Raw genomic sequence first — 135,003 nt, 5'->3', positions numbered from 1 at the left:
CAAAGAGGCTAGGTCTAGCTGACATTATAAAGGTCCTCTCTGCTTTAACTATTACAAAAAATAATAACTTGAGTCAAGGGATCCTATAGATATTATAAGTAATAATAATATATATATATATATTTGGTCTTTATCTCTATCTTTAAATCCCTTTGTTTGGTTGGGAGCTGATGGCTCACACCTGTAATCCTAGCTACTCAGAAGGCTGAGGTCTGAGGGTCATGGTTCAAAGCCAGCCTGGGCAGGAAAGTCTGTGAAACTCTTATCTCCAATAAACTACTAGAAAACCTGGAATGGTGCTGTGGCTCAAATGGTAGAGCGCTCACCTTGAGCTGAAGAGCTGAGGGACAGCGCCCAGGCTCCAGAGTTCAAGCCCTAGGACCAAAAAATAAAAATAAAAAAATAATCCCATTGTTCTTTAGGACACAGTGACAAACACCTGAAATCCCTGCACTCAAAAGGCTGAGGAAGGAGGTCAGCCAGGGCTACGCAGTGAGACCCTATCACAAAGCAAATAAACATTGTTCTGCTATTTTGCAGAATGCTATTAAACTGAATCACAAAAGTCAGTCTGGTAGCACAGCGCCAATGGCTCACTCTGGCAATTCCAGCTACTCAGGAGGCTTAGACCTAAAAGAATAAGGTTGGAAGCCAACATGGACGGAAAAGTCTTTGAGATGCCATCTGCAAAATAATCAACAAAGAACTGGACTGGAGGCATAGATGAAGTGGTAGATGACCTGTCTTGGTAAGCTTTCACACACTGCAGAAAACATACTGCTTTACTCAGCATCTTCCATGTGGCAAACCAGGCCTAGTGATGCAGGGTGTCACACATGAATGTACCTTCTGAAAGACTTCACTGTAGCAGCTTGTAGAAACAAGCTGCCAAGCTAGTGTGATGATGTATCTGTGAGGCTTGTGGTTTCTAAGTATAGAATATAAGCTGCTGTTTACAACATTGTAAAATGCTGCTGACAAGTGAACCTATTGGAGGCCGTTTTTATTTAGTGTACAGAGTGTGTGTGTGTGTGTGTGTGTGTGTGTGTGTGTGTGTGTGTGCATGCATGCTTGTGCGCTAGGGATAAAAACAAGGCCTTGGGGCTGGGAAGGTGGTTCAGTGGTAGCGCTTGCTTTGCATGCACAAGGCACTGGGTTCAATTCCTCACCACCACATAAGCAGAAAAGCCAGAAGTGGTGCTGTGGCTCAAGTGGTAGAGAGCTAGCCTTAAGCTGAGGGGCTGAGAGAGAGTGCCCAGGCCCAGAGTTCAGGCCCCATGGCCAACAACAACAACAAAAAAAAAAAAACTGAGGCCTTCTGCAGGATAAAAATGGACTGCACTAAGCTACTTCCTTAACCCAGAACATTTAAAATAAGGTAATAAAAGTTATGTTTAGATATTCTCAGGCAAAGAGGCCATTCCATGAAAGGTATTACATATCTGCATAGCATTTATAGTTTATAAAGCATTTCCACACATCTGTATTAACCAGCTTTCAAAGGCTGTAACAATCTCTGCTTTCTGGTCTTAATGCACTGTGTAGACATTCACACAAGTGAACAGGTCATTTTGTGTAATGGCAGAAACTGCTGGAGCAATGTTGTAAACTTGTATCCCCAGCACTCAAGAATCTGAGGCAGAAGGAGCAGGAATTCAAGGCTAGCCTTAAAGAAAAAGAAGGCTGGGATATAGCTCAGTGGCAAAGTGCTTGCCTATCAAGTGCATCATACTGGGATCAATCCCCAATACCAAAAAAGAAAAGCCAAAAAATACACTTAAAGAGAAAATTATAAATGATTCTACCTGCGTGCTCTGGGCCTGAGTGCTGTCCCTCAGCTTCAGCTCAAGGCTAGTGCTCTACCACTTGAGCCACAGCGCCACTTCTGGCTTTTTCTGCTTATGTGGTGCTGAGGAATCGAACCCAGGGCCTCATGCATGCAAGGCAAGTGCTCTACCACTGAGCCACCTTCCCATCCCCTACCATAGTTTTGTCTTTTTCTTTTTGTCAGTCATGGGGCTTGAACTCTGGGCCTGGGCACTGTCCCTCAGCTCTTCAGCTCAAGGCGAGTGCTATACCACTTGAGCCACGGAGCCACTTCCAGTTTTCTGGTGGTTTATTGGAGATAGGAGTCTCACGGTCTTTCCTGCCCGGGCTGGCTTTGAACCTCGATCCTCAGATCTCAGCTTCCTTAGTAGCTAGGATGACAGGCGTGAGCCACCAGCGCCCGGCAGTTTTGTCTTTTTTAAATGTCTTTTTCAGAAGTTGCCCTCTGTAATTCAAGCTGGCTTCAAAGTCTTGATCCTCCTGCCTTAGCCTCCTGAGTGCAGGAATACAAGTGTACACTACCATGCTCAGCCATGATATGTGATTTCTGAGGAATAGATCATAAAAGACATTACACACTTGACTTGTGTGTTTTTCTCACATACATGCATATTAGCTGTGGGGAAAATTCCATGTCTTTAATTTACTTTGGAGTCCCTGTAGAGAGGCCTGCAGGAGAGGAGCTAGGCCTCCTCCTGACAGTCAGCCTGTGAGTGAGGCGCCCTAAAGATGATCATGCAAGTCCCAACCAAGCTCTCCAATGACCAGCACCAGCTGACCCCAATTATAGGCATGAGACACCAGTGCCAAGCTACATGTATTTTTTTTTTTTGGTCGGTCGTGGGGCTTGAACTCTGGGCCTGGGCGCTTTCCCTCAGCTCTTCAGTTCAAGGCGAGCGCTCTACCACTTGAGCTACAGCACCACTTCCGGGTTTTTTTTCTGGTGGTTTATTGGAGATAGGAGTCTCAAGGTCTGTCCTGCCCGGGCTGGCTTTGAACCGCGATCCTCAGATCTCAGCCTCCTGAGTAGCTAGGATTACAGGCGTGAGCCACCAGTGCCCGGCCTACATGTATTTTAATAAGTGAAACAAAGCCCAAAATAAAAATACAGGGGCTGGGAAGGTGGCTCAGTGGTAGAGTGCTTGCCTTGCATGCATGAGGCCCTGGGTTCAATTCCTCAGCACCACATAAGCAGAAAAAGCCAGAAGTGGCACTGTGGCTCAAGTGGTAGAGCACTAGCTGAAGAGCTAAGGAACAGCGCCCAGGCCGAGTTCAGGCCTCACAACTGCCCCTACTCCACCCCACCCCACCCCACCCCACCCCACCCAAAAAGAAAGAAAAAAGAAAAGACAGGCAATTTGCCAGGCAACTCTGGCTCATGCCTGTAATTTAGCTACTCAGGAGGCTGAGATCTGAGGATTGCAGTTCAAAGCCAGCCCAGGCAGGAAGGTCCAAGAGACTCTTATCTTCCATTAACCACCAAAAAGCCAGGGAAATAAGGCCGTAGCTGTGGCTCAAGTATAGCCTGTGGTAGAGCATGCTACTTTGAGATTATACACACATCTAGTTACACGACTGTTTTTTCTTTTTCTTTTCCTTTCTTCCTTCTCTTTTTTTCTTCTCTTCTTCTTCCCTTTCCCTTTCCTTCTTTTTCTTTATTTCTGTAGTACTAGAGTTGAATTCAGGGCCTTGTGCTTTGCTAGTTAAGCACTCTACAACTTGAGATACACCATTAGCCTCACACTTCCTTTTACTATAATGAAAAGACTAAGGGGGAGGGGGGACCAAGATGGCGACGGGGCAGTAGGGAAATGCCACAGCTCTCTCCAACCAAAAAGAGAGTTCGAGTTCCAACCTTTAATCTCCCCAAGAGACCGACAACAACAAAAAGACGAACACTCAGAGAAAAACCAGAGGTGGAAAATAACAAAAAAAAGAAAGAGAGGAAAAGAAGAATTTCAGAACAGAGAAGAGCGAAGACCCCTCCCCCAACCTTTACTGGCCGCGCGGCAGTGCGCCAAGCCGCCGGCCAGCCGGCCCGGCGGGGGCTGCCGGAGCCACAGAGACACAGGGGGCTGCTTGCAGATCACCAGGTACCGGATTGCAGAACAGCGGATCGCCAGGAACAGAGAAACCTACCAGCCGGGAGTCTCCAGGAGGATCCCACCCCACCCCTCACTCTCCACCGGAGCGGAGAGGCTCCATCCCGCCAAAGCCGCCCGGCACCAGCAGCGCCACAAAGGGACCTGTCCGCAGACCACCCGCCCAATCGCGATCGCAATGACCCGGCGGGGCCGCCCAACCCAGCCCGCAACCACCCCAACTGAACTCGGACTGCAACAACAACTGACGGACTGCAACAACAACTGACGACCTACAGGGTGAGTACCCATCAGGGGACAGGGAATCCATCAAAGGAGACCAGAGCTGGAGGGAATCCCCAGACCCTGACCTAGACTCCCTACCCCAACACCCGGACCACAGGACCCACTAAAACTGGGAACTGTTCGAGAGCTCCACCAGCCGGTGGAGCACACTCTGCTGGCCAGGCCAGAGCAAGAGCGCCCCTGGAAGGGAGCTTAAATGCTCAAGCCAGGAACAGTGCCCCTGGGTCAAGACTACCAACAGTAGAAGAAATTTGAACTGTGTCCTCCAGGCTGCATAACCAAGGTGGTATACACATTAGCACAGGCCTAACGAGCGCGCTCCAGGCTGGGGCCGGAACCAGGCCAGGGGACCGGCGCCTGAACAAAGCAAAAAGGGTCAGAAGTGGGGCTGTGGCTCAAATGGTAGGGTGCCAGCCCTGAGCTGAAGAGCTGAGGGACAGCACCCAAACCTAGAGTTCAAGCCCACAACCAGCCCAAAACAAACAAACAAAAACACATCAGGAGCCCATAGCAGACTCCAGTATTTGGGAGAGTGCATCCAGAGCATCTGATCTTCCCAAGAGCACCCGCAGGAGCAAACACAAGCAGTCTAGGCTGCTCAACCCTTCCAAAGGCGGGAATTGCTACAGCAGAGAGCTGAGAATCCTAAGTGAATAGCAGCTGGAAATAGGCTCCCAACAGAATCCAGATCAGGCACAGACTCTCTCTACCAATACAGAATCAGCAACCAAGCAAAGACAGACACACCAAAACAAGATTGAAGAGCAGTCTCCTGAACCCCCATGCGAAAATCACAGAGAAAAATCACAAGGTTTACCACTACTCAGGACAGCAAGCTCACCTCAAAAGCCAGCAGCCACGCAGGGGAGAGCCCCAGTGGGAGCAAAGCAGGAATGGAAGACAAAAACTACATCCAAGGGTTGCTGGAGGCAATGACTCAAGAAATAAAGCGAGAAATGGATCAGAAATTGAAAGAGCACAAGGAGGAACTATCAAAAGATATACAGGATATCAAACAAAAGTTGGATGCAAAAATAGAAGCTGCACAAACCTCAGTAAGAAGTGAGATAAACGCCAAATTAGAGGTAATGCATACTGATCTCACCTCATTGAGAGGTGAGATCAGTACTCTGAGAACCAACATTGAATCCATAAAGGGATCCATTTCCACCATGCAAACCACAATAGAAGCCACGGTCAACAGAGTGAATGAAATGGAAGGTAGAGTGTCAGATACAGAAGACAGAATACACCAACTGGACCAAAAAGTGACAGATATGGAAAAATCACTCAAATTAAACCAAAGGGAAATTCAAGAGCAAGCAGATAATGCTAAAAAATTTAACCTTCGCATAATCGGAGTGGACGAAGGTGAGGAATTCCAGAGCAAGGGAATGCAACACCTATTTAACAAGATAGTCAATGAAAATTTTCTCCACCTCAAAAACGACCATCTTAACTACACCACAAAAGCTTATCAAACACCCAACAAGCAAGATCCCAGGAGAAACACTTCTAGGCACATAATAGTAACAATGATGGATCTGAATAATAAGGAAACAATCCTGCATGCAGCAAAAATGAAGAAGGAGCTATACTACAACGGGAAAAAAATTAGAATCACTGCAGATCTCTCCACACAAACAATGAATGCAAGAAAAGCCTGGGAAAGCACCATACGAGCCCTGAGAGCCAATAACTGCCAACTCAGACTGATATACCCGGCAAAGCTAGCATTCACATTCGATGGAGAACTGAAAACTTTTAATAGCAAAGAAAAACTAAATGAATACATAAACATTAAGCCAGCATTACAAAGAATTCTAAGAGGGGGGACACAACCTGAAGAAAGCAACCAGGAACTGGGACCTGCCCCAAACAGGCATTACTCAAAGTCTAACTGAGCAAGCACAGGAGGAAAGGAAAGAAGAAAAACTTAGGAAAACGGAATGGCAGGGACAACAATGCATCTCTCTATACTTTCTCTTAATATAAATGGGCTGAATTCGCCAATTAAAAGAAAACGAACTGAGGACTGGATCAGAAAACAAGACCCATCCATCTGTTGCCTTCAGGAGACCCACCTCTCAGCCAAACATACAAACAAACTCAGAGTGAAGGGGTGGAAAAGGATCTACCAATCAAATTCCCCCAATAAGAAAGCAGGTGTAGCTATCCTGATATCTGACAAAATAAACTTTTCATTAAAATCAGTACAGAAAGACAAGGACGGACACTACATATTAATAAAAGGAACAATCCAAGAGGAGGATATAACCATCATCAACTTATATGCCCCAAATATCGGTGCACCCAGATATGTTAAACAAATGCTCTCAAACTTACAGAATAAAATAGATCCCAATACAATAATACTAGGAGACTTTAACACGCCACTCTCACCAAAGGACAGGTCTACCAACCAGAGGATTGGCAAAGAAGCTACCGAATTAAGTGAGGCCATACTTCAAGCGGAATTAACTGACATCTACGGAGTATTTCACCCTAAAACAACACAGTACACATTCTTCTCAGCAGCTCATGGAACTTTCTCCAAAATAGACCATATCATAGTTCATTCAAGGAACTTAAGCAAATACAAAGGGATCGACATAATCCCCTGTATCCTATCTGACCACAGTGGAATCAAGCTAGCTCTCAATAACAAAGCATACCGCAGAAATTTCTCTAATACATGGAAATTGAACAGCACACTCCTTAACAAGGCCTGGGTAACAGAAGAGATCAGAGAAGAAATAAAGCATTTCCTAGAACTCAATGAAAATGAAAACACCTCACAAAGAAACTTGTGGGACACAGCAAAAGCAGTCCTGAGGGGCAAATTTATTGCCCTCAGTGCCCACATCAAGAGAATGGAGACAGACCAAGTAAATAATCTCATGTTGCAACTAAAACAGCTAGAAAAACAAGAAAAAATGGGACCTAAAGCTACTAGACGAAGCCAGATAACCAAATTGAGAGCAGAGATTAACCAATTAGAAAATCAGAAAACCATAACCAAAATAAACCAAACAAAAAGCTGGTTCTTTGAAAAAATAAACAAAATTGATGGCCCGTTGGCAAGATTAATTAAAAAAAGAAGAGAGGAAACCCATATTAATAGGATTAGGGATGCCACGGGAAACATCACAACACGTACCCAAGATATCCAAACAATTCTAACAGACTACTTTCAAAAGCTATACTCTCTAAAGGAAGAAAATCTGGCGGAAATGGATGCATTTTTAGAGAAATACAAGTTACCCAAACTGAGCAAAGAAGTTAACCAATTAAATAAGCCAATATCCTATAATGAGATACAGGAAGCTATCAAAAGTCTTCCAACAAAAAAAAAGCCCAGGACCAGATGGATTCACAGCAGAATTCTATAAGACCTTTAAAGAAGAACTAATACCCATACTCCTCAAGCTCTTCAGAGAAACAGAGAAGGAGGGAGCTATCCCAAACTCATTCTACGAAGCCAATATCACACTCATCCCCAAACCAGGCAAAGACCCAACCAAAAAGGAGAATTACAGGCCAATCTCCTTGATGAACACAGATGCAAAGATCCTTAACAAGATTCTAGCTAACAGAATCCAGAAACACATAAAAAAAATAATACACTATGATCAGGTAGGCTTCATCCCAGAGACACAGGGATGGTTTAACATACGTAAGTCAATAAATGTAATCCAGCATATCAACAGAGCCAAGGTCAAGAATCACATGATTATCGCCACAGATGCAGAAAAGGCCTTTGATAAAATTCAATATTCATTCATGCTAAAAGCTCTGGAGAAAATAGGAATAGAAGGAACATTTCTAAAAACAATAAAAGCCATTTATGACAGACCAATAGCCAATATTATACTTAATGGGGAAAAGCTACAACCAATCCTCCTAAAAACAGGAACAAGGCAAGGATGTCCACTGTCTCCACTCCTCTTCAACATAGTCCTAGAACCCTTAGCCAGGGCAATAAGGCAAGAAAAAGACATTAAAGGGATCCGCATAGGGAAAGAAGAAGTGAAACTATCCCTTTTTGCAGACGACATGATACTATACCTCCACGATCCCAAAAACTCCATCCCCAAACTTTTAGAAATCATAAGTCACTTCGGCAAAATAGCAGGATACAAAATAAACCCACAAAAATCAGTTGCCTTCCTATACACTGATAACGCACAGGAAGAGAGGGAAATAAAGGGAGCAACCCCATTCACAATAACCTCCCAAAAAATAAAATATTTAGGAATTAACCTAACCAAAGATGTAAAAGAACTATTTAATGAGAACTATAAAAAGTTAAAGAAAGAAATTGCAGAAGACACTAGGAAATGGAAAGACCTCCCATGCTCCTGGATAGGCCGACTTAATATAGTAAAGATGGTGATACTTCCAAAACTAATATACAAATTCAATGCAATTCCTATTAAAATCCCAATGACGTACATCACTGAAATACAGAAAACAGTCCAAAAATTTATATGGAACAACAAAAGACCTAGAATAGCCAAAACAATTCTAGGGGATAAAGACAATATGGGAGGGCTATCCATGCCGAACTTCAAACTCTACTACAGAGCTATAATCACAAAGACAGCATGGTACTGGCACAAAAACAGACCCGAAGACCAATGGAACAGAATAGAAGATCCAGATATAAATCCACAGGCCTACAGCCAGCTGATATTCGACAAAGGAGCCAAAGACATACAATGGAAGAAACACAGCCTCTTCAACCGCTGGTGCTGGGAAAACTGGGCAGCCACATGCAGAAAACTAAAAGTGGACCCCAGCCTATCACCATGCACCAACATCAACTCAAAATGGATTAAAGACCTTAACATTAAACCTGAATCTCTGAAACTACTGCAGGACAGAGTAGGAGAGACACTTGAACTAATAGGCACAGGAAGGAACTTCCTGAACAGAGTCCCAGGGTCACAACAAGTTGGAGAGAGACTCGACAAATGGGACTACCTTAAAATAAAAAGCTTCTGCACAGCTAAATCTATCGCAACTAAGCTAGAAAGACAACCAACTAATTGGGAAAAAATATTTACCAGCAATATATCAGACAAGGGGTTAACATCCTGTATATACAGGGAACTCAAGAAACTAATCCCTCCCAAACCTAACAAACCAATTACTAAATGGGCAAGGGAACTAAAGAGGGACTTCTCAAATGAAGAAATAAAAATGGCAAAGAAACACATGAGGAAATGTTCATCATCCCTGGTGGTGAAGGAAATGCAAATAAAGACAACCCTGAGATACCACCTTACCCCAGTCAGAATGTCCCACATCCACAAATCAGCCAACGACAAATGCTGGAGGGGATGTGGAGAAAGAGGAACCCTATTACACTGCTGGTGGGAATGTACACTTATACAACCACTTTGGAAAGCAGTCTGGAGGATCCTTAGAAAGCTAAAGATTGACCTCCCTTACGACCCAGTCATACCACTTCTAGGCATCTACCCTGAACAACAGGAACCAATATACAAGGACACGTGCACCTCCATGTTTATTGCAGCACTGTTCGCAATAGCTAGGATATGGAAACAACCTAGGTGCCCCACCACAGATGAATGGATCCAAAAATTGTGGTATCTATACACAATGGAATATTATGCAGCCATTAGAAATGACAAAATAATGGCATTTGCAGGGAAATGGATGGAGCTAGAAGGAATCATGTTGAGCGAGGTAAGCCAAGAACGAAGAGACAAACGGTACATGGTCTCCCTCATAAGTGGATGCTAAATCCAAAAGGTTAGGTGATACAACAAAACTAACAGGACTTAAGAAACAAAGAACTCCCGCTCATCTGGTTGAACCACTACTAAATATCCTCATGCTGCTGATCACAAATATGGTATATAACATGTGAACACTGTTATATATTACAGACTGTGGTAGACAATTTGCTCCAGGGAAGTTAGAATGAACTTGTGACTTTGAAATTATGTAATCATTTAATCACAATCAAAAAAAAAAAAAGAACCTCGGGGAAGGGAGGGAGGGAGGGGATGGTAGGGGGAAAACAATGGAGGGGGTAGCAATGTTCAAGAGGAAGTGTACTCATAACCTCACTCATGTAACTGTAACCCTCTGTATAGTAGCTTTACAATAAAAAAAAAAAAAAAAAAAAAAAAAAAGACTAAGGGGAGGGGGGGGTCTTTTTTTTTTTTTTTTTTTTTTTTTTTGCCAATTATGGGACTTAAACTCAGGGCTTGGGCACTGTCCCTGAGCTTCTTTTGCTCAAGGTTAGTACTCTGCCACTTGAGAGCCACAGTGCCACTTCTGGCTTTTTCTGTTTATGTGGTACTGAGGAATCAAACCAGGGTTTCATGCATGCTAGGCAAACACTCTACAACTAAGCCACATTCCCAGCCCACAAAAATCATTTTTTAAATAAAAAAGATTCCTGGAAAGTATCTTTTTTTTTGTGCCTCACACCTAGCTACTCAGAGGTCTCAGCCTGGGCAAAAAAAAAAATCCCTTCAAATGCCATCTCCAAATTAAGCAGCAAAATGCCAAACTGGAGATGTAACTCAAGTGGTAGAATTCCAGTGGTGAGCAAGAAGGCTCAGAGTGCCAGGCCAAGTCCAAACCTGAGTTCAGGCCCTGAGAGCACCAGCTGAGATACACCATTTATTTTTTATTAGTTTCCAGAATAGCTTATTGCTAATATCAAACCCCTACTGCCTGTTTCTGTGGGGAAACATACTAGTATACAGCATAGAATTGACACAAAAACTATGTAAAGGTTAATGCAAAGTTAATTGGGCAAAAATGAAAACTCAACAATCCTGATATTAATAGCTATGCTTAATATACTTCTTTACAGCATGTTCTAGAAATTACAGGTATGAAAGAATTTATTTAGTTTTGTCAGGATTTACTGTCCCAATATGCATACAACCTTGGCATGAGAAGATGCTGTTATATTTTAATGGGGTACCTTAGAAGACTTTTAGAAATTAAGGTAGATAGCTGGGCATGGTGGCTCATGCCTATAATCCTAGCTACTCAGGAGGCTAAGATCTAAGGATCACCATTCAAAGCCAGCCCAGGCAGGAAAGGCTGCAAGACTCTTATCTCCAATAAACCATTCAGCAAACCAGAAGTGGCACTGTGGCCCAAGTGGTAGAGCACTAGCCTTGAGCTGAAGAGCTGAGGGACAGCGCCCAGGCCGAGGGTTCAAGCCCTAGGACTAAAAAAAAAAAAAAAAAAGTAAAAAAAAAAAAATTAAGGTGGAAAGTTAATGGTTGCCAGGATTTTCAAATATAATAGCTATCAAAACATTAAACCAAACCAAAAAACAAGATTTTCATTCTTTTTTTTTGGTCAGTTGTGGTGCTTGAACTCTGGGCCTGGGCGTTGTCCCTCAGCTCTTCAACTCAAGGCGAGCACTCTACCGCTTGAGCCACAGCACTACTTCTGGTTTTCTAGTGGTTTATTGGAAATAAGAGTCTCACAGACTTTCCTGCCCGGGCTGGCTTTGAACCTTGATCCTCAAATCTCAGCCTCCTGAGTAGCTAGGATTACAGGCGTGAGCCACCGGCGCCGGGCTCTTTTTTTGTTGTTATTGGTCCTGGGGCCCTCAGCTCCTCAGCTCAAAGTTAGTACTCTACCACTTGAGACACAGCACCACTTCTGGCTTTTTCTGCTTATGTGCTAAGAAATTGAACCCAGGGCCTCATATATGCAAGGCGAGCACTCTACCACTGATCCACCATCCCAGCCCCTCAAGATTTTCTTTTTTTTGGGTCCGATCATGGGGACTGAACTCTGGGCCTGGGCACTGTCCCTCAGAGCTCTTCAGCTCAAGGCTAGCGCTCTACCACTTGAGCCACAGCGCCACTTCTGGTTTTTTTCTTTTTGCTTATGTGGTGCTGAGGAATCGAGCCCAGGGCCTTGAGCATGCAAGGCAAGCGCTCTACCACTGAGCCACCTTCCCAGCCCTCAAGATTTTTTTTTTTTTTCCTGGTCATGGGGCCTGAACTCTGGGCCTGGGCACTGTCCCTCAACTCTTCAGCTCAAGGCTACGCTCTACCACTTGAGCCACAACACCACTTCCGGCTTTTTCTGTTTATGTGGTGCTGAGGAATCAAACCCAGGGCCTCATGCTTGCAAGGCATGCACTCTACCGCTGAGCCACCTTCCCAGCCCCTCAAGATTTTCTTTTTTTTTTTTTTGTCAGTCGTGGGGCTTAAACTCTGGGCCTGGGCGCTGTCCCTCAGCTCTTCAGCTCAAAGCCAGCGCTCTACCACTTGTCCACTTGAGCCACAGCGCCACTTCCGGCTTTTTTTCTTTTTGCTTATGTGGTGCTGAGGAATTGAACCCAGGGCCTCATGCATGCAAGGCAAGCGCTCTACCACTGAGCCACCTTCCCAGCCCTCAAGATTTTCTTTTTTTTTTTTTTTTTTTGTCAGTCGTGGGGCTTGAACTCTGGGCCTGGGCACTGTCCCTCAGCTCTTCAGCTCAAAGCCAGCGCTCTACCACTTGAGCTACAGCGCCACTTCCGATTTTCTGGTGGTTTATTGGAGATAGGAGTTTCACGGTCTCTTCTGCCCGGGCTGGCTTTGAACCGCGATCCTCAAATCTCAGCCTCCTGAGTAGCTAGGATTACAGGCGTGAGCCACCAGCGCCCGGCTAAAATGTAGGGTTTTTTTTTTTTTTTTTTGGTCGCTCGTGGGGCTTGAACTCTGGGCTTGGGCACTGTCCCTGCGCTCTTCAGCTCAAGGCTAGTGCTCTACCACTTGAGCCACAGCGCCACTCCTCAAGATTTTCTTAATATCACCTCTTGACTACATTTTTTTGGTCAGTCCTGGGGCTTGAACTCAAGGCCTGAGCACTGTCCCTGAGCTTCTTTTGCTCAAGGCTAGCACTCTATCACTTGAGCCACAGTGCCACTTCTGGATTTTTCTGTTTATGTGGTACTGAAGAAACAAACCCAAGGCTTCATGAGTTCTAGGCAAGCACTCCTACCACTAAGCCACAGTCCCAGCCCTCTTGACTACGTTTTTATAATTTAAAATTGAATGTGCTTTATCAAACCAGCTGTGTTCCAATAACTGTGTGAATGAAAAATCATCACAACAAAAAATGGTGATATTTTACTAGCCCTAATTTCAGAGAAATTACTTCCATAAAGCAGTTCTTCCCATGTTTAAAACAAAGAAAAGTGAAATTATAGATGCCTGTAATAGTTTACGAGATATATGTGCTTTTAATAGTTCATCACTAGTAATACTTGATAATCAAGAGCAAATTAATAAGCTAACATTTAAAAATGTATACTTTAATAAGTATAAAATACATAAACAACCTGGTAAGCTTGTGGAGAAGCTGACCAAGATACATAAATTAGGAGATACAAGTATTCATCTATATTTTCTATATTTCCTTTTCTCAGGATATTTATTAAGGTTGTTTAATATACAATTTTGTACTTGTCATTTTGGAAGTCCTTTATTATTAAGATAATTCTTTGATGATAAACAGCAGCCTCAGTGATTATTCTGGACCTCCACGCTGAAAAGAAAAACAAAGCAGTGAGGTTAGATAATAAAATGACTCAGGATAAATGACTCAGGCCATGAGAACAGTACAGAATTACATAAGTGAGGAAGTAGAATTATGGCTCAAGTGGTAGAGCGCCAGCCTTGAGTGAAAAAGCTAAAGGGATCGCACCCAGGCCCTGAGTTCAAGCCTAAGTACGAGCACCAAAAAAAAAGGAAAAAAAATCAATTTAAAACCAAAGCTGTACAAGCAAAAACTTGTCTCTTTTTACAGTTTTGGTAGATGGTCTCTGGTTTGTTGGAAACAATTTCAGGTTTTTCAGTTTTGGTGCAGTCATATTTATGGCCATAAACATCACTGACCTGTATCAGCAGTCAAGTTTGTTTGTCTTGGAAGCCCTCAGTTCTAAAAAACTGAGAATACCCGGGAGCTGTTTATCATGTGGCTTCATTTGTTCACACACAGTGGTAGTTTGCTGAGGGCTCTGATGAGGGATTGTTTTTCACAATGCTGGGCTTCTTTATCTCTCTCTCAACTCTGACTATACTTGACCAGACAGTGGGAAGAGCAAGTATAGCAACAAAAATGTACACCAAATCCAAAATGTTAATGGTACATCACACAATCCTGTAATAAAGAACAATTACATACTTGGATAAATTCCATTTCTTCTTGAGATATAAGTTTCCTTCTATACTTCTGAGGTAATGTTTTTAATATTGCTGCAGTGTCTGGTGGACCCTGATGCATCACGTCTGGTGATTTACTTCCTTTAGCATGCTGGGAGACCAAAGAAGAGTGAGGTGGGAGCCCTGCAGACCTCAAAGCTTCTGATGCTGGAATTGAAAAATAAAAAGCTAAATTAGGGGAATCACTCAGGTGTCTTAAAAATGTTATTTTGAGCTGGGCGCTGGTGGCTCATGCCTGTAATCCTAGCTACTCAGGAGGCTGAGACCTGAGGATCACAGTTTGAAGGCAGCGGAAGCAGGAAAGTCTTTGAGATTCTTATCTCCAGTAAACCATTCAAAAAAGCCAGAATGGTGCTATGGCTCAAGTGGTAAAGCTCTAGCCTTGAGCAAAAAAAAGCTCAGGGATAGCATCCAGGTCCTGAGTTCAAGTCCTTGGACCCTCCCCTCCCCCAAAAGAAAGTTATTTCAGTTTATCTAATACTGACTCAATTCATTCTTGGAATCAGATCAACTCATTCATAAAATAATCCCTTTGTGTATATGTGTCAGTACTGGGGTTTGAACTGGGTCTGGGCACTGTTCTTGAGCTTTTTTGCTCAAGGATGGTCCTGTACCACTTGAACCAGTTTTACTTCTGGCTTTTGGTAATTGGAGGTAAGTCTAATGGACTTTCCTGCCCGGGCTTGAACTACATTCCTCTGATCTATTTTTGTTTTGTTTTATTATATGGAAGTCCTGGGCTTGACTGTCCCAGAGCTTTTGGGTTCAAGACTAGCATTCTACCACTTGAGGCACAGCTTCACTTTCAGCTTTTTGGTGGTTACTGGAGATGAGTATCACAGACTTTCCTCCCCCTGCTGGCTTCAAATCACAGACTTCAGATCTCAGCCTCCTGAGAGCTAGGATTATAGCTATGGGCCACTGGTACCCAGCCTGCATGTTTAACAAAATTACTTTTAGGGCTGGGAAGGTGGCTCAGTGGTAGTGCTTGCCTTGCATGCATGAGACTCTGGGTTCGATTCCTCAGTACCACATAAGCTGAAAAAGACGGAAGTGGTGATGTGGTTCTAATGGTAAGAGCGTTAGCCTTGAAGAGATGAGGGATAGCACCCAGGCCCAGAGTTCAGGCCCCACGACCAACCAAAAAGAGAAAAAAATATTTTTTTAAATAAATGACAACTTACCACTGAGTTTAGGATTGTCTCTTCTGTTAGGGAATCTTATTAATGGAGTATGTGGCTTGACTACCTAAAGGAAAATAAAATGTGTGAAAAAAAAAAAAACCCCAAAAACCTTAATATGCAACTGCAAAAGCAATGGTCTACTAATACTCAAAATATACCTTTAGCTATAAAGGTATGTAATACCTAAAGGTGACAACAAGTTTAAATTGTAATCTCCCCAACAAGGGAAGCTGATCTATGCTATGTTTTTTTTTTCTTTCTTTTTTTTTTTTTGCCTGTCATGGGGCTTAAACTCAGTGCCTGGGCATTGTCTCTTAGCATCTTTTGCTCATGGCTAGTGCTCTACCACTTGAACCACAGTGCCACTTCAGGCTTTTTTTCTGATAATGTGGTATTGAGGAATTGTAACTGGGGCTTCTTGCATACTAGGCAAGCACTCTACCTACCACTAAGTCACATTCCCAGCCCTGCATTGTAAACTTACCTGTTACTTATTCATAACTTTGGACTGTATACATCGTTTTACTGAGTCACCAACATATGTCAAAACAACCCAATAAAAAGGATGACTTGGATTCTGTGTTGCATGAATAACACATTAATAAGAAAAGAACAGGAAAGCTGGGCACTGGTGGTTCACGCCTGTAATCATAGCTACTCAGGAGGCTGAGATCTCAGGAGCATGGTTCAAAGCCAGCCCAGGCAAGAAAGGCCGTGAGGTTCTTATCTCCAATAAAGCACTCAGAAAACTGGAAGTGGTGCTGTGGCTCAAATGGTAGAGTGTTATCCTTGAGCTGGGTTGAGAAGGTGGCTCAGAGATACTGTGCTTGCCTTGCATGCATGAGGCCCTGGGTTCAATTCCTCAGCACCACATAAGCAGAAAAAGCTGGAAGTAGCACTGTGGCTCAAGTAGTAGAGTGCTAGCCTTGAGCTGAAGAGCTGAGGGACAGCACCCAGGCCCAGAGTTCAGGCCCCATGATGGACCAAAAGAAAAAAAGAAAAAAAAAACATGCACTCATTTTTCTTGAGTAATTAACCTACAAGTAGAATTACTGATTGTACATAAGTTATATCTTTGACTATTAGAAAATGACTTTTCTAAAGTTGGCTGTACCATTTTGGACACCCAACAGTGATGTATGAGGATTTCCAGTGTTAGTTTCTATCCACATCACTAAATTTTAGTTACAAGGACTAAGCACATGATGCTGGGAGCTGGTGGTTGGTTCACTTGTATGAAATCCTAGCTACTTGCAAGGCTGAGATCTGAGAAACATGGATTGAAGACAGCCCTGGCAGACAAACCAGACTCATCTCCAATTAACCACAAAAGGACTGTGCATAGCTAGGATAGAATGTACAGAAAGTCCTGGTTCAGTCAGCAGCAACAAAAAAAATAAATTTTAGTCATTTTGGTGGATATGTAGTACCTTCTGGTTTTAACTATTTTTCTAGGAAGTAAGGACTGTTGAACTTGCGTATCTTTCTATGCTGCATCACTGACACATTTTAAGATTATATATGAGTTGGTGATCCATCGTATAAATTGATATTGGTACATATGGTTATATATATTACAGACACCAGGCCTTTATCAGTTGTTCTCTGTCCCTACAGAATTTTCAATAAGGACAAGGTCTTTTAAGAAATGTAGCCCAGGGCTGGGAAGGTGGCTCAGTGGTAGAGCACTTGCCTTGCATGCATGAGGCCCTGGGTTCGATTCCTCAGCACCACATAAGAAAAAAGCCAGAAGTGGCGCTGTGGCTCAAGTGGTAGAGTGCTACCCTTGAGCTGAAGAGCTGAGGGACAGCGCCCAGGCCCAGAGTTCAGGCCCCACGACCGGACCCCAAAAAAAAAAAGTGCTAGTGAAGAGGAAAATGCACTTCTGGTATGGCAGGGAAAAACGAACCGGAACTAAAATGCTTGCAAAATTGCAAAAGACTACATAAACCAGTTGCAAAAGGTTGTGTCCAGGTACCTATCAACTTTACTACTCCTTTTTCATCTGGCTACCACAACTGGAGAAGCAAAAAAAGGCTAAAAAGCGAAAAACTGTCAGGAGTAACCAGGGGACGTGTGAATTAACAGTATTACCCTACTTGCCCATCAAGTAGGGGGATGAGGCTTGCGAGACCAGCACTGAAAAATATGCAATCAAATAATCAAGTCTCATGGTATCCTTTTCTTCCCACCATCCGGCCCGCAGCCCGAGTGCCGAGGCTGAGTCGACGACCCGGCCTCTGGCGAGCACGCAGCCCGGGAACCAGTTATCCCGCCATTCCTGAGACCTTGAAGGGACACCGGGTCAGACCCAAGGTTTGCTTCCTTTCACGTCTTCCTCCGGATTGGCCGACGGGGGACGTGGCCGGCGAAAGTAGACGCTGATTGGCCGCGCCAGGAGGGGGCTGCAGAGCCCGCGGACTGCAGAAGCTGGGGTCCCGGCGCAGGGGACCGGGGGCCTCGAACCTACCTACCTGCCCAGTGGGATGCCGCATCGCCCCTGCAGGGCTCGGACCCTCCGCTCCGGACTGCCTCACTCCCGGCGCAACAAACGCAAGGTCCCAATGTCAGACACACAACCCGACGGCCCCGCTCAGGGCCGCGCTCACCGCGCATCCTCGGCCCCGCGTCTCCTCTCCAGCGCCGCGGCCACACCTGCACCAGCCCCACCGCCCCAGGTGCGGAAGAGCATCTGAATGCCTTTACCTGAACGACCCTGCTGGCAGACGCCATCTTGCTGCCCATCATGACCCCGGGAAGGGGCAGCTTCCGGGGCGCGAGCGAGCCGAGCCGCACTGCTGCTCCCCCAAGTGGTCCGTGGAGGCGGGGCCTGGTTGTGATGTCACAGGGCGGGGCGGGGCGGGGCGCCGCCTCGGCGGGGTGGCCCCGCCCCTTCCCTCCTGGGCACTCACCCTAGAGCTGTCTATTGTTTGGTTTATGCCCAGAAGTTTGGATTGTTTGCTTCATCAGCCTTTTATTTATGCTGGGTCACTGCTTTCCCAGATAGCCTGTTACTCATTTCAGTGGACTTTGAACTTTGATCTGGAGCCACATAAAATAATACAGGCTCGAATGCCAGGGTTATTCGTGGTGGTGTGTTTTGTTTTCATTTTCCGCTTCTTAGGGGAAAAAATGAGGAGCGCAAAAAGGGAAGGAGAGAGGAAGGGTGAACAAAGTATTCAGTGTATACTGTGTGGAAAATGAACTACGTAACTTGTGGGCAGGGACGGAAGGAGGAAACTGGGAGAAACAAAGGGTGACATGGTCCAAAAGAGAAATGTTCACATTACTTGAATGTGAAATGGTAACCCCTCTGTACAACACCTTAATAATATTAACTACAATAAAAGCTCTGCGGCTTCCTACAATGGAAAAACTTTATTTAAACCATCAATTCTGGTTTAATGAGTGCTGGTTGGCTTTGATTTCTACTTGTTTAATCTTCAACTTTGAGAGAACTAAAAAATTCAGATGTTTTAGAGTTTTGGACTCAGAACTTTATGCTTAGCTAGCACTCTACCACTTAACACCAGTCCCACCCTACCCTCTCTCCCATCCATTCTACTAGTTTATTTTTCAAATAGGGTCTTTTTGTTGGAACTGATCTTGTGATCCATGTAGCCACATAGCTAAGGTTTAATTTTTTAAATATAATTTTATTGTTCTTAAGGTGTTGTACAGAGGGGTTACCATTTCCTAAGTCAGATAATTGTATTTCTTTTTTGGGGGATGTCAACTCTTCCTTTGCTTCCCTCCAGTTTCCCCTGCCCATCCCTGCCCAAAAGTTATGTAAGTCATTTTCCACATGGTTTATACTGAATAGCATAATTGCATCTGTTCACCCTCCCTCCTCCCTCCCTTTCTTTATCCTTCCTTTACCTTTCCTAAAAGCGAACCAGAGCAAAAACAAGCCACTACCACTACTACCACCACCAACAACAACAACAAAAAGCTGGACGCTGGTGGCTCCTGCTTGTAATCCTAGCTACTCAGGAGGCTGAGATCTGAGGATGGCAGTTTTAAACCAGCTGGGGCAGGAAAGGCTGGGCAAGACTATTTCCAATTAACCACTAGAAAACTGGAAGTGGAGCTGTGGCTCAAAGCAGAAAGTGGTAGAGCCATAGCTGCTAGCAAAAGAGCTCAGAGAGAATGCCCAGACCCTGAGTTCGAGCCCCACAACTGACAAAAAAAAATGTTTCCATTTCCTGAAGTTTGTTTGGATAAGTAATATTTTATATGTTCAGAGAAGTTACACCTTGTATTCCTCTCCTAAGGGCATCCTTCATTCGTCTGTGTGTGAATGCCTAAAGGTTTAATTTTTTAAATAATTTTTATTGTAATTGATTACATAAAGTTCACAAATTTCACAGCACTGTGGAAGTTAAAAGTCACAAACATTCTAAACTTGATGAGACAAATTGTCATTATTGTGGTCTATAAAGTTTGTGAATTCTATGAGCTTTGACAATACAACTATTTCTTCCACATTGGGTGATACGTACATTTCTTTCCTTTTGCTTAGTGTCAGCTGTTCCCTCTTTCCCTCTCATTCCCTCCCTCCTATCGCTGCTCTTGAGTTGCTTAGTTCGTTTTCATCAACGTTCAGCGCAGGTGATGGGCTCCTCTGTTTTATGTTTTCCCGCTTCTATGTCCTCCTAGTTTCCCTCAGATGTGTGCAGATATATATATATAATTTTGAAACATAAACCAGTCATATCATTCCTCCAGATTTATATTAAGTTCTGTGTTAAATATTAATGCTTAAAATAGGACAAAACCTGTTGAAATTGTTTTAAGAAGGTGGAATTGGAGTAAGGGAGAGTGAGAGACTGGTGAGGGTATATGTGTGTATATATGAAACCCCTTCAAGTACAGCTAGTGTAATGTTAATATTTTCATAAAATATCAATGTGAGAGAATGACAGAGGGAGGGTGAGATGATTGGAACATAAATGTGTGGAAATGTAACTATGAAATCCTCTCACTGTACAAAGTAATGGAATTTTTTTTAATGCTTAAGACCATGTTAGAAGGATTATAAGCTCAAGATTACATGGGCAATTTAGCAGAACAGTATGTTGTGGGGATTGTAACTCAATGGTAATTCCTTGTACAACAAGTACATGGCCCCTGGTTCAATTCCCAGTTAGCGCACAAATAAAATCATTATAACTTTTTTTTTTTTTTTTTTTTTGGGCTCCTGTCGTGGGGCCTGAACTCTGGGCCTGGGCGCTGTCCCTCAGCTCTTCAGCTCAAGGCTAGCGCTCTACCACTTGAGCCACAGCGCCACTTCCGGCTTTTTTCTTTTTGCTTATGTGGTGCTGAGGAATCGAACCCAGGGCCTTGAGCATGCAAGGCAAGCACTCTACCACTGAGCCACCTTCCCAGCCCATCATTATAACTTTTTAAAAAAAAGTTTTTTGGTCAGTCCTGGGGCTTGAACTCTGGGCTTAGGCGCTCTCCCTAAGGAGAGTGCTCAAGGAGAGTGCTCTACCGCTTGAGCCACAGCACCACTTCTGGTTTTCTAGTGGTTTTTATTAAAGATAAACATCTCACGGACTTTCCTGTCTGGGCTGGCTTTGAACCTCGATCCTCAGATCTCAGCCTCCTGAGTAGCTAGGATTACAGGCGTGAGCCACCGGCACCTAGCTTAAAAAAAGTTTTAGCAAAATTTTATTTTTACTATATCAGGATAAAAAATGAAAAAAAGAAAAGTGGAGAAACATTACCTACTTCCCACACAAGAAATGTAAGTGAAGAGTCTCACTAATGGAATTTTTAATATGCTTGCTATGGAATTTAACATAGTTTCGTAGATGATTATAGCCTTAAGCTATAGTAACTAGATTGACCAGTTTGGTTTGGTGATAAAACAATGATACTCAGCTTCAGCAGCCCATAAACTATAATTGAAGAATACAGGGAAGGGGAGAGATTGACAAGGATACTAACTATACAAGGACACACAGAAATTCATAAAGTGTCTTTGTCTTTATTTTTTTTGCCAGCGCTGGGGCTTGAACTCAGGGCCTGGGCATTGTCACTTACTTGCTTTTGCTCAAGGCTAGCACTCTACCACTTGAGCAACAACACCACTTCTAGCTTTTTCTGCTTATGTGATGCTGAGGAATTGAACCCAGGGCCTCATGCATACAAGGCAAGCACTCTACCACTGAGCCACCTTCCCAGCCCCAGGCTACCAAGTTTTTTCCTTTTTTCTTTTTTTTTGTCGGTCATGGGCCTTAAACTCGGGGCCTGAGCGCTGTCCCTCAGCTCTTCAGCTCAAGGCTAGTGCTCTACCACTTGAGCTACAGTGCCACTTCCGGTTTTCTGGTGGTTTATTGGAGATGAGAGTTTCACGGACTTTCCTGCCCAGGCTGGCTTTGAACCTCCTCAGTCCTTAGCTCAGCTTCCTGAGTAGCTAGGATTATAGGTGTGAGCCACTGGTGTCCGGCCCAGGGGCTACCAATTTTGAAGCAGATGAAAGATATCTAGAAGAGGGCTGACAGTAAGCAATGAAGACTGAGTTAGAAGATTAATTGGCTAAAATGACGTGTCTTGGGTTTGGGGGCTTTTAACTCAGGGCCTAGGCACTGTCTCCAAGCTTCTTTTGCTCAAAGCTAGCGCTCCGCTCTACCACTTGAACCACTGCACCACTTCCAGCTTTTTTTTTTGTTTATGTGGTATTGAAGAATCAAACCCAGGGCTTCATGCATGTTAGGCAAGTACTCTACCACAGAGCCACATTCCCAGCCCGTGTCTTGGGTTTTTTAAAGAAAAAAGGCTAGAATTCAACAGACCTCCTTTATACAGGAGACTTTGGAGAGGTGTTAACAATTAGGTTTAAAGGTATTTTGTAAGTTACATAAGAGGGCAAAAACTTTGTTTTTAAAGCAGAGCTAAGCCTGGGATTGATACACTGAAAGACACTTAACCTTGGGCCCAGACTTGGACTTTGGCCCAAGCCTGTTAGAAAAACTGTTTCCCCAAGTTATAAAGAAGATTTGATGCTGTGTGGCCATTTCTTCCATCTCTCATCTTTCCTCCTTCCTCAAAGCTTTCATTCACAACAGCTGGCACTGTACTACTTGAGCCAGGCCTCTACCTCTCAGGGGCAGAACAGCTGTAAGTTTATAATCTCTGTGGTTGGTGGGTGCAACTATGAGGAGGGCAAACAAACAGGCAGTTATGACCTTGGCACTTCGGATCTAGATTTGCTGGTTTTTGTTTTGTTTTGTTGCCAGTCCTGGGGCTTGAATTCAGGCCCTGGGCACCATCCCTAAGCTTTTATGCTCATGGCTAGTGCTCTACCACTTGAGCCACAGCCCTAATTTTGGCATTTGGTGATGAAGGAGATGAGTTTTGTGTACGGCTGGGACTGGCTTCAAATCGGGATCCTCAGATCTCAGCCTCCTGAGTAATTACAATTATAGGTATGAGCCACCAGCACCCAGCTGCATTTTTTTTATAGTAAGACACCAACTGTTTATGAAAGAAAATGTTTTAATTCATCCATTTAGTTGATGCCTGGAGATGAAGGGCTACCATTTTACTGGTACCAGAATGATTTGCAGAACTTGTTAAAGCTCCAAAACTCCTCACCTCCAAAGTCCTGAGAAGCTGAGGGTGCACAGTCATGTTGAGATAAAATGGGAATGGGAAGAACTGATAGATTTAGAGCTCAAAAGAAGTTGGTGGGTGTCAATGGGCATATATATGAAAGACATAAAATAATAAAGCTGGGTGGAGTGGTATATGACTACAATTCCAGTTACTTGGGAGGCTGAGGCAGGATCATGAGCTTAAGACCAGTCTAACCATGATGAAGTTCTGCAAAAAATAAATATATATGCATACACACATGTATATGTGTATACACATGTACACACATATGGAATAACAGGGAAATGGTGAATTTCTGAAAAAAAAAACATATACACACATGTGTATATACATACATACACACACACATATAATGACAGATGGAAGGAAGGAATACAAGATAGAGCCATAAGCATGACTGTTAGAATGGGCAGAATCTGAAAATAGTATGGGGCTGGGAATGTGGCTTAAAGGTAAAGTGCTTACCTAGCATGCATGAAGCCCTGGGTTCCATTCTTCAGTACCACATAAACAGAAAAAGCTGAAAGTGGAGCTGTGGCTCAAGTGGTAGAGCACTAGCTTTAAGTAAAAGCTCAGGGACAGCATCCAGGCCTGAGTTCAAGCCCCAGGACTGGCAAAGAACAAAAAGCAAAACAAAAACAAGCAAAAAAAAAAGTATGTTATCACAAAACTATTAACCTAGGCTCTATAGAGTCTCTGATTCTAGAATATCCAATTATTCTGACAAAATTATCAAAAAAAAATTCAAGAATTACAAGCTGGAAAAACAGGCCAAGACACAAGAAAGGGAGGTAGGCCAAAGATAGTGCTGTAATATTCTTTTTTTTTTTTTTTTTGCGTCTGGTCATGGGGCCTGAACTCTGGGCCTGGGCGCTGTCCCTCAGCTCTTCAGCTCAAGGCTAGCGCTCTACCACTTGAGCCACAGCGCCACTTCCGGCTTTTTTCTTTTTGCTTATATGGTGCTGAGGAATTGAACCCAGGGCCTCAGGCATGCAAGGCAAACGCTTTAACCACTGAGCCACCTTCTCAGCCCAGTGCTGTAATATTCTTGTGTAGCAGCTCTGAGGTTCTCAAGCTAACAGACTAGTCTGGTACCCTTTAAATTGGTGGTGAGCTATCTGGGCCAAAGTCTTCCTAAGTTAATGAATCCAACTTGGAGAGTGACTTCAAGCTGGTTAGTGTCAGTTCTGGCATTCTGTAAAGGGTACTCTCATTGGTAAATAGAGGCTCTTTTGCTTGTATACATTCCCACATGGAGAAACTTAACATTGTGCAACATTGGCTGAACTCAACATTAGCTAAAAAAAACCTAAAGAGCTCAAGATTGCTCTAGAAGTGATCCACGTGGTCTTCTTCACTGCCTCAATCACTCTTCCTAGGTGATTATCCAGACACAGGTTAACAGATGTGAAGTTGTCTGTAGCCTAGTGATTGACTGACAGATGGCTTAGAGCACCACTACTGCTTTCACCTGATTCCTCATAGTTTGAGTTGCCTGTGATAAAAGAAGAATTCTGATGTCTCAAGTTAAAGGCTAAAGCCGGGTGCTGATGGCTCACACCTATAATCCTAGCTACTCAGGAGGCTGAGATCTGAGGATCATGGTTCAAAGCCAGGCCGGGCAGGAAAATCTGTAAGACTCTGATTTCCAGTAAACCACCAGAAAACCCAAAGTGGCCCTGTGGCTCAAGTGGTAGAGCACTCTCCTTGGGCTGAAGAGCGCCAAGGACAGTGCCCAATCCCAGAGTTCAAGCCCCACGACTGACTAAAAAAATTAAAAAATTAAAGGCTAAAGATTATAGGGACTACATTAAGGAAAGGAATGTGGAATTTTTTTCCCTCCTTTCTTCTTTGTTGGTTTAGCTTGAAACTATGAGCTAAAATAGTCTTCTGTTCTAAGGGTTTTGTCATTTTAAAATCGAACTCATGGAAAATGTCTCTAACATACCAATAGTGACCCGAACAATGTTTTTGAGATCCTGGAAAATTGATTACCTACAGAGTAGACAAAATTAAACTTAAAAAAAAAAAAAAGATGCCAAGGTAAGCTCAGGGACTACCTTCATGTAAATCTCTTACTTGCTTAAAATTGGCTAATAGGGGGCTGGGAAGGTGGCTCAGTGGTAGAGCACTTCCCTTGCATACATGAGGCCCTGGGTTCAATTCCCCAGCACCACATAAACAAAAAGGGAAAAAAGCCAGAAGTGGCGCTGTGGCTCAAGTGGTAGAGCGCTAGCCTTGAGCTGAAGAGCTGAGGGACAGCACCCCCGGCCCAGAGTTCAGGCCCATGACCAGACCCCCCCCCAAAAAAATTGGTTAATAGGGATTTTAGTACAGTAATCCTCAGCCTGTCACTTCCTCTTTCTCCCAATCAGTAATTTCATACAGGGAACCTCAATTTGGCAATGAGGAAAAATTTCCAGTTCAGGAAGAATTTAGGATATAAACATGGAGCCCCTACTAGGAAGCTACCCCTCCAAGAAGTTTTGAATCAGTAACTCCCATTTCCTGCATGGGGAACAGGAAATGTTTCTCCTTTTTCCTTTTCTTCCTACTTAACTCCTGGAACTAGAAATCCTAAAATATTGTATGTATACACATTGTAGCATTCTAATATTCTACACTGTAGCAAACTAGCAGACCTATTTCCCTAAGCCTTTTAATTTCTTCTTCTACTACCTGCTACAATGGATTTAGCTCAGTTTGGGATACTTTTTTCTAGACTTGTGGAAGCCACAAGTGAGTCTGCATCATTTCTTAAGAGGCTTTGGCAAAAGGTCAAATCTTGAATTACAAGGTAGAAACTCATACCAATCTCCACTTTTGACCAATCTTATAATGGCACCTTAAAAAATAATCCTTAAAATCTAGTCCTACAAGCATCTTCTGGCTCTTGCCTATTGCTGCATCTCCTTTTCTCCCTCGTCTGGTCTGTGAAGTAGCTAAAAGCCTTTTTATCAGACTGGCTACAGGGAGGGGAGGAAGCAGGGCAGATCTTGAAGGCCCAGCCCTATTACCTTACTGGGGAAGCCTAACAAGTGGCCTCTAGTAGGCTGTCTTCTAGTTAAATATTCTAAGAGAAGGGACAAGGAGAATACATTGGCTTTTTTTTTCTTTTTCTTCTGTACATTGGCTTTTAAAGAGGAAGGCTACTTCTGCAGGCAATCAGGGTTCAGCAGTGAAAATCTTCAGAGGTATCCACTCACATGTCCTAGCTCATGTCCATGTATCAAGACTCAGGTTTTCCCAACCAGAGACCTGACTTTGGCACGACAGATCTCACCAGAGCATTCTGCAACTTTCTGTGTTTTTTTTTTCTTTTTTTTTTTTTTGTCGGTCTTGGAGCCTGAACTCTGGGCCTGGGTGGTGTCTGTCCCTCAGCTCTTCAGCTCAAGGCTAGCACTCTACTACTTGATCCACAGCGCCACTTCCGGCTTTTTTCTTTTTGCTTATGTGGTGCTGAGGAATCGAACCCACGGCCTCATGCATGCAAGGCAAGCACTCTACCACTGAGCCACCTTCCCAGCCCCGATTCTGCAACTTTCTTGGGCCCTGCCAAGTGTACTCAATCCTGAGTGCAGTCCTCAGTGTTTTCTGCTCTGCCGCTGCAGGACATAAGACCTTTCAGTAAACTTTTTTTTTTTTTTGGGTCCGGTAGTGGGGCCTGAACTCTGGGCCTGGGCGCTGTCCCTCAGCTCTTCAGCTCAAGGCTAGCGCTCTACCACTTGAGCCATAGTGCCACTTCCGGCTTTTTTCTTTTTGCTTATGTGGTGCTGAGGAATCGAACACAGGGCCTCAGGCATGCAAGGCAAGCGCTCTACCACTGAGCCACCTTCCCAGCCCCCTTTCAGTAAACTCTTGATAGAGGCCCTCTGACCTTCCTTCTTAGTTTTCCATTATTCTTCCATAACCTCAGCTTTGGGGCTGGGAAGGTGGATCCGTGGTAGAGTGCTTGCCTTGCATGCATGAGGCCCTGGGTTTGATTCCTCAGCACCACATAAGCAGAAAAAGCCAGAAGTGGTGCTATGACTCAAGTGGTAGAGCGCTAGCCTTGAGCTGAAGAGCTCAGGGACAACACACAGGCCTAGAGTTCAGGCCCCATGACCAACAACAAAACAAAACAAAATATAACCTCAGCTTTTTAATTTTCCTTCCATTGGTATCAGTGCCACTTAGTCACAGATGAGCCAATTCCACTGCTGTGACACCCACGCTTTCTTTTTCAAATTCTCAGTCACATTGGCTGGATATCATTCTCCACTACAATGTTCTCTCAAGTTACTATTAGTGAAAGTTTAACAGCATACTAACTTGTGCCAATGATTATCTGTACTCAATAAATAGGGATGGGGTAGAATCTGAAACCAGATAGAGAAATGCCAGTCACTTTTATTGCTATACTAAAACAACAGATTACACTCTATTACACTAAGTATTATAATATGCTAAAAATACAACATACATTTCACTTGAAATTTGCTAAATGATATACAAAGACAAAAAAATACCAAAAATAGAATTCTTATTACATCATGGTAAGGTTCTTCTCAAACTGCAGAATGAGTTTCCTGAGGTTAGAATCCTTGGCCCAGTTGGCTTTACTCCCCACAATGAGGCTCTGTAATTAAGACAAAAATTTTGTCATATTTTAAAAAATATCAACAATTTAAAATAATTATTTCACTAATCTTTTCTAATATATATTGACCTAGTATTTACTAGTAGGTAGCTCTGTAACAGAACACATACACATTTCACACACCTACCTTCACCCCCCACAAGGCTGGGGGATTGAGCCCAGGACCTTATGCATGAAGTGCTCTAGCACTGAGCCACATCCTCAGTCCAAAGAAATACTTTCTAGTATTAGTTGATGCTCGTGGGAAAGGAACTATAATCCAAAAAAGGAACTATAATCCAAAATCTTGGGAAATACTACATAATGACTTTCAATCACTATTTCCCTTGTAAACTAGATGGCCAACAGTTAATAATTTTCTAGCTAAGTGCTAGGGCTCATGCCTGTAATCCTAGCTACTCAGGAAGCTGAGATGAGACCTGAGGATTGAGGTTTTTGAATCCAGCCAGGGAAGAAAAGTCTTATCTCCAATTAAGCAGAAAAAATCCAGAAGTAGAAGTGTAGCTCAAGTGGCAGATCAGCAGCCTTGGGCAAAAAGCCAAGTCAGAGCTTGAGGCACTACAGTTCAAGCTCCAGTAGCAGAATATGCATGTATGAATATACACACAACACATACACAGACACAGAGACACATACACAGACACACGCACACACACAAATGACACAAAACAAAAACTTCCAAAGTCTGCCAAGTGTGAGTAAATATGGCTGAAGTAGTTCATTTGCATGTATGGAAAAAATGTAATCCTGGGAAGGGGTGTGAAGGGTAAACAAAGGAGGAGGCTGCAATGCTTGATAAGAAATGTACTCATTATCTTGCCCATGTAATTGTAACCCCTCTGTACAGTATGTTCACAATAAAAAAAAAAAAAAAAAGAAAAAAAAGTAATCTCTGGAAAAAAAATTTTTTTTGGCCCCACTCTTGGGTCTTGAATTCAAGGCCTGGGCATTGTCCCAGAGCTTTTGTGTTCTACCACGTGAGCCACTGCTCTACTTCTTTTTGTTGGCTAATTAGAGATAAGAATCGCGTGGACTTTTCTGCTAAGGCTGGCTTCTTTCTGTTCCCACAGGGTAAGAGAGCAAAGGGGCACAGAAGTGGAGGGAGAAAGGATAAAAAAAATGCAGCAGGGCTGGGAAGGTGGCTCAGTGGTAGAGCACTTGCCTCGCATGCCTGAGGCCCTGGGTTCGATTCCTCGGCACCACATAAGCAAAAAAGGAAAAAAAAAGCCGGAAGTGGTGCTGTGGCTCAAGTGGTAGAGTGCTAGCCTTGAGCTGAAGAGCTGAGGGACAGCGCCCAGGCCCAGAGTTCAGGCCCCAGAATCGGACCCCCCCCCAAAAAAATGCAGCAGTGGTATTTACTAGATACTATGTTGAAAATGAACTATACAACTTGTGGGTGAGTATAGGAGGGAAAAACTGGGAGAGCAAGGGAAGGGGTGACACTGTCTAAAAAGAAATGTATTCTTTACCTGTCTTACATAACTGTAACCCCTCTGTATATCCTCTTTACAATAAAAAAATAAATAAAAGCCAAGCACAAACGCAAGGCCAGCTGGTACTAAATCACTATTATTTTTTAAAATTTTTATTGTTATTATAAAAGTGATGTACAGGGTAGTTACACTTCGGGGTTTGAAGTCAAGGTATTATGGTTGCCAGGCTCTACTACTTGAACCACACACCTCTAGCCCTTGTTTTTTAAATTCTTTACCTCCCTTCTAAAGTTATATATTACCTGAAATACATTTTGAATAACAGTGGTAATCTCTATCTCTTTGGTTAAAGTTTGTTGCATAGTCATTATCTTCTCCAACTTCTCCATACTGTCCAAATCCTTTTGCTGTTTGTCATGTTCAGTCTGTATTTCTAAAAGCTTCTTTTCTGAAGCTTGTTTCAGTTCTGTTAGGGTAAAAATAAAACATTATATAGGAAATCTCTATAAACAAGCACCATGAAAAATAAAACAAGAGTATTTCTTTGCTAGCTTAGCAAAAATTTTAAGCTGGGCACCAGTGGCTCACACCAATAACCTGAGCTACTTAGGAGGCTGAGATCTGAGAATCAGGATTCCAAACTAGTCTGAGCAGGAAAATCTGTGAGATTTTTTTCCCCCTCCCTTTTGCTGGTTCTAGGGCTTGAACTTAGGGCCTGGGCACTCTTCCAGAGCTTTTGTGCTCAAGGCTCAATCATATCACTTGAGTCACAGTTCTACTTTCAGATTTTTGGTGGTTAACTGAAAATAAGAGTCTCAAGCCAGGTGCCGGTGGTTCATGCCTATAATCCTAGCTACTCAGGAGGCTGAGATCTGAGGATCACGGTTCAAAGCCAGCCTGTGTAGGAAAGTCCGTGAGACTCTTACCTCCAATAAACCGCTAGAAAACCAGAAGTCTCATACTTTTTATGTCGGTCGTGGGGCTTGAACTCAGTGACTTGACACTGTCCCTGAGCTTTTTCTCTCAAGGCTAGTGCTCTATCATATTTTTATTTATTTATTGCCAGTCCTGGGGCTTGAACTCAGGGCTTGGTCACTGTCCCTAAGCTTCTTTTGCTCAAGGCTAGCACTCTACCATGTGAGCCATAGTGCCACTTCTGACCTTTTCTGCTTATGTTATACTGAGGGGTTTGAGGGCTTTATGCATACTAGGCAAGCACTCTACCACTAAGCCACTGCTCTACCATTTTGAGCTACAGTGCCACTTCCAGTTTTCTGGTGGTTATTTGGAGATAAGAGTCTCATGGACTTTCTTGCCCAGTCTGGCTTTGAACCATGATCTTCAGATCTCAGCCTCCTGAAAAGCTAAGATTATAAGCTTAAGCCACTGTCAACCTGGCATCAGTGAGATTTTTTTTCCTGGTCCTGGAGCTTGTCCTTAGGGCCTAGGTACTGTCCTTGAGCCTCTCTGTGCTCAAGGCTAGTGCTCTACCACTTGAGCCACTGTGCCATTTCGGGCTTTTTTTGTTTATGTGGTACTGAGGAGTCAAACCCAGGACTTTATGCATGCTAGGTAAGTACTCTACTGCTTAGCCACATTCCCAGCCCAATGAGATTCTTATTTCCAACTAACCATCAAAATCCGGGAAGTGGAACTGTGTATTAAATATCACTAATCATTTTTCGTATTTCCAAAAATGTTCTGGGAATTAAACCACAACTTTGAATGTACAGATGGGCATGTCACAAGGGCTTGTTTCTGATATTAACATATTAACAGGATGGAATTCAGTAAAAAATAATGTAACCTCAAAAGAGATAGATAGCCTCAGAATAGATAGCGAAGGCTTGGTGTATACCTGTAATCCTAGCACTTAAGAAGTGGAGCAGGAGTATCTTCAGCTGGAGACCAGCCTGGGCTACATATAGAGACTCTTTGTCTTAGCTGGGTACCAGTGGCTCATGCCTATAATCCAGCTATTCAGGAGGCTGAGGATTGGCAGTTCAAAGCCAGTCTAGGCAAGAAAGACTCTTATCTCCAATTAACTACTGAAAATCGCTGGAAATAGAGCTGTGGCTCATGTAGTAGAGCACTTGTCTTGAGTAAAAATGCTCAGGGACAGCCCCAAGGCCCCAACATCAGCACCAAAAAGAAAAAAAAAAAAAGATTGTCTCAAAAACTAACACTAGGGGCTGGGAAGATGGCTCAGTGGTAGATTGCTTGCCTTGCATGCATGAGGCCCTGGGTTTGATTCCTCAGCAACACATAAACATAAAAAGATGGAAGTGGCACTATGGCTCAAGTGGTAGAGTATTAGCCTTGAGCTGAATAGCTGAGAGACAGTGCACAGGCCCAGAGTTCAGGCCCCATGACTGACAAAAACAAAAAACAAAAAACCCAAACCAGTAATCTGTGTAACTAATATAAGCTAATAGCTCAATGAATAGATGGATGACAACAACAAAAAAAACCCAAAAAGCAATTGCAACAAAACTATTTATACGATGTTTAAAAATAACAAATTAAGGGCTAGAAAGTTGGTTCAGTGGTAGAGTGCTTGTCTTACATGCATGAGACCCTGGGTTCGATTCCCTGAGCACCACATAAGCAGAAAAAAGCTAGAAGTGACGCTGTGTCTCAAGTGGTAGGGTGCTAGTCTTGAGCTGAAGAGCTGAGGGACAGTGCCCAGGTTCAGAGTTCAGCCCCTACGACTGACCCCCCCCCCCAAAAAAAAAAAGCCGGGCGCCAGTGGCTCATGCCTATAATCCTAACTACTCAGGAGGCTGAGATCTGAAGAACGCGGTTCAAAGCCAGCCCAGGCAGGAAAGTCTGTGACACTCTTATCTCCAATAAAGCACTAGAAAACCAGAAGTGGAGCTGTGGCTCAAATGGTAGAGCGCTTGCCTTAAGCTGAAGAGTGCAGGGACAGTGCCCAGGCCTAGAGTTCAAGCCCCACGACTGACAAAAAAAAAAAAACACAAATTAAGGCAAAGTGTGGTGGTACATGCCTAAAGTCCCAGCTAGTATAAAGGGAGAGATAAATGAAGTTAGAGGTCAGGCTGGACAAAGTTATGGAAACTCTAGCTCAAAGACAAGGAAAACAAGTAACAGCAGCAGCAACAACAAAAACAACAAGCACTAAGGGTATAGATCAAATGTTATAGCACCTGCCTAGCAAGCACAAGGCAACCTTCAAACCCCAGCATTGCTAAAACAACAAACTCCAGTATCCCTCACCCAAAAGGGGAAACAAAGGGACAAAAATAAACCAAAAAAAAAAAAAAGACTGTTGGCATAGGAAAAAAAAATTACGCATGATTTAAATTTTTTTTTAAAGAAAATTATGCCAGGGGGCTGGGAAGGTGGCTTAGTGGTAGAGCGCTTGCCTTGCAAGCCTGAGGTCCTGGGTTCAATTCCTCAGCACCATATAAGCAAAAAGAAAAAAGCCAGAAGTGGCGCTGTGGCTCAAGTGGTACAGCGCTAGCCTTGAGCTGAAGAGCTGAGGGACAGCGGCCCAGGCACAGAGTTCAGGCCCCACAACCAGACCCAAAAAAAAAAAAATATGCTGGGGTTGGGATGTAGGTCAGTGGCAAAGTGCTTGTTTAGCAAGTGTAACATCCTGGGTTCAATCCCAATAAAAAAAAAAAAAAAAAAAGAGGGCTGGGAAGGTAGCTTAGTGGTAGAGTTCTTGCCTAGCATGCATGAAGCCCTGGGTTCCATTCTTCAGTACCTCATACACAGAAAAAGCCAGAAGTGGCGCTGTGGCTCAAATGGTAAAGTGCTAGCCTTGAGCAAATAAAGCTTAGGAACAGTGCCCAGGCCCTGGGTTCAAGCCCCAGGAATGGCAAAAATAAAAATAAAATAAAATAAAAATGTTTTCAAAAGAATTATACAGGGCTGGGAAGGTGGCTCAGTGGTAGAGCGCTTGCCTTGCATGCCTGAGGCCCTGGGTTCGATTCCTCAGCACCACATAAGCAAAAAGAAAAAAGCCGGAAGTGGCGCTGTGGCTCAAGTGGTAGAGCGCTAGCCTTGCACTGAAGAGCTGAGGGACAGCGCCCAGGCCCAGAGTTCAGGCCCCATGACTGGACCCCCCCCCCCCAAAAAAAAAAAAGAAAAAGAATTACACATTAGGCAACAGTGGCTTAAACCTGTAATCCTAGATACACAGGAAGGTGAGATCTGAGGATGGAGGTTTGAAGCCAATCTTTGCAGAAAAGTCCTTAGGGGTTCCTCTCTAATCAACAAAAATGCTGGAAGCAAGGCTCAAGTGGTACAGTACTAGTTGAGAGTGAAAAAGCTCAGCAAGAGTGCAAGGCCCTGAGTTCAAGTCCTACTATGGGCAAAAAAAAAATGAACTATGTAACCTGAGAGTACGGATAGAAGAGGGAAAATGAAGAAGTAAAACTAACCAAGAAGCATTATATTAGTAACCTGACTTAGAGAACTATAATAACTTTGTACAACTACTTAATAATAACAATAAAAAAAAGTAAAAAAGAACTACACGCTAATGATTGGTTTGGTTACCTTTTTTTTTTTTTGCTGATCCTGGGGCTTGAACTTTGGGCCTGGGTACTGTCCCTGAGCTTCTCCTGGTCAAGGTGAGCACGCTAAGACTTGAGCAACAGTGCCACTCCTGGCTTTTTTGAGTAGTTTATTGGAGACAAGAGTCTCATGGAGTTTCCTTCTGGGGCTGGCTTCGAATCATGATCCTCAGGGCTCAGCCTCCCAAGTAACTAGGATTATAGGTGTGAGCCACTGGCATCCAGCACATTTCTTGATAAAATTAAAAATTAGCCGGGCGCCAGTGGCTCACGCCTGTAATCCTAGCTACTCAGGAGGCTGAGATCTGAGGATCATGGTTCAAAGCCAGCCCTGGCAGGAAACTCCATGAGACTCATCTCCAATAAACCACTAGAAAACTGGAAGTGGCCCTGTGGCTCAAGTGGTAGAGCGCTGTCCTTGAGCTGAAGAGTGAAGGGACAGTGCCCAAGCCCCATGACCGACCAAAAAAAAATTAAAAAATTTTGTTACGTATAGTTTTCTGTTTCTAAAATTTCTACAGAGAATGTGTATTACTTTTGATGGCTTTTTTTTTTTTTTTTGGGTCCCGTGGTGGGGCCTGAACTCTGGGCCTGGGCGCTGTCCCTCAGCTCTTCAGCTCAAGGCTAGCACTCTACCACTTGAGCCACAGTGCCACTTCTGACTTTTTTTTTCTGCTTATGTGGTTCTGAGGAATCGAACCCAGGGCCTCATGCATGCAAGGCAAGCACTCTACCACTTAGTACCTGTATTACTTTTGAAAATAACATTCTGATAGGTTCAGTCAAAAAGTCATCCCAGGGCTGGGAAGGTGGTTCTGTGGTAGAGTGCTTGCCTCCCAATGAGGCCCTGGGTTCAATTCCTCAGCACCGCATAAACAGAAAAAGCTGTTGGTGCTGTGGCTCAAGTGGTAGAGCGCTTGCTTTGAGCTAAAGAGCTGAGGGACGGCCCCCCAAGCCCAGAGTTCAAACCCCAAAACTGACCAAAAAACAAATAAAAAGTTGTCTCATCTCATGTAATGATGAAGAAACTGAATAAGCAGCTACCAACTGGTAATTTAGAAATTACATATATAGAGCTGGGTGCCTATTGCTCAACTGTAATTGCAGCTACTATGGAAACACACACACACGTATACTATTATTTCTGTTAGTTAAACCATATTCTGAAAAAAAAAATTACCCTCTTTAATCCAGAGCCAGTTGTGAGCAGATTGTAAACCTGAGCTCAGCCAATAAGAGCACAGGGGTAGGGGCAGAGGCTACATTGGGATAAATAAGGAGTAGCCCACCTGCTCTCTGTGCTTGCTTGCCAGGATTTTGGCAAATGATGCACCTTCTGTGAAGAAGTAATTTCTGTGCAGAAGTAAATTTTGCCTTACTGAGACTATTCTTTGTTTTTGTGTCTTCAGTTGTGACTCTGGTGTTTCTTGGAGAACATTTTTATAATAGCTACTCAGGAGGCTGAGATCTGAGGATCTCGTTTGGAAACCAGCCCTGGCAGGAAAGTAAGACTCTGTGACTCTTATTTTCAATTAACCAGCAAAAGATAAAAGTGGAGCTCAAGTGGTAGAGCACAAGCAATGGGGAAAAAAAAAATAAGGGAGAGCACCCAGGCCTTGAGTTCAAGCCCCAGTACCTGCAGATAAACAAAAAGATTATATATATACAAATGTAATCATAAATATATATGTGTGTACACACACATATATATATATATATATATATATATATATATATATATATATATGAGGTGAAAAGAAGGAAACATGGTTTGTGCAATACAGCTTTCTGTACCATTAAATTACTTCCCCAAACTTGGAATTAATTTGTGACTTGAAAGTTCTAAACAACATCTGAGCATGGGTAGCTTATGCCTATAATCAATCCTAGCTACTCAGGAGGCTAAAATCCCAGGATCATGGTTCAAAGCCAACTCAGGAAGGAAAGTCTGTGAGACTCTTATCTCCAATTAATCACACAAACAAAAAAGCCAAAAGTGAAGTTTTGGCTCAAGTGGTAGAGTGCTAGCCTTGAGTACAAAAGCCTCATGACTGTCACACACATATACAAAAGTTCTGAACAACAAAAATGAAAGCAAAATGTATTTTATCCTTTTTAAATTCACAAGTTTGAAATTTTAAAAATTAAATTTTCTTAATGGCTGAGGGAACTGGTGCTATCAATCTGGATGTAAATGTGTTCTACCAAAAGAATAAGGACTTTTTTTTCCCTTGTCGGTAGAGGGGACTTGAACTCAGGTTCTGGGGATATCCCTGAGCTTCTTTTGCTCAAGCTTAACTTAAGCCTCAGCTCCACTTCAGCTTTTTCTGTTTATGTGGTACTGAGGAATTGAACCTAGGTCTTCATGCATGATAGGCAAGCACTCGACCACTAAGCCACATTCCCAGCCCAAGGACTTTCTTGTACTATCAGTATATGCTAATAAAGCAAAAGGAATTATAAGGAAGAAATGTGTATTTACATACGTAATCTCTTCTTTCTAATTCCAATCAGTTTTGCCTCTAATTCCCAAGATTCCTGTTTTTAAAAGAAAAAGGTTAAAGCATGTTACTTAATATATCTACATTACTTAAATCACTGAATTCCATGGATTAGTTTTCTAAACCTCCCAATTTCCTTTCCACTATTTTCACAAAACAAAATGGAGATGACAATAACTTAAATGACAGGCAGATAATCTGAAACATTAAAAATAAGAGTTATGGAGCCGGGCACCGGTGGCTCATACCTGTAATCCTACTCAGAAGGCTGAGATCTGAGGATGGTGGTTCAAAGCCAAAGCCAGCCTGGGAAGGAAACTCTGTGAGACTCATATCTCCAATAAACCACTCAGAAAACCAAGTGGCACTGTGGCTCAAGCGGTAGAGTGTTTGCCTGGAGCTGAAGAGCTGAGGGACATTGCCCAAGCCCAGAGTTCAAGTCCCACGACTGATTACCCCCCCCCCCGCCCCCCCCCCCAAAAAAAAGAACTTAAGAAGAGTGATTTCCAGTCACACCCATCTCTGGAGGCAATCTTATTTAATCAAATGCAATACAGTTAGGAGTTCTGGCAATCATAAGAATGCATAAGTAGCCAATATGCAAGCTTACCTGTTGTGATTTCATTATTAATTTGCTTAGCTTTAATATGTGCTTCATGTCATCTGTGAACACACTAAAAAGGAAACAAAACTTCAGTTAAAAAAAAAATAAATCCGGGCTGCGAAGGTGGCTCAGTGGTAGAGTGCTTGTCTTGCATGCATGAGGCCCTGGGTTCCATTCCTCAGCACCATATTAGCAAAAAGAAAAAAGCCAGAAGTGGCGCTGTGGCTCAAGTGGTAGAGTGCTAGTCTATAGCTGGAGAGCTGAGGGACAGCGCCCAAGCCCAGAGTTCAGGCCCCACGACTGACAAGACAAAATAAATAAATAAATGAATGAATGAATAAATAAATCTGTCAGGCACTAGTTGCTCATACCTATAATCTTAGCTACTCAGAAGGCTAGAATCTGAGGATTGAGGTTTGAAGCTAGCCTGGGCAGGAAAGTCTGTGATACTCTTACCTCCAATTAACCACCAATAATCTAGAACTGTGGCTCAAAGTGGTAGAGTGCTGGTGCCTTTAGCTCAAAAGCTTAGGGACAGTACCCAAGTCCTGAGTTCAAAAGCCCCAGGACTGGCACAAAATAAAAATAAAAAAATATATAGGCTGGGAGCTGGTGAATTATGCCTGTAACCCTCAGGAGGCTGAGATTTGAGAACTGCTTATCAAAGTCAGCCTGGGCTTAGAAAAGTCTTACAGACTCTCCAATGAATCAGCAAAAGGCCAGAACTGGAGATATGTCTCAGGCAGTAGAGCACCAACCACGAGTGAAAAAGATGAGAGCATAAAATCCTGAGCTTAAGTCCCATTTCTGGCCTACATGCATGTACATATACATGTTACGAACTTGTTTATATTGAGTAGATAAATTCATGAGTTAGGCTGTATCAGACTATACGGAAAATCCCTAAAGGTTGGGGGTTTCTGACTGGCTAAGAGATATTTTAGCTCATATGAGGCTTTGGTATGTTTATACATCTAAGGTGCTAGAGTTCCAGAGGCTGGAGACATCCAAGCTATTGATGTCCCAATTAGAAAAAAAAAAAAAAAAGTTTTGCCAGGCACTGGTGGCTCACACATGGAATCCTAGCTACTCAGGAGGCTAAGATCTAAGGATTGTGGTATAAAGCCAGCCAGAAAAGTATGTGAGACTCTTTTTCTCTAATTAACCACCAGAAAATCAGAAGTGGCTCTGTGACTCAAAGTGGTAGAGTGCTAGCCTTGAGCAAAATGGTTCAGGGAAGCGCCCAGGTCCTGAGTTCAAGCCCCATGACCAAAAAAAATGTTGTCACAGTTGTAAACTTTAAATATGGGCAAGACAATGCCTGTACTATTTGACCTTTCTGTTGTCGGGGTATCTACATGAAGAATGAGTCCTGCATCCCACTCCTTCAGTTCAAGAAGGTCTTATGTTCCTTCTGTGGGGAAACTAGTCCAGAGAGCCCAAACTGAGATTCATAAGCTGAACCTTAGGATTTGTGAGCTGACAGTTCTATCATTGGGAGGATACACATCAGACTGAGCTAAGACCCACCCCCCCCCCCCCCCCCCCCCAGATAGAAGAAGTGGTAGAACCAAGATCTTTGGTACCAATGAGTTTATTTTATCTCAAGATTTTTAGAGCTTTGGCATGTCTGACTGCAGGTAAGGCCTGAGGCTAGATTCTTAGGAGTGAGTTATAGAAGATATTGACTCCCAGAGTTTTTAATCTTTCTTTTATATTTTTCTTTTCTTTTCTTTTTTTTGTCAGTCATGGGGCTTGAACTCTGGTCCTGGGCGCTGTCCCTCAGCTCTTCAGCTCAAGGCAAGCGCTCTACCACTTGAGCTACAACACCACTTCCGATTTTCTGGTGGTTTATTGGAGGTAAGTTTCACGGACTTTCTTGCTCAGGCTGGCTTTGAACCATGATCCTCAGATCTCAGCCTCCTGAGTAGCTAGGATTACAGGCGTGAGCCACCAGTGCCCAGCTCTTTTATATTTCTTATTTAGAACAAGCTCATTCCTACCAAAGGAAAAAAAACTGTTGCTCCTGGCATAAGCCATTAGCTATTAAAATTCAGTAGTACATGGTGAATTGGAGCCAAAACTGACATTGCCTACGGATTGCTATCCAACAAATACTGACAATGTAGAAAGCAAACCTATACAAAACAAAAAACAAAACGAAATGAAACAAAAACCTTAAAGTCAGTCAGGGTGCTGAGATCATACCTATCCTTGGTGTCCTCTTTCTCCAGGTTTTTTTTAAGTGCATTTGAAAGTTGCATCCTATGGGAAGAAAAAGGCTTGCATTATACATCACATGTTCATAGCATGGTAACTTTTTTTTTTGCCAATCCTGGGGCTTGAACTCAGGGCCTGGGCATGTCCCTGAGCTTCTCTGAGCTCAAGGCTAGCACTCTACCACTTGAACTGTAGTACCACTTCTGGCCTTTTCTGTTTATGTGGTACTGAGGAATGAACACAGGGCTTTATGCATGCCAGGCAAGCACTCTACCCGCTAAGCTACATTCCCAGCCCCATTAAGCTTTTTTTTTTTTTTCTAAATATGATAAATTAAAGACCTATTTCCCTTTTTTGGGGGGGTCCGGTCATGGTGCCTGAACTCTGGGCCTGGGCGCTGTCCCTCAGCTCTTCAGCTCAAGGCTAGCGCTCTACCACTTGAGCCACAGCACCACTTCCAGCTTTTTTCTTTTTTGCTTATGTGGTGCTGAGGAATCGAACCCAGGGCCTCAAGCATGCAAGGTAAGCGCTCTACCACTGAGCCACCTGCCTAGCCCGACCTATTTCCCTTAACATATTACAAAACCTAAGTAGTTTTTGTTGTTTCATTTCTTTCCTGGCTTTCTTTGGGCCAGAGTACTAATAAATAGCCAAGGCTGCCCTCAACATGTAATCCTTCTAGCTCCACCTCCCAAGTACTGGGAATATAGGAGTAGGGTTTTCTTTTCTCTTTTCTTTTCTGCCTGTCATGGAGCTTGACTTCTGGGTCTGGGCACTGTCCCTGAACTGCCACACACCACTTCTGGCTTCTGAGTAGTTTGCTGGAAATAAGAGTCTCAGGGAGGGGCTGGGAAGATGGCTCAGTGGTAGAGCACTTGCCTTGCATGCATGAGGCCCTGGGTTCAATCCCTCAGCACCACATAAGCAGGAAAATAAAAAGCCAGAAGTGGTGCTGTGGCTCAAGTGGTAGAGTGCTAGCCTTGAGCTGAAGAGCTGAGGGACAGTGCCCAGGCCCAGAGTTCAGGCCCACGACTGGACCCAAAAAAAAAAATATGTCTAAAAAGAGTCTCAGGGATTTTCCTGTGGGGACTGGATACAAACTCCTTCCCTCAGATCTCAGATTCTTGAGTAGCTAAGATTACAGGTGTTGAGCCACCAGAAGTAGGATTTTGTTGCTGTTGTTGCTTTTTATGTATCAAGGTTTGAACTCAGGGCCTTGTGCTTGTTTGGCTTTTTTGCTTGGCTAGTATTCTAACAATTGAGCTTTGTAGTCTTGTTTTGAAGTACTAGGAGGATTGAACTCAGGACCTGCCTCCTAGTTAGCTTTTTTGCTCAAGGCTGGCACCATTGAGCAACACCTCTTCCAGCTTTTAGCTAGTGAACAATAATCTCTAGAGACAATAATCTCTTCAATTGTCTAGCCTCAATTAGAGATAAGAGTCACTCTGCGGCTGGGATTGTTGCTTAGAGGTAGAGTGCTTGCCTAGCATGCATGAAGCCCTGGGTTCAATTCCTCACCCATACACAGAAAAAGCCAGAAGTGGTGCTGTGGCTCAAGTGGTATAGTGCTAGCCTTGCACACAGAGAGGCTCAGGGATAGTACCCAGGCCCTGAGTTTAAGCCCCAGGACTGACAAAACAAAGAAACAAACAAAAAACCCCACTCCCCACAAAAAAAAACCCCACAAAATAAACAATTACCTGCCCAAGGTAAGACATTTTATTTCAAAAGCAACTTTTGCTTCTTGAATTTCATTTTCCAGTTCTTCGATTTTACTATTAAAGAAGAATGAACAAAAGACTTCCATCAATGTCAGAAAAGTTATAACTAAAATAATAAATGTATATAGTAAGCATTCAAAAAATGAAACAAGTCTAATTGAATTCTAGAAGTTCTATGGGAAGGGTGTGGGAATTGAGGAGACTGATAATTTATTGTAATCATGGAAATGTAACAATGAAATCTCCCCTTCCAATTAATATAAGCTTAAAAAAGAAAGAATTCTACAGGGTCATCATTTTTTTTTCTTTTTTTTTGGGGGTCCGGTCATGGGGCCTGAACTCTGGGCCTGGGTGCTGTCCCTCAGCTCTTCAGCTCAAGGCTAGCTAGCACTCTACCACTTGAGCCACAGCGCCACTTCCGGCTTTTTTCATTTTGCTTATGTGGTGCTGAGGAATCGAACCCAGGGCCTCAGGCATGCAAGGCAAGCGCTCTACCACTGAGCCACCTTCCCAGCCCCTACAGGGTCATCATACTGGTATCTTTTTACAGATTTGTCAACTTAGGCTTCCTGAGTAACTTAGCTGAGTATCATAAGAAATATGTCTCACCTATCTACTTGTAAGTCTCCATTGCAAATCGACAACTTCCCAATACATGACATAGTATTTTAAAAATAAAGGAATATATAAAGTTAAAACAGATGGTTCAGCCTGGCACTGGTGGCTCATGCCTGTAATCCTAGCTACTCAGGAGGCTGAGATCTGAGGATCACGGTTCAAAGCCAGCCCAGGCAAGAAAAGTCCAGGAGACTCTAACCTCCAATTAACCACCAGAAAGTAGCACTGTGGCTCAAGTTGTAGAGCACTAGCCTTGAACCAAAGAGCTTAGAGACAGCACTCAGGCCCAGAGTTCAAGCCCCATAACAGACAAAAACCAAAGAAGACAAAGGGGACATGTTTTCTTTCACACTTGGAAGCTAAATCTAAAATACAAACGTGCGTGATAACATATGCAGAGTTCAATGCATTTATACACAAACTAAGAGAGGAAGTGTCCAAAGATGTAATTCCTCTGAATAGCTGATTTACTTCTTATCAAAATAAATACCCAAATGGAGGGACAAAGGGTGAACAAATGTAGCAGTGGTATTTACTAGACACTATGTTGAAAATGAACTATACCACTTGTAGGTAGAAATAGGAGAGAAAAGAAGGGCTGGGAAGGTGACTTAGTGGTGGAGTGCTTGCCTTGCATGCATGAGGCCCTGAGTTCGATTCCTCAGCACCACATAAGCAGAAAAAAGCTGGAAGTGGCGCTGTGGCTCAAGTGGTAGAGCACTAGCCTTGAGCTGAAGAGCTGAGGGACAGCACCCACCCCACGACCACCACCAACAACAAAAAAAGAGCAGAAGAAGAGAGCAAAGGAAGGGGTGACATTGTAAAAACGAAATGTATTCACTACCTGACTTGTCAACCCCCACCCCCTGTACATCACTTTTAATAAAACAATAAATGAGTGTCAGGAAGTAGAAACATGTTTTGGTGGGGAAGGACAAAGAGAGAGGGCACAGAAAGGGAGGGAGGAAGTATGAACAAATGAAGTCATTATATTCAATGTACATTATACAAAAAATGAACTATGTAACTTGAGGGTAGGGATGAGAGGGGTAAAATGGGGGAGAATGAACTAAGATGTGACTGATTAAAATGCATTGTGAAGCTGTGCTCCACTGGCTCACATCTGTAATCCTAGCTACTCAAGAGGCTGAGATCTGAAGACTGAAGTTCAAAGCCAACCTGGGCAAGGAAGGCCATGAGACATTTATCCCCAATTAATTACCTAAAAGACTCAAGTGGAGCTGGGACTAAAGTGGTAGAGCACTAGCCTTGAGTTCAGGCCCCATAATCTGTACAATTACTTAATAATAAAAATGTTAAAAAAGGGGGCTGGGAAGATGGCTCAGTGGTAGAGCGCTTGCCTTGCATGCCTGAGGCCCTGTGTTCGATTCCTCAGCACCACATAAGCAAAAAGAAAAAAGCCGGAAGTGGCGTTGTGGCTCAAGTGGTAGAGCGCTAGCCTTGAGCTGAAGAGCTGAGGGACAGCACCCAAGCCCAGAGTTCAGGCCCCATGACCGGACCCCCCCCCCAAAAAAAAAGGTAAAAAAAGTAGATGGTTTATAACTATGAAAATAAGGAAACCTGTTGAAATTGTTTTGAGAAGGGTAAAGGCAGAGGTGTGAAATTGGCTGGAATATATTGAATATGCATGTAAATGTAACAATGAAACACCCCTATAATTAATGTAACCTAACTAAAATGCTAAAAATAAGTAACAGAGAGAGTATGCTAACACTGTATGATTAAACCTTAGTAGGAATAATATATAAATTTTATGACAAACCGTTCTATTTCCTTTTCTTGTATGACTTGTTCCGGAGTTTTTTCTTCATCTACAAGTAAACAATTTTTTGAAATAACATTTTAGATCAGTACTGTCTAATACAAATATGTCAGCCACAAATGCAAAGATATAATTTTAAATGTCGACTTCCACATTACAAAAATACAAAAGCAAGTGAAATTAATCTACTTACTTAGCACCTATCCTGGAGCTTGAGCTCAAGAGCCTTGCCTTGGTCCTGCCCCTAAGCTTCTTTTGCTCAAGGCCATCACTACCATTTGAGACACAGCTCCACTTCTAGCTTATTTTTTTGTAGTTTAGTAGAGATAAGAACCTCACAGACTTCTGCCAGGACTGGCTTTGAATCCTGATCCTCAAGTCTCTGCCTCCTGAACAGCTAGATTACAGGTGTGAGCCACTGGTGCTCAATTGTAATTTTAGATAATATATCAGTATCCCTCCCCCCCCCTTTTTTTCCCCCCGATACGAGGACTTAAACTCAGGTCCTTGCACTCCCAATTGGCTTATTTACTCATGCCTGAGCTCTACAACATGACACATCCCTGAACCATAATAATTGCTTTCTTTGGTCTGGGTTAAATATGCCCCTCTTTTAGATGTAGAAATTCTTTTTTTTTTTTTTTGGGTCCGGTCGTGGGGCCTGAACTTGGCCTGGGCGCTGTCCCTCAGCTCTTCAGCTCAAGGCAAGCGTTCTACCACTTGAGCCACAGCACCACTTCCGGCTTTTTTCTTTTTGCTTATGTGGTGCTGAGGAATCAAACCCAGGGCCTCATGCATGCAAGGCAAGCTCTCTACCACTGAGCCACCTTCCCAGCCCTAGATGTAGAAATTCTTAACCAATCCAATTTTTGTTGTTGTTTTGGTGCCATTTCTGGGGATTGAATTTACGGCCTGTGAGTTGTCCCTGAACTTTTATGCTCATGGCTAGCACTCTACCACTTTGAACTATAACTCCATTCCATTTTGAGCTTTTTAGTGGTTAATTGGAGATACCAATCTCAGAGTTTGGTACTAGTGGCTCACATCTGTAATCTTAGCTACTCAGGAGACTGAGATCTGAGGATGATGATTCAAAGCCAGTCCAGGCAGGAAAATCCTTAAGACTCTGCAATAAACTATTCAGAAAAAGCAAAAGTGGTCCTGTAACTCAAGTGGTAGAGCACTAGCCTTGAACATAAGGAGGCTCAGGGACAGTGTCCAGGCCCTGAGTTCAAGCCTCAGAACCAGAAAAGAAAAAAAAAAAAACTCACAGATTTTCCTGCCCCCACTGGCTTTAAACTGTGATTCTCAGATCTCACCCTCCTGAGTAGTTAGGATTACAGGCATAAGCCACTGGCCCCTGGCTCTAATCCAATTTTTCAGATATGGTAATACCTTAAAAAAAACAAGCTGGGCATGGGTAGCTCATGTCTGCAATCCTAGCTACTCAGGAGGCTGATATCTGAGGATCACAGTTCAAAGCCCAGGCAGGAAAGTCCATGAGACTCTGACCTCCAATTAACCACCAGAAAAATGGGAAGTGGTGCTGTGGTAAAGAACTCCCCTTGAACTGAAGGACTCAAGGACAGTACCCAGGCCCAGAGTTCAAGCCTCATGACCATCCCCCCACCCCTGCAAAAAAAAAAAACAAACCCAAAACAAAAAACAATCCAACAACTATTATGCTGGGAGCAGGGCTCAGGTACAGTGTTTGGTAGAAAGTGGAAGGCTCAAGTTTGGGATAATGGCAGAGTAACAACAGGGAAATACCCTAGCTGTCTGACCAAACTGAGACTTAGGGTCCCAGAATGCAGTTCACCTCGAGAGTCATATCAATCAAACTATAGTGCAAAACTCTAAGACCAAATGTCAGTAAAACTTATGTGTGTGTGTACACGTGTGTGCATTGATATCTGGTTATTTGCTTATTTTGCTATATTTAGTTGTACAAAAATTGTTTACAATTTTTTTGTTGTTGCTGGTCCTGTGGCCTTAACTCTGGGCCTGGGCACTGTCCCTCAGCTCTTCAGCTCAAGGCTAGTGCTCCACCACTTGTGCCACAGCGCCATTTCCAGCTTTTTCTGCTTATGTGGTGCTAAGGAATCGAACTCAGGGCCTCATGCATGCAAGGCCAGCACTCTACCACTGAGCCACCTTCCTAGCCCCTGTTTACAATTTTTTGTAAAATTGATATTTTCTCTAGAATACTGTTCATCATTAAATTTGCAAAATCTCATTTAAAAATTAAACTACTTACTTGCATCAAGCATGGACTTATACTCTAAAAGTTGTTGTTTTGTCTGTGCTCTCAGCCTGAAAACAGATAAAAGAGAACAGAAAGCTATAGGTTTATGGGCAGGTTTTACTATTTAATTGCTGTTTTCTTTTGTGATTTTTCTTCCCTAAAATAAAATGCTTTTGACCCTAGCCTTTCAACACTTACAAAGCAGTCAAAATGGTTTGGGAATAGAATCAGGATGTGGCCACAGCTATGGTGTAGTGGGAAGACTGTGTGGCAATGGTGGAAGCCCTTGAATAACTGTGCTTTCAATATGTTGTCCTATTACATCCCCAGAGCCACCTGACAGCTTTAGATATGTATAGCCTGAGGATGTGAGAGGTTTGGGGATTTACACCATATGGAATACCAAACATCAATCTGTGTTTGGTAAGTTCATATGATTAAAAACAAAAACATAGGGGCTGGGAAGGTGGCTAGAGTGGTAGAGCGCTTGCCTTGCATGCTCTAGGCCCTGGGTTCGATTCCTCAGCACCACATAAGCAAAAAGAAAAAAGCCGGAAGTGGCGCTGTGGCTCAAGTGGTAGAGCGCTAGCCTTGAGCTGAAGAGCTGAGGGTCAGCGCCCAGGCCCAGAGTTCAGGCCCCACGACGGGACAAAAAAAAAATAAAAAATAAATATGTTACTGAGGAATTGAACCCGGGACTTCATGCATGCTAGGCAAGCACTCTATCACTGAGCCACGTTCCCAGCTCAAGAAATGTATTCTTCACCTGACTTATATAACTGTAAATTCTCTGTACATCTCCTTTATAATAACAATACAAATTAAAAGCAAAAAAGAAGACTTAAAACAACCACCCACCATTTCCCTAACAGCTGCTGAGTGGTAGACCCTAACAAACGTAAGTCTTCCTGGTAAAACCCAAGAAGTGACGCTTCGGGATTGCACCCTCAACACAGGCAGGGTGCCGGGCGCCGGTGGCTCACGCCTGTCGTCTTAGCTACTCAGGAGGCTGAGATCTGAGGATCGCGGTTCAAAGCCAGCCAGAGCAGCACAGTCCAGGAGACTCCCATCCCCAATAAACCACCCAGAAAGCCGGAAGTGGCGCTGTGGCTCCAGCCGTAGAGCGCTCGCCTTGAGCTGAAGAGCGGAGGGTCAGCGCCCGGGCCCGGAGTTCAAGCCCGGTGGCCAGGCAGGGCCCCTGCTCCCGGCAGCACGGCCACCGCGGGCACGGGGCCCGCGGGCCGGCACCGCGCTCACTACCCACACCGGCGGCTCACCTAACCCCCGGGCGGCTCGGCCACAGGCCACGCGGTTACCCATGAAGCGACCGAGGCTGACCTTGAACCCGGGGCCGGAGGGAATAGGCAGGAGCCATTGTCCCGCGGGCCGCTGGGTCAGGGTCGCGGCGGCGGAGGGGCCGACCTGAGCAGCAGGGAAATGCGGTTCTCGCCGCCGGCTTCCTGGGGACCGGGGAGCTGGGTCGACACGCTGGTCCCGCTCGCCTCCCCGAGGTCCGCGGGCTTGGCGGCGGCCACGGCCGGCTCCTCGAGCGGCTGCTGCTCCATCGCCGGCCGGCGGGAACAGACGACCGCACGCGAAGACAGTCTCTGAAGACCGGAGGAGCCGTTACCCCGCCGGCGGCTATAACGGCCCAAAACACCCGTTGGCCACGCCCCTCCCCGCCCCTTCCTGCTGAGGCCACACCCCTTCCGCGCTCCTGCGTCCTCTCCAGCCCCTCCCCCTGCCTCCGGTTGCCATAGTAACGGCTCTGCCTCCTTTCCTGCTCAAGGTGGAAAGCCTCGTTTTGCACTTCCAGTGAAAAAAGTTCAGAGAGCTAAGGTGTTGCTCAGGGGCAGAGCATCTGCTTCACATGGCCAGCGTCCCTGGCTGGATCCCCAGACCCTGCGCACGCTTAAAGAACTTCAGTGTAACTCCAGCTGTATCCCGGGACACAGTTTGCAAGAAGACAAATGACTGGCCTGAACCGCCATTCGGCCTCGGTGCTTGGCCCTGGGAGCACGGGGCGGCGGTTACTGACCCACCTGGGTACTCCGTGGCCACGAAAGGTGGGTATGCCCGACGAAGTGCAAAGGACACACATTGCAGTGTTGTGTACAAGACTTGTATTCATGCAGTGTGGGGGAATCGAACCCAGGGACTCGGGCGTGCCACTGAACTGCACCCCCAATCACTTGGATATTTTTGTTTGGAACCCACGAGGGCAGTACTCCTCTTTTAGTGGAGAAACCAGTGTGTCAGATTTAGGGGCTCCTCGAGGTTTACAGTTGCCTTTGAGGCAACCTTGAATCCCACCTCCGCTTCCTTTGAATTCCTTGCTTTGGTACTTGGCACAGCTCTACTCTGAATCGGTGTTCCCTAGTGTCTGCTTTGTGACTCTGCAGGTTATAATTGAAACTTGAAGTAGGATTTGGGGGTAGAGCTGGACATAACAATGCCAGATTTTGGTTTTTCTCATTGCAGGCAGACATAGTAAGGGAAACAGCCCTTGCCCTCGCAGCTTGGAACTGAACAAGGTAGCTGAAAATTCCTTTCCTCCAGTTACATAGGCAGTTTGTATCAAAGCAATATAGATCCTATTAAAAAGTTAAAATTTGTCTGGAGCTGGTGGCTCACATCTGCTACTCAGGAGGCTGAAGTCTGAGAATTGCGGTTCAAAGCCAGCCCAGTAAGGAAAATCTGTGAGACTCTTAACTACCAAAGAGCCATAAATGGTACTGTGGATCAAAGGGGTAGAGGGTTAGCCTTGGGCACAAAAGCTAAAGGACAGCACCTAGGCCCTGAGATCAAGCCCAGGATTAGCATCCCCAGGACTAGCGTGCGTGTGCACACACGTCTCACACACACACACACACGTAAAAATCCAAAAAGAATGGATAAAATGTTAAGTTCACCACATGGAACTTTTTTTTTTCTCAATCCCCATTAGTTTCATTTTTATAAATAAGAAATCCTATTAGTAGAGCCACTAAAGCTCCAGACAGGTCTTCAAAAGGGAGGTCTCAGCCAAGGATCCTACTCCACGCAATCTGAGGGTTTCGGTTCAAAGACAGCCTGGGCAAGAAAGTCTGTGAGACTCTTATCTCCAATTAACCACCAGAAAACTAAAAGTGGTGCTATGGCTCAAGTGGTAGAGCACTAGTCTTGATCTGAAGAGCTGTGGGACAGCGCCCAGGCCCAGAGTTCAAGACCCACCACCAACAAAAACAAAACAAAAGCACGAGGCCCTAAGTTCAAGGCCCAGTTCCACCAAAAAAAATTTTTTTTGACATATAGACTATGTATCACTTCATGTGTACCTTAAATGTTTAGGTTATCTATAATGTCTAACATGTTTTCTAAGTAGCTGTTATAGTATCTTGTTTAGCGAATACTGACAAAAAGCATATGTACTCAGTTCCTAAGTACTGCTCTTTTATATTTTCAGTCAAAAGTTAAGTTGGTTGCATCCATGAATGTTGAATCTAGGGATGGGGAACTAGTGGATACAAAGGGCAAATTTAATTTGCATTTGGAAAATAAGCATTGTAGTTGGGAATGGTAGTGCATTCCTGAAATTCTAGCTATTCAAGAGACAGAGGCAAGCCAGAACTGGTGGCTCATGCCTGTAATCCTATGTACTTAGGAGGCTGAGATCTGAGGGTTGTGGTTCAAAGCCAGCATGGACAGGAAAAGTCATGCCAGACTCTTAACTCCAATTAACCACCAGAAAACTGAAAGTGGCACTGTGCATCAAAGTGGTAAAACTCGGGGACAGTGCCTAGGTCCTGAGTTCAAGCCCCATTATGGAAAGCAGAGACAGATCAGCCCAGGGAAAAGTCAGACTCTATTTCAAAAACAGAATTCAAATGTAAGGGCTGGGGTGTGATTCAAGTAGCAGAGAACTTGATTTACCTAGAAAAAAATGCAAACAATTGCTGGGCATTGGTGGCTCACACCTGTAATACTAGCTATACAGAAGCCTGAGATCTGAGGATTGTAGTTCAAAGCCAGCCTGGGCAGGAAAGTCCTTTTTTTTGGTCTTGGGGCTTGAACTCAGGACCTGGGCACTGTCCGCTGTCCCTCATCTCTTTAGCTAAAGGCTAGTGCTCTACCAACCAACCATTTGAGCCACAGCTCCACTTCTGTTTTTTTGGTGGTTTATTGGAGATAAGAGTTTCACGGCTGGGAATGTGGCTTAGTGGTAGGTGCTTGCCTAGTATGCATGAAGCCCTGGGTTCCATTCCTCAGTACTACACAGAAAAAGCCAGAAGTGGTGCTGTGGCTCAAGTGGTAGAGTGCTAGCCTTGAGCAAAAGAAGCTCAAGGACAGTGCCCAGGCCCTGAGTTTAAGCCCCAGGACTGGCAAAAGAAAAAAGGAAAAAAAAAGGAGTTTCACGGACTTTCCTGCCAGGATGCAATCCTCAGATCTCAGGCTCCTAAGTAGCTAGGATTACAGGTGTGAGCCATCAGCACTGGCTTCCAAGAGACTATTAACCTCAAACCACCAGAAAATCCACCCCCAGGCTGAGTTCTAGGCCCAGGAATGACCAAAAAAAAAAAAAAAAAAGCAACCACCATAAAGACAAAAGTGGGAAATAATTCTATTCACATTTGACAGAAAGCATAATTCTATTCACATTTGACAGAAAGCATAAATCTGCCCATCAGTGCAAGTTTGTGAGGCAGTATAATGAACCCTAATGTATTCATGCAATGAGTCTGGTCAGAAAAAATATTTCTAGGTGAAGTTATACTTTACCTCAAGCTACTACATAATATACAGGCCAAATCTAGAACTTAATAGTTAGGCACTTTCAAATTGGATTAAGAGGGTTTCAATTATTAGTCTTATAATACCACATACCACACCCCAATATAGTTGACTGAAGTGCAAAAAAATTAAGATAGAAATTTAAAAAATGTTTACAATTTTGGAATAGGTTCTTAAGGTCAAGAAGCAACAACAGAAAATAGCAGATTTAGTAATGGGTAAACTTAACTTTCTTCAAAGCAAAACACCAGCTTGAACTAGGCAGGCTCAGAAGTCTGTGGTGGGGGGGCAGGCAAGAAAGAATAGTCAATGGACCAAATGACAAACTGGGAAATCCTTTCACATTGAGAAGACCAACCATTTATTTAACTTGGGGTAACTAGCATGTACAGGTGAGAGTATAAATTAAAACAACAAATGAGATAGAATAGTTGTTGCTAGTTACATTCACAAAGATTTAAGACAGATTTAACGAAGATGCAGAGAAAAGCACTTGTGTACACTGCTGACAACACTGAGAAAGTCATGTGACTGAGTGAACAAATATTTTGGGAGATCTATCATATCAAGAAAACAATTGTATAAAGTGATTTTTAACCAACATTGTTTAGGCAATGAAAAATGTATTCTGAATGTCAACAGGGCAATAGTTATGTACATTACATACAGTATATCCATAGTATGTGATGTATAAATAAAAACAGAAAGGCCTACACATTGGAAGCAATATTGCTGTGTACTGAATGGACCCATTAAAAACTCTCCAGTGCAACTCATATATATGGATGTTTAAGTAGGGGAGCTAGATGCATCTAATCTGTCAATATCCTTTAAACAGATGAGATTCAGAAAGGTTGGGCAAATTAACTTTTTTGTTTTGAACATCTTGTTTTATTTTCCTAACCAATTAACAAAAACAAATACATAAAATGAAAACTGGATTTTTAAAATGAAAAAGAAAAAGATAAAGTTGATAGCTCAAGAAAGTGGTAAAAACAGAGGCAGAGCAGCAAGCACCTGAAGAAGCACAAGGGAACTAGGGATGAAGATGGTGTGAGCTTTGACTGAGAAACAGAACTAGGTAAGAAGTTCTCTAAAATGACTTAGCTCACATGCAGTTATGTCCTATGAAACTATCTGTCTTATGTATCTTTACCATATCAAAAGGAAAATCCAGGTACATTAAAACAGTTAAGTATATAAACATGTAAGTGACAATTATATACGTCAGTTGGAGTCCCTGGTAAACTGAAAGCAGCTTAAAAACAAAAAAAATTAAAAAAAAAAAACTCAAAAAACCCTTTTTAATATGACTTAGAGGTTACCGCAGAATAGGAAGTAATGACATTTAGATGAATTAAGCTATTAAAAGCAAAAATGGCCACAACCTTCATTAAAAACCAAGTAAATGTAGTATAGTATATACAAGTGGCACATGGTGCCAATTTTATTGCAGCTATTATTATAGTACTCCATCTCAAATGTACAAGTTACAGCTTTGTCACAGCCTTGGCTAAGTCTTGAACTAGTGCAGAATTCAGCTGTGGTAGAATGCTGATGTTAGCATGCCTAGATGTAGCATACTTGTTCTTGATAGTCTGAAAGAGAAAAGGCACAATAAATAAAAACACAAGATCAGTCACAAGATCCCATGGTGTACCAGAACATGGGAGCAGATGCCTGTGATCTCAGCAACTCAGGAGTCTGAAGCAGGAGGATTCAAAGTTTGAGGCCAGCCTGAGCTACAGGGTGAAGCCATGTCTCAAAAACATTTATAGGAAAAAAAAAAAGAAAGAAAAACATTTATAGGGGCTGGTGGCTCAGTGGTAAAGTGCTTGCCTTGCATGCATGAAGCCCTGGGTTCGATTCTTCAGCACCACAGAAGCAGAAAAAGCTGGAAGTGGTGCTGTGGCTCAAGTGGTAGAGCACTAGCTGGAGCTGAAGAGCTCAGGGACAGTGCCCAGGCCCAGACCGACAAAAAAAAAAAAAATTACAAAGCCGGGCGCCGCTGGCTCACACCTGTAATTCTAGCTACTAAGGAGGCTGCGATCTGAGGATCATGGTTCAAAGTCACCCTGGGCAAGGAAGTCCATGATACTCTTATCTCCATTAAACCACTCAGAAAGCCAGGAAATGGAGCTGTGGCTCAAGTGGTACAGTGCTCACCTTGAGCTGAAGAGCTGAAGGACAGTGCCAAGACCCAGAGTTCAAGCCCCACGACCGACAAAAAAAACAACCAAAAAAAATTCCCAAGGCGGGTGCTGATGGCTTGCACCTGTAAGTACCTCCTAGCTACTCAGGAAGCTGAGATCTGAGAATCGTGGTTCCAAGCAGGAAAATCCACGAGGCTCTTCTCTCCAATTAACCACCAGAAAATTGGTAGTGGTGTTGTAATGCTCAGGGACAATGCCCAGACCCTGAGTTCAAGCCCCACAACTGACGACATCCCCGTCCCTCCAATTTTTTTCCAAATCCCAAAAGATTCAATAGTATATTCATAACTCCTTGGGCTGAAGGTGTAGCTCAGTGATAAGGAAGTCCTGGGTCCAGTCACCAGCCCCAAATTACCTTTCCCTCTACCTGTTCTTCTCATCCTTTAAAAAAAAAAAATCAAAAAACCATCAAAACTAGCTCAGGTGGCATGTGCCTGTAGTCTCAGCTAACTCAGGAGGCCAGATCATTAGGATTGAGTTCTGGAATGCTGGGTTATCTGAGCTATGAAGCAAAACCCCACTGTTACAAATAAACTGCAGTTGCAGACATGAAGTCTGATACAACATTTTACAATGTCAATAGCTGGACTCACCATATGCTTTGTAAGCCCCCGATTCACCATGACTACATTCTTAGCCAGGTGCTGCATAACAGGAAGAAGAGATTCCTCAGTATAAGACAGGTAATGCTGTAGAGTTGGTGTCTAAGAAAAAGAAAAAAAAAAGACTTATTATAATTGAAATTTAAGACAAGCTTAAAAACTTCCATATCCTTTCATTGCTTCTGTAGGAACCTGTGCTCAAACCACTGTTACTACCACACGCTTGTCCATCTCAGACTTCCTAAGGGAACTTTTTCTCACTCTCATTCATAGTTGTCCTCTATGAATAGCTAGACCATGGCACATAGGACAGAAAAATTTGCTCTATCAATGACTATGAATGAACTTTTTAGGTTATTTGACATGGAGTTTTTGCAGCAGTGAAAATAATAGCTGCTCTGTCTTTCTCAAAGGAGTATAGATTAAGTAAAGAAATAGAACCAAGCTGGGTGCTGGTGGCTCACGCCTGTAATCCTAGCTACTCAAGTGGCTAAGATCTGAGAAACATGGTTCAGGAAAGTCTCTTATCTTCAATTAACCACCAGAAAACTGGAAATGGCACTGTGGCTCAAGTGGTAGAGCTCTTGCTTTGAGCTGAAGAGCTCAGGGACAGTGCCCAGGCCAAGAGTTCAAGGCCCCTGACAAAAAAAAAAAAAAGCTTAGGGACCATGCTCAAGCCCTGAGTTCAAGCCCTAGGACTGGCAAAAGAAAAGAAAAGCAAGCAAGCTAGCTTGGTAAATTAAATTCTACGAGATAAGCTTACCCATTCACCATTATCAAGAATTTTCAGTGCTAAGCAAAAAGCTCCTGCTGCAATTTGAGAAGGAGGAATGTGCACCATTTCATAGTCCAACATAGTCAGTTCCATCAGGTATTTGGCCAACGTATGCTGTTCAACAGCAGCCTGGAAAAAAACCTGGACGTCACTGAGTTTTTCAGAGAATTTACAGTGGCAATTACCTGCATGCATCTTTAACTACAAATGTATCTGCCTATGGAATGTTTTGATAGCCACATTACAATGCAGCCCAAATGGGAATAACATCTCCATCCTTCTTTATGTGGCTAGGATGTTAATGTAGTTAAGCAGCAACATTTCCTAAAATGCCATACCAAAGGTTTCTTTTCTTTTTTTTTTTTTTGCTGGTTGTGAGGCCAGAATTCTGAGCCTGGGGGTGCTATCCCTCAAGGCTAGTGCTATATCACTTAAGCCACAACACCATTTCTGGCTTTTTCTGCTTAGGAATCGAACCCAGGGGGTCATGAATGCAAGGCAAGCATTCTACCATTGAGCCACCTTCCCAGCCCCAAAGTTTCCTTTTTTTTTTAAATTTTTTTTTTTGGGTCCAGTTGTGGGGCCTGAACTCTGGGCTTGGGCGCTGTCCCTCAGCTCTTCAGCTCAAGGCTAGTGCTCTACCACTTGAGCCACAGCACCACTTCCAGCTTTTTTCTTTTTGCTTATGTGGTGCTGAGGAATCGAACCCAGGGCCTCATGCATGCAAGGCAAGCGCTCTACCACTGAGCCACCTTCCCAGCCCCCAATGTTTCTTAAGACAGCTGTACCTCTCCAATTTTTGATGCTCTACGAAGAAAGTGCAGGGGTAGAGGGCGGCCCAGACCAAAATTCAAAGCTCTTAGAATCTTCATTTCTGTCTGTCTGATTTGGTGCTTAGTGTAAGTATTGTTAGTTACAAAAGCAAAGTCACCAATTTCTGGAGGATACATTTCTTCATATTTGCTTGCAATAAACATGGCAGTGACACCAACCAGCTGCAGCATTTTCTTGGGCACACAATTATTCTGTAACAGGAGTTTCAGTTGGATGAATAATATGTACTTGAAAAGGAGACACAAGACTACAAAGGAGACATAGGTGAAATAGTTGCACAGCAGAATCTCAAATCAATGACATCTAATTTCCTAACACAATGTATCTTTTGTCAGTCACAGAGTCTGAACTCTGGGCTTGGGCGCTGTTCCTCAGCTCAAGGCGAGTGCTCTACCACTTGAGCCATAGCGCCACTTCTGCTTAAGTGGTGCTGAGCAATTGAACCTAGGGCCTTATGCATGCAAAGCAAGCACTCTACCACTGAGCCACCTTCCCAGCCCCTACGAGTGTATCTTGACTCATCTAGGATCCAGGAATGAATCACCAAATTATGTCTTACCTGCATGAACCTATCAATAACAGAAACAGTCATGTACATAGTCTCTTGTAGCAACCGGAATTTCGTTTGAACCTGCACTAGCCAGTCAATTAGGATGGCTCTCATGTTTGCAGTGACTTCCCGACCTACCAGGTATTTTGGTCTGACAGACTGTTCTTCCTGAAAGAGAAAATGCCAACTGTCTTTAGAAACATGACCCTGTGTCCAGAAAGGGCATTTTTACTTAAAATTTTTTTTTTGTTGGTTGTGGGGATTGAACTCAGAGCCTGGGCATTGTTTCTAAACTTCTTTTTGCTCAAGGCTAGCACTCTACCATTTGAGCCATAGTGCCACTTACAGTTTTTGAGTGATTAATTGGAGATAAAGAGTCTCATGGGGACTTTTCTGACCAGGCTGCCCTTGAACTGCAATCCTCAGCTTCCTAAGTAATGAGCATTACAGGCAGGAGCTACAGGTTCCTGGCTTAAAAAGGACATTTTTATAGAATAGTTCTGGGTATTAAGAGTTTGAAATAAGTTTTAGTTTAATTATTTGTGTAGTTACTATAAACTGCTCCATCCCTGAGATAGAGAGCAAATATTAGTACAGTGTGACAGGATTTTCACATTGCTAGATATCTGGTTCACTAGTACTACCAATGGTTCACCTGGTTCATCCTATACTCACTTTGTCCCCTCTCCACCCCCCCCAAAAAAAGACACTATACTATCATTTTGTATCTTTTCACTGAAGACTCTAAAATGGCACCTTGGAGAAAAAATGTTAGTAAGCTGTAAATCTGCTCGAACCTACTTGTTATATTGCTATTCCAGGGCATGATATAATGCCCAAATGCCAATGTACTTAGACAAGAATAAATCATGAGGGCTGGGAAGGTGGCTCAGTGGTAGAGTGCTTGCCTTACATGCTTGAGGCCCTGGGTTTGATTCCTCAGCACACATAAGCAAAAAGAAAAAAGCTGGAAGTGGCGCTGTGGCTCAAGTGGTAGAGCGCTAGCCTTGAGCTGAAGAGCTGAGGGACAGCGCCCAGGCCCAGAGTGTAGGCCCCATGACCGGAATAAAAAAAAAAAAAAAAAAAAAGAATAAATCATGAAGGACAAGCACATTCCTCTACTAAATCCAACCCTCTGAAAAGATCACAAACTTTCATAAACATTAAAAAAAAAGGTAGGAGAAACTCAGAGCAGATGATGGTCCTGATGAAGAATTCTTGAAAATCTTGTAAAAAAATAAGATGTCCAAAAGGACCCAGCAAGAGAATAGAGGTGTCAGTGACTACTGGAGAAGATAATACATTAAAACAATTGGGTAAATCTGGGAATTTTGTAATTTCTCCTAGAATGTCTATTAGGGATGTTTATAGAGAGCAAAGAGCAAATAGTGTTAAGGTCGTGGATATCCAAGGACTTCAATTTTAAAGTATGCTCCTTTTGGACACAAATAATTTCCCTGATTATAAGAGGCACTACAGGTACACTGACACAAAATATCTTGTACTGGGGACAACTATTAAAGTCTTTTTTCTTTGGTCGGTTGTAGGGCCTGAACTTTGGGCCTGGGTGCTGTCTCTCAGCTCTTCAGCTCAAGGCTAGCACTCTACCATTTGAGGCACAGCACCACTTCCAGCTTTTTCTGCTCATGTGGTGGAGGAATCGAACCCAGGGCCTCATGCATGCAAGGCAAGCACTCTATCACTAGCCACCTTCCCTGCCCCAGCTATACTCTTCATCATCATCTTCATTCCTATTTCCTGTCTCACTTTTTTATTTTTAATCTAGGGAGTTTGGGAAATTACCTATTCCCAGCTAAGCTATGTGTCCACATTCAAGCTGTGGACTTCCTTTTTATTTTTTTATTTATTTTTTTATTTTTTTGTCGGTCGTGGGGCTTGAACTCTGGCCCTGGGCGATGTCCCTCAGCTCTTCAGCTCAAGGCGAGCACTCTACCACTTGGGCTACAGCACCACTTCCGGTTTTCTGGTGGTTTATTGGAGACAGGAGTCTCACGGTCTTTCCTGCCCGGGCTGGCTTTGAACCGAGATCCTCAGATCTCAGCCACCTGAGTAGCTAGGATTACAGGCGTGAGCCACCAGCGCCCGGCTGGACTTCCTTTTTAAAAAGGACGTAGTGCTTATCTACTCAATCTTGTACTTCCTTCTTCAAAATGGCAAGCAGTCTTCATTGGTTTGTTTAATGACTTTGGGTAATCAATTGTTTAATTTTTTTTTTTACAGTTTTTTTTTAATCAATTGTTTTAAAATGCTACTGATGTCTTGCTTGAATTATTGTAAAATGTTGATAAAAAATACCTTTAATAAGCTAAGTATGGTAAAACATACCTTTACTATATCAACACCTTTACTATATCAGCACTTGGAATGCTGAAACTGGAGGATTACAAGTTCCAGGCAAGCATGCATTACATAAAAACAAAAACAAAATCCTGACTTGCAGGGCGTTGATGGCTCACGCCTGTAATCTTAGCTACTCAGGAGGCTGAGATCTGAGGATTATAGTTCAAAGTCAGCGTGGGCAGGAAAGTCCATGAGACTCTTATCTCCAATAAACCACTAGAAAACCAGAAGTGGTGCTGTGGCTCAAGTGGTAGAGTGCTTGCCTTGAGCTGAAGAGCTGAGGGACAGCACCTAAGTTCAAGCCCCATGACAAAAACACACACACACACACACAAAAAAACCTCTCAAACAAATCCAAAATAGCCCAGGGTCTTGGCATATTCTAGGCAAGTATTCTACTATCTGAGTCCCCAGACTTTTTTTTTTGCCAGTCCTGGGCTTGAACTCAGTGCCTAGGCACTGTCCCTGAGCTTCTTTTGCTCAAGGCTAGCACTCACCACTTAAGCCACAGTGCTACTTCTGGCTTTTTCTGTGTATGTGGTACTGAGGAATCAAACCCAGGGTTTCATGCTTGCTAAGGCAAGCACTCTACCACTGAGCCACAATCCCAGCCCATGTCCCCAGACTTTTAAAAACATCTTTTTTTCTTCTGGACCCAGAACTTGAACTCTATGTCTGGCACTTAGGTAAGCACTCTGAAACCTGAAACATGATTCTAGGCCCCAATTTTTTTTTTTTTTTTTTTTTTTGGGGGGGGGGGGGGTTGGGCTCTGGTCGTGGCCTGAACTCTGGGCCTAGGCGCTGTCTCTCAGCTCTTCAGCTCTAGGCTAGTGCTCTACCACTTGAGCCACAGCACCACTTCCGGCTTTTTTCTTTTTGCTTATGTGGTACTGAGGAATTGAACCCAGGGCCTCAGGCATGCAAGGCAAGCGCTCTACCACTGAGCCACCTTCCCAGCCCAATTTTTTTTTAAGAGATCAGGTCTAGCTCTATTTTTTCATGGCTGGTGTAAAATTTGAGATCTCCATGCTTCTGTTTCCTGAGTAATTGGGATTATATACATGGGGACCACTGTGCTGGGTCTAGCCTTCTATTTATTTTTAATTTTTTGTCATTTGTGGGGCTTGAACTCTTTTCAGCTCAAGACAAGCACTCTACCACTTGAGCCACAGCTCCACTTCTGGTTTTCTGGGAGAGGACTTTCTTGCCAGGGCTAGCTTTGAACTGTGATCCTCAAATCTCAGCCTCCTGAGTAGCTAGCATTATAGGTGTGAACCACCGGCGCACGGTCACTTTCAGTTTTTGAGTGGTAACTCATGAAGACTTTTTCTGCCTGGGCTGGCTTTGAACCACAACCTCAGATCTCAGCCTAAGTAGCTAGGATTACAGGCGTTAGCCACCGGTGCCAGGCCTAGCCTTTTATTTTCTGGTTCCAATATTGGGGCTTGAAATCAGGGACTGGGAGCCTTTAGCTTTTTTGCTCAAGGCTAGCACTTTATCATTTAAGCCACAGCTCTATTTCTGGCTTTTTGCTGGTTAGATGGAGATAGTCTCATGGACTTTCAAGCCCAGAGTTGGCTTCAAACAATAATCCTCAGTGCTCAGCCTTCTGACTAGCTCGAATTACAAGGGTGAGCTACTGGCAGCCTGTTTTTGTTTTGTTTTTTTTTATTTAGTCTGGTGATTGAACCCAGGACCAAATAAGCACTCTACCACTTGAGCTACACTCTCAGCTCGAGAGTATATTTCAATATAGCCTAGGCTATATTGAAAACACTCAAATAATATACCTTCAACAGAGCTAGTTACAATTTAGAATAGGCTTTAATGATAATACTGACCTCAAGTTGTCTCAGATAAGCATAAATATCTTTCACATATTCACTACAAAGATTTGGATCAGCTCCATCTTCTGCATCTACATCATTCACTGCAAGTATTACATCAGAGAAAGCCTGACACAAATATTCTTCGGCAGGGGCACATCCAGATGTTTCCATTGGGCTTGGAGAGGGAGTATCAACCTTAAAACAGCAAGAGGAGAACAATTTACAGTTTGGCAATGGAGGTCAGATATTGGTAACACAAACTCAAAATATTATGCTAAATGATGTAATTTACTTCTTTAAAGCAAATATTCTATTTCTTTTTCAAAAATAAAATGCCATTACAGTAAGCCAGTTTCAAGTTGGCAGAACCAAAACGCTTAACAGGGCAAAGACAGAGGCAAGTAAATTCATATTGTAGACTTGCCTTCCAGAAAAAACTGGTTACGTAATGAAGCTGTTTATCAGTATCAGGTGAAGCTGATCCAAATGAATGACAAGTCCAAGTTCAGCTTCATCTCAAAAAACAATTGGCTTCTCATTCACTATTAGAGAATACAAGTTCTAGTTTAATGACAAACTTACCTTATATAAGACTATTTCCTTCAAGTTCCCTTTACCCTATTGCTCAAACACTCTATTGAGTACTATCTTCAAGTCAAATTTTGTGCAGGTGCTGACTTTGAGGCATTTTCAAGACGCTTTGAATTGAGTAGACGAAACAAACTAAGATAGATTCTAGGAGCAGGGGTTTGGTGGGGAAGTCAGAGAAGGCTTCAGGAGTTGTTTGTAGAGCTGTTAAAAGGCTATAAAGGTGGTTTGCTAAATGAGAGGGTGGGGAAGGCATTCCCTAGTAAGTAAGAAAGCAAAGGCAAGAATTAGTATAGAGTTTTCAACCAAGTAGTGGGGAAGGGGAAAAGCTAGTCAGGTCAGTAGGAGCCTGCAATCTCAGCACTCAGGAGTTTACCAGCCTGGGTTACATTGAAAACAAAACAAGGGATGAAGATGTAGCCTAGTGATAGTTTGCCATGTAAGGCCTGAGTTCAATATCCAGCCCAGGTGGTTGTGGTAGGAAGGACCAAGGTTCAGAATGTAGTTCATAAATATATTTAAGATCTTACACATCTTAACATAATTTACCTGGGCTTGAGTCTCTTATCAGTTACTTTGCTGTGACCCTCACTTAAGAGTTCTCTTAGCCTCTAGAAGGTAGAGATAATAAGACCTACTCCAGAGTGTATTTGTACAGATTATGTGAGTTAATGCACCTAGGTATTTAGAAGGGCCTGTCTTATGCTAAGCACTCAATAAATAGTACTGTTATTACTACTTATTAAAACAGAGTAAAATGAGGGAAAGTAACAGACTTAAGAGTAAGTTTACCAAAATAGGTTCAGGCGAAAGTTTTTCTTCCTTTACAGGCTCAGGCTCAGGTTCAGGTTCAGGTTCAGGCTCAGGCTCTGGCTCAGTCTCAGACTCCTGCTCTATCTCTCGCACACTCACAGGGGCCTTTACCAGTGGTTTTGGTAGCTTTTTTGCAACTTTTCCAGTAGCTGAAGCTTTTACTTCCTGTAGATAAAAAGTAATGAACAGACTGTCCATCCAGGGTCCCAGGTGGAAGCTGGGGGGGGGGGAGGGCGGGGGCAGGCTCTTCCAAGGAAGTTGAGTCAGGAAGTTAGTTACCTTTTTCAGAGACACTCTGGCCTTTAGCTGTTCACTGTTTTTATTACCAATATCTCCAAGAGCAGTTCTTGGTCTCAGCCCGGGTTTACAAGCTGCCGCAGTGGGCACAGGCACACGCTTTGCGCCTGCCATGGTGACCTTGACCTTATTTTCAGCATTAATTTTCGTGTTCTGAAAGAAGCAAGACCCCTGTGAGAGCTGGTCCAGTGGGATCAAGGTGGGGGGGCACAGTGGAGAATTCAGGAGAGCGGGCTGTGAGCGGTCCCAAGGCGAGACCAGCTTCCCCCCAGCCAGCCTACAACAACGGGCAGGGATCTTCCAAGAGGCCTCGGATCGCAGGCGCCTCTCTGGAAGCTGGCGCTGCGGTGGGGCTCGCTCAGGGGCTCTAGTCAACCGAAGGCCATCACTTCCCGCCAAGGTCGCCCCCTAAGATGCGTCCAGCCCTCCCCACCTCCCGCGGGAGTCCCCTCGGGCGCTCTGGGCGACCCTGCCCTCCACCCCGCCCGGCTGCAGCGGTCCTCTCCCACCGCGTTCTGCGATCCTCGGCGTCTCACCCTGGTGACCCGGAGCGCCATGGTTCCTCTTCACCAGGGAGCTGCTCTGCGGGCAGAAGCAGAACCCGGAGCCTCACAGACCAACAGCCGTTCCCTACCAGCACGCCAGAGGAGTCGATTCGACTCTGGTTTAAACCCCGCACTGCTCCCTCCTCATTGGTCCGTTCGTGGCACTCGCTCCCTTCCCATTGGCGCTTGCCGGTTCCCGTAGAATGCGTTTCCAGGGCGACCCCGGTAGGAGGCTCCGCAGGGGCGGAGCCAGGTCAGGGGGCGGGGCCAGGCCAGGCCAGCCCCTCGGCTGGGCTCCAGCGGGGTTGGTCAGGCTGTCTGGTTCTGCGCCTGCGCACTCGCATGACTTACGTAGGCCCGCATCTGCTGGGTCCGGGAGAGTTGTCCAGGCTAGCCCGTCTGCCCGCGTTGGAAGCCTACGTAGCAGTTTGGTCTAGTCCAATTTGTGGTAACACGCTCTCCCCTAGCTGTAGCGGTAATATCTTCAGAGTTCCCCGAAGGCTGGCTCTTGCTGCATCCTTGCGTTTGATCATTCCATCAGCTCTTCTAAGGTGGACATTTGACACGATTTATAGTGAAGTAGATTAATAACACCACTCATATTCTCTCATGTAACAAAAATGTACACTGAACTTTTTGCTCATTCCTGCTTTACTCCTAAAGCTGCTCTAAAAAAGAAAATCGTTTAAAACTGCTGATTTAACAGAAAACAGGCTTGTTAACTTTTTTTTTTGGTCGGTCATGGGGCTTGAACTCTGGGCCTGGGTGCTGTCCCTCAGCTCTTCAGCTCAAGGCTAGAGCTCTACCACTTGAGCCACAGCGCCACTTCCGGTTTTCTGGTGATTAATAGGAGATTAGCGTCTCACGGAGTTTGCTGCTGAGGCTGGCTTTGAACTGTGATCCTCAGATCTCAGCCTTCTGAGTAGCTAGGATTACAAGCATGAACCACCCGCACATGGCTTCAAGAGTACTTTCAAACTTAAAGCAGAATTGAGGCCGGGAATGTGGCTTAGTGGTAGAATGCTTGCCTCCCATGCATGAAGCCCTGGGTTCCATTCCTCAGTACCATATAAACAGAAAAAGCTGGAAGTGGTGCTGTGGCTCAAGTGGTAGAGTGCTAGCCTTGAGCAAAAGAAGCTCAAGGACAGTGCACAGCCCTTGAGTTCAAGCCCCAGGACTGCCCCCACCCCCCCAACAAAAAAGCAGAATTGAGAAGAAAATAGACAGCATACAGGCACAGCTCCTTACTACCAACATAGTACACCAGAATGGACTTTTGTAATATGGATGCACCATCCCCTGAAGCCCATAGTTCACATATAGGCATCCCATATTTATTACTTCTGTTTTATGAAACACGATCTTGTTATACACAAAGCCCAGGCTGGCCTAGAACTCTCCTACTGCATCTGACACTGGAGTGCTGAGGTTACAGGCTTTAAGTTTACTCTTCATGTTTTATGTTCTATGGATTTTGACAAATATAAAATGACATATATCTACCATTTACAGGACTGGCACACAGAGGCACACAAAAAACCAAGCAAAGCCAGGTGCCTGTGGCTCATTCCTGTAATCGTAGCGACTCAGGAGGCTGAGATATGAGGACTGGGATTCAAAGTCAGCTTGGGCAGCAAGGCCCATGAGACTTTTTATCTCTAATAAACTCAGAAAGGGGCTGGAAAGGTGGCTCAGTGGTAGAGTTCTTGCCTTTCATGCATGAGGCCCTGGATTCAATTCCTCAGCACCACATAAGCAGAAAAAAAACAGAAATGGTGCTGTGGTTCGAGTGATAGAGCACTAGCCTTGAGCTGAAGAGCTGAGGGACAGTGCCCAGGCCCAGAGTTCAGGCCCCACGACTGACAAAACAAACAAACAAACAAACTCAGAAAAAGGCAGAAGCAGCACTGTAGATCAAATGGTAGAATACTAGCTTTGAACACAAAGAGCCTTAGAGACAGTGCCAAGGCCCTGAGTTTAAGCCTCAGGATGAGCACAAAAAGAAAAAAACAAACCCCAAACAATGAAATATCATACAACACCTATTCACTTCTCCTTCTAATTTTTTTCTTTTTTCTTTTCTTTTTGGGTCCGGTCGTGGGGCCTGAACTCTGGGCCTGGGCGCTGTCCCTCAACTCTTCAGCTCAAGGCTAGCGCTCTACCACTTGAGCCACAGCACCACTTCTGGCTTTTTTCTTTTTGCTTATGTGGTGCTGAGGAATCGAACCCAGGGCCTCATGCATGCAAAGCAAGTGCTCTACCACTGAGCCACCTTCCCAGCCCCTCCTTCTAAATTTTTTGCGACCACTGATTTTTTTTTTCCCAGAATGGCTTAGAGTTAGAACAAACAGTAGTGTGTTTATTTATTTTCAAATTCTTTATTGCGATTGATTACATTATTTCACACATTTCACAGTATTGTGGGATAGTGATGCTTAGTTAAAGTCACACATTCTAACTTTCATGGGGCAAATGGTCTATCGTGGTCTATCAAGTTTTATGAGTTCTATGAGCTTTGACAATACAGTTATTTCTTCCCCATCGGATGATTGTTCATTCCTTTCCTTTTGCATAGTGTCAGCTGTTCCCTCTTTCCCATTTGTTCCCTCCCTCTCACCGCCATTGAGTTGTTTAGTTCGTTTTGATCAATGTCCAGTGCAGCTGATGGGTCCCACTGTTGTGTTTTTCCCTGATTCCCTCTAGTTCTGTGTCGTCCTCCTGGTTTCCCTCTGGTGTGCACATACATACCATATATGTGACCAGCAGCATGAGGTTATTTAGTAGTGATTGGACCAGATGAGTGGAGGTCCTTTGTTTCTCAAGTCTTGTTAACTTTTTTGTATCACCTTACATTTTGGATTTAACATCCACTTATCAGGGAGACCATGTACCATTTGTCTCTCTGCTCTTGGCTTTCCTCACTCAGCATAATTTCTTCTAATTCCATCCATTTTCCTGCAAATACCATTGTTTTGTCCTTTCCAATGGCTGCATAATATTGCATTGTGAATAGACACCACAATTTTTTGATCCATTTATCTGTGGTGGGCATATGGGTTGTTTCCATATCCTGGCTATTGTGAACCGTGCTGCAATAATGGAGGTGCATGTATCCTTGTACACTGGTTCCTGTTGTTGAGGATGGATGCTAGGAGTGGTATGGCTGGGTCACAGGGGAGATCAATAGTTAGCTTTCTTTTTTTTTTTGTCAGTCTTGGGCCTGAACTCTGTGCCTGGGTGCTGTCCCTCAGCTCTTCAGCTCAAGGCTAGTGCTCTACCACTTGAGCCACAGCGCCACTTCCAGCTTTTTCTGCTTATGTGGTGCTGAGGAATTGAACCCAGGGCCTCATGCATGCAAGGCAAGTACTCTACCACTGAGCCACCTTCCCAGCCCCAATAGTTAGCTTTCTGAGGACCCACATTCCCACCAGCAGTGTAATAGGGTTCCTCTTTCTCTGCATCCCCTCTAGCGTTTGTCGTTGGCTGATTTTAGGATGTGGGCCATTCTGACTGGGGTAAGGTGGTATCTCAGGGTTGTCTCACAGTAGTGCTTTTAAACTAACTTCTTTCACTTAAATATTTAAGGTTCCTCCAGGTCTGTTCTTAGCCTGATAGTTCACTTATATGTTAGTGCTGAATAATATTTCATTGTCTGGATATACACATTTTATCGAGTTACCTATTGAAGGACATCTTCTTTGCTGCCCAGTTTTGGCAGTTATGAACAAAGCTGTCATTAACACTTGTGAACAATGATCCCCAGATCTCAGCCTCCTCAGCTAGGTTACAGCTATGAGCCTCTAGTACCCCATAGAAATTGTTTCTTTCTAAATTAAAAAAAAAAAATTTTTTTTGTCGGTCATGGAGCCTGAATTCTGGGCCTTGGCACTATCCTTGCATCTTAAGCTCAAAGCGAGTACTCTACCACTTGAGCCACAGCGCCACTTCCAGTTTTCTGGTAGTTAATTGGAGATAAGAGGCTCACAGGGACTTTTCAGACTGGGCTGGCTTTGAACTGTGATCCTCAGATCTCAGTCTCATGAGTAGCTAGGATTACAGGCATGAGTGCCAGGCTTTGCAGGCTTGTCATTAACATATCTATGTAGTTTTTTTTTTTTTTTGGTGGACACAGGTTTTAAATTCATTTGAGTACATACCAGAGAGGGTGTTGAATTATATGATAAACATGAACTTGGTTTGGTGAGAAACTGTCAACTGTCTTCTAAAGTAGCTTTGTCATTTTTAAAATTCCCATTAGCAATGAATTAAGTATCTGTTGTTCCACATCCTTGGCAGTATTTTGATATTGCTAGGTTTTAGTTTTAGTTTAGGTTTTAGCCATGGGATTGACAGTGATAAATCATTTTTATTGTTTTATGGTGCCAGAGATGGAATCCACAGCCTCTAACCTACATCTCTAGCCTGAGATATCCTCTAATGACATATATGGTTGAGTATCTTTTAGTATGCTTTTTTAAAAAAAAAAATCATCTCTGCATCTCTGATTTCTGTTCAGGCTGGGAAGGTGGTTCAGTGTTAGAGTGTTTACCTCACATTCATGAGGCCCTGGGTTCGATTCCTCAGCACCACATAAGCAGAAAAAGCTGGAAGTGGCGCTGTGGCTCAAGTGGTAGAGCGCTAGCCTTGAGCTGAAGAGCTGAGGGACAGCACCCAGACACAGACTTCAGGCCCCATGACTGACAAAATAAATAAATAAATATATAAATAAATAGATTTCTGTTCAGGAGTTTTGCCTCTCCCCTCCTTTTTTGGATGAAGTATTGTTGGCGAGGCTGACTTTGAGTGCTTGATCCTTTAGTTTCAGCTTCCCAAGTAGCTGGGAGTTTAGGTGTGTACCACTGTACCCAGCTCTTTTGTCCAGATATGTTTGTGCCTTATTATGAGTTTTGAGTTATTTCTATGATCAAATCACAAGTCTTATGTCAAATGTGTTTTTTAAAAATATTTTTTGATGGGCGCTGGTGGCTCACACCTGTAATCCTAGCTACTCAAGGAGGCTGAGATCTGAGGATTGCTGTTCAAAGCTAGCCTGGGCAGGAAAGTCCCTGAGACTCTAATCTCCAATAAAGCACCAGAAAGCTGGAAGTGGTGCTGTGGCTCAAGTGGTATAGTGCTAGCCTTGAGCTGAAGAGCTGAGGGACAGCACCAAGGCTGAGTTCAAACTCCACAACAACAAAAATATTCTTTTTCTAATCCATTGCTTGTTTTCTCATTCTCTTGATCAAGCTTCTTTGTTGTCCTATTCCTCCTTCCGCTCTCCCCCCCAACATCATGCTGGAACTGGGGCTTGAACTCAGGGCTTTGTGCTCTTGCTTATCATTTTTCTGCTCAAGGATGGTACTCTACTACTTCAGCCACACCACCACTCCTAGCTTTTTAGTGGTTAACTGAAGATAATACTTTCCCAGATCTGTCTGCCCAGGCTGGCTTTAAAGCAGAATCCTCAGATTTCAACCTCCTGAGCAGCTAGGATTACAGACATGAATCACAGGTATTGGGCTTGTTTACTTATATAATACAAACAAAAAACTAGGATCTATCTATCTAGATATTTCTATATATCTGACTATAGGTGTGAGCCACCGGTGCCTTGCTTGATTTATCTTTTTCACATTTCTTTCCCAAGGATCATTTCTGAAAAGTGGAATTAAGAAATGATTCAGGGGTTTGGGAAGGAGGCTCACTGGTAGAGTGCTTGCCTTGCATGCATGAGGCCCTGGATTTGATTCCTCAGCACCACATAAGCTGGAAGTGGCTCAAGTGGTAGAGTGCTAGCCTTGAGCTGAAGAGCTGAGGGACAGCACCCAGGCTGAGTTCAGGCCCCACAACTCACACACAAAAAAATTAATGAAAGCTACCTTTAAAGTCAAACTTGATTTCACATACATTATCCTTTTTGTTCCTAATGACTATCGATTTGAGACTTTTTTTTTTTTTGGGTCCAGTCATGGGGCCTGAACTCTGGGCCTGGGCACTGTCCCTCAGCTCTTCAGCTTAAGGCTAGCGCTCTACCACTTGAGCCACAGCGCCACTTCTGGCTTTTTTCTTTTTGCTTATGTGGTGCTGAGGAATCGAACCCAGGGCTCAGGCATGCAAGGCAAGCGCTCTACCACTGAGCCACCTTCCCAGCCCCAGTATCGATTTGAGACTTTTGTTGGTCATGGGAAACTCTGGGCCTGGGCACTGTCCCTCAGCTCTTCAGCTCAAGGCTAATACTCTACCACTAGAGCCACAGTGCCACTTCTGGTTTTCAGGTGGTTTATTGGAGCTAAGAGTCATGGACTTTCCTGTCCAGGCTGGCTTGGAATGGCAATCCTCAGATCTCAGCCTCTGAGTAGCTAGGATTACAAGCATGAGCCACTGGTGCCTGGCTCTATTTGAGATTTTATTGACTTTATGAATTAGGGATAAAGTACCACAAGAGCCTTATTTCCCTGTAGTAATAGTGGCCTGGCACTTTCCATTTGGGGCTTTCCTACTTTCTACCTGCACCTTTTGCCTTCTTCTGGTCTGCCTTTGTTCACCCTCTTTTATTTATTTTTTGCTGGTCCTGAGGCTTGACCTGAGGCACTGTCCCTGAGCTTCTTTTGCTCAAGGCTAGCCCTCTAGTATTTGAGCCACAGTGCTACTTCTGGCTTTTTCTGTTTATGTGGTACTGAGGAATTGAACTCAGGGCTTATGCATGCTAGGCAAGTACTCTACCTTTAAGCCACATTCTCAGCCCACTTGAGCTTCTTTTGTTCAAGGACAGTGTTCTACCACTTGAGCCACAGCCCCACTTCCAGCCTTTTCTTGGTCTTGGGGCTTGATCTCTGGCCCTGGGCACTGTCCCTGAGCCTCTTTGTGCTCCAGGCTAGCATTCTACCTCTTAAGCCATGGCACCACTTCCAGTTTTCTGGTGGTTAATTGGAGTTAAGAGTCTCATAGACTTTCCTGCCTGGCCAGGCTTTTAACTACAACCCACAGATCTCAGCCTTCTGAGTAACTAGGTTTACAGGTGTGAGCCACCAGTGTCCGGCACTTCGAGCTTTTTATGAGTAGTTTATTGGAGATAAGACTCTCACGGATTTTTATATCTGGGCGGCTTCAAACTGCAATCTTCAGATCACAGACTCCTGAGTAGCTAGGATTACAGGCATGAGCCACCAGTGTGTGGCCCTTATCACTCTCAATCACATTATTTCTTTGCCTTCTAGGGGAAATCATGATTTAAAAATTGGTATAATATTTACTTTAATTATATCTGCTTTTTGAAAAAAATTTGTTTCCAGAGCCTCCTGGTTGCTAGGCAAACATTCTACCACTTTAGCCATGGTCCCCAGCTAAAAGACCTGTTACTTTTATTGGGGAGTTCTCGGGAATAAACCCAGGGACTTACAGAGGCTAAATTAAAGGCTCAAATATTTGAGTTACATTTCTGGCTCCCTTTTTAAGGTATAAAAACATCAATATACAATTATTTTCCCACCACTCAAAAATTTTAATATGTCCAAAGACTATGGACCAGAAAATGTGCAAAGACAGGAGTATCAAAGTAACAACAAATTTCTAACCCCCCCTTACATAATTGGTAAGCAAAAATATGATTTACAATACATATATGGCATTATAGTAAAGAAAATAGTATCCATACTAAATTCATCCTATTTATTAAAATTCCTAGTAGAAGAATTAAAGTATTTAGATACTCTAAATACTTGAAAGCTCCTTTAGGACAACATTCTTTGGTATTTTTAAAACGGAATATAGTCTTTTCAGACTATACAAAATTAGAAGTATAAATTAGGAATCACTATAGGGGGTAATTATAGGGCATTTTTGTTCCATGGTATCTAAATACTTAATATTGATATGTTTTTTTTGGGGGGGGGATAAGAGTGGGCTTTGAATACAGGGACTTAAAAGTTTTGCTAAGCTTTTTCACTGGTACTCTATCACTTGAAACACAGCTCCATTTCCTGCTTTTTGATGGGTCTCAGCCCTCAATCCTCAGATCTCAGCCTCCTGAGTAGTTAGGATTATAGACATGAGTCACTGGCAGCTGATTTGATGTTTCTTATATATCTACATTTTCTAGAAACTAGTTTTACCTACAGGTACAGAATTCATCTCCAAGTTGGCTATTATTTGATTCTCTCAACTGGCTGTTCCACAACATAGGGAGGTAAAGGAACAGATGAAGAGCCTGCTTGCTGGGATACCAGCTTGGTGAGCATCTGGAAGACCAAATGCTTGGTAAGAAATAGAATATTGTACTTTGGAGAAAGATGGCAAGTGAGTAATGTGGACACAACTTAGTGTAAGCTCTCAACCATCATAAATTAATTATTCATTTGCAAATGTTAACAAAAGTAAAAAAATTTTATTTAACAGAGTGGTTGGTCTTGTAATACATCAAAAACTGTTACGATTCTCTATTGTTTCTTTCAAAGGGATGGTTTTAAGTTTCTCCAAATAACTTAGTTTACATTTAAAGTGGCAATACAGACTTTACTTAGTGGATTTAAGTTATAATTAGAAATCAGTTTTATATACAGAAAAATCCATAAATATAGAGATTTTATTCCTATTTTATCCTTGGGTTATGCAAAAAATGGCTTAAAAACTTTTCATTTAGTCTTTGTAATATACATGTAAATACATATTTATAGAGGAGATGCTTTCCAATACAAAGTAAATGCACAAAAAGAAGTTTTGGTCTTCACTAGAATCCATCATTATGTGTCCATCTTGGAAGATGATGGGTCAAACTTTTCTTTCATACACATAATTTAAATAGTGATTTTTCTTGTACAATAAATGCTTCATTCTGGATCTAAATTTTTAGAGACTCCTTGATCCAATAGTAGGGAGTTTTAAGTTTTTGTACTATTATATGCAATTTTCATTCTTTTGACAATATTACCAACACTATATCACTGAATTTTCATTGTTCACACCATAGGAGCAATTCCTGAGTTATCTCACATGATGTAAGTATCATCTTTGCAGTATTTCATGGACTCCATTTGTTTTGTCATAGCCAGAACGTCATGAAATCCAGTACTTAGGCCAGACATATGTTGGAAGTATGCCTCTTTTTCCACTTGAATTGTTAAATTGTTTATTCCAGCATCTTTAAGTATTCCTGTAACCTGTTTATAAAAATTCAGACATTTATTCAGAGTAATGCATTTAGGACATACCTTTAATTAATATCACAAATGTGTAGTTATTGATAGTCTAAGATAAGTCATCCCAATAGTTATGATTCAGAGCTGGGCGTCAGTGGCTCATGCCTGTAATCCTAGCAACTCAGGAGGCTAAGGTCGGATGATTGTGGTTCAAAGCTAGACTAGGCAGTAATATCTGTGAGACTTTTTTTTTTGCTGGTCCTAGGGCTTGAACTTAGGCCTGGGCACTATCCCTGAACCTCTTTGTGCTCAAGGCTAATGCTCTATCACTTGAACCACAGTACTACTTCCAGCTTTTTCTGGGTGGTTTATTAGAGATAAGAGTCTAATGTACTTTTCTCCTCAGGCTGGCTTTGGACCACAATCCTTAGGATCTCAGCCTCTTGAGTCACTAGGATTACAGGTGTGAGGCACTGACGCTGGCTTGTGAGACTCTTATCTCCAATAAACTACCAATAAACCAGAAGTAAAGCTCAGGTGGTAAAGTACTAGACTTGAGCAAAAGAAAGTTCAGGGACAGTTCTCAGGTCCTGAGTTCAAGCCTCAGGACTGGGAGAAACAGAAAAGAATATGACTCAGCTAAAATGTTAGATAGAATCTGTAGGATCATTAAATTATTGAAGATATTTAAAAACAAAAGGCTTTCAGCCAAGCGCAGGTGGCTCATGCCTGTAATCCTAGTTACTCAGGAGGCTGAGATCTGAGGATCATGGTTCAAAGTCAGCCAGGCAGGAAAGTCCATGAAACTCTTATCTCCAATAAACTACCAGGAAACCGAAGTGGCGCTGTGGCTCAAGTGGTAGAGCACTAGCCTGGAGCTGAAGAGCTGAGGGACAGCGCCCAGGCCCAGAGTTCAAGTCCCATGGCCAACAATAACAACAACAACAAAAAAGGCTTTCAATCTGTTATGTCTAGCACAGGACTACTGAAATGGTTTCGATCCCTGTCTCCAAATATAGCATATACCATGCCAACATAAATATCATTATCATTAATTTAGGGTTATATTATCTACTAGGACACCCAGAGAGATGATAAAGAATTTTAGATTAATTTAAGCCTATCCTTTCAATGTTAAAACTTCACTTTAATAATTTTTAATATAAAACAAATTTAGATGTAAAAATAAGTTGTTACATATAAGTGATATACAATATATATTGTTCTTCACTGATAAAAAAACTGAGATACACATATATTTTTTGGTGCTGTTCCTGTGGCTTGAATTCAGGGTATGGGCGCTGTCCTGAGCTTTTGTGCTCAAGGTGAATGCTCTACAACTTGAGCCAAAGCTCCACTTCTGTTTTTTGGTACTTAATTGGAGATAAGTCTCATGGACTTTCCTGCCTAGGCTGGTTTTTTGAAGCACAATCATCAGATCTCAGCCTCCTGAGTAACTAGGTTTATAGGAATGAACCACAGCACTTGGCCAAGATTGGTATTTAATAAATACTAAGTCATGTGATGGTGTGTGCAATTTTATGATTTACAATGAACTATTATTACCTGCTGTACTATTCTTTGTTCTAGCATATCAGATGTCACCTGTATATGAATTGTTCCTGCTACGATACTGGCTGAATGACGCCAAAAATGAGGGTCTCGGTATGATATTAATCCTTCAATTTTCTGTATCTGTCATACAAAAGGAGAGATAATATTAATGACTTTTTTTTTTTTTTTTTTGGGTCCGGTCGTGGGGCCTGATCTCTGGGCCTGGGCGCTGTCCCTCAGCTCTTCAGCTCAAGGCTAGCGCTCTACCACTTGAGCCACAGCGCCACTTCCGGCTTTTTTCTTTTTGCTTATGTGGTGCTGAGGAATCGAACCCAGGGCCTCAGGCTTGCAAGGCAAGCGCTCTACCACTGAGCCACCTTCCCAGCCCAATATTAATGACTTTAAAGACTAATTTACTCAACTCAATTGGAAATTTCTGCTAGGAAGTAAACACATATTTCTCTTTCCATAAGAAGCATTATTAAGCCAAATTAAAAAAAAAAAAAAAAAAGCTGGGAGCCAGTGGTTCACGCCTATAATCCTAGCTACCCATGAGACTGAGATCTGAGGATCGCTGTTCAAAGCCAGCCCAGGCAGGAAAGTTTGTATGTCCAATTAACCACCAGAAAACCGGAAGTGGTACTGTGGCTCAAGTGGCAGAGCGCTAGCCTTGAGCTGACAGCACCCAGGGCCAGAGTTCAGGCCCCACAACTGACCAAAATCCCACAAAAAACCAACAACCAAAAAAATGTCTTGTGAATGGGAATGTATGTATAATTTTATTTATATTAAGGACTTTAGACAGCTCTATTTGAAGATTTATAACTTGCTTCAGTGTGAATCTGATAATAGGTTTGGGGCTAGTTAAGGAAGTACTTTTCCATAATTTGGAACTCAGGGCTTCAAACTTGCTAGGTAGGCACTCTACCACTTGAGCCACACCCTCAGCCCGAGAACTGCTTAAAATATATGGTCATAGCCAGATGCTGGTGGCTCATGCCTGTAATCCTAGCTATTTGGGAGGATGAGATCTGAGGGTCACAGTTCAAAGCCAGCCCAGGCAGGAAAATCCAAGAGACTCTTATCTGCAATTAATCATCAGAAAACTGATGTGGCGCAGTGGCTCAAGTGGTAGAGGGCTTGTCTTGAGCTGAAAAGCTAGGGACAGTCCCCAAGCCCAGAGTTCAAGCCCCACCACTGACCAAAAAAAAAAGATTAGGAAATCAACAACTTCATAATGTAGTCTTCCTATTTAAGATAATGTACCAGGGCTGGGAAGGTGGCTCAGTGGTAGAGCGCTTGCCTTACATGCCTGAGGCCCTGGGTTCGATTCCTCAGCACCACATAAGCAAAAAGAAAAAAGCCGGAAGTGGCACTGTGGCTCAAGTGGTAGAGTGCTAGGCTTGAGCTGAAGAGCTGAGGGACAGCGCCCAGGCCCAGAGTTCAGGCCCCACGACCGGACCCCCCCCCCAAAAAAAGATAATGTTTCTTTATTTATTCAGTTCCTGTTTTTATGTTCATTAAGTAAAACTGTATTTTTTTTTCATTACTACTGTGCTTATTTTTTTATTTTTGGGGTGGTGGTGGTGCCTGAATTGGGGCTTGAGCATAGGTGCAGAGCTGTCCCTTAGAATTCCACTAACATCTCCACTGCTGGCTTTTGGAGGTAAGGGTCTCATGGACTTTCCTGCCACAGCTGGCTTTAACCCATGATCCTCAGATCTTGGCCTCCTGAGTGGCTAAGATTACAGGTGTGAGCCACAGCAAGCAACCTGGCCTGCACATTTCTTGTTAGAGCTACTTTTTCAATTTTAAATGCTATTTTTAAAGGGAAAAATAGTGAAGTAATTATTTATATTACCTTTTCTAAAGCTGTATGTAGTTCTTTTTCATGTTCTTGTGGTAGTCTCAGAAGTAAAACTTGGCAGGCATCTTTAATCAGTGGGATAACACTAAGGAATATTAATACAGCAATAAAAAGAGAACAGAGGGGATCAGCAATGAACCATCCAAACTGCTCTATAAGAACTGTGGATACTATCACACCAATACTTCCAAGTGTGTCTGCCAAAACATGTAGAAATACACCTATAAGTAAAATGAGAACATTAAAAATTAAGATGCATTTAATTTAGTATTTTCTAATCTATTTTACAACATTGCTGGGTACCTTCTAGGCACCACACACCAAATTAGTGTCTGGTACTACAAAATGACTAAAACAGGGTTGTTTTCTTAGGGAATGTATTCAAGTGCACTAAAAATGTTCTTAAAGGAGGTGGGCAACTAAGACACAATGTAGTAAGTCTTAGGACAGTGTGATCTGTTTAGGAAGGCTTCCTAAATATCATGTTCTAAACCAAGTTATTTTATTTTCTGGTGTAATTATAATTGACATTTAGAAACAAATGCATTTTTCTTTTTTCTTTTTGCCAGTCTTGGGGCTTAAACTCAGGGCGTGGGCACTGTCCCTGAGCTTTTTGCTCAGGGCTAGCAGTCTACCACTTGAGCCACAGCACCACTTCTGGCTTTTTCTGTTTATGTGGTACTGAGGAATCAAACCCAAGGCTAGTGCTCTACTACTTTGACTGATGTGTCATTTCAGTTTTCTGGTGGTTAATTGGAGATAAGTCTCACGGATCTCCCTGCTCCCTGCTCCGGCTGGCTGTGAACCGCGATCCTCAGATTTCATGAGTAGCTAGGATTATAGGCATGAGCCACCAGTGCCCAGTCACATTTTACTTACATAAATAAAAAAATTTTTTTTGGTTCGTGACAAATTTTTTAATAGCATATGACTTCAAATCTTTTTTCTTTTCTTTTTTTTTTTTTGGGTCCGGTTGTGGGGCCTGAACTCTGGGCCTGAGCGCTGTCCCTCAGCTCTTCAGCTCAAGGCTAGCACTCTACCACTTGAGCCACAGCGCCACTTCCGGCTTTTTTCTTTTTGCTTATGTGGTGCTGAGGAATCGAACCCAGGGCCTCATGCATGCAAGGCAAGCGATCTACCACTGAAGTAGCTCATAAGGACTCACCCCTCATGTTGGCATTCATGCCTCCACTCGAGAGTCCATGGCTGTGACCATGCCCATGGTCACTGTGTCCGTGTATATGATAAGAATGGCTGTGCTCAGAGTGACAGCTTCCTTGAGAAGTTCCGTGGCTGTGGCTGTGAGCATGACTAAAGGCACAGATACCAATAAGGTTTACTATCAGCCCTCCAACTGAGACTGGCTAGCAAAAAAGGAGAAAAGAAAACCTTTAAGTTTGTCATTTTAAAAATAGACTTGTTATTTAAGTTATTATACAATTATATATGTTTTTGTTTATAGTTTTGGGAACATTTATAGTAAAATCTAAGAAGCACAGGATTTGGAATTACTTTAAGCAATGAAGAACGAGGTGTCCTTGGCTAATGTCTTATGTACAAATACTTAATGTAAAATTTTTTTTTTGTCCTTAGCTTTTTTGCTCATGGCTAGTGTTTCACCACTTGAGACACAACTGTACTGCTGGCTTTTTCATTAACCAAAACAGGAGTAACAGACTTTCCTGCCTGCGCTGACTTTGAACTGTGATCCTTAGAACTCAAACTCAGCCTCCTGAGTAGCCTAGGATTACAGGAATGAGTCATCAATACCCAGCTAAAGACTTTGAAAGTACTGCTCACTGCAGCAAATGTATCTGTCTTCAAAGTCTTGTTTGTATTGCTAGGTAAATTTAAGTTATGATGATAATTTATTACTGATTCCAGAAAGAATCTTATTATGCCTTCAAAGTAAAAATTTCCAAAGTAAAAAGGTACAATGAAAAAGCAAATATATAATAGCAATTTCTCAAGTTTTTCCTTTCAACCAAGTAATGAAATTATCTTGATCTAGTGGTGTTAAAAAAATCTCCTAGCTGGGCGCTGGTCCAGGCTCATGCCTGTAATCCTAGCTACTCAGGAGGCTGAGATCTGAGGATCTCGGTTCAAAGCCAGCCCGGGCAGGAGAGACCATGAGACTCCTATCTCCAATAAACCACCAGAAAACCGGAAGTGGCGCTGTAGCTCAAGTGGTAGAGCGCTTGCCTTGAGCTGAAGAGCTGAGGGACAGCACTCAGGCCCAGAGTTCAAGCCTCACGGCTGACAAAAAAAAAAAAAAAAAAAAAAATCTCCTAAGGAGGCTGTATGTGGAGTTACATGCCTATAATCACAGCATTTGGGAAGAGGATTATGCATTTGTGGCTTGCTAGGGCTACACAGTAATTTCCAGGCTAGCCATACTACATATTGAGACCCTATCTCAGAAAACAGAAAAAAAAATCAGAAGGGGTGTGGTTTAAATGGTAGATTATCTGCCTACCAAGCTCAAGGCCCCGAGTTTAATACCTAATCCAAACAAATCTTCAAAGGATAAACAACCTTGATTATCCTCCTCTCTCACAAAATAATTTTGATTATCCTTCTCTCTCACAAAATAATTTGAAAAGCAACTCAGGTAGTTATTTACTTACGTGTCCAGTTTTTCCTATTGCAAAATCTATTTGTTATATTAAAAAATAAAACACTGAAATAGGGAGATGATAATTATAACTACTTTTCTCAGTAGTAAGAAGGGAGGTTTACTTTAGAAAATGTATGGAGCTTAGTTATGCCTTCCTGTGACTTCAAATCATTTGTTTGCAGCTTTTAAAATTTAGTTAGCTTCATAGAACTCATAAATGTTATACACCGTGATAGACAACTTGCTCTAGGAAAGTTAGAATGTGTTTGTGACTTTAACTAAGTATCACTATCCCACAATACTGTGAAATTTGGGAAATTATGTAACCACTTAATCACAATAAAAAATTTGAAAAAAAATTTAGTTAGCTTTAAATAAGTTTGGAGGTGATTAAAGAGCTTGAATGAAACCATATACTGCTTATAAAAATCCTCCTCCTCCTCCGTAGCTCATGCTTGTAATCCTAGCTACTCATCAGGCTGAGATCTGAGGATTGTGGTTCTAAGCAGGAAAATCCATGACACTCCTTACCTTCTTTTTTTTTGGGTCCGGTCATGGGGCCTGAACTCTGAGCCTGGGCACTGTCCCTTAGCTCTTCAGCTCAAGGCTAGTGCTCTACCACTTGAGCCACAGCGCCACTTCTGGCTTTTTTCTTTTCACTTATGTGGTGCTGAGGAATCGAACCCAGGGCCTCAGGCATGCAAGGCAAGCGCTCTACCACTGAGCCACCGAGCCACCAGCCCCATTCCATGAAACTCTTATCTCCAACTAACCGTGCTGCCCCCCCTCCCACCCCCTCCCCGGTAAACCAGAAGTGTAGCTGTGGCTTTTGGTGGAGTGCTAGCCTTGATCAAAAAAGCTCAGGGACAGTGTCCAGACCTAGACTTCAAAATGGTACAGGGAAAAAAAGAAAAGAAAACTTCCTAGATCAGTAAACCATAAACAACCCCAGCATAGAAAATCTTAGTAAAAATTCAAATAGGAATAGAAAATGACTTACTGTTAACATGTTTGTGTCTAATTCCGGAGGATCAATTAATCTAGCCACTGATTCCATAAAGACAAAAAAAGCTATTACTATTAGAAAAAGTCCATTAATAAATCCAGAGAGAATTTCTATTCGACCATACCTAAAAACATAAAAACAATTTATAAGTGATGAAACAAGTCTAGATTTCTGAAGTACAAAATAATGGAAAATTCCCAAGATTTAAAATATTATATGAATGCTGGAAAATATTATGTGAATTCTGGGAAACAAATACATGTATTTGTTGAAATTTTTTATATGTGGGCTGGGAAGGTGGCTCAGTGGTAGAGCACTTGCCTTGCATGCTCGAGGCCCTGGGTTCGATTCCTCAGCACCACATAAGAAAAAAGCCGGAAGTGGCGCTGTGGCTCAAGTGGTAGAGTGCTAGCCTTGGGCTGAAGAGCTGAGGGACAGCGCCCAGGCCCAGAGTTCAGACCCCATGACCGGACCCAAAAAAAAAAAAAGAAGTTTTTTATATGCTTATATATCCCAAAGACCTTCCTTAGTGTCAGTCTTATGAAAAAACCTTTCTTAATTTTTAGCAAAAAGTTATTTGTCCCTTAAACCATTGTTATCAATACTCTGTATCTTTGTTGGGATAGGTTTTGCTTTTTACCACAATTATTTCTATATTTCATTCATGTATCTTTCAAAATATAATAGTTGGGAATGAATTGAATTTGCTTATTTAGAATAGGTCTAAATTAGTAAGGCACAAGTAGGTTATGCCTTAATCCTAGTTACTCAGGAGGTTGCAATCTGAGTATCAGGTTTGAAGCCAGACTGGATGGAAAAAGTATGTAAAACTTAACCCTCAATTAATCTACAAAAAGCCAGAAATGGAGCTGTGGCTCAAGTGGTAGAGTGCTAGGCTAGCATTCATCACAAAAGCTTAGGGACAGTACACTGGTCCTAAATTCAAGCCCCAGGAATGGCACCAAAAAAAAAAAAAAAAAAAAAAAAGTAGTGTGCTTTTTTTTTTTTTTTTAAAAAGGAGTAAGGGATACTGGGAATTGATGCAGGGCCTCACATTTGCTTGGCTTGTTTGCTCGGCTGGTGCTCTCTACGTGAGCTATTACCTCTAGCCCTGTTTTTTGCTGGCTATTTTGGAGATGGTATCTCATGGATTTTTCTTCTTAGGCTAGCACCAAACTGAAATCCTCCAGATATCAGCCTCCTGAGTAGCAAGGATTATAGATAAGAGCCACTAGTGCCTAGCAAAAGTGGTGTATTATCTTAAAAATGGCATTTTATTGTAACACATAGAATCTGTACTCAAGATTTTTTTCATGGTTACTGTAATAGTATACCTACCCATAAGAGAAAATCCGAGTTGCTTTCCATCGACTCATTAAAGCAGCAAAAAGTCCCATAACCAAAGCAGAGCAGTCGAAGAGCATGTGAAATCCATCTGAGATCAGACCTAGACTATTGGTCAACACGCCATAGAATAATTCCACAAAGGTAAAAAGCTAAAAATGTTAAAAAAAAAAATATGGAAGGAATATGTTGGGAAATGTTTCAACAGAGATTTATCAGAACTTTATCATGAGGTTTAACTTTTAATTACCCAAGTTTTCTTTGCCTCTTTAGTGAATTAACACTTATACCAGAAACTTGATTTCATATAAACTGTAAAAGAATAAATCAAATATATATATTTTATAAATTATTTAAGGATATTACTTATATGTCTGGAAATTGATAATGAAGATTCTAAAACATTAGTGGTGACCTACATCCTTTAAGGAGAGAAAACTTCATAAAAATTATTATATTATCTTGTTGCTAGTGTCTCACGCCTGTAATCGTAGCTGATCAAGAGGCTGAGATCTGAGGATCTTAGTTTTTTTTTTTGTTGTTGTCCATTGTGGGGCCTGAACTCTGGGCCTGGGCACTGTCCCTCAGTGTTTCAGCTCAAGGCTAGTACTATACCACTAGAGCCACAGTGCCACTTCTGGCTTTTTCTGTTATGTGGTACTGAGGAATCAAACCTAGGGCCTCATGCATGCAAAGCAAGCACTGAGCCACCTTCTCAGCCCTGAGGATCTTAGTTTGAAGCCAGCAAGGACAGGAAAGTCCATGGGACTCTTAATGCCAATTAACCACAAAAAGCTGGAAGTAGAGCTGTAGTTCAAGTGGTAGAGTGCTAGCCTTAAGCACAAAAGCTTAGGGACAGTGCCACAGCCCAGAGATTCAAGCCCCAGGACTGGCAAAAAAGAAAAAAAAAGAAAAAAGCAAAGAAAAAATTTTATCAATTGATATAACACAATTTAATAACCTTCAAATGCCTCAAAATTATTTAGGCTATTATCCTGCTATCTTTCTACTATTTAAAGAAAATGTAAATTACAGCCTACGTCTATCAGAAAATGGGGAATATTAAGAATATACCAGCCGGGCGTTGAGGGCTCATGCCTGTAATCCTAGCTACTCAGGAGGCTGAGATCTGAGGACCGAGGTTCAAAGCCAGCCAGGGCAGGAAAGTCCATGAGACTCTTATCTCCAATAAACTACTAGAAAACTGGAAGTGCCAATGTGGCTCAAGTGGTAGAGTGCTCGCCTTGAGCTGAAGAGCTGAGGGATACTACCCAGAGTTCAAGCCCCATGACTGACCAAAAAAAAACAAAAAAAGAATATACCATTCTGCCAAAACTAAAATATTCAGCTTTAAGATATACCATTAATATTTAAAAATCTTACCAGATTCAAGCACAAGAAGTAAAAGATCTGTCTAGAGTCACTTTCCTCAAGAATTTGTTTTAGTGATTCCTTAATAAATCTTGGAATGGACTGAGAGCTATGCTGAAAAGCATCACCCATGAAGTTATAAAGAGGTGTTCCTTCAGGAGAATATCCAATAAGGGTACCTTTCTGTCCTCTCTTAGAGGGAGATGATAAGATGTTGGCAGCTACAAAGAGAGAAAAAAGGAACATTACACATTTTTAAAAGTGGAAGCTACCAAAAATCAACAGGGTAACTGAACAAGCACTGAAATCCAAGCACTGAAGAAATTTTAAAAATTGAGTAACTAATTTGGAAATCTGAGTCCATAAAGATAAACTGATGAAAATAAAAACAAGAGGAAACTACTTACACAAAATGAAGAACACAGCACTGACAACTACTCCTCCAGACAGAACGTGTTCAGTGCTCTCCTCGTGTGCTGGTTTGTTTATAGCCCGAAGCTGATCTGTTATTGGATGTGTCCAGAAATTCCCAAAAAGGAGAGCACTAATAAAAATGGTAAAGGATCCATAGCAGGCGTATTTGGAAACTTCTATTTTGACCAAACAAATGGAATCCACATAGAAGTCCAAGATCATGACAAAAAAGATAACCGTTATAAAAGGCATAATAAGAGAAAACCAAGACTGAACTTTACTCTGGAAATTAAAAGAAAAAAAAGAGAAGTGTCAATATTACATGAATATAGTGTTTGTATTTCATAAATATTTTTGTAATCCTTTCATATTTAAGTAATTATTCTCACGTTTTAATATGCTTCACAGGCTGGGAATGTGGCCTAGTGGTAGAGTGCCTGCCTAGCACACACAAAGTACTGGGTTCCAGTCCTCAGTACCACATAACACAGAAAAAGCCAGAAGTGGCGCTGTGGCTCAAGGCTTTTGCCTTGAGCAAAAGCAGTTCAGAGAGAGGGCTCAGGCCCTGAGTTCAAGCCCCAGGACTGGCAAAAAAAAAAAATAGTACTGGGGCTTAAATGTAGGGCCTCTAAATTGCTAGGCAGGTACTATACCGCTTGAGCCACCACCTCCAGCTCCTTCGTGCATTGGTGAGTTTCAAGATAGGTTCTCCTTTTAGGTCTTATTTGAACTTCTTCCCCTTGTTGCTGGCATCTAAGTTGTGTGTCATGTGTCTAGCCATTGTGCTTTCCTTGAGCTGCAGTGACCAGCCCGTGAGTGAGATGGAGTCTCTAAAAAAGACTGGGTACTGTTGGCTCTTATTCTGTATGTCTTGTTTACTTGACTGCTACATTTTATGGGGACTGATAAAATAATGCAGACCAGTAGGGCGCTGGTGGCTCATATCTGTAATTCTAGCTGCTTAGGAAACTAAGATCTAAAGATCTTAATTCAAAGTCAGCCCAAGAAGACAAATCAAGAGTTTTAGTTCCAATTAAGCAATAAAAAGCCTGAAGTGGAGGTATGATTCAAGTAGTAGTGGCAGTGGTGAGCAAAAAAAGCTGAGTGAGAATATGAATCCCAGAGTTTATACCTGGGTACTAATATGAGAAACAAAATAAAATCTTTTTTTTTTTTGGGGGGGGGGGGGGTGGTCCGTTCGTGGGGCCTGAACTCTGGGCGCTGTCCCTCAGCTTTTCAGCTCCAGGCTAGCGCTCTACCACTTGAGCCACAGCGCCACTTCCGGCTTTTTTCTTTTTGCTTATGTGGTGCTGAGGAATTGAACCCAGGGCCTCAGGCATGCAAGGCAAGCGCTCTACCACTGAGCCACCTTCCCAGCCCCAAAACAAAATCTTATACAAAGAAAAAATTGAGCCAGGTGCCGATGGCTCACGCCTGTAACCCTAACTACTCAGGAGGCTGAGATCTGAAGATCATGGTTCAAAGCCAGCGTGGGCAGGAAAGTCCGTGAAACTCTTATTTCCAATAAACCACCAGAAAACCGAAGTGGTGCTGTAGCTCAAGTGGTAGAGCGCTAGCCTTGAGCTGAAGAGCTGAGGGACAGCACTCAGGCCCAGAGTTCAAGCACCATGACAGACAAAAAACAAAAACAAAAAAAAGAAAGAAAAAGAAAAAATTAAGTATAATTTAGCCACTTTCTGCCTCAAATTAAAAGAAAGTACAATGTACTATTTTTCTTCTTTTTTTACCTTTGCACATTTTTTTTGGCTAGTCCTGAGGCTTGAACTCAGGGCCTAGGCAATGTCCCTGAGCCTCTCTGTGCTCAAGGCAAGCGCTCTACTACTTGAGCTATATATATATAGCACCACTTCCAGCTTTTTCTGTTTATGTGGTACTAAGGAATTGAACCCAAGGCTTCATGCATGTTAGGAAAGCACTCTATCACTAAACCACATTCCCAGTCCCCTTTGTATGTTTTTAACAGTGTATATTTATTGTACAAGTGAGATTTTACTGTGATATTTTCACACATGTAAATAATGTATTCTGATCTTCCTTCTCTATTTTTTTTTTTTTTTTTGCCGGTCCTGAGGCTGTTCAGGGACACTGTTCCCGAGCTTCTTTTGCTCAAAGCTAGCACTCTACCACTTTGAGCCACAGCTCCACTTCCAGCTTTTTTCTGGTACTGAGGAATCAAACCCAGGGCTTCATGAATGTTAGGCAAGCATTGTACCACTAAGCCATATTCTCAGCCCCTCCTCTATTTTCTTTGTTGTTGATGGTCGTGGGGCTTGAACTCAGGGTTTGGGTACGTCTCTGAGCTTTTTAGCTCAAGGCTAATGCTCTACCACTTTGAGCCACAATGCCACTTCCTGTTTTCTAGGGGTTAACTGGAGATAAGAGTACCACAGACTTTCCTGCGCAGGCTGTTTTTGAACCACAATTCTCAGGTCTCAGCCTCCTGAGAAGTTAGGATTATAGGCATGAGCCACTGGTGCCTGGCTCTCTACCTTCTTCTTGTCCCCTCTCCTTCTTTTCTATACATGCAAAGCAACTTCTTTGACCATATTCACTCATTAACTCTCTTCCTTAGTCCTCCCGATGGTGTGAACTAAAATTTCTGAGCAACATTAATTACCAATAAATTCTTCCTCTTACCTCAGTTGTCACAGAAAGAACAATGACCCACGGGCACAAGAGAAGCACAGAAACAAGCTGGGATAAGGCCTGAAGACGTTTGGCTCCACCCATATCTATGGAGAGTTTTCTAGAAGCTGTATGAAAACCAACTTTACAACATAAAGCCAGTACTAGCAACAGTACTCCACCCTAGAAGTAAAATCAGAAAAGGCTCATCAGAAGTCCATTCAAACCCTATTCAATCATCTTTCTCTCTCTCTCTCTATATATATACATATATTTATACATATATATATATACACATCTATGTAAGAAAAAACTAGTTTTGGGAGGGAAGGGATAGTAGGGGAAAAACAAACGAAGGGGTAACAGTGCTCGATAGGAAATGTACTCATTACCTTACTCATGTGACTGTAACCCCTTTGTATAGTATCTTTACAATAAAAAATATATATATATATATACATATATATATATAAAGAAAAAACTAGTTTTCCCCACTATATCTTCAATTACTTTACTATTCAAATAGTAGGCAATATTGTAAATTACTGATAAACTAAATCTTCAGTACTGAGATTTAGCCCAGGGCTTTGTGCATGCTAGATAAGCACTTCATGTATTTTTTGAGACAGGATCTCACTATGTATCCTAGAGTAGCCTCAAAGAAGTGCTGGAATTACAGGCATGTATCACGACTTCTAGTGTAAATGTTCTTTCATATTTGTGTATGTTATTAGAGTTTAAACTCAGGGCCTGAACTTATAAGCAGGCACTCTACTGCTTGAGCTAAGTCCGAGTACTAAATACACCGTGAGTTACAGTTTCAGTATCTTTTCAGTCTTTTCTCCTAAGACTTAAATTGGCCTCTGTGTGTGTGTGTGTGTGTGTGTTTGTGTAGGCATGTGTGCTGATAGTGAATGTTGGGCCTCAAGGTCTTACTAGGTTTTGCATTGTTGATTGTGGGGCCTGGGCACTGTCCCTCGGCTCTTTAGCTCAAGGTTAGCCACAGCACCACTTCCAGCCTTTTCTGCTAATGTGGGACTGAGGAATTGAACCCAGAGCCTCATGCATGCAAGGCAAAGCACTCTACCACGAGCCACCTTCTTAGCTCTCTTACTAGGTTTTTTTACTCACAGCTGGTACTTTACTACTTGAGCTATCCAGTTGTGGTTTATTTTTATTTTCTGGGTGCTATTCCTGGGGCTTGAACTTAGGACCTAGGCACTGTTCCTAAATTCTTTTACTCAAGGCTAGCACTCTACCACTTGAAACATAGCCCTGCATTGGTTTGTTTTTCAATGGTAAACTCCAGGTATCAGCCTTCTAAGTAGCCAGGACTACAGGAATGAGCCACAAGGGCCAGTGTTTTTGTTTGAAACACTCTACTTGTGCCTACAAATTAAAGGGAAGATAAAAACTAGGTACCTCAGCCTCTACTTCGCATTTGTGTCTTTGATCTGGGCTAGTCTCTCCTACAGTTACTTGCAGTCATTTTGGGTTCTAGAAACTTGTTGTTTTTTTGGGTCCCGTTGTGAGGCTTGAACTCTGGGCCTGGGTGCTGTCCCTCAGCTCTTCAGCTCAAGGCTAGCACTCTACCACTTGAGCCACAGCGCCACTTCTGGCTTTTTTCTTTTTGCTTATGTGGTGTTGAGGAATCGAACCCAGAGCCTCAGGCATGCAAGGCAAGCGCTCTACCACTGAGCCACCTTCCCAGCTCCATAGAAACTTGTTGATATCATGTTTACAAAGAAGGTTGGAGCAAACTGTCTCAAAGGAAGAGGAAAGCCAAAAAGCTCCTATAGACTACCTACTTGATTTTCATTCCCTGTTGCACTTCTAAGAAACAGAACTGAGGTTCTGACCAAGGAGGCCACAACTCTGACTGTTTAGATAACATACTTCTCTTGCCCTCTCTGTAGTTCAACCCACAAATCATGTGTGTAGCCATAAATGAGATGGTAAAAGATGTACTGATATGCTCTCTCCCCATGGCATGCATGTGCTACATAATAATCTGTCTCTGTCCTTTACCATGTATATTCAGTGCATAGGACTGAGTGGGAGTTTGGGCCTAGAGTCTAAAACTTCAATTGTGTTTTGATCACATTCATAACAAAGAAATGTTTTGATCTTATTCATAACAAAGAAACGAACATACCTTGTGATCTGCCACACCTAAGAAGGCAATAGCTGTGTACAGCATGTGAGTCAGAGCACTGTCATGATGTCCTTCAGCTAAGGGAGTTGGAATTAAGGAAAAAATTGCAAATATCAACTCTCTACATAATCTCAAGTCCTCATAAAAGTTTAGATACAAGCCAGGCACTGGTGGCTCATGCCTGTAATCCTAGCTACTAAGGAGACTGAGATCTGAGGATCGCCGTTCAAAGCCATCCCAGGCAGGAAAGTCTGTAAGACTGTTATCTCCAATCAGCCACCAGAAAACAAGAAGTGATGCTGTGGCTCCAGTGGTAGAGCACTAGCCTTGAGCTGAAGAGCTCAGGGACAGTGCTCAGGCCCAGAGTTCAAGCCCCATGACTGAACCCCCCCCTCTCCCCCCCGCCAAAAAAAATAGCTTAGATACCTTATTGTGGTTTAATTATAGACTAGACTGAGTGCCCCAAACTTGACTACTGTCAGTAATACATTTCTCATTTTTTTTTGTGCTGGTCCTGAGGTTTGAACTTAGCACTGTCCCTGAGCTTTTTAGCTCAAGGCTAGCATTCTACCACTTGAGCCACAGTGCCACTTCTAGTTTTCAGGGGTTAATTGGAGATAAGAGTTTTCTGTAGTTTTCTTCCCAGGAAACTACCCTGCTCCTCAGATCTCAGCCTCTTGAGTATCTAGGATTACAGGCGTGAGCCATCAGCACCCAACAATATATTTCTCTTACAACAACCTAAATTTCAATTTTGTTCTAGGAAGTCATTTATTTATACCTACATACATGGTTATGTTTATTTTTGGTTTTGCAACAGTGTATCTCTATGTAGCTATGTTAGCCTCAAACTTGATCATCTGGGGCTGGGAAGGTGGCTCAGTGGTAGAGCGCTTGCCTTGCATGCATGAGGCCCTGGGTTCGATTCCCCAGCATCACATAAGCAAAAAGAAAAAAATCCAGAAGTGGTGCTGTGGCTCAAGTGGTAGAGCATTAGCCTTGAGCTGAAGAGCTGAGGGACAGCGCCCAGGCCCAGAGTTCAGGCCCTATGACCAGACCCCCAAAAAAACAAAAACAAAAAAACCCCAAAAACTTGATCCTCTTACCTCAGCTTAATGCGTTCTTAATGTGTTCTAGTACATTCAACTCCCTACCCAGTTTTTGTGTCTCATTTGTGGTCTTCAAAAACATTTCTAGTAATGCTTAATATATAGTGGCTAAATTCTGTACTTGATCTCCAAAAGACATGTCTTATGTGTGACAGAGACAAGAGCAATCTTTTTGGTTGCACATTTTTTTGTTTTTTTTAAATTTTGCCAGTCCTGGGGCTTGAACTCAGGGCCTGGGCATTGTCCCTGAGCTTCTTTTTCTCAAGGCTAGCGCTCAACCACTTGAGCCACAGCACACCATTTCCAGCTTTTTGTTTATGTGATATTGAGGAATTGAATCCTGGGCTTCATGCATGCTAGGCAAGCACTCTACCACTAAGTCACATTCCCAGCTCATAGTTGCACTTTTAAACTGACATGTCAAATTAGTCTTGAATCTGTCCTCTAAATTACTGACAATGCAGGCTCCAGCAAAATAAATAGTAAGCAAAAGGGTATGTGGGCAATAGATGCTGTTGTAGCAAACAGAGTAAGTTAACTGACAGTTGTTAGGGTAATAAAGATCAATAGACAGAAGAACCAGAGTTGGTACTTTTGAGTATTGCTAAATGGCAAGTCTGTATAATAAAATGAGTAATCAATGACTGGTAAGTTTGGCATACATAAGAGAGGGTGCCGGGCGCTGGTGGCTCACGCCTGTAATCCTACTCAGGAGGCTGAGATCTGAGGATCATGGTTCAAAGCCAGCTGGAGCAAGAAAGTCTGTGAGACTCTTATCTCCTATAAACCACTAGAAAACCGGAAGTGGTGCAGTAGCTCAAGCGGTAGGGTGCTCGCCTTGAGCTGAAGAGCTGAGGGACAGCACTCAAGCCCAGAGTTCAAGCCCCACAAAAAAAAAAAAAAAAAAGAGAGAGAGAGGGTAATGAGCTGGCAAGAATAGCAAAGTGAAAGCAGGAAAAGGAAATTTTAGTGTTCTTTGCTAAGCACACTAGCATACTCTACTTGTGTGTGTGTGTGTGTGTGCGTGTTGTGAATCTTGAACTCTGGACCTGGGTGCTGTCCCTGAGCTCTTCAGTTCAAGGACAGTGTGCCATTCCCAGCCTTTTCTGTTTATGTGGTACTGAGGAAGGGAACCCAAGGCCTCATGCATGCAAGGTAAGCACTCTACTGCTGAGCCACCTTCCCAGCCTCCAACAATGTCCACAAATTTTGAAAATTTAGAGCACTAAATTTTTTTTTTGTTGTAGTCATAGGGCTTGAACTCAGGGCCTGGGCAGTGTCCCTGAGCACTTCTGCTCTACCACTTTGAGCTCCACTACCAGTTTTCTGGTGGTTAATTGAAGAAAGGAGAGTCTCATGGACTTTCTTACCCAGGTTGGCTTTGAACCTCTATCCTCAGATCTCAGCCTCCTGAGTAGCTAAAATTATAGGTATGAGCTACCAACGTTCAGCTTAGAGCACTAAATTTAGATATTATAGAATATTTAGGATGAATTTGTTCATTATTTGAATACTGATTTAGGCTATCTATATTAACCTGAGAATTCATTTACGATCAATGTTTACTTTTTCCCCATTCTATTTTTGTTAAGATTTTTAATAATTCTATTGTAAAAGGATACGATGTTCAGCCATTTTAGCCATGAGATCATCATTGTCAAAAAGTAATAAACAGATCACAGCAATAATGAAAAAAGCAGCCCCCCTTGTCTGAAAATGAAGGAAAAAAAAAAAGATGGCTTCTGTAAGGGTAATTTTTATTTTGGTTTAAGTACACAAATGCTAAAGTAAACCATAAAAAAATAAACAGTTAAAAAATAACATCTGACATTAAAGTTTTACATAAGCTTATAGTAGTAACAGTACACTATAAAAGTGATTCAATAAATTCTGCAAATATTTTAAGGGCATTTAAGACATACAGTATCGACAACTTTAATCACTTTCTTGCTAATTTAACATGTTATGTTAATGTTTCCATTAACATGTTGTTAATGTTTCCAGAACTAATACATTTTGGTAGAACTGGGTTTGAACTTACAAGGTTTAAGACTGAGGTGCACAATGAAAAGAAATCGTTTTGGCAATGTGTCTATTTTATTTTTTTGGTCAGTTGTAAGGCTTGATTTCAGGGCCTGTGCACTGTCTCTGAGCTTTTCATTCAAGGCTAGTAGTGCTCTACCATTTTGACCCACAGCCATTTCTGGTTTTCTGGTGATTAACTGGAGATAAGAGTCTCAAGGAAGCAGGTGCTGGTGGCTTATGCCTGTAATCTTAGCTACTCAGGAGGCTGAGATCTGAGGATCTCGGTTCAAAGCCAGCCCAGGCAGGAAAGTCTGTGAGACTCTTATCTCCAATTAACCATCAGATAAACAGAAATGGGCTGTGGTTCAAGTGGTAGAGTGCTAGCCTTGAAGAGCTTAGGGGCAGAGCCCAGACCCAGAGTTCAAGCCCCATGATTGACTAAAAGGAAAAAGAAAACAACCAAAAAACTCTCAAGGAACTTTTCCTGCCTGGGCTGGCTTTGACCCTCAGATCTCAGCCTCCTGAATAGCTAGGATTATAGGTGTGAGCCACTGGCGCCCAGCTTGTCTTCATCTTAGTTCTGATGGTAGTTACAAAAATCTACACATACATATATATGTAAAACTGATAAAAATCTTAGATGTAAGAATTATACCAATGTTTTATGTTTTGTTTTGCTAGCAGTGGGCTTGCTCAGCTTGCTTGCTCAACTTGCACTCCATTACTCGAGCCATACTTCCAGCCTGGCTTTTTGTTGGTAATTTGCTTTCAGTCCTGGGGATTGAATCTAGGGCCTTGGGAATACCAAGTATGTTCTAGAATTGAGCTATATTCCTAATCCTTTTTGCTGATTATTTTATTTTATTTTTTGGTTGTGGGGCCTGAACTCTGGGCCTGGGTGCTGCCCTCAGCTCTTCAGCTCAAGGCTAGCACTCTACCACTTGAGCCACAGTGTCACTTCCGGCCTTTTCTGCTTATGTTGTGCTGAGGATTTGAACCTAGGTCCTCATATATGCAAGGCAAGCAATCCTACCACTGAGCCACCTTCCTAGCCCTGATTATTAAAAAAAAAATTATCTTTAAGTAGTTGTACAAAGGAGTTTCAATTCCCTGTATTAGTTTATGAGTACAATGCATCTTGATCAATGTCACCTCTTCCATCATTCTCCCTCATATCCGACTTGCTGGCTATTTTGAAAATGGAGTCTCAAGGACTTCCTTCCTAGGTTGGCCTTGAACTTTGATTCTCTGGATTCTCAGCCTCCTGAGTAAGTAAAATTACAGGTGTGAAGTAATGATGCCCAGCTTAATCTCCTGGTAGCATGTTCTTACTGGGTAAGAAGTTGTCTTTGGAAGAAATGGAATGAAAGGTACATTTCTGTACTATTTTTGTAATTTCCTATGATTCTATAACCATTTGAAATTGAAAAGTAAAGGCCTACTGGTCCACTGGTGGAAGCAGATATTATAACTGCATTAAAAAAAATTTTTTTTTTTTGTCGGTCGTGGGGCTTGAACTCTGGGCCTGGGTGCTGTCCCTCAGCTCTTCAGCTCAAGGCGAGCACTCTACCACTTGAGCTACAGCGCCACTTCCAGTTTTCTGGTGGTTTATTCGAGATAGGAGTCTCACGGTCTCTCCTGCCTGGGCTGGCTTTGAACCTCGATCCTCAAATCTCAGCCTCCTGAGTAGCTAGGATTACAGGCGTGAGCCACCAGCGCCTGGCTTAAAAAAAATTTAAGACTAGCCAGATAATAGTGGCTCATGCCGTAATCCTAAAATGGTAATCCCAGGAGGATTACCATCATGGTTTAAAGCCAGTCCAGGCAAAGAAAAGTCTATGAAATTTTTATCTCCAAGTAACAAAAACTGAAGTGGAGCTGTGGTTCAAGGGATAGAGGGCTAGCCTTGAGCAACAAAGGCTCAGGGATGGCATCCAGGTCCTGAGTTCAAACTCCAGAAGTAGCACACATACACTTAAAAATCAGGGCCTGGGGTGCTGCACCTGACTTCTTTTTGTTCAAGGGTAGTGTTCTACCATTTGAGCCACATTCCACTTTTGGCTTCCATTGTAGTTTAGTGGAGATAAAGTCTTATTGACTTTCCTGCCTGGGATGGCTTCAACCCAGACTCTCAGATCTCAGGCTCTTGATTAGCTAGGATTACAAGAGTGAGACACCAGTGCCAAGACTACTCACTATATTCTTACAAATGGTAAAAGATACATTTTATGCATGGAACTGGTGACTCAAGCCTATAATACTGGCTCCTCAAAAGGCTGGTATTTGAGGATTACAGTTCAAACCTGGCCTGGGCAGAAATGTCCACAAGACTCTTATCTCCAAGTAATCAGCAAAAGCTAGTGGTGAAACTGTGGCTCAAGTGCTAGTATCAGCCTTGACCAAAAAGCTAAGCAAGAGCATGAGGCTCTGAGTTCTAGACCCTGTACTGTTGCATATATACAAGCATGTACGCATACATGCACACACACACACAAAATATTTATTTTTTTGATTTGGATAGCATCTTATATCTATACTTTCAATTTATAAAAAACTGAGAATGTGGGCTGGGAAGGTGGCTCAGTGGTAGAGCACTTGCCTTGCATGCTCAAGGCCCTGGGTTCGATTCCTCAGCACCACATAAGCAAAAAGAAAAAAGCCAGAAGTGGCGCTGTGGCTCAAGTGGTAGAGCACTAGCCTTGACCTGAAGAGCTGAAGGACAGTGCCCAATCCCAGAGTTCAGCCCCACGACCGGACCAAAAAAAAACAAAAACAAAAACTGAGAATGTGGCTTAGTGGTAAAGTGCTTGCCTAACATGCATGAAGCCCTGGATTCCATTCCTCAGTACCACATAAACAGAGAAAGCTGGAAGTGGCACTGTGGTTGAAGTGATAGACTGCTAGCCTTGAGCAAAAGAAGCTCAGGGACAGTGCCCAAGCCCTGAGTTCAAGCCTCGGGACTGTCAAACAAAACACCCCCACCCCCCTCCGAGAATGTAAATTCTACCTTTGCTGGTCCTCCTCCAGAACTAGTGAACAAAACACTGAGTAGTGAGATGACAACGATATCACTGTGCTCAAATAGCAGCAAAGTCCTATAAAAATAAAATGTCACCCTTTAGTTATATCCAATTTTAATCAGGAAGCATGAATTCAACTAGAATAAGAAAAAAAAGACATTTCATTTCATTTCATAAAACAGCATGAAAAAACAATACAATTGATTTAGTAAATACTTTAATATTATACAAATATCCATTACCACTCTTGAGTATTTATTTATTCTTTTATAAATACTGAGAAGGTTGCTATTGTTGGCATTGCTTGTAGTAGGCCAAAACTGGAAACAATTTACATATTCACTAATAAAGAGAACAAATAATATACATTTCTAGTCAATGGATTGTTATACAGCAGCGAGAATAAAATTTTATCAATATATGAAAAATATTGCAGTGGATTCTTTTTTTGTTGTTCTTGTTGGTCATGGGGCTTGAACTCTGGGCTTGGGCACTATCCCTGCACTCTTCAGCTCAAGGCGAGTGCTCTACCGCTTGAGCCACAGCACCACTTCCGGTTTTCTGGTGGTTAATAGGAGATAAGAGTCTCATGGACTCTTCTGCCTGGGCTGGCTTTGAACCGTGATCCTCAGATCTCAGCCTCCTGAGTAGCTAGGATTACAGGTGTGAGCCACCAGCGCTCGGCTTGAAGTGGATTCTTAAAAAAATTACTTTTTGAGACAAAAGGTCTCATTATTTTGTCCAGGCTGGCCTCAAACTTTGGGGTTCAAGGAATCCTCTTGCCTCAGTTTCCCAAATAAGTGTGCACCACCACTCCTAGATTTCAAGTGGCATTTTAAAGGTGAATTTTAAGGCATGTTAATTTTATTTTTATAAAGCTATAAAAATGAATAACTATTACATCAAATACGTAAATTTCAAACATAAATGAACAAAAAGGGTTACAGAAAAATACATATAATTTAATTCTAATTCTAAAGTAAAATGCTATTAATTAACACCAAAGGAAAAAAAGAGCTAGGCACAGTGGCTCAGGTCTCCTGTTACTTTGGAAGGTCAATGTTTGAGTCTAGATGGGGCAAAAAATTCTTGAGATTATTTGAACAGAGAAAGCTAGGTGTGGTGGTGTGCATCTGTCATCCTGTCCTTCAGCTCTTCAGCTCAAGGCTAGTGCTCTACCACTCGAGCCACAGCACCACTTCCGGCTTTTTACTTTTTGCTTATGTGGTGCTGAGGAATCCAACCCAGGGCCTCATGCATGCAAGGCAAGCGCTCTACCACAGAGCCACCTTCCCAGCCCCTCCATGAGACTTTTATCTCCAATTAACCACCAGAAAACCAGAAGTGGCGCTGTGGCTCAAGTGGCAGAACACTAGCCTTGAGCTGAAGAGCTGAAGGACAGCGCCCAGACTTGCCCAGAGTTCAAGACCCTAGACTGACTAAATAAATAAATAAATAAAAAGGTTATTACTACCTAAAATGACTTATGGAATATAGAACAGATTTTTATCTCTTGTTTAACAAATTTTCATGTTTCCTCTTTACCCAAAAATTTGTACTAAGGCAGGTGCCAGTGGCTCATGCCTGTAATCCTAGCTACTCAGGAGGCTGAGATCTGAGGATTACGGTTCAAAGCCAGTCCAAGCAGGAAAGTCCGTGAGACTGGGAAGTGGCGCTGTGGCTCAAGTGGCAGAGCACTAGCCTTGAGTTGAAGATCCGAGGGACAGCTCCCAGGCCCAGAGTTCAAGTCCCATGACTGATCAAAAAAAAATAAAAGAGATGTATAATAAAGAGCACTGAGGATAACTTTAGTTCTAATAATATTTGGAAGATTACAATTTATGAAAAAAAGTATCAGTATAGTAATACTAGTCTAAAATGAGATGATGAAATACAAAGACTCTTTGTAGTAGAGAAATGGTTTTAGTAAAAGCATGAGGGACCGTGTTGCTGATGAGAGGGACAATGATTTACTAACATGACCTAAAACTAATATGGCAGTTTAGCAATATGATCACTCTATTATATTCATGCATAAATTGAAAAAGCTCCCTTCAAGCTGAAAAACCAGAACCAGTTTTTCCATCCCTCCAGGATGCTGCAACTTCGGATAGATTTGACAGTTGGGCCGGGTGCCAGTGGCTCGCGCCTGTAATCCTGAGACCTGAGGATCACTGTTCAAAGCCAGCCGGGCAAGCAAAGTCTGTGAGACTCTTATCTCCAATAAACTACTCAGAAAAACAGAAGTAGTGCTGAAGCTCAAGTGGTAGAGTGGAGCCTTGAACCTTGAGCTGAGGGACAGTGCCCAGGCCCAGAGTTCAAGCCCTACAACCGACATAGATACACACATACACAAAAAGATTTGACAGTTGAGGACTGGGAAGGTGGGTGGCTCAGTGGTAGAGTACTTGCCTTGCATGCTCAAGGCCCTGGGTTTGATTCCTCAGCACCACATAAGCAAAAAGAAAAAAGCCGGAAGTGGCGCTGTGGCTCAAGTGGTAGAGCACTAGCCTTGAGCTGAAGAGCTGAGGGACAGTGCCCAGGCCCAGAGTTCAGGCCCCACGACTGGACCAAAAAAAAAAAAAAAGATTTGACAGTTGAATTTATGCATAATCTGCATATTACAAAGCACAGGACCAAGAAGTTAGCTCAGTTATTTTACTGGCCAAGTGAGAAAGGACTTGTCACAAAGCATTTCTCAATAACCATTTTCTACTCTATTCTATTCTTTAAAATACCCTTCATTTTACTCCTCATCTTTCATCTTCATATACTCCCAACACCGATGGCAAGGAACTTTTTCTTCTATTTATCCACTAGGTAAACCCTTTAGAGATAGAAAACTAGAAAAAAAAATGCTTATGCAGTTGCACATGTCTCAACTTCATTAAGCAGCCTTTAAGCACCTTTTCCCAGAACTGGACTATATGGACAAAAAGATTATACAGATCAGGGAGAATAAAAATGAAGAGTAGGGCTGGGAAGGTGGCTCAGTGGTACAGCACTTGCCTTGCATGCATGAGGCCCTGGGTTGGATTCCTCAGCACCACATAAGCAGAAAAAAAAAGCTGGAATTGGCGCTGTGGTTCAAGCACTAGCCTTGATCTGAAGAGCTGAGGGACAGCACCCAGGCCCAGAGTTCAGGCCTACAACCGGACCCCTCCCCCCCCCCCCAAAAAAAAAAAAAGAAGAGTAATCTACTTAACTCACTACATCTTTAGTATGAGGACTGACATACTAACATACTATTACCTAATATTTGTTTACTAGGGGATTTGCAGAGTTGGGGAAAAATATGATTTAAAGTCTTTGGCTTCTTCCTTCTAGGTTTTTTTTTGTTGTTGTTATTGGTTGTGGGGTTTGAACCCTGGGCCTGGCTGCTGTCCCTGAACTCTTCCGCTCAAGCTAGAGCCCTACCACTTTGAAGCACAGCACCACTTTGGGTTTTCTGGTGGTTAATTGGAAATAAGTCTCCTAAGTAGCTAGGATTATAGGTGTGAGCCACCAGTGCCCAAGTATAGGTTGAATTCTTTACATAGCACTTCAGACTTTTTGGCTTTTGAACCATTTGCTTAAAAGGGAGATTGTTTTTTAAAAAACCTCTTAAAAATTGTTAACTTTTTTGGGTTTAAGGAGTAAAATGTAATACATCATTAACAAGTACATTAATGGTGTTCATCAAAGAAATAGTCCATAAATTTAACAGGCTCTTCTCTCCCTTCCACCTCCCCCTCCACTATGTTCCTTCCTCCATGCTCCCTGTCCATCTCAGCTGAAATCTACCCAATGTAATAGACATGATAGAAACATTTATATAAATATTTGACATAAAATATCAGATTGAAATAAATCACCAAAATAAAGAAATATAACCAAACATTCAACACATGTATTTTTATTTACCTTAGTGGTCCACAAAGAGTAAGGCCAAAAAACCACAAGAGTGAAATGATACAACCAGCAACAGCATGTTTAAATATTTTGATCCACTGTAAGTAGAAACAAAAAGTGAGAAATTTCAGTCATGCTTTGCTATAATGAACCCTTTAAAGACTAAACTTATACATACAAATATATATATATATATACATATATATATATATTTATTTTTATTTTTTTTTTTTGTGGGGCTTGAACTCAGGGCCTAGGTGCTGTCCCTGAGCTCTCTCAAGGTTAGCACTCTACCAGTTTGAGCCATAGCTCTACTTCCAGTTTTCTGGTGTTAATTTTTCCTGTGTGGGCTAGTCTTGAACTGTAATCCTCAGATCTTAACCTCTTGAGTAGCTAGGATTACAGGTATGGCTACCAGGACTAGGCAAATTTATTTTTAAAAGATAAAATGCTAAGACCTCTTGACTAACTATATTTGTTAGGCAGTAATTGATCTTTTATCTCCTAAATATACTTTACAAAATTCTCTAAGAGAATAAGACACCAATGGTGAGGGTGGTAAGCTGTTCCCTGGGGTACTGCATGCTCACTATATACCTACCAGGTACTATTCTGGTAACTTTACATGTATAAATCCATCTATTTCCCACAGCTCTACCTGGAAAATTATTTCCATTTTATAGGTGAGCAAATTAACAGAAATAAGTAACTTGTACAAAGTTAAGAATTTTTAAGTAGGATGCATAGAACATGAATGTCTGATTCTACTAGCCTCACTTCCAAACCCTGTGCTTTACCAACCTCCCAGTGATGTTCTAGATTCTTGGGCATGCCTCAGGTCTTATTGGTATACCTTTCTGAATAAGGACACTTTATTACAGTACATGCTTTAAATTTTTTTTTTTGGGGTCCAGTTGTGGGGCCTGAACTCTGGGCCTGGGCGCTGTCCCTCAGCTCTTCAGCTCAAGGCTAGTGTCCTACCACTTGAGCCACAGTGCCACTTCTGGCTTTTTTTTTCTGCTTATGTGGTGCTGAGGAATTGAACCCAGGGCCTCATGCATGTAAGGCAAGCGCTCTACCACTGAGCCACCTTCCCAGCCCCCTGGCTAAAATTTTCTATTCTTGTTTGCAAGTTTTTTTGTGTGTGTGTGCCAGTCCTGGGGCTTAAACTTTTTTTCTTGTTGTTTTAGCAATTGAACCTAGAGCAATGTACTTGGCTAGGCAGCCCTTTACCACTGAGCTACATCCTAGCCCCCTTTTCTGCAGATTCAGACATTTCATTATCTTGGGATTTTTACAGCTTATTGTTGAAGTCTCAATTCTGGAAAGATAAGTCAAAAGCAAGTTAACTGGAAATTTTCTACTGTGCATTTAAATGATCTGTTAAGTAATTCTGATGGAAAAATGGGTGCTGTATTCTGGCCCAATGAATGGGAAGTGGTTAGGAATAAATAATTCTGTAAATACTTCACCTGGTCTTTAGTAATGGTTTTCCCAGAAGAAAATGGTTTTTGAAACAAAACCATAAAAAAGGCAGTCCTGAAATATTGAAACAGTAGCGTATTAATATTAATCAACATTATACACAAGATATAGCTTTAGGTAAGGACATTTATTATAAATGAACTACTGGAGAGAAGCCAGAAGTAAGTGGCTTATGCCTATAATTCTACCTACTTAGGAGGCTGAGATCTGGAGGATCATGATTTAAAGCAAGCACACAGAAGTCAAGTCCTCAAGACTGTCTGAACACACAAAAAAGCAGAGCTGGAGGTACTTCCCAAATGGTAGAGCACCAGCTGAGCAAGCAAGCTGAGTGCTAGGCCAAGTTCAAATTCCAGTACAAAAATGAAATGCTAAAGAATGACACTTACTTTAAGAGGCTTGTGTGGAAATGTTTTATTAAGTTTACTTTTCAAATTGTCTTCAGAACTAGTTCACAAGCCACAATTGTAAAGGTATCTGATTTTCTTTTTTGTCGGTTGCGGGGTTTGAACTCTGGGCCTGGGCATTGTCTCTCAGCTTTTCAACTCAAGGATAGCGCTCTACCACTTGAGCCACAGCACCACTTCCAGCCTTTTCTGTTTATGGAGTCCTGAGGAATTGAGTCCAGGGCCTCATGCATATGAGGCAAGCACTCTACCACTGAGTCACCTTCCCAGCCCTATTTTATTTATTCTTATTATAGCAAGGTCTGGTTATATAAACCAGATAAACCCTAAGCTCCTGATCCTCCTGACTCAGTTTTCCTAGTGCTGGGATTACAGTTGTATGCTAATTTCCCTGACTCTCAGTATTTTTAAATACCTTCAAACACCAAAGAAAACAATCGTTTTCTCTAAAATTCAGTAACTGAAACAACATAAAAGTGAAATACTAGTCATGTGTCCCTATGTTTGTTGCTGAAAGTTACATAAAAACAGGTAAAACTGGTACTTAAAATTTCCTAGTTTCTAAATCTCTTTCCAATATTACTAAAATTATATTCCCAAGAATCTTTAATAGTTTTTTTTCTCATCAGCAAAGTATGTGATCATTACCAATCTTTCTCTTTTTGGTCAGTAGTGGGACTTGAACTCTGGACTTGGATGCTGTCCCTCTGCTATTCAGCTCAAGGTGAGTACTCTACCACTTGAGCCACAGCCCCACTTCTGGGTTTTCTGGTGCTTTATTGGAGATAAAGTGTCTCATGGACTTTCCTGCCTGGGCTGGTTTTGAACCACAATCCTCAGATCTCAGCCTCCTGAGCAGCTAGAATTACAGGTGTGAGCCACTGGCACCCAGCCAATCTCTTCTTCTTTTTTTTTTAGGTCTGAGACTGGAACTCAAATTGGTAGCTGCCGCTTTTGCTCATTGGCTAGTACTCTACCAAATAAGTTATGTCTCTAACCCCAAAGGCCTGGTTTTCTTTCTTTAAGGGCATTATCAATCTTAAGGTCCAGAAATGTATTTAGGAAGAATTTTTTGCTGTAAATATATAGTTTATATGGTATAAGGACTCTATACTATGAAGGGATCATGCAGGAAAACTCAGCCTGGGATGGTAGATCCAAAAAATAAGGAATGTATGTGTTAAGACAAGTCTCAGACACTATGCGTGACTGAAGACTGGGCTGTATTACTGGGAGAATCTGAGAATGTTAGGGTCTCTTCAAGATCTTTTTGCAAAGTCAAAATTATTTTTGTAAGTGATTATCTATCCTTTTATCTCATTCTCTGCCATATTATCTTGCTCCCTCAGAAGTGTACAGTGGTGTTTTTGAAATGAGGTATTTCCTATTATAGGTGAGGCAACAGACTGAATGGTGAAGCAGACATGATAATCCAGCTGTCTCCTTGTCAACACAAATCTAGTCTATGTTTTGGCAAGCCATTAGACTACAATACTTTTGTTTTTTCAGACAGAGACTTCTATGTAGCTCAGGTTTGTGTTGAATGTACAATCCTCATAGGATTACAGAAATAAGATTTTACAGGTAGGTCCCATTGTGCCTGGCTATAACAATCCCCTTTTTTATCTGTCTCTTTGTAGCTCTACCCTTAGGTATACTTCTATTTTATTTATTTTTTTGGGTCGGTTGTGGGGCCTGAACTCTGGGCTTGGGTGCTGTCCTTCAGCTCTTTAGCTCAAGGCTAGCGCCCTACCACTTAAACCACAGCACCACTTCCAGCTTTTTCTGCTTATGTGGAGCTGAGGAATCAAACCCAGGGCCTCATGCATGCAAGGCAAGCACTCTATCACTGAGCTACCTTCCCAGCCCTGGTATACTTCTATTAAAAATACAAAATTCCAAAAACAAACTCCAACAAACTTGTAAGGAAAAATTGTACAAAATATTCTATATAAAGTTTTCTAAAGATACTGAGTTAAAACAGATTTGTCGAAGAAAATTTTAAAAAGACCTCACCCTGAAACTTACCCAAGTTTTAATATAAAAATGAACTGAACAATGTGAACAACTTTGAGGAGATCATAGGATTCAAAAAGTCCCACAGCTTTCAAGATCTTAGTGAAACATAGTAATACAATATATTTTGTTAATCTGAAAAATAAGAACAGAAACAACATTTAGTATCATTGAAATGACAAGGAACTCGGTGACCTTTGCTTTTTTTTGGCCAGGACTAGGGTTCAATTCAGGGCCTACGTGCTGTCCTTTCACATTTTCACTCAAGGCTCTTGGGTTTGTTTGCAAACTCGAGGATGGCTTTGAAAACTGAATTGTAAGACTTTCACTTAAAATTAACCAACAAAAAGCCAGAAATGCAGTTGTGGTTCAAGTAATAGGGTGCCAGCCTACTACATGGAAAAAGCTAAGGGACAGTGGCTAGACACTGAGTTCAGTCCTCAAGTGGTAAATGTTTCGAATAAAACCATTTCTAATTCTCTCTTCACAGGTAACTGATGTGGTATAGACTTTCAGATCTTTACCTATGTATGTATACATACATTATACTTATTCACATATTTGAAACTCTACACTTTTGATATTATGCAACTTTCCACATAATGTATTTGTTATCACTAATAAATTAGGAAAATTATTTCAATATTTTAGATAAAAGCTGGATTCTATGATGTTTAATTTTTTGTTATTATGTGATGTACAGAGGGGTTACAGTTACTTAAGTCAAGTAAAGAGTACATTTCTTTTTGGACAATGTCATCTCTTCGATCCTTTGATTTATAATGAAGTCTTCTGGATGCTTTCCTAGTTCATGTTAAGGAGGCTATCAGCAGTTTCACTGACTTAAGATGCAGCATGAGGGGCTGGGAAGGTGGCTCAGCAGTAGAGTGCTTGCCTTGCATGCATGAGGCCCTGGGTTCGGTTCTTCAGCACCACATAAGCAGAAAAATCCGGAAGTGGGATTGAGGCTCAAGTGGTAGAGCACTAGTCAACAGCTGAAGAGCTGAGGGACAGCGCCCAGCTCAGAGTTCAGGCCCCACGACCAGGAAAAAAAAAAAAAAAAGATGCAACATGACTAGCTGTGGCGCTTTTTATATTATAAGCACGCACTCCTAGCTTATGTTAAGGAGGCTATCAGCAGTTTCACTCACTTAGAGTGAAGACGGGAACAAGGGCAACGAGGAAACAGAGACTATTAAATGAGGCCAGTAAGCCCTTCAGCCATGTAGGTACCGTACCCTCTTCCCAACTCTTTTTTGTTGGTTGTGGGGCTTGAACTCTGGACCTGGGCACTGTCCCTCAGCTCTTCAGCTCAAGGCTAACGTTCTACCACTTGAGCCACAACACAACTTCCAGTTTTCTGAGTGGTTTATTGAAGAGTCTAATGGACTTTCCTGCCTGGGCTGGCTTTGAACCATGATCCTCAGATCTCAGCCTCTTGAATAGCTAGGATTACAGGCATGTGCCACCAGCACCTGGTTTCCCTAACTCTTTTTGTGTGAAGAGAAAATTGTTTTGTTCTCTAAATCTGGAGTTATGGAAACTTGGATTCAGTTTATATCTTCTAATCCTTCCCTTCCTCCTTCTCCCTTCTGCCTTCCCCCACTTTGTGACAAAACTGAGACTTGCTGGGTTTTTGTTAGTTAATTGGAAAAGTGTCTCAAGAACTTTCCTTCACAGGATGGTTTTGAACTGCAATCCTCATATCTTAGGCTCCTGTATAGCTAGGATTACAACTACTTGAGCTGTGCTCAATTGTGAGCTTCAGCTCACAGTTCTCTGGATATACAGTAACTTAAAAACAACATCATCATCATCATCATCATCATCATCATCATGGGCTGGGAAGGTGGCTCAATGGTAAGAGAGCTTGTCTTGCATGCCTGAGGCCCTGGGTTTGATTCCTCAGCACTACATAAGCAAAAAGAAAATAGCCGGAAGTGGTGCTGTGGCTCAAGTGGTAGAGCACGAGCCTTGAGCTGAAGCGCTGAGGGACAGCAACCAGGCCCAGAGTTCAGGGCCCACGACCGGACCCCCTAAAAAATAAAAAAAAATAAAATAAAAACAACATCATCAAAAAGCTAGGCTCTGGTGCCTCATGCCTGCAATCACAGCTACTAAGGTAGCTGAGATCTGAGAATCATGGTTTGAAGCCAGCCCAGGCAGGAAGATCCATGAGACTCTCATCTTTAACCAGCAAAAAGCTGGAAATGAGATGTGGTTCAAATGGTAGAGTGCTAGCCTTGAGAACAAAAGCTCAGGGACAGTGCAAGGAAGGTGTGTAAATTCATTTAATGTAAATTCATTTAAGAAGTGTCTAGAAAACTAAGAAGGTACTATACATGGATTCTGAAATAATTGATTCCTAGCTTACTTATGAGTTGAATTTGATTGTGCGGGTAACTGCTAATAAGCAAATAATGCAAACAAGTCAGTAAAGGATTATCACTTACCTTCCTAAGACTGTAAGCTCTTGATTAAAAACACTTTTACATTAGTTACATAAAAATATCAAGTTTACAGGAAGTTGCAAAAATTAGCATAATCTTTACCTCCATGCTCCAATTTTTAACACACCTTACCTCCTGCTTTATTATTACTCTCTAAAATCAAACACAGGCTCCTCCCCCGCACCAGGACTAATTGACACTGAGTGAAATGTTATTTTACTTGTACATACTGGTATTTCCTAAGAATCTAGACATTCTGCTACAAACCCAGCAGCGTTATCAACAGGCAATTGAAGACTGAGCTGAAACTTTAATCTGTTGTCCACAGTCCATTTTGTCAATTGCCGCGTCATGTCCCCTACCACCAAATCTAGGCTAGAATCTCCCATCGCATTTAGCTGTCATGGGTCAATAATTAACCTGACACGCTGTTCTTCACTAAATGCATCGCTCAAAATAGATTACAAAACTAAATTTATGCAAAACTTCAGCACATCTGATGTTCTTTGCGCGCGTGCTCTCTGTCTCTCTAGAAGATCCGTTAGGAAACGCGACGGCGAGCCTGGATCCCCCGTACCCCTGGTTCAGGTCTGACTTCCCCCAGTTCCCGCGGCAGTCACAAGCTTTAGTTCTAGGAGCCGCAGCCGGGAGGCGGCGGCGGGAGGGCAGGAGGGCGGGCAGGCGGTGCCCCGGCCGCACCCCGGCCGCGCAGAGGCAGCCGAGCCGCTGCCCGCCGAGGCGGCCCGCGCCGGGCAGCGCGGAAGCCCCGGGCCCGGCGCGGGGCGGGGGAGGGAAGCGCGCGCGCGAGGCCGGGGAAGGGGCCTCAGGCCGGTCCCTTACCGGGCGCTGGGCACGTCCACCGGCCCGAGGCCGCCGCCGCCGCCGCCGCCGGGCCCGGGCAGCGCGTCCCCGCCGTATTTCTCCTCCATCCCGGGGCTCAGGAGCCTCCGCCGCCGCTGCCCCCGCCGCAGGCTCTCCTCATGTCTGGTCGCTGCCGGGGAACCGCGGGTCAGGCGCGTCACTCACTCCCCCATGGCCGCTGCCCTGCCGGGGCCCCGCAGCCCAGGCCGCCGCCTCCGCTGTCCCGGCTCCGGCTCGAGAGCGCGCTCCGGTCCCGACTAGGCCGCGGACCTTTCCGGCGCCGCGGCGGGCAGCGAGGGCGCACCGGCGAGGACGTTGCCGGGCCACGTCATTAGGTTTAGCAGCCCTCACTTCCGGGGAGGGGCCAAAGCTGTACCTGCGCACTGCAGAATACGTGCCTTTCCCCCCCCCCCCCCCGCCCCACTTAGGCTCCTCCCACCTCCGGTCACTCACGGCTCGAATCCCCGCCCCCTAACCAGCTGTCCACGCGGTTGGTGCACGTACCTTTCCCTGCAGTGCCACCTATGGGCCACTTGGGGTACCTCGGGTTCCTATAGCGCGTGGGGGCGGGCACAGATTCACTATGGTAAAATACTAGTCTTCAGCATTAGGGATTGTGTGTGTGTGTGTGTGTGTGTGTGTGTGTGTGTGTGTGTGTGTGTGTGTGTGTGTGTGTGTGTGTGTGTGTGTCTGCGTCTGCTCTCGCGCCAGTACTAGTGTTTGAACTCAGAGCTTCATGCTCTCACTTGGCGTTTTTCTCTCAAGGCTGGCACTTTATTACTTGAGCCATACCTTCACGTCCTTACTCCAGAGTCTTCAACATACCCCCTGCCCTGAAGTTGTACGCATACGGATCAACATTTATTTGAAGGGAAGGCTCTGAGTCTTTAAAAGTGTGTGTGACCCCTCCTTCCTCAAGAGACAACTATTTTTGAATCTGTGAAGATTCTGTCACCAATTGTGGAAGGCCAGGACCATCTATCTTAACAAAAGAACCGGGACAGAGGTGATTGCGTTGATGGTGTTTATTTGATTAGGACAGGAGGACCGGTAGGAACGGCTGAGCTGAGTCCATAGAGGTGAAGTGAGGACAGAACACACTAAGGGGAGCATGTTTTTAAGTATTTCAGTAAATTTTTACATTTCCTTTTTGAAAAATACAGATGTTCAGTTATGAAACTGCTATTAATCCAGGCACATCTGTATAAGGGTGTATAGGAGTACGGGAACCTGTGTCATCTTGGTTTGAGTCCTACTGACTAATTGTTCATCAGTTTTCTTATCTGGAATATTACTATTTATATCATAGGGTTGTTGAGAGGATTATATGTATTAGAGTGTCAAAAGTAGCTAGTGAATTATGTTAATAAATGTTGTTACCCATAGGGAAGTTTGGGGAGAAGGACTTGGAGATGTAAATAGGGGTTTAAGCAGGATCAATGATAGTGTTCTACTTAATTTCAATATATACAAGCACCCTAGGAACATATAAGAGATCTCATGGTCTCTGCTTGTTAAGATTGTATAACTTACTGTAGAAAATTGCATGCTAAACACACAAATGTTAAAGTTTCTCAACTAAGGGGTGCTAACAGGAAATGACAGATAGGGGCTGGGAATGGAGCTTAGTGGTAGAGGTCTTGCCTAGCATGCATGAAGCCCTGGGTTTGATTCTTCAGTACCACATACACAGAAAAAGCTGAATGTGGTGCTGTGGCTTAAGTGGTAGAGTGCTAGCCTTGAGCAAAAGAAGCTCAAAGACGGACAGTGCCCAGGTCCTGAGTTCAAGCCCTGGGAATGGTAAAACAAAACAAAACAAAAGAAAAAAAGACACATAGGTAGATATTCACAGATAAAACTTCAATAAGGTATTATTATTATTTTTTGGTTGGTCATGGGACTTGAACTCTGGGCCTGGACGCTGTCCTTGAGGTCTTCAGCTCAAAGCAAGCCCTCTACCACTTGAGCCAGGTGGTTAACTGGCAGAAAGAGTCTCAGATACTTTCCTGCCAGGGCTAGCTTTGAACTGTGATCCTCAGATCTTAGCCTCCTGAATAGCTGGGATTACAGGCATGAGCCACTGGCACCCAGCTTTTTTTCTGTTGTTGTTGTTGTGTAATTCCTAGGGCTTGAACTCAGGGCCTGGTCACAGATGTGAGCCACCACACCTAAGAGCAAAGGCTTTTCTATCAGTGCTATTAATCTTTCTTTCTTTCTTTCTTTCTTTCTTTCTTTCTTTCTTTCTTTCTTTCTTTCTTTCTTTCTTTCTTTCTTTCTTTCTTTCTTTCTTTCTTTCTTTCTTTCTTTCTTTCTTTCTTTCTGTCATGGGGCTTGAACTCTGGGCCTGGGTACTGTCGTACTGTCCCTGGGCTCTTCAGCTCAAGGCAAATGCTCTACCGCTTGAGCCAAAGTGCCACTTCTGGTTTTCTAGTGGTTTATTGGAGATAAGAGTCTCACGGAGTTTCTTGTCCAGGCTGGCTTTGAACCTCGTTCCTCAGATCTCAGCCTCCTGAGTAGCTAGGATTACAGATGTGAGCCACTGGTGCCTGGCTTATTAATCTTTCTTTTTTTCCCACTTTTAATTAATAATTAACTAACTAATTAATTAATTTTGTTGGTCATGGAGCTTAAACTTGGGGCCTTGGTGCTGTCCCTGAGCTCTTTTGCTCAAGGGTAGCACTCTACCACTTTGAGCTACAGCTCCACTTCCAGTGTTCTGGTGGCTAATTGGAGATAACAGTCTCACAGACTTTCCTGCTGGGGCTAGCTTTGAACAGCAATCCTTAGATCTCAGCTTCCTGAGTAGCTAGGATTACAGGCTCATTACAGGCATGAGCCACCAGATACTCAGGACCTGAGCCAGAAGATACTTTTGGATTGCAATGTAAAATAAAAAAAAAAGACCAAAATTCTGGTCAATTTTATAGACATAAACATTACAAATTATTGTGATCTTAGTTAAAATATTGAGTTTGAACATTGACTTTTAAATTGTTTTAATTTTTTTGATTTTCCCCCTTGGTTGGGACGATTAATTTTAATTACCAACTTGATTGAGTTCAGAAGTGCTCAGGAGATTAATGGAGGATATCTCTAGGTGTTTCTGGGAGGATATGTCCAGAGAAGATCAAGTAAGGAGGAAGACCTATCCCTGACTGCAGTGCCACCATCTGATAGGCCGGAGTCCAGGCAGAATCAGTAGGGAAAGAGAAGGGAGCCATCAGTGCAGTGTTTTCTTGCTCTTCTTCTGTCCACATTAGGGACATCAGAGTCTCCATCACATGCTCCAGGGTACACGATATTCTGTCTCATCTGCGAAAGATGGACACCTCCAAAACTGTGAGTCCAAAGGAAGTCCTTCCCTTAACTTGTTTGTCTGGAATTTTGTCACTGTGGTGAAAAGTCTTCCTCCTTTTTTTTTTTTTTGGCCAGTCCTGGTGCTTGAACTTGGCCTAGGCACTGTCCCTGAGCTTCTTTTTGCTCAAGGTTAGCGCTCTACCACTTGAGCCATAACACCACTTCTGGCTTTTTTTGTTTATGTGGTACTGAGAAATTAAACCCAGGGTCTCATGCATGCTAGGCAAGCACTCTACCACTGAGCCACCTTCCCAGCCCCTATAGATGATTTTTTGTATGAGTGTATTTAGGTATGTGTATATGTAGGTATTGCAGATCTTGGACTTGAATTCAGGGTTTAGATGCTGTCCCTGAGCTTCTTTTGCTCAAAGCTAGTGTTCTACCACTTGAGCCACAGCACCACTTCTGGCATTTTGGTGCTTAATTGCAGATAAGAGTCACAGGGACTTTCTAGCTTCATGGCTTTGAACCATAATCCTCAGATCTTAACCTCCTGAGTAGTTGGGATTATAGGCATGAGCCACTGGTACCTGGTACATGATTTACATTTTTTGTTTGTTGGTTGTGGGGCTTGAACTCTGGGCCTAGGTGCTGTCCCTCAGCTCTTCAGCTCAAGGCTAGCGCTCTACCACTTGAGCCACAGCGCCACTTCTGGTTTTCTGAGTGGTTTATTGGAGCTAAGAGTCTCATGGCCTTTCCTCCTGTCAGGCTTTGAACCACAATCCTCAGATCTCAGCCTCCTGAGTAACTAGGATTACAAGCATGAGCTACCGGCACCTGCCTATGGTTTACATTTTTTGTTTCAACTTCTAAACATCTTAATTTTTCTGAATATTATTTCATTAAATATTATTATTATTTTTTGTCAATCTTAGGATCACTTCCTTAGCTTAGTTGCTTGGCTCTACAACTTGAATCATGTTTCAAGCCTATCTTTTTGCTCGTTATTTTGAAGATAGAGCCTCAGTGGCTTTTCTGCCTGAGCTGGCTTTGAACAATGGTTCTCCACATATTAGCCTCCTAAATAGGATTACAGGCACATGCCACAGGCAGCTAAAATATTATTCCTTTCATAATTTGAAAACTTTTATAATTTGAAAAGTGTTAAGCTGGGGACTGGTGGCTCATGCCTTTAATCCTAGCTATTCAGGATGCTGAAATCTGGGGATTGCAGTTCAAAGCCAGTCCAGGCAGGAAAGTCCCTGAGACTCTTTATGTCCAATTAACCATCAGAAAACAGGAAGTGGCAACTGTGGCTCAAATAGAGTTGATAGCCTTGAGCAACAAAGCTCAGGGACAGTGCCCAGGCCTTGAATTCAAACCCCATGCCCGATAAACCAACAAACCAACAAACCAAACTTTTATAAGTGAACTAGAGGAAAAGCTATAAATCACCTTTATAAAAAAAAAAAAAACAACAACCAAACATCCAACTGTAGAGCTGCCAGCATAATAGAGTTCCTGTAATCTTAGTACTGAGTTTATATAGAAGAGTGAGGACAGCTACTTAGGATCATACAGAGAGGAGCCAACTGATCTGTGATGAGGTTTGGAGCCCCAGGGAGGGATAGTGAAATTAATATTGGCATCTCAATATTGATCTACAACCATGCAGTGACTTTAGAAGAATAAAAATAGTGGCTCATGTCTGAAATCCCAGACACTCAAGAGGCTGAGATCTAAGGATTGGAGTTTGAAGCCAGCTTGACCTTGAGCCAGAAGTGGAGGTGTGACTGAAGTGGTAGAATGCTAGCGTTGGGTGAAAAAGTGTCATGAGAGAGTGAAGCCTTGAGTTCAGACCTCAGTGTATACACACACACACACACACACACACACACACACGCATGCACTCACACACACACACACACATGCATGCACGCACACACATGGCAGATTGATGATAGCCTAAGTTATCTGAGGTGCAATCCCTAAGATACCCATTCTCCTAGAGAAGCTGAGGTCCACTCTGTCATCTAGTCTTGGTCATCAAGTAGGACCTAGGAACCTATCATCCATCCAGTGCATTTATAGGCATGTGTTAGGTTTCTAGTGTTTGTGCCGGCCTAGGAGAAGGGAGATGAAAAAAATGTTGAAACCACTAGAGGACGGCATAATACAACACAATGCAGCATGAGTTCACAGTGCACACCCTGCCTCGCTTCTGAGGAAAGCACTGACCTGCAGCATGTAATCACTGGGGACAGAAGGTGGTTTGCAGCTGCTTCTGAGTTTCTGCCACCTGATGGTAAGGGAAAAGAGAACATTTTAGGTTTGACTTGTTTGTTGGTGCTAGCACTAGGGCTTGAACTCAGGGGCTGGGCACTGTCCCTTACATTTTTTTGTTCAAGAGTGTGCTCTACCACTTGTGTCATAGCTCTACTTCTGGCTTTTGGTAGTAATTGGAGATAAGAGTCTTATAGGCCTTCCTGCCTGGGCTGGCTTTGAACCTTGATCCTCATATCTCAGCCTTCTGAGTAGCTAGGATACAGGCATGAGCCACTTATCGGTCCATGATTCATACCTTCTTGAGTACTTCTGTCATCAAGGGAGAAGCTTTTCTGTCATCAAGGGAGAAGCTTATTCCTCATCCTGGTGTGAGGTAGGCCACATGCATGTAACAAGTGTATGAATTACATTAGAGACAGAGTCACTCCTCCTCAAGGTCAACCAGCCCACAGTTGTACCCCAGACTGATGTACTTGGCTTGCTAGGAGTGTAGGAATGTTGGAAGTAACTTTCTTTCTCTCTCTCTTTCATTCATTCATTCATTCTTTCTTTCGCTTGCCTGCCTGCCTGCCTGCTTGCTTGCTTTCTCTCTTTCTTTTTTCCTCACTCTCTTGTTTTCATGTTCTCTTGCTTTCTCTCTTTTTGTTCTCTCTCTCTTCCCTCTCCCTCCCTGCCTCCCTCCCTGCCTCCATCCCTCCCTGCCTCCCTGCCTCCCTGCCTCCCTGCCTCCCTCCCTCCCTCCCTCCCTCCCTCCCTCCCTCCCTCCCTCACTTCCTTCCTTCCTTCCTTCCTTCCTACCTTCCTTCTTCTTCCTGTTCCCTTTCCCCTTCCCTTTTCTTTCCCTTTCCTTCCTTTCTCCTTCTTCCCCTCTTTCCCCTCCTCTATCTTTCTTTCTGTGGTATTGGAGTTTGAAATAAAGATTTTACCCCTTGAATCATACCCCTCCTCCTTTATTATTTTTAAAATAAAAATTTAACTTGTTTTTAGGTAAGGTTTCACACTTCTTCCCAGACTGGCTTTGCACTGGAATCTTCTTATCTTTGTTTCCTGTGTAGGATTAAGTTGTGAATCACCACACCTGGCTTATTTTTTTGAGATAGGTTCTCTCTCTTTGCCAGGGGAGGCCTTGAACCATGAGCCTCCTATTCTCTACCTCAAGAGTAGCTGGAGTTTCAGGCATCAGCCATCAAGACACCAAGCAGTCTCTGGTTAGTTCTTGAAGATAGACTCCTAGAATGAATAGAGGGAATGGGGCATGAAGATTCAAATATCATATTGATAAATTGTCTGCGAGCTGGTTGGTACCCTCTACATGTGCACAGGCAAATGTTAGAGCATCAGTTTTGAGTGTAAAAGCTAAGAGAGAGTGCAAGACTCTGAGTTCAAGTGCTTGTAGCATCGCACGTGTGAGCGCATGCGCGCGCGCACGTGCGCACACACACACACACACACACACACACACACACACACACACACACACACACTCCAGACATCCTAGTTGCTGTGTGTTAGATGAATTCAGTGTAGTTCAGAGGACTCAGGTAGAAGTTTCAGTTTTCCAGCTCATCTTGTACCACAGTGCCACCAATGGGATCCTCAGGGGAATTACATTAAAAACTTAGGATCTTCAGGATTTGAGACAGTAGTGGGACTTTCAAAGTCAGTAGGGTCAAAGCTTGAGTTATTTTTTATTTTTTATTTTTTCTCGGTTGTGCGGCTTGAACTCTGGGCCTACGCGCTGTCCCTCAGCTCTTCAGCTCAAGGCGAGCGCTCTACCTCTTGAGCCACAGCACCACTTCCAGTTTTCTGGTAGTTTATTGGAGATAAAAATAAAGTCTTATGGATTTATCTGCCCGGGCTGGATTTGAACTGTGATCATCAGATCTCAGCCTACTGTGTAGCGAGGATTACAGGCATGAACCACCGGCACCCGGCTTTGAATTATTTATTTATTTATTTTGTTACATATTTGATTAGTGGTTCTTTAATTCTGTTTGAACTCATCCTCTCTCTCTCTCTCTCTCTCTCTCTCTCTCTCTCTCTCTCATCCTGGGGCTTGAACTTGGCCTGTGCACTGTCCCTGAGTTTCTTTTGCTCAAGGCTAGCACTCTGGGCTGGGAAGTTGGCTCAGTGGTAGAGCGCTTGCCTTGCATGCCTGAGGCCCTGGGTTTGATTCCTCAGCACCACATAAGCAAAAAGAAAAAAGCCGGAAGTGGCGCTGTGGCTCAAGTGGTAGAGCGCTAGCCTTGAGCTGAAGAGCTGAGGGACAGCGCCCAGGCCCAGAGTTCAGGCCTCACAACCGGACCCCCCCCCCCCCAAAAAAAAAAAGATTTTCATCAAGGCTAGCACTCTATCACTTAAGCCACAGAGCCACTTCCAGCGTTTTCTGTGTATGTGGTACTGAGGAATTGAACCCAGAGTTTCATGCATGTTAGGCAAGCAGTTTACCACTAAGCCACATTCCCAGCCCTATCATTTTCTCTTGAACACCTTATAAATACTAGGGCAGGATGTCATTTGGTGTGGTCAGGAGGTTTGCCCGATAAACTGAACCTAGCACTTTTCTTTCTTTCTTTCTTTCTTTCTTTCTCTCTCTCTCTCTCTCTGTTTTTCTTTCTTTTGTCGGTTGTGGGGCTTGAACTCTGGGCCTGGGCACTGTCCCTCAGCTCCTCAGCTCAAGGCTAGCGCTGTACAACTTGAGACACAGTGCCATTTCCTGCCTTTTCTGCTTATGCGGTGCTGAGGAACCCAGGGCCTCATGCATGCAAGGCAAGCACTCTACCACAGAGCCACCTTCCCAGCCCCAGCACTTTTTATAATTGAGTTTGCATTGTTAAGTGTCTTATCTGAAGGCTGGGAAGGTGGCTCCATGGTAGAGCGCTTGCCTTGCATGCATGAGGCCTTGGGTTTGATTTCTCAGCACCACGTAAGCAAAAAGAAAAAAGCTGGAAGTGGTGCTGTGGCTCAAGTGGTAGAGCCCTAGCCTTGAGCTGAATTGCTGAGGGTAGTGCCCAGGCCCAGAGTTCAGGCCCCATGACCGGACTCTCCCCTCCCCACCCCCCCAAAAAAAGTGTCTTATCTGAGTGCTGCTCTACTGTTTTTTATCCAGTGATCTTTCCTCTGGGCAGAGACAAAAGACAGCAAATAGAAGAGGAAGTGCTCCGGGGACTGTAGATCTGCTGCTCTGATCAGCCTTTCACTCCTCTTGTTCTCTTTAGTCTTGTATAATTTCGAAAAGCCCTCGGAGTCACCCTTAACATTAAAAAGTTTATAGTAGAGCACTGGGGTTTACAAGGAATTGTGAGTTAGCCAACAGTCCTGATCTTTATTAACTGGCTTTTTATTGGGTTGGGGTATTGTAGTCTATGCTTTGGAGAGTAGAAGTCTTGGCTTAGCAGCTTTTGATTTAAAATTATATTCAGGAAGAAAGAAATGTCTTATAGTTCTTTATAGCTTTGTTAAATTATCTGCTTTCCCTAAATGTGGGGCAGAACCTTGGCTGGCTGGGGTGTTGGATGGGTTCAGTCCTCCCTACCCCTATCTGTTCTCCATCTTTTTCTATACCAGTGTCTGCCCTAGAAGACTGTCTTCCATGGAGACATCCAGGGCACCTGTGCGCTCTGCAGGCTGTGTGGGAGGGAGAGGGGGCTTGGGGGCCAGGGAATCTATTCCCTGAAGCCTTCTCATGGGGTTTCTGTAGAGCACTGTGTCTCCAGCAGAGTGGCACTGCCCTTGCTTAGGTCCAATCTATGTGACTGTCTTTCCAGGTTCCAGCAAGATCTCTTCTCCCTTCCACACTGCATCTGTCTCTTACAGCACCCCTAAATTCATGTGCCCCTTTGTAACTAGTCTCTCTGTAAGGAAACCTTCCTACTTTGTGTGTATCATCTGTTTTTTTCTTTGTGTTTGGGATAGAGGACCATGGCTGTCAGAGAATGTTTAACACTCTTCCGGAAAGATCTTCTGCTTCAAGTTTGAATGGATCATAGGAGACAATATTCTTGGACAATTTGGGGGTTGAATAGAATATTCTGGGGGTAACACTACAGGGAAAAAGATCAAAGATATAAATTAATCAGTTTTAAAATTTTAGACATTTGGGAGGGCTAGGCATGGTGCCTGTCTGTAATTCCAGCTACCTAGAAGGCAAATCTGAAGGATTCCAGTTTGATTCCCAGCCTGGGAAAAATATAAGCAAGATCCTATCTTAATCAACAAATCAAGTGGTGGTGGTGTACATTTATAATTCCCACTACACTGGAATCCTGTGTAAGAGGATCATGGTCTCAGGAAGGCCTTGGCCGAAAACATGAGTCCCTAACTGAAAAATAATTTAAGCAGAGAGGGATAGGGATTTGGCTTAGATAGCAGAGTGCTGGCTTAGCAAGCTCGAGGCCCTGAGTTCAAACACCAGTATTGCCTTTTAAATTAATTATTTTTGGTGCTGGGGATCAGACTCAACTCAGCCCTTTGCACACGCTAAGCAGGTGTTCTAAAACTGAGCTAGGTGTTTCCAGCCGGGATCTTTTTTTTTTTTTTTTTTTTTAGATCAGAAAATCAAGTAAGAACTTTTCTCTCAAAAGTACCTTTGAGAGAATGTTATACTCCAGAAAACATTACTGAAAATTTTGGTTTCCAAACTGTTGGGAAAAAATTCTGTTCACATGTATCAAACAAATGAGTAATTTCTGGACTATGTAAAGGACTCCTACAAATTAATAAAAAGCAGACTCCCTCCCCCGAAAAAGAGGGCAGAAAAATGGGGTAGAAATCAATAAGGCACAGATGGAAAATATATATGAAAAGGTGCTCAACTTAGTAATGTGCAACATACAAAGCACTTCATATATGGTCATTAGATGGGCGAAAAAAAGTCATGCCATAGTCTGGGGAGAGGGTATGAGTGAGAGCTGGCATGACCACACTAGAAAATAGTTCAGCAATATTTTGTTGAGTTGAACATAGATATAAGAATTCTAGGTATCCACTGGTCTAGGGAAACTCTTGGCATGTATACTCCAGGAGCCACATACAGGGATGTACATCGAAGCATTGCTTGCAAACTAGAACTGTAAATATGCTAATTGTTCATCAAAATGGAGTGCTTGAATGACCAGGATGTGTTCACATGATGGACTGTTATGAATTAAACTAGTGCAATATAAAAGAAAAAAGTTAAAGCAAGTTGTAGCTGGATGCTAGTGGTTCATGTCTATAATCCTAGCTACTCAAGAGGATGAGTTCTAAGGATCTCAGTTTGCAGCTGGTCTAGCTAGACAAGTCCTAGAGACTTTTTTTTTTGTCAGTCACGGAGCTTGAACACTGGGCCCGGGGACTGTCCCTCAGCTCTTTAGCTCAAGGTTAGTGCTCTACCACAGCGCCACTTTCCTGTTTTCTGTTAGTTTATTGGAGATAAGAGTCTCATGGATTTTCCTGCCTGGGCTGGCTTAGAACCACTGTCCTCAGATTTCAGCCTCCTGAGTAGCTAGGATTACAGGCGTGAGCCACGGGAGCTCTGAGCTGAGAGATTCTAATCTCCAGTGAACCAGCAAACTGCTAGAAGTGGAGGTGTGGCTCAAGTAATAAAGCACCAGCCTTGAATGAAAAAGATAATAATCTAAAGCCCTGAATCCATGCTCCAGTACAGACAGACAGAGTAACAACAGACAGACAGACATACACACACATTGTAGAAAGATGAATACCGGATGTTATTTTTTTCTAATAATAAAAAACACAAACAAGACTGTTGTTGGGCTGGGATGTAGCTCAGTGGCCAAGCACTTGCATAGCAAGTACAATGTCTTGGATTCAACCCCAGTACCAAAAAAGACAAAAAAAAAAAAAAAAAAAAAAAGGACAAAAAATACAGTTAAACAAAACAAAAGAAAAGAATATCTATTGTTTATATATTTTTACCCATGGAACAAAACACAGACTGGAAGACAAAGCTTAATTTATGATAGTAGCTCTCTGCCAGGACCCAGGAGAGGCTGAGATTGGCCAGGTAGAAGAGAACTGTCCCGTTGGGTCCCTTCTTTAGCTTCAGGGTGTAGGTCCTTCTGCTCTGTCTCAGGCTCTGCCCCAACAGGGCTGGCTGCTTCTCTTCCACAAGTGCCTCACCAGGAGCCTTCTGGGTATACAGCCAGTCCTTCTCATGACACATCACTCTTTCCCTTTCTTTTTCTCTTCTCTGTCTCCCATTACCTTCCAAAATTGTTATCAAAGCTTCAGGATTTGCACATTGATTAGGATAGTACTGGGCTTTAAACTCATGCTATATAGCCCTTATTTATTTATTTTTGGTTAGGGTCTTGCTTTTTCTTTTTTCCCTCCTTGGGCTTGGCCTCAGATTGAGTTCCTCCTGTGTAGATTGGACCATAAGTAGATACCACCAAGTCCTGCTTATTGATTGAGATGGGGGTCTCACTAAGTTGTTTATTATTATTATTATTGTTATTATTTTATTTAGAATTGTGATCCTCCTAGTTTCTACCTCATGAATATCTGGGATAACAGGCATAGGCTATTATTTCTGGCCAAGATCTTGTATTTTGTGGTTAATAAATACCTCAAAGGCTGGGAACAAGACTCAAGTGGTAGAATGCTAACCTAGAAAGCACAAGGATTGGCTGGGAATGTGGCTTAGTGATAGAGTAGTGCTTGAAGCCCTGGGTTCAATTCTTCAGTACCACATAAACAGAAAAGGCCAGAAGTAGCACTGTAGCTCAAATGGTAGAGTGCTAGCCTTGAGCAAAAGAAGCTCGGGGACAGTGCCTAGGTCCTGAGTTCAAGCTCCAGGACTGGCAAAAAAAGAATGTACAAGGCTTTGAGTTAATTCCAGTACCACCACTAGGCATTCCCTCTATACCCCCTACCTCTCCTACCCCCCACCCCCCCTGCCAAAAGAAATCTCTGATCTATCAAAGAGAAGGTATAATTCTTTAACTCACATTTGAAATCCCATTTCTTCTTTTCCTGCTGACTCAGCAGATCACATTCTTGTCCCCTGTACCATCCCATCATTTTTGGGGGTGTATCCTTGCTTATTATTGCCTGGGAGAACCTGTGGTTTGATAAAATAACTTAGAGTAGACTGGTTGACGTGGCTCTAAAACTGAGGAGGCAAAAATGGCTTATGTATGAGTAAAACATTCTTGAAAGAATGAAGAATCTTTGCAAAACTCTTCAGATTGCTAGGAAAACTGCTTACAAGTGAATGGATGTGAGGAAGAAGAGGAAAGCATCTCTCACCAACAGTCAGGATGTTCTGCCTCTTCTTTTTCTTGGGCAGTCTTGAATTCAGGGTCTGGGTACTATCCTTATGCTTTTTTGCTCAAGGTTAACATTCTATCACTTGAGCCACAGTTGTACTTCTGGCTTTTTGGTGGTTAAATGAAGATAAGATTCTCATGGACTTTCCTGCCTGGGCTAGCTTTGAATCATGATCTTCAGATCTCAGCCTCTGGAGTAATTAGGATGACAGACAGGTGCTTGGTGTTCTGCTTTTTAACATGCAGGCATACTCTCATCCAGCTGGCCTTTTTCACAATGGATTTCACATTTTCCATTGGAGAACTCACCACGTTTATTACTTCCTGTCAGTTGAACTCTTCCACGCTTTTGTTCAACAGTAACCTGATCTCAATTCTCAAAGGAAGGAGGGTAATGCTGCACCTCTATTATTCATCAGTAATTACTGAAACAATACACATGATGCTTCTGGTATAGAGATTGGGGTTTCTAAGTGACTCCCCCAACCCTACCCTCCCATTTCTTTGTCCTTCCAGCTCTGGAGTCTGTTATTTGATTTTCCTAGTGTATCTTCCTTTGAGTGACATTTCCTAATGACTTTCCCTTACAAGGTGTAATTTTTGGTAGTTAAAAAAAAATTTGGCTAGTTGGCTATCTGAGTAAAGGCAAGAAGAGCTGGTGTTCTTGAAGTTCGCTGTCTCTTTCCTACCCCCAGGTGGCACTGGATCTCTAAATATCTCTCCTCTCTTCTTTAAAAATTTTTATTGTAATTATAAAGGTGATGTACAGAGTCTCTTTTATTTTCCTTTTTGGACTTGGAGGTCACTCTCTTGAAGAAGCACAACCAGATTCTTATTTACTGGAAAAGATGATGATTCTGAGTTACTGTAAATTACAGTTCTGTTTATTAAGAGAAGAATTCCTGGGCACTAGTGGCTCATAGAGCTAATCCTAGTTACTTGGTTGATAAGAGGAGGATGGCAAAACTCTCTCAATGGGAAAAGCTGAGCGTTGTGGTGTGTGCCTGTCATCTTAGCTATAATGGGAAAACAGGTGGATCACAGTAAACCTAGGTAGGAAGCAAGACTCTATTGTAAAACTAACCATCATGAAAAAGAGCATGAGTTGTGGCTACTACCTGCTAGCAAGCACAAGACTCTGAGTTCAAATTCTAGTATTGCCAAAAAACAAAATGCCCCAAGCCAGGTGCTGGTGGCTCATGCCTTCAAGTCCTAGCTGTTACTCAGGAGGCTGAGCTGGCTGAAGCCAGCTTGGCAAGAAAGTTGGTAAGACTCTTACCTCCAATTAACCACCCCCTCTCAAAACAAAACAAAACAAAAACTGAAAGTGGAGCTGCAGCTCAAGTGGTAAAGCACTAGCCTCGAGCACAAAAGCTCAGGAAAAGCCCAGCAGTGGCACAAAAACAAAATGAAACACCCTAGAACTATTCACCTTTAAGTTGAAAGGCCAATTTTTTTCTAACTTTATGATTTTTGAAGATCAAGAGAGGCTTGGCAGCAATAAGAGCTTTGCCAGAGCTGGGCACCGGTAGCTCACGCCTGTAATCCTAACTACTCAGGAGGCTGAGATCTGAGGATCGAGGTTCAAAGCGAGCCAGGGCAGGAAACTCCGTGAAACTCTTTATCTCCAATAAACCACTAGAAACCGGAAATGGCGCTGTGGCTCAAGCGGTAGAGCACTCGCCTTGAGCTGAAGAGCACAGGGACAGCGCCCAAGCCCAGAGTTCAAGCACCACGCCTGACTAAAAAAAAAAGAGATTTGCCAGTAGCAGCCATATTATGCTATAGTTCATAGCTCAAAAATCCTATTGCTTTTATTTTACAGACGAGGAAAGGGATGATCAGAGATGAGTTAGCTGCCCTAGGACAGCAATTTGGGGCCAGAGCCTAGTCCTTGCAGCCAGTACTCCTGATTCCCATCCTGATGCTCCTAATGGACATCTTGTGGCTCCTGGCCATGAGAGGGGATTTTGGAAATAGTTGAGCACCTGAGCCCCACTTTATTTTTCCACTATCCTTGGTGCTCTAAAACACTACTGCAAGAGCATATACATTAAAAAATTAAGCTGTATTTATTTATGATGTACTGCTAAAGCACATGGCATACAGTTCAGTGAATACGAAAGGTCAGCCAGTAGAAGAAAAGCAAGTAATCTGCTTGCTTGTGTTCCACTTTCCCTCCTCAGTCTCATGTGTATCCTTGGGATAGAGGCATGCAAACAGAAGCCAGTATGTACATGTGCACACAATGTGGTTCTAATTAAAAATAGAGGCAGAGTTACCATTTTTTTTGGCATGTCATGCTTTTTAACCTATCAAAAAGAAAGTATTTTAGCTATCATTCCTTATCAGTGTACACAGAACTGCCTCTTTCTTTTTAGTGGCTATGGGTATTCCATTGAATGGAGGTACCATTGTTTAGTGTTCTAGATCTCTTGTAATGAAGTCAAGGCAGGTGTGTGTGTGTGTGTGTGTGTGTGTGTGTGTGTGTGTGTGTGTGTGTGTGTGTGTGTGTTGGGTGGGTCGTAGGGCTTGAACTCTGGCCCTAAGTGCTGTTCCTTAGCTCTTCAGCTCAAGGCTATTGCTTTACCTTTGAGCCACAGTGCCACTTCTGGTTTTCTGGTGGTTAATTGGAGATAAGAGTCTCACAGATTTTTCTGCCTGGGCTGGCTTTGAACCTTGGTCCTCAGATCTCAGCCTTCTGAGTAGCTAGGATTACAGGCGTGAGGGACTGATACCTGGTGATGATTGTGTTCTTATATTGCTGTGATGAAGGCAGGTTATGGTACCTGGTAGGCTGGTCAGCTACAGCCTGCAGACCACTTTGTACTTGCTATTTTTTTTTCTAAATGATATTTTATTGAACACAGATGTGCCATGTGGAGGATATGATAAGGCCAAATGATCTGAGGTCCAAGTTAACATTCACAGGCTTTTGCCTCCAGTTCTTAATGGCAACTGATCATAGACCGCTGTTCTAAGGCTGGGATTGTAAAGATGGGAACGCAGCAGATTCTGTGTAGTTTGTCACATCTAAGGACAAATTGCTTTGAGAACAGATCTGTGTTCCAAAAGATTGAAGGGATTAAAGCTTTGTAACTCCTGAGATTGAAGAAAGTCTCCCTGGCAACTAACTAGATACTTAAAATGTGGTAAGGCAGTTATTGCATTTAAATGTGTAAAAATTAGATTTTTAAGTTTCTAGAGAGGAACTATTAGAAATGACTGCGCTGGAAATGGGCTACATTAGTTATGGTAAAGCCATTTAATTGAAGTGTATGTGGCTTTTAAATGAATATAACTGATCCATACATACAAATAAGGAACCCTTTCCCAGAAATCAATACATGAGAACATCTAGGTAAGGGATGGCCAAGTACTTATCTTAGGGTGAGATCTCTGAAGTCAAAGATGGAGACAGAATTCTTTTTAATTTATTTTATTCATTTAAATTATCTTTTTTTTTTCAGGGTAATACGCAAACTAAATTATTTTTTTCTTTTCTTTCTTTCTTTTCTTTTCTTTTTTTTTTTAGGTCAGTCATAGGGCTTGAACTCTGGGCCTGGGTACTGTCCCGGAGCTCTTCAGCTCAAGACTAGTGCTCTACCACTTGAGCCACAGTGTCACTTCTGGTTTTCTGGTGGCTTATTGGCGATAAGAGTCTGATGGGCTTTCCTGCCTGGGCTGGCTTTGAGTTGGGATTCTCAGATCTCAGCCTCCTAAGTAGCTAGGATTACAGGTGTGAGCCACCCATTCCCTTAAGTTACCTGGTTCAGTTTTCATATAGGTACACTGAATAGTATGACTGAATTTACCCACCTTTCCTCTCTCCATTCATATGTCTGCCCCACCCTCTTCTTTGACCTTTCCTTACTGTGCCAAAACATGTTCTGGCTTTCTAGTATTCATTTTGTTAAACTGTAAATTAGTTGTTCAAAGGAATGATACCATTGGAATTATCCCCTGTATATACCATAATTCAGTCAGCTTAAAAAAAATGTAGACATATAGTCCTGTTTATGTTGTCATATTTTTATAACTTAGACCCAACTTCTACATGAGATAAAAACCTTTTCTCCCACATGCCCTTTATTTTTCTGAGCTTTACATATGACACTTGATAGAAGTTTTTCCAGGTCTATCTATTTTGAGACTGGGATTCTTGTGTCATGAGAGGGGTTGTTCCCAGGAGAGAGGGGGGGGAATAAGGAAAATCCAAGCAAGGAAGTGCTCTCACTGGATATCCTTGCAACCCTGATTCCTTTTTTTTTTTTTCCTGTTGGTCACGGGGCTTGAACTCTGGGCTTGGGCTCTGTCCCTCAGCACTTCAGCTCAAGGAGAGCTTTCTGCCACTTGAGACACAGCGCCATTTCTGGTTTCTAGTGGTTTATTGGAGATAAGAGTCTCACAGAGTTTCCTGCCCAGGCTGGCTTTGATCCTCGATCCTCAGATCTCAGCCTCCTGAGTAGCTAGGATTACAGGCGTGAGCCACTGGCACCTGGCTTTGCAACCCTGATTCTATGAGGAGGCCTGGAGTGTGAATTGCACCACAGAATAACTGTTCCTTTGGTGTGGGCTCCAGAGTGCCACAGGATGAAGAATGTTCTCTAGCAAAGGGCAAGTGTGAGCCATAAGGAGCCATTAGACACCTCAGAGCGGCTGAGAAGTGGGGCACTAGCTCCTGGGTCTGGATGGAGCTATAGCAGCACCCGTTATGGAAGGCGTGTTGCCGCTTGTGGAAGAGGACGTAAGTGCACATGTGTGTGGTTGCACAGACTAGAGCCCTTCAGTCCTTACCCTGAAGGCACAGATCTCTTATGGGCTTCATGGATAAAACTGTATCCTGATATAACTGATTTCTTTCACAATCTTTTGCATTTTAGCGGACATATTTTCAGACCTTGTCAGAGAGACATGGGGACCCATTGGCCTCACCAGACAGCTAAGCATCCATGGTACAATATCAGAAAGATGAGGAGGACAAAGTAGCAATGTGCTTGCCTTGGGAGTAGGGCTGGGGAGAAGTGGCTTCTAGGTGGCTGTACCAGGACTTGAACTTAGGGTCTTTTTTTTTTTTTTTTTTTTGGGTCCGGTCGTGGGGCCTGAACTCTGGGCCTGGGCGCTGCCCCTCAGCTCTTCAGCTCAAGGCTGGCGCTCTACCACTTGAGCCACAGCGCCACTTCCGGCTTTTTTCTTTTTGCTCATGTGGTGCTGAGGAATCGAACCCAGGGCTTCAGGCATGCAAGGCAAGCGCTCTACCACTGAGCCACCTTCCAGCCCTGAACGTAGGGTCTTACACTCCTGCTTAGCTTTTTTGCCCGAGGCTGGTACTTTGCCACTTGAGCCATGCCAACACTGTAGCATTTTTGCTGTTTTATTGGAGATAATCTCTGGGACTTTTCTGCCTGGGTTGGTTTCTCTTCAGTGTTTGGATTTTCTTTTATATCATTTCCCTGATTGCTAATAGCCCTTTTTTGTTTCTCCAATGCCTGCATTTAATTTTGAAGCTGCTTTAGCACACTTGGGGTGGAACTTCATAATGATCTTATACTAATTTTTGCCCCAATTCCTTATCAGAGATCATGAAAGGTAAAATCATTCCTTAGCATATAGGCATATATTTGCAAAACAGACTAATTTGCATAACGTTTTTGTGAGTTAAAAGCATGCCTTTAAATGAAGACGCTATTTTCATAATGAGAATAAAATTTGGGGGGCTGTTTCTCACTCAAATTCTTTAGGGTTTTTAATCAGAATACACCTCCGGGCAGCATTTGATGGCTCCTTTATTTATAATCCATTTATAAAAAGTCAGGATTTACTGAATACTGTCTCTTGGGATTTTAAAATGGATGTGCCACTCTCCTGTACTTTTGTTGCCAAGGGAGCTCACATCTGCCCTGAAAAACCTTCCTGTGGAGCGATGTCAGCAACGATAAATGAATGAGAGTGCACACGGTTCTGGAATAATAGAGCAATTTGGCTACAGGGATGACATCATCTTTCTGCTGTTGCATCTGCCATCCTAAGTAGTGTGAAGTCCACCGGAGCTAGAGCATGAATTACAAGGACAGCACACTGGCAAGTTGGGATGAAACAAAAAAAGGAAAAAAAAAAAGGAAGCTTTGAATCGATCCAGTTCATAGTCTATTTTGTTTTTCCTATGGAAGGTCTTGATCTAATTTCCCATATCATAATTTTGGATTGGGAGGAAAGGGGCAAAGCTTTTTTCCTAACGGCTTATTTGCTGTAGATTCATGTGCATACCACCAGAGTCTAATTAAGGATATCATAATTGATTCTGGTCTTGAAGGGTGCATTTCAATGCCAGCAAGCACAATGCTTTTTTCAGGTAGATCTGATCTCTGGGTCCCACAGGCCTCCCTGGTGACACCAGAAGAGGGTTTGCTGGGTTGTATGTGTTTACCAAGTGGAGGAGCCCTGAAAAATGAGGTGTCTGGAGAGGAGTGGTTTGTGTAACTCTTTGTTCTGGAGAAGATGAGTCAGGATTAACTGATTGCATTTTCCTTTTGTTTGTCTACAGACTGGCTTGTAGCTTCAGCTGGCCTGAAACTTTATCTTCCTGCTTTAACCTTCTGAGCCTGGGTTACAAGTGTGTGAAACCATGCCTGACTTGCTTCTTCTTTTTAAATAATAGCCTTATTGAGTTAAAATTTACATACCTAACAATTGCTTCAGTGCCACTTTTGTGTGTGTGTGTGTGTGTGTGTGTGTGTGTGTGTGTGTGTGTGTGTCTTGGGGCTTCAACACTAGGTATTCTCCTTGAGCTTTTTTGCCCAAGGCTAGTAGTCTACCATTTAAGCCACAGCTCCATTTCCAGCTTTTTGGTGCATAATTGGAGATAAGAGTCTAATGGACTTTTCCTTTCTTGGACTGGATTTTAACTACAATCCTCAGATCTCAGCTTCCTGAGTAGCTAAGATCCCAAGTATGAGCCACTGGTGCCAGGGTCTGATACCAACTTTTAACATTGTTATTAGTTTTTTTTTTTTTTTTTTGGGTCCGGTCGTGGGGCCTGAACTCTGGGCCTGGGTGCTGTCCCTCAGCTCTTCAGCTCAAGGCTAGCACTCTACCACTTGAGCCACAGCGCCACTTCGGCTTTTTTCTTTTTGCTTATGTGGTGCTGAGGAATCGAACCCAGGGCCTCAGGCATGCAAGGCAAGCGCTCTACCACTGAGCCAACTTCCCAGCCCCTGTTATTAGTTTTTTGAGACAAGGTCTTGCTATGTAGTCTAGGCTGGCCTGGAACTTGTGATCCTCCTGCTGGCTCTGTATGCAACCCCTAAGCCCATTTCTTTGCTTTTTATTATTCACAGGCAACAGATGAATTCCTGTAAAAGCATTGATAATGGCTGAGAGGAATAAATATTGCAATAGATTTAATCAAAGAATGAAATTTCAAATCTGGATTTCGGAGTCTTGTAAGGAAGGGAGAAACAGAAATAGAGGTAAAAGAGAACTATGGAAATAAAATGAGCAGTTGATTATTGAAAAGAAAATCTGCTGTTTGAATAAAGATCAAAGAGCTTTCAGTGTTAGTTCCCTGCAAAGTCCCAAGATCAAGAAGCCAGGAAGAATGAAATTTCAATTAGTGGTAATGAGAATTAAAACAACAACAGCAACAACAACAACAAAAAGGCATCAACAACAAAGTTACAAGGCAATTTAATTTCCAAAGCATGTTTGTGTATATCACAGGTAACATGTTTTCACAAATACCGTTTTTAACATAGGATTTATTTGCAGAAGCTATTTTTGTGGCCGAGGGAACAAATGGTTCATCGAAACAGAAGTTTGCTTATTTGGTTTCGAAGAATTCTATTTTATAAAAATGCTGTAAAACAGATGGGATCAGAAGTTCCTGAATGCAGAACAGAAATATCAGGTAATGGAAATATTCATTTGGTATATTATGCTTTAAAAGTGTGTGTGTGTGTGTGTGTGTGTGCGTGTGTCCATGTATATGCTGGTACTAGGGCTTTAAACCCTCATCTTTTTTTTTTGCTCATGACTGGTGCTCAACTACTTGAACCACAACTCCAGTTCTGGCTTTTGGTGATTAATTGGAGACTTTCTTCCCAGGCTGGCTTTGAACCTTGATCCTCAGATCTCAGCCTCCTGAGTAGCTAGAAATTTTGCTTTAACATTAGTATGCAGGGAACCTCAGCAGGAACTGAAAAAAGTAAGCGGCAACAATACTTCTGAATACTTTCCAGAGTTGACCCACTGAAACCTGGAATGAAGCATTAGTCTCATTCTACTGGTGAACAACACATGTCCGAGAAGGATGTGTTATGAGTGCAGAAATTCAAACTGGCTTAGGCAATGTTATATTTGTACCTCTCTGTCTCCGCCTCTCTGTTTTGGTTTATAGAACTGAAACATCCAGGACTGGCGTTGGCTATTGGTCTGCCTTGAAAGTGATGTTCTCCCGAAGGAAATGTCCTATGGATACAGTTAGGGTTCAGGTTTTTTCCCAACACCTCTCAGGTGTTTTCCTAGTATGTCATTTATTCTGATTAGCCTGGTTAGAGATAATGACATCTCAGCAGAGTGCCTAGAGGGTGCAGGTGAAGAGAGAGGCATTTTATCAGAGTATGGGGACTGGCAATTGGACAGGTGTAGAAACAGATGGACAGCAAGAAGGTAACAGGTTGATACAATTAAAGAGATTTAAGTCAATGCTAGAACCAAGTCCTCTGAATCCTGGCCAGGAAATAAAACTGGGAAACAAGTCAAAGGATGTCCCAGGAGTTGCTGCTTCAATTGTAGCCTTGTTAAGGAGAGACAGATAAGAAAATAGTTAGCAGAGGTTGGTGGATTTAGAAAGGAGGCTCTCCTTTGAACAAGACTTGCTGAAGGTATTCTCAATAGATAGACTTGATCCATCTTCTTTGTTGTCATACAAATATCTTAAACATCAGAAACATGTGAGGGCAGCTGTGTATAAATGGGTTCCTGGGGACATGGCTGCTGGCTGCTGGTCTTACCCTGTCCTAACTCCAATTGAATACCTCCAGTTTTAGGTGAATATGCCTAATTTTAGCATCTCCTGGTGCCCTGTTTGTTTGCCAGACTACAGGTAGAGAGCGCCTGATGTTACTCCTTCTGTGTTGCTGTATTGCCTTGCTACTGTTCTTCCTTGTCCAGAGTTCTCTCATTCTCGTGTGTGTGTGTGTGTGTGTGTGTGTGTGTGTGTGTGTGTGTGTGCCCCTCCCTTCTCCCCCCACCCCCCCAGCGCCAGTCCTGAGGCTTGAACTAGGGCCTGGGCACAGTCCCTGAGCTTCTTTTCCTCAAGTCTAGCCTTCTACTACTTGAGCTATACCTCCACTTCTGGCTTTTTGCTGGTTAATTGGAGATAAAGAGTCTCATGGACTTTTCTGCTTGGTCTGGTTTTGAACTGCGATCCTTAGATCTCAGCCTCCTGAGTAGCTAGGATTATAGGCATGAGCTTCCAGCACTGGCAAAATAGCCTTGTTCTTCTCTCAGCTTTTTTTTTTTTTTTTTGCTTTCAGGGCCTAACTATTAATTTCTAATCTTTGTTTATACAGTCTTTAAGAATTAAGTTTTCTTCTACTGATTTCATGGAAAGCTTCTATCTGCCATAGCAACTACTAGCTTTGGCTGTGTTGAGCTATTTGTCTCTCCAATAAGCAGGACTTCTGTCTTCAGCTCTTTGTTGCTTTTCCTGTAACACTAGCATTTTTCTGCTCTGGGTGGCCCCAGCAGGTTCTTTTCCTCAATCTCTTCCCTTTCCCCTGCCTTCCCTCTCACAAGTTGTCTTATGATAGGAGTTCTTCCTGGTTGAAGTTCTAAACAGTTGGGTTTTAACTGAAGCTGCCATTGAAACAACTTTATCATGGGTGGAGACGTGAATGCCAGGATATTTTTTGGCAAGAATATTCTAATGTCCAGTTTATCTCCATATTGCCAGGCAGTGACTTTGGATCTGACTATTTTAGCCTTTGTGCAAGGCATCTTACATATTGTTCTGTGGTAAATTAAATTTGGAAGATGCTGATTAAAATCATGTGAGTCATTTTGATGGCCATTTTTCCAGAATCTTAACTGGAATATTAATAAGTCATTTAAGTTTCCAAGCGGACACTAGTGTTCTGTCAACATGTTGGAAAATGTTTCTGTTTCCTGTCTCTGTTTAGCCACTCTCAATACATATTTTAACCTGAATGAAAATGGGCCACCTGTAGGCCAGTCTCAGCATTCTGTCACACACAAAAGAGAGCCAAGTCTGCTTTAAAAAAACAAAGCAAAATAAAAAAACCATCTCCTCTGGAAAGCACTATAAACTGGTCAAAACAGATGTCTCTTTAAGAGAGAAGGTTTGAAGTCAGCCTGGGCGGACAAATCTGAGAGGACTTTATTTCCAATGAACACTTTTTTTTTTAAATCCAGAAGTTGCTGGGTACTGGTTGTTCACACCTTTAATCCTATCTACTTAGGAGGCTGAGATCTGGGGATTGTGATTTGAAGCCAGCCTGGGCAGGAAAGTCTGTGAGATTCCTATCTCCAACAAATTACCAAAAAAGCCAAGAAAGTGGTGCAAGGCTCAAGTGGTGGAACATTAGCCTTGAGTGAAAGAAGCTCATGGACAGCACCCAGGCCCAGAGTTCAAGCCCCAGGACTGGCAAAAAAAAAAAAAAAAAAGTAAGAAAAAGAATCCAACAGTGAAGGTGTGGCTCATGGACAGCACCCAGGCCCAGAGTTCAAGCCCCAGGACTGGCAAAAAAAAAAAAAAAAAAAAAGTAAGAGAAAGAATCCAACAGTGAAGGTGTGGCTCAGGTAGAATACCATCCGAGCAAAAAAGCCGAGTGAGAGCATGAAGCTCTGAGTTCACCCTCCTCCCTCCACACACAATTGATGCATGACATTTGCACAAAATATGATCCATGATTGAATTTTGCTTTATCTTGGACCAATGGATATTTAGACTTTTTTTTCTGTTATTTTAGGTGGTTTCGGGGTTGGATCTCAAGGCCTCTCTCTAGCTTGGCTTGCTCACTCAGCTTGCTTTGCTCTGCTGGTCATCTTTACTTGAGCCACACTGGTAGACCTTTTTTTTTACTGGTTATTTTGGAGATAGAGTTCTGTAGAGTTTTCTACCTGGGCTAACTTCACACCAAGATTTCTTGGATCTCCACCTCCTGAGTAGGTGGAATTGTAAGTGTGAGCCACAACCACCCAGCTAGACTTGTTCTTTCTTTATTGAAACCTTAAATTAGAAGAATTTCTCCTAAATTAGAAGACTTTCTCCTACTTTGAATTTTCTGCTACTCAACAATATATTTACTGATAACAGTTTGTATCAGTCTACGTTAGCCTGCTGTGTGCAGGACTTGAATAATGGCATAAATTTAACGTTTTAATTAACATGTTTTCCTAAGGTATGTTCTTTTGACCTGCACCAGCATGATATGTGTGTGTGTGTGTGTGTGTGTGTGTGTGTGTGTGTGTGTGCCAGAAACTCAGGACCTGAGTGCTGTTTCTTAGTTATTTGTTCAAGACTAGTGCTCTATCACTTGAGCCGAATCTCCACTTCCAATTTTTTTGGAGTTAAGAGTCTTACTAACCTTCCTGCCTGGGATAACTTTGAACTAAAACACTCAGATCTCAACCTCCTGAGTAGCTAGGATTATAGGCGTGAGGCACCGGCATCCAGACTGGTGAAAAATTAAATTTGTACACTGTTGGGGAGTAGCTAAATGCTGAATCCATCATGGTGAGGGAATTAGGGGAAGATGGAGAATCCATTTTCTCTAGCTGATTCTCTTCAGAGCATTTAAAAAGTGTGCTCTAAAATTTTGACATATGGCTTTGAGGAAGCAGTTTCACCGACATAAAATTCTTCAGTGTATCATAGCCAAAGTGAATGACATCATAATCTGGGCTTAGTGGAAATCTCTGTATAATGGAATATAATTATAAAAACAAGCTGGGTGCCAGGAGCTGGTGGTTTACCCCTGTAATCCTAGCTACTCAGGAGGCTGAGATCTGAGGATTGTGGTTTGAAGCCAGCCCAGGCAGGAAAGTTTGTGAGACTTGTATCTCCACTTAAGTACCAAAGAGCCAGAAGTGGAGCTGTGGCTCAAGTGGCAGAGCATTAGCCTTGAGGAGAAAACTCAGGGGTAGTACCTACGTCCTTAATTCAAGCCCTGGGACTGGCACACACTCAGAAAAAGGAGGCAACGTAAAAGGAGAGCCATCAAGGGAAATGAAACTGGTCAGGGGAAATGAAAAAGGGAAAGAGAAGAAAGAGTAATCATTGGTGAATATGATAAAAATATGTTAGACGTGTGTATGTCACACTGAAATTATTAATTTGTTCAATTAACAAATGCTAAGGTTTGCCGGGCGCTGGTGGCTCACGCCTGTAATCCTAGCTACTCAGGAGGCTGAGATCTGAGGATCGTGGTTCAAAGCCAGCCCAGGCAGGAAAGACCGTGAGACTCCTATCTCCAATAAACCACCAGAAAACCGGAAGTGGCGCTGTAGCTCAAGTGGTAGAGCACTTGCCTTGAGCTGAAGAGCTGAGGGACAGCGCCCAGGCCCAGAGTTCAAGCCCCACGACCGACAAAAAACAAAAACAAAAACAAAAACCAAATGCTAAGATTTAAAATTTTAGTAGTTGTCAAATTTAAAATGAATGCACAATGGTCACTAAGTCCCAGCTGGCACAATTTGGATCCATATAGGCAACAGTGCCTTCAAATTAAAGATGGCAGATAATTAAAGTGCCTGCCTAGCAAGCATGAGGTCCTGTGTTCAAATCCCAATACTGCAAAAAAAAAAAAAAGGATGGCAGGCATTTTTGTTAGCTAGTTAAAGCAACACCTTCGAAGATAATAGCAAAAATAGTCTTTAGCTTCCTGTCTGGCCTGCCTTGAAATTTTACAAGTTTGGCAAGTCTTTGTGTGTGTGTGTGTGAGTGTGTGTGTGTGTGTGTGTGTGTGTGTGTGTGTGTGTGTGTGTGCGCGCGCGCGCCATTTTTGGGATTTGAACTCAGGGGCTTTGTGCTGTTCCTGAGCTTTTTTTTTTTTTTTTTGCTACAGGCTAGCACTCTACCACAGCTTTAGCCACAGCTCTACTTCTGGCTTTTTTGGGTAGTTAATTGGAAATAAGAATCTTACTTCCGGGGCTGGGAAGTTGGCTCAGTGGTAGAGCGCTTGCCTTGCATGCCTGAGGCCCTGGGTTCGATTCCTTAGCACCACATAAGCAAAAAGAAAAAAGCCAGAAGTGGCGCTGTGGCTCAAGTGGTAGAGCACTAGCCTTGAGCTGAAGAGCTGAGGGACAGCGCTCAGGCCCAGAGTTCAGGCCCCACAACCGGACCCAAAAAAAAAACAAAAAAAAAAAACCAATCTTACTTCCCTGCCCAGGCTGGCTTCTAACCATGATCCTCAGATCTCAGACTCTTGAGTAGCTGGGGTTACAAGTAGGAGCCATAGGTGCCTAGTGAGTTTGACAAGTTTTACGTAAGGAGAGTCATATTGATTTAAAATTTGCTCTGAAAATGGGAATGTTATTATTCTTATTTTGTGTGCTACATTATTTGGAAAAGTCTCATCTCACGAGATGTAAATGTACTGTGTTTCAGAGATGGTGGGGTGGTGGCAGGTTCTTACCAGTCTGTCCCTCCCTGGGGGCTCCCTTCCCCCATGTTACTGAGATTTGAGAATCTGAGCATTTAGCATGTGCATCCCAGATGGCTCAAGGGCCCTTTGTGTCTGCTTCTATTCAATTTGTAAGGAGTTTGTGTTCCATGAATTTGCATTAAGTTTCAAGTTAGACTCAATAAACCTAAATACGGAGTGAAATTCTGTCTGATCCATTCAGCCTCTGGAGCTGGTCAGAAACCCCAACATTGGCTTGGATTTTTCTTCCAGGATTTATGAATCTGGGCTGAACTTGAGGTTCATAAAGTGATCCAGCCAGAGTCGCTTAGTCTGGGATTTCAAAAGAAGTGTTTTGCACATTTCTTTCTACACATCGAGAAAGTTATCATCATCTCCTGGATTTATGTCCTGCTCTCCCTAAATGACCTTACCACTCAGTGGACACACAGATCTTCATTGATGTTATAGGGGGAATTGTATGCCCTCCCCAATACATAGAGGGAGGCCTTTTCTTTTACATTTTTAAAGTCAGCACGAACATAATTGTATTGTACCATTACTGTACAAGGAAATTTCATTTTGCATGTCCATATATGTGTACAGTTTTTATAGAGTGAATTCTTTAACATGCAGTACTCAGCCTGGATTCTGATTTGGCAATAGGGTTTTTATATAGAGATTATCAAGTTAAAATGAGTAAGTGACTTGTGTTCTCATAACAAAGGGAATGCACCCCGGGAAACACTATGTGACTATTAAGGCAGAGACTGGTATAATTTATCTAGTGGCCAAGGAATGTTGGCAAACCACTAGGAGAGAAAGGCATGGAATGGTTTCTTCCTCACAGTCCTCAGAAGGCAGCAACCTTGCTAAGCCTTTGGATTTCTGTTCTCCAGAACTAGTTATTTGTTCCAGTGTTGAAGCTCTTTGTTGTGGTTCTTTGCTATGCAGTCCTAGCAAGCTGATACTATGGTCAATTAAGAAGATAGACAAACGACATTTATTTTGGACATTGATTGTTTTTTTTCTTACATGAAATTCGAGTTGATTTTCATTAAAACTCAGAAAGGTAGGCATAAACTTCATTTTCCATATGAGGAAATGGAGGCCAAGAGACTAGAACAAGCCACGCAGTTCCTTTGTTTCATTGGAACAGTAAGGAAGGTCTTTTGATTCCTGCATCAGTCCTCATGTAAATTCCTTCTAGGAGGAAGCCCAACTACCAAGCTGGAGAAAAAGTTTTATTTTTCTGTGCCTTGGTGCTTGGTGAAAAAAATATCAGTAATATTTGCTAAGCACTGTTGTAGCTATTATTGCTGTATAACATATCACTCTTGTAAAACAGCAACCACTCCTCAAGATCATGGATACAGAGTGTCAGGAATTCAGAAAGGGTACATTCAGCATAGTGGGTACATCATATCACTGCTCCATGATGTCTGGAAGACTTGAAGATTGGGGCTCTCATTCCTGTATCTATAGCTTGGTGCTGATGCTTGGCTGTCACCCTAGCTGGGAAATGTCAGCTGGTTCATTTAGACCTAGCATCCCAAGAGAACAAGACAGAGCTGGGGATCTGTTATCTGGTGTTAGAACTGCATAATGTCACTTTCACCAGAAGTCAAAAGCCCTCCCTATTCCAGCATATCTGGGTATGAGCAGATTTAAAATCACATTGGGAATATGGAGGATAAGAGGTATGCTTTTGTGGCTAGTTTTGAAAAATAAAACCCATCCCAAGTCCTTGAGATGGAGCTCTCGATGTTTTTGTGATTGCTCTCAACTTGCTTTTGTAACTGTTGTGGATTGATATACTCACAAAAGTATATCTAGCTGGGCACTGTAATCCTAGCTACTCAGGAGGCTAAGATCTGAGGATCACGGTTCAAAGTCAGCCCAGGTAGGAAAGTCTGTGAGACTCATCTACAATAAAGCACTAGAAAACCAGAAGTGGGACTGTGGCTGAAGTGGTAGAGTGCTCACTTTGAGCTGAAGAGCTGAGGGACAGCACCCAGGCTGAGAGTTCAAGCACCATGACTGACAAAACAACAACAACAACAACAAACCCAAAAGATGGGCTGGGAAGGTGGCTCAGTGGTAGAGTGCTTGCCTTGCATGCATGAGGCCCTGGGTTCGATTCCTCGGCACCACACAAGCAAAAAGGAAAAAGCCGGAAGTGGCGCTGTGGCTCAAGTGGTAGAGGGCTAGCCTTGAGCTGAAGAGCTGAGGGACAATGCCCAGGCCCAGAGTTTAAGCCCCACGACCGGACCCCAAAAAACAAAAACAAAAAACAAAAACAATCTAACATAATGGTATCTCTCTTTTCTTTCTTTCTTTCTTCCTTTCTTCCTTTCTTTCTTTCTTTCTTTCTTTCTTTCTTTCTTTCTTTCTTTCTTTCTTTCTTTCTTTCTTTCTTTCTTTCTTTCTTTCTTTCTTTCTTCCTTTCTTCCTTTCTTCCTTCCTTTCTTCCTTTCTTCCTTTCTTTCTTCCTTTCTTTCTTCCTTTCTTTCTTCCTTTCTTTCTTCCTTTCTTTCTTTCTTTCTTTCTTTCTTTCTTTCTTTCTTTCTTTCTTTCTTTCTTTCTTTCTTTCTTTCTTTCTTTCTTTCTTTCTTTCTTCCTTCCTTCCTTCCGTCCTTTCTTTCTTTCTTTCTTTCTTTCCTTTTTTTGGATCCGGTCATGGGGCCTGAACTCTGGGCCTGGGCGCTGTCCCTCAGCTCTTCAGCTCAAGGCTAGCGCTCTACCACTTGAGCCACAGTGCCACTTCTGGCTTTTTTTCCGTTTTGCTTATGTGGTGCTGAGGAACCGAACCCAGGGCCTCAGGCATGCAAGGCAAGCTCTCTACCACTGAGCCACCTCCTCAGCCCATATCTCTCTTTTCTTTAATCTAGATTAAAAATGGTGGCTAGGAACTGGAAGCATGGCTTAGTTGGTAGAGCACCGGCTTGCGTAAATAGAATAATGGCTTATTTGCTAATTTTATACTTTAATGTATGGTTGCTGACCTGCTTTTGAGTTCACTAGCCTTATGACCTTGGATAAACGACTTCTCTTGACTTCAGTTCTCTCCTGTCTAAAGAATCTGCTTCTCTTGACTGCTGTGAAAGTGAAGGACGTTAAGGACATTGTTTTAAAAGTTCAAATAACCTTTTATTTTCCCATGTATGCTGGCACTTAGGCTTGAATTTGGGGCCTTGTGCTCTTCTTGCTTGGCTTTTTCATTCAAGGCTGGCACTGTACTGCTTGAACCACTCTGCCACTTCCAGCTTTTTTCTTGTTAATTGAAGATAAGAGTTTCTTGGATTTGTCTGCTCTGGATGCCTTCAAACTGTAATCCTCAAATCTCAGCCCCTCGATTAGCTAGGATTATAGGCCTGAACCATCAGGGCATGGCAAAAATTCAAATAACCTTAAAGAAAGATGTGAGGTAATAAAAATTTGATTAACGAAGTGACAGAATGAGTTGAACTGGAATAGTATGCAGAAATCCAATAAGTCTAAAATGAAGAGGGAGTTTTTTTTTTTTGGTTGGTCGTGGGACTTGAACTCCGGGCTTGGGCACTGTCCCTGTGCTCTTAAGCTCAAGGTGAGCGCTCTACCGCTTGAGCCACAGTGCCACTTCCGGTTTTCGAGTGGTTTATTGGAGATAAGAGTCTCACAGACTTTCCTGCCTGGGCTGGCTTTGAACCGTGATCCTCAGATCTCAGCCTCCTGAGTAGCTAGGATTACAGGCATGAGCCACTGGCACCCGGCTGAAGAGGGACTTTTGAGGGGTTAGTTTTACGTTCAAATCCAGAATGGTGTTGCTGGGACTTTGGTTTACATCTTTGCACCACCTATTTTACTTGGTTCTTTTTTTAAAAAATAACTTTTTATTGAGATTGATTACATAAATTTCAAAAATTTTACAATATTGTGGGATAGTGATGCTTAAAGTCACAAACACATTTAACCTTCACGAGGCAAATTGTCATTATCATGGTCTATAATGTTTGTGAATTCTAGGAGCTTTGACAGTACAACTATTTCTTCCACATTGGGTGATATGTACGTTTCTTTCCTTTTGCTTAGTGTCAGCTGTTCCCTCTTTCCCTCTCATTCCCTCCCTCCCATCGCTGCCCTTGAGTTGCTTAGTTCATTTTCATCAATGTCCAGAGCAGCTGATGGGCTTCTCTGTTGTATATTTTCCCCTGTTTCCCTCTGATTCTGTGTCCTCCTCCTAGCTTCCCTCAGATATGAATATATACATACCATATATGTGGTCAAGAACATGGAGTCATTTAGAAATGATAACGACAAATTGAGTGGAGGTCCTTTGCTTCTCAAGTCCTGCTTACTTTATCATATCTCCTTGCATTTTGGATTTAACATCCACATATGAGGGAGACCATTGCACCACCTATTTTCCCACTTTCCTGGACACTTGCAAATTCAGCTCACCCCCACACTGCCCTTCTTGCAGTACTCAGCAGGGCCCTGCTCTTGTAGAGCTGAGCTCACTAGTCTTCACTCACTTATGTTTCCAAAGCCATCTATATTTTATCTTTTACATCCTTGAAGCAAAACACTGCCCTTCCTACCTGTTACAAGAAAATGAATTTCACAGAGCACATTCATCATAGTTTTTATAGGTCAGTTCAGGATGGGCTCTGTGTGTGTGTGTGTGTGTGCGAGCAGGTTCACTTAGAGCATTTAACAGCCTGCTTTTATTCTTTTTTTTTTTTTTCTGGTTGTGGGGCTTGAACTCTGGGCCTGGGCACTATCCTTCAGCTCTTCAGCTCAAGGCGAGCACTCTACCACTTGAGCTACAGCGCCACTTCCGGTTTTCTGGTGGTTTATTAGAGATAGGAGTCTCACAGTCTTTCCTGCCCTGGCTGGCTTTGAACCGTGATTCTCAGATCTCAGCCTCCTGAGTAGCTAGGATTACAGGCGTGAGCCACCAGCGCCCGGCTTCTTCTCTGTACCAAAACTCTGTATATACCTCCTGAAAGTCAGATAGATAGAAGACTCTTCCAGACCTGAGAAAATGTGGTCCAATATGCTAGCTAGAGAGAAGAGTAAGTATAGGAGATCATTGAAATGAAGAATTCAGGAGAATGAAAACAAACTCTTCACACACAGGATATTTAATACTGGTTTTATTTTGGACATGCAGTCTGACTGAAGTATGCTGAAAATGGTCACATTTCAGCCTGAAAAGAAAACTGAAGTGGCTACTAGTAATGTACCCCCGTTTTACAGATGAGAGGTCTGAGCCAAAAAAGTAGTCAGTTTTTTGAAGCTGCGATGTCTAATTACACAATCTACACCCTTTACGCTGTGTCACATTATCTGGTCACTCTGGCTAGTCTTTCTTGATATTGGGCTAAGAATATTTTAGACTTTTTTTTTGGTCA

At 42.8% G+C, this 135,003-nt stretch overlaps 4 protein-coding genes and 1 non-coding gene across 6 annotated transcripts; 1 reads left to right on the top strand and 4 right to left on the bottom strand.

Moving 5' to 3' along the window:
- Positions 1-13,504: 13,504 nt before the first annotated feature.
- Mrps36 (mitochondrial ribosomal protein S36) lies at positions 13,505-18,459 on the bottom strand. The gene is made up of 4 exons (XM_042690860.1): positions 18,331-18,459; positions 15,625-15,688; positions 14,403-14,587; positions 13,505-13,763 (listed from the first exon to the last, which is right to left on the bottom strand). The coding sequence occupies exons 1-4, from the start codon at positions 18,370-18,372 to the stop codon at positions 13,746-13,748; spliced, it is 309 nt and encodes a 102-aa protein (XP_042546794.1). The 5' UTR covers positions 18,373-18,459; the 3' UTR covers positions 13,505-13,745.
- A 9,157-nt stretch (positions 18,460-27,616) lies between these two features.
- On the bottom strand, positions 27,617-62,883 carry Cenph (centromere protein H). Of its 2 annotated transcripts, XM_042690956.1 has the most exons (11): positions 62,879-62,883; positions 60,429-60,433; positions 46,978-47,130; positions 45,568-45,623; positions 43,311-43,359; positions 40,889-40,963; positions 39,177-39,233; positions 36,975-37,038; positions 36,350-36,401; positions 29,622-29,785; positions 27,617-27,865 (listed from the first exon to the last, which is right to left on the bottom strand). In XM_042690956.1, the coding sequence occupies exons 3-11, from the start codon at positions 47,118-47,120 to the stop codon at positions 27,773-27,775; spliced, it is 753 nt and encodes a 250-aa protein (XP_042546890.1). In that variant the 5' UTR covers positions 47,121-47,130; positions 60,429-60,433; positions 62,879-62,883; the 3' UTR covers positions 27,617-27,772. The 2 variants fall into 2 exon arrangements, with proteins under 2 accessions (XP_042546890.1, XP_042546889.1); XM_042690955.1 differs by lacking the exons at positions 60,429-60,433; positions 62,879-62,883 and having other exon boundaries at positions 46,978-47,213.
- On the bottom strand, positions 51,740-61,867 carry Ccnb1 (cyclin B1). Its single transcript, XM_042690954.1, has 9 exons — positions 61,724-61,867; positions 61,170-61,340; positions 60,870-61,055; positions 59,502-59,684; positions 55,309-55,467; positions 54,704-54,940; positions 53,904-54,044; positions 53,132-53,242; positions 51,740-51,923 (listed from the first exon to the last, which is right to left on the bottom strand). Exons 1-9 carry the CDS (start codon positions 61,742-61,744, stop codon positions 51,816-51,818), a joined length of 1,317 nt encoding a protein of 438 aa, XP_042546888.1. The 5' UTR covers positions 61,745-61,867; the 3' UTR covers positions 51,740-51,815.
- A 7,212-nt stretch (positions 62,884-70,095) lies between the features above and the next one.
- Positions 70,096-103,419, bottom strand: Slc30a5 (solute carrier family 30 member 5). The gene is made up of 16 exons (XM_042690766.1): positions 103,084-103,419; positions 99,806-99,928; positions 97,358-97,424; positions 95,898-95,983; positions 91,982-92,069; positions 88,572-88,659; positions 85,841-85,917; positions 83,698-83,868; positions 81,033-81,321; positions 80,638-80,846; positions 79,249-79,406; positions 77,905-78,034; positions 75,453-75,651; positions 74,282-74,508; positions 72,433-72,561; positions 70,096-70,887 (listed from the first exon to the last, which is right to left on the bottom strand). The coding sequence occupies exons 1-16, from the start codon at positions 103,170-103,172 to the stop codon at positions 70,717-70,719; spliced, it is 2,301 nt and encodes a 766-aa protein (XP_042546700.1). The 5' UTR covers positions 103,173-103,419; the 3' UTR covers positions 70,096-70,716.
- Positions 86,713-86,782, top strand: Trnaa-ugc. Its single transcript has one exon. It is a non-coding gene; the product is annotated as a tRNA-Ala (tRNA).
- Positions 103,420-135,003: the final 31,584 nt, after the last annotated feature.

This window comes from Dipodomys spectabilis, unplaced genomic scaffold (genome assembly GCF_019054845.1).
Source record: "Dipodomys spectabilis isolate Male_0828 unplaced genomic scaffold, ASM1905484v1 ptg000140l, whole genome shotgun sequence".
NCBI lineage: Eukaryota > Metazoa > Chordata > Mammalia > Rodentia > Heteromyidae > Dipodomys > Dipodomys spectabilis.
Note: the sequence above shows the minus strand (reverse complement) of the source record. Positions and strands in the feature narration are given on the sequence as shown.

Excerpts from the sequence above, each read along its gene's own strand:
- Slc30a5 (XM_042690766.1), bottom strand. The coding sequence starts at position 103,172 with ATGGAGGAGAAATACGGCGGGGACGCGCTGCCCGGGCCCGGCGGCGGC. Across the intron at positions 99,929-103,083 it reads GTGGACGTGCCCAGCGCCCG|ATTAACAAAATATATTGTAT; the intron begins GTAAGGGACCGG and ends CTTATTTTTCAG. Across the intron at positions 97,425-99,805 it reads ATTTTTATATTAAAACTTGG|GACTGCCTTTTTTATGGTTT; the intron begins GTAAGTTTCAGG and ends TCAATATTTCAG.
- Cenph (XM_042690956.1), bottom strand. The coding sequence starts at position 47,120 with ATGGAGCAGCAGCCGCTCGAGGAGCCGGCCGTGGCCGCCGCCAAGCCC. Across the intron at positions 37,039-39,176 it reads AAAGAGGACACCAAGGATAG|TGTGTTCACAGATGACATGA; the intron begins GTATGATCTCAG and ends TTTCCTTTTTAG. Across the intron at positions 29,786-36,349 it reads AATTAGAAAGAAGAGATTAC|AACTGAAACAAGCTTCAGAA; the intron begins GTATGTAAATAC and ends TTACCCTAACAG.
- Mrps36 (XM_042690860.1), bottom strand. The coding sequence starts at position 18,372 with ATGATGGGCAGCAAGATGGCGTCTGCCAGCAGGGTCGTTCAG. Across the intron at positions 15,689-18,330 it reads CTGCCAGCAGGGTCGTTCAG|GTAGTCAAGCCACATACTCC; the intron begins GTAAAGGCATTC and ends ATTTTCCTTTAG. Across the intron at positions 14,588-15,624 it reads AGACAATCCTAAACTCAGTG|CATCAGAAGCTTTGAGGTCT; the intron begins GTAAGTTGTCAT and ends TTTCAATTCCAG.
- Ccnb1 (XM_042690954.1), bottom strand. The coding sequence starts at position 61,744 with ATGGCGCTCCGGGTCACCAGG. Across the intron at positions 55,468-59,501 it reads CTTATCTGAGACAACTTGAG|GAAGAACAGTCTGTCAGACC; the intron begins GTCAGTATTATC and ends TTTCTCTTTCAG. Across the intron at positions 51,924-53,131 it reads GGGGGCTTACAAAGCATATG|ACTATCAAGAACAAGTATGC; the intron begins GTGAGTCCAGCT and ends TTTCTCTTTCAG.